At 42.5% G+C, this 120,070-nt stretch overlaps 3 protein-coding genes across 5 annotated transcripts; 2 read left to right on the top strand and 1 right to left on the bottom strand.

Moving 5' to 3' along the window:
• Window positions 1-1,605: 1,605 nt before the first annotated feature.
• On the top strand, window positions 1,606-5,621 carry GDF9 (growth differentiation factor 9). Its single transcript, XM_075009871.1, has 2 exons — window positions 1,606-2,038; window positions 4,669-5,621. Exons 1-2 carry the CDS (start codon window positions 1,606-1,608, stop codon window positions 5,619-5,621), a joined length of 1,386 nt encoding a protein of 461 aa, XP_074865972.1.
• Window positions 5,622-9,280: 3,659 nt separating this feature from the next.
• Window positions 9,281-11,284, top strand: UQCRQ (ubiquinol-cytochrome c reductase complex III subunit VII). Of its 2 annotated transcripts, none has more exons than XM_075010027.1 (3): window positions 9,281-9,390; window positions 10,366-10,534; window positions 11,055-11,284. In XM_075010027.1, exons 2-3 carry the CDS (start codon window positions 10,381-10,383, stop codon window positions 11,147-11,149), a joined length of 249 nt encoding a protein of 82 aa, XP_074866128.1. In that variant the 5' UTR covers window positions 9,281-9,390; window positions 10,366-10,380; the 3' UTR covers window positions 11,150-11,284. The 2 variants fall into 2 exon arrangements, with proteins under 2 accessions (XP_074866128.1, XP_074866127.1); XM_075010026.1 differs by having other exon boundaries at window positions 9,296-9,452.
• A 13,477-nt stretch (window positions 11,285-24,761) lies between these two features.
• Window positions 24,762-118,452, bottom strand: AFF4 (ALF transcription elongation factor 4). Of its 2 annotated transcripts, XM_075010025.1 has the most exons (23): window positions 118,001-118,452; window positions 74,870-74,961; window positions 74,240-74,366; window positions 72,164-72,958; window positions 71,225-71,269; window positions 70,464-70,550; window positions 63,689-63,725; window positions 60,959-61,007; window positions 53,282-53,302; window positions 52,669-52,723; window positions 50,551-50,588; window positions 49,638-49,800; window positions 48,090-49,004; window positions 43,838-43,926; window positions 40,866-41,097; window positions 38,220-38,317; window positions 36,042-36,105; window positions 35,779-35,915; window positions 35,177-35,248; window positions 33,978-34,071; window positions 32,801-32,844; window positions 30,666-30,886; window positions 24,762-30,083 (listed from the first exon to the last, which is right to left on the bottom strand). In XM_075010025.1, the coding sequence occupies exons 3-23, from the start codon at window positions 74,360-74,362 to the stop codon at window positions 29,965-29,967; spliced, it is 3,498 nt and encodes a 1,165-aa protein (XP_074866126.1). In that variant the 5' UTR covers window positions 74,363-74,366; window positions 74,870-74,961; window positions 118,001-118,452; the 3' UTR covers window positions 24,762-29,964. The 2 variants fall into 2 exon arrangements, with proteins under 2 accessions (XP_074866126.1, XP_074866125.1); XM_075010024.1 differs by lacking the exon at window positions 74,870-74,961.
• Window positions 118,453-120,070: the final 1,618 nt, after the last annotated feature.

The raw sequence follows: 120,070 nt of genomic DNA, 5'->3' as shown, positions 1-120,070 counted from the left end.
GTTTTAAATATACTGTGCCAAGATCACACATGGGGTAAGTAGGTCATTGGTTTCAGTGGAGCTGCACCCACACAACCCCCATCTGAATTTGGCTCATTCACTATAAACTGACAGAAAGACCCAAGTCTTTTACAGAATACAGCAGTGCACACAGTAATTGTTTACAACCACTCATTTAATATATTAAACTATTTTATTCACTGTTGACTTGTACAAGTTTCCACAAACACAAGAACTACATTCTAAATAGCTTATTTTACTGTCCTATTACAAAATGAAATGTAGCTGGAAATGTTTTTCTAGAATCTGACCAACTCAGTGAAAACCTCATGTCATGAGGGCTTAGCAGATCCTAAGTGAATTTCCTGAGGGTTCTGGCCCAGGAGGTGTACAAAATAGTGGGTGAATGCCTATCTTCCCCAGCTTGTGAATTGCTCTGAGGCTTAGGCAGAAGACAGTGTCCTCCTGACTCTGTCATAAGGGAGTCGTGCACAGGCTCGGGTGGGAAATAGATGCCTAGAGTAAAGCTGTAATGTACATGCCAACTGGGAAAAACTTGTTCTGATTAAGAGGGTCTTGGCCCATGAAAGCTTATGCTCCAAAATATGTTAGTCTATAAGGTGCCACAGGACTTCTTGTTGTTTTTGAAGATACAGACTAACTCGGCTACCTCTCTGATACTTGGCATCATATGAGTCTTGGTGCCTATTGGGGGTTGGGCAGAAGCTTAGTGGGGTTTGTGGATCACAATGGTGCCTAAAACAGGAATAAGGTGTCTAAATACCCTTGTGCAAATGTGCATCCCACTCTGTCAAAGAGCACACAAGAAGTTAAAAGGTGGGTGGGGACAAGAGTTCAGCCATTTCTATCTCAGAGACCCATGTTTAGAACACAGTGTATTCACTTTTAGTCCCTTCTCATTACCAGTACGCTACCATTACTTAGATCACCAGAGAGACCTATCATACTGTGCCCAGAGTGTATCAGAGCAGTTACACATCAGATTTCAAAATAAAGAATTATTCATGGACTCTTGCTTCCTGTTTCACCCAGGTACTCTGAACCTGCCCCCTTACTACGTTCCTCCCTATTATCTCAATTGTGGTTGGATACCCAATTTCAGTCTTTCTACAGGGAAGATTTTTTCTTACCAGCTCACTAAGAGATTATCATTGTTTTTTAAGGGATGGTAAAAACATGCTTGAATGTCACAACTATATTAGAACCATCACAAGCTGCTGTAACTATAGCCAACTAGAATAACTGTTATTCACTCATTATTTTTCCTGCCTCCAATAGGTGCAGGCTAGTGAAAATAAACATGCTAATTAATTAGTACCTTTCTATAATTAATAATGGTTTCCATGTGCAAGTGGGTTAAGTGTGACAGTGGGGTGTTTGTTTCCAAAATACCTACATGTGCAAAGATTCTAGCCTGAACTCAAATGGCCACTTGGATTCACTCTCCAGCTGTAGGTCTCTCATTTTGGTGTAAATGGAGAGATGTTTCGTTCCTCCTCACACCTGAAATATATTTAAGAGGCCAGCCTTGCTCATTTTTTCCTTTTAGGATACAACCTGTCATGGGGAGAGGGCTTTTCTGTTATGGCCTCCAGCATCATGGCAGTTCCCTGGAGAATTGTTGTATGTTTGTATTATTGTGTCAGGCTGCTTTCTTCTGTTGCTCTGTGTTCCCCCAGCTCTAGGGATGAAAGTGTTTCTGAGAAGACCCCTGAGTGGTTGGTTGTTCCTGAGGATGATCCTCCAGTGTTGCTCCTGCCACCAGTTGTGAGAAATGGTTATGCCCTCCTGCCTCCTCTTCTCAAGGTGCTGTCTGACCAGAGACCTCACAGTTGGGAAAGTGAAGCCCCAAGACTCCCACCAAATTCCAGAGCCCTTAGATATATGAAGAGGCTATATAAGATGTCTGCTACAAAAGAAGGGATACCCAAAGCCAACAAAAGCCATCTTTATAACACTGTGCGCCTCCTTGCTCCATGTGCTGAGTGCAAGCATCACCACAGGGACCAAATAAAAGGTAAGTAAGGAAAGATCTGTGTTTTGGGGGGGAGGTGTAATTAGGATGCCTTTCCTTCAGTGAGGTAAAATAAAGAAACATGTAAACTCTACAGATTTCTTAATGTTAAAGCTCCTGAATGACTCTTCTCTGGCAGTGAATTGATCTATTTGTAATCTGCTTTGCCTTTGCTGTGTTGTCCAATGCACTAGGTGCATGTGGCTATTTAGCCAGTTGAGTGTTGCTAGTTGGCCTGAACAATTAATGCTTTGCAGAATAATGTGGCTTGTTTCCTATACCACTAGCCACTTGGCTATTGCTTCAGAACTGGTTGTACACCACAGCCTTAAAAACAGTTTAGGTCTGGCTTCACTGTAACACTGGCCTTTGAACCTACATAATAATCATGTCCAAAGCTATATTGATGTTTACTTCTAAACTCATTTTAGCACAATCCAGCATTGTCATTTTAAAGTAAATGCTGATTTTTTTTTTTACACTTTGTACCCATTGAGTAAAGCAGGAATAAACTAAAATCTGTTAGCTAGATGCCATATATCCTTTTATTTTTTGTATAAAATGCAGAATCTAAAGTTGGCAAAAAATGCTTCTGTCATGAAACATTATTAATGATGTGTTGGGATCTCATTCTGTGTGCCTTCTTAGTTTTTTCCACCCATGGGTGGAATAAATTTGTGTGTGCAAAAGCATGTGTAGCTATGCACCAAAAGAAACATTGCCCACTGTGTGTGGCTGTTGGCACTCTGCTAATCAGCTAGGCAGTATCTGAATCTTGCTGGGGCAGCTGCCCCCCAGGCACTTGGTTTACAGGGAACACTGATGCTGTTATAAGATGACTTTTCAAATTAGTGCACTCTTTCTCCTGTACTTTCTACTAGGGAAGAACCACACTCTTATTCTACTCTGAGTGTCCATATTTGGAATGCATGACTTGAAATAATTCATACTCAGGGCTGGCAAACTGATGCAGCTGGGAAGCTTCAAGAAGAAAGTGATGGGATGGGGTGAAAGATATGATCTGATCACAAGATGGGCAACCAGCAATTTCAGACTTCTAATCGTGCATTATATGGCTGTGGACCTGTTACTTCAACTTTGAGTGAGGGTTTCTCCAGCCATTTAAAAAATGTCTGGCTACAGATATTCTTCATAAAACATATTAAGGAAAAATGCTCTGAAGCTGAGATTTAATAAAAGCAATAGAACATAATGATTGACTGATCATCTAAACTGCAGTCAAACAACTGTTTTAGATACACTGCTACAAAATCTCCAGTGCAGCATAACGTGATGCTTAAAAGCAAAAATTGTTAGGTGTATATCTACTTTAAGATATCTTTGTTATTGTAAGGATTCTAAGGGCTAACTTAAACTCTGACCTCAATGTGCAGCTAGCTTTTTAATAAAAAAAAAAAAAAAGCAAGCCCCTCTAGGCTAAGTGGAATAGCATCAAATACTATGATTAACACTAAGTCTGTGTCTACAATTGCATTCCTCTTTTGAAAGAGGCATGCAAATGAGGGAAACTGACAATGCAAATGAGGTGCAGATTTACCAAACTGGCACATCATTTGTGTATTTTTTTCAAAGAAGAAAAGCAGTGTAGACATGGCTTTTTCAAAAGTGAACCCCATCTTAGAAAGAGCCTTTCTTTCCTTTTTTATGGGAAGATGGGGTTTACTTTTGAAAGCCATGTCTACCTGATTTTCTTTTTAAAGAACAGGCAAATGATGATGTGCCAGCTAAGTAAATCTGCACCTAATTTGCATTTTCAATTTCCCTCATTTGTATGCCTCTTTCAAAAAAGGAATACAAGTGTAGATACAGCCTAAATGAATAAAGCTCTCATTTAGGGAGACCAGTACTACAGAGAATATTTTCTACCCTTCCTCCCCCCACCTAGCCTGTGGGGGGGGAGAAACTAATGAATTAGTGGAGGTGCTAACAATGAGTAGCATGGAAAAACACTCCAAATGAAAAACTAGAATTTTTTATGTAGAAAGGAGATAAATAAAAAGGATACATAGTTTAACTAAAAGTAACAAATGGTATGAAAAGAAATCAGGAGCTTCTGTTCTCCCTGTTAATACAAGAACAGGGAGACAATCAATAAAATTGAAAGATGGCAAATTCAAAGCTGAACACAGGAAATACTACACACACTATTTTGTTTGTATGGTTCACAATAGCTTCCAATATCTCTGTGAATCCTGCAAAGATCTTTCTCATTGCTTCTATATTCAGTTTGTTTCCCTCAATCTAATAGAAATGAAATTTCGCCTGCTCTTTTTTGTTTTTGGTGAACTAGTTTTGGTGTAACTGTGGGACAAGCTTGTGAAATGAGCATGTGAATCCAGCATTTGTTGGCTCAACCAAAATGCTGAGGGAGGGGGACTTGTGGTCTGTTTTTTCAGACTGATGGTTTTTCTTTTTTTTTTTTTTTTTTTTTTTTTTTTTTTTTTTTTTTTTGGAACATTTGTGGACATTCCCTACCAGACTATCAAATGTAAGTTCAGTTGAATTTTGGGGTCTAAACTTCCTCCCTTTTCAATGACTTTTTTGTTTGATTATGCACACTGTCAAGAACCACTAAAAATTGTCTATCTCCAAGACTTTGTTTCCTTTTTCAGAAGACCTTCACTCAGTGGATCTGCTTTTCAATCTGGATCGTGTTACTGAGCTGGAGCATTTACTCAAGTCTGTCTTGCTCTACTCCTTTGACAGATCAGTTCTTAGTTCTTCTGCCATTACATGCACATGCCACTTAGCTGTTAAGAAAAATGATCCTTCTACTCAAGTATGCCCCAATGTACCACACTCAGTTACTCTTAATCTGCACTTTGAACTCAGAAGACACAAGTGGGTTGAGATTGATGTGACCTCTTTTCTTCAGCCTCTAATTGCCTCTAACAAGAGGAGTATACATATGGCTGTCAACTTCACTTGTTTGAGAGATGATCAACACCACAATTCCAAAGAGGGAAATTCCTTTAGTATGGCACTGGTGCCGCCTTCTCTTCTATTGTACCTAAATGACACCAGTGAGCAAGCTTATCATAGGTGGAACTCCCTTAGCCATAGAAGGAAAACTCCAGTGTGGTCTGGATGGAAAAATAATCCACTTGCTGATTCCATGGAAGAAATTTCAACAGAAAATGTGCAGAATAAAAGGGCACCTCGCTACCGACGAGAGGAAGATGTGAAAGAGAACCCATCTGCTCCAACCTATAATTTGAGTGAATACTTCAAACAGTTCCTGTTTCCCCAAAATGAATGTGAGCTTCATAACTTCCGACTAAGTTTCAGCCAACTGAAGTGGGACAAATGGATAATAGCACCACACAGATACAACCCCCAGTATTGCAAAGGTGACTGCCCAAGAGTGGTTGGGCATCGTTACGGCTCTCCTGTTCATACAATGGTACAGAACATCATATATGAGAAATTGGACTCCTCGGTTCCAAGGCCCTCTTGTGTTCCTGCTGAATATAGCCCTTTGAGTGTCTTGATAATAGAGCCTGATGGGTCTATAGTCTATAAAGAATATGAAGATATGATAGCTACTAAATGTACTTGTAGGTAACATTTAAAGATCACTTCATTGCTACTTATTTCAGAGTATTTTCTAAGCCATTGTAATCTTGACTGTCATAACTGGAAGTAACTGCTATTAAATAGATAATGCTAACAATTTAGCATGGAGTCAGTGGCAAATATCTGCATAATGGCATTGCTTATTTTTGTAGCCCCTTGTAACTAACTGAAATTAGGAATGTAAAGGAATTCTTAAGTAAAACTACCTGTTCAATTATGGATCTTTTCTCCATATGAAATCGATCAAAGATCTAAATCTGTTGTATGCGTTATTACGCTGTATTAAAAATAAGGGGAATAAACAGCTATTGTGTCATGGCATTTGAATGGCTCTTCAGTATTGCTTCTGTCCAAAAGGCATTTTTTGTATGTGGCCAGAGGCTTTAGGAGGCTTTTGTATTTGACGCTAAGTCAAATGTTTTAAAAACCAAACAAAAAAAAACCAAACCCTATTTCTATGGCAAAACAAAGTTATCTAAATAGAAAATGTTCTGTTAAATTCTTAGTGCTTCCTCAGAGGTAGAGGGTAAACAAATATACTACTTATCTGCAGAACATCCTGATTTTGTACCAGGAATTCAAACTACATTTCTAGTCAGTAACAAGTAAAAATATTATGTCATACATTTCAGTGAATCATTCTGACTGTTCCTAGGAAAAATTACACTGCTTATTGATTGTTCAAAACTGGCATTAAGTAATTTTTCAAATGCTGCTGCTTCTATTCTGGCCAGTTATGAAAGAACTGTTCACTCCAAACTACACTTAGGTAGTGAAACCTTACTAGGCACCATGAACTGTCCTTTTCTGGCTGGACACTGTATATTTAAATTCAGTTGCACTTCCTGCTGAAGCAAAATGTTGGAGTACAACCTCAGTGATATAAAGTGACCAATTAACCTCATGTGAAAGCAGAAGTATGCAATCAGGCAGCTGTGGAGACAAAAAAGCAGGTACAGCTCACTGTTAAACTACTAAAATAAGGGAAGTTTTAACAATATTGATAAAGATAGAGAATGTTTCGTTAAGGTGATAAAAAAGCAGAATTTTTCTTCTGCATATTAGTTTCTAAATGGATTTAAGTCAACATTAATAAGCAAACTTTGAGTGAACAAACAATGCTTTAAAATTGCTAGAGTTAAACAACCTCCTTCCTTGTCCTGAAGTGTGTGTAGCAGCATTCCTAACCCTTAATTGCTTTCACTTCAGAGATTATTCAGCCTTTGCTGAATGCTGCTTTTTCCAAGTACAGTGCATTGTTAGTTGAGGTTCCCTGTGGATCTTTAGGACTAAACATCTGATTCTGTTACTACTCTAAAGCTCTAGTACAGTGAATGGTTGTCATACACTCTAATGGAAACCTGCCCCATGCCTCTGAACGAGAGCAATTTTTTTTAAAACATTGCTCTAAATCTTAATGACCAAGTAATTCTTATGTGGTATAGTGCCCTGTGCCCCTCTTCCTACTAGTGTGCTTTTTACAATGCCTTTCAAAGCTTGCGCCTTAATTGTAGCCATTTTAAAGGACAACTTCCTGTTCAGTATAAAGGGATCCTCTTTATACCATAAAGTACTTTAAAATCTCTGTATTACAATCTATCAATTTAGTTCTTGGTTCTGCATAGTTCTGTGACAGCATGATTCAGAGTAGTAAATTTTGGGTTGAGTACCAAAGCTAAATCACAAAAAGTGAACATGTGCCTTCTTTCCTAAGCTAGTAAAAATTATAACCACCATGAGACTAAACCAAGGCAAGATTCACCTTCTATATACTTCCTATAGCAGGAGCTTCTGTCTGGAAAATTAACCAAATGTTGTACATTACTGACAAGTTAATAAACATGTATCCTTCACCTGTCCTCAATATGAGGCTTTCACAGCACTTCACAACTCACTCTCTCAAGGAACTATTACTTAATTATAAATGCTGTGACCAGGAGTGTCTTTTTACATTTTTGGATGGTACCTGGCCTAGGTTGTGAGTGAGACACCCAGGTAATATTAATTTACATTATGTAGATGAAAAAAGGGGCACATAGAAGTGATTTCATTAATTTGAAATATTTGATTATGTAGTAAGTTGCAAATCCTTACTTTACCTCTTAGCTACAACTAACAATGTAAAAAACAATCCTATAAAAGCCTAGTGCCAAACTAGTGTTTATGTAAAGCTGTAGGGTAGCTACAGCCTGATCAGCTACATACTTGCAGCAGTAGCCAACCTGATGTTTCAGGGGAAGACAATATTCTACAACTAGCAAAGGCCCTGCTGGTGTAGACTCTTACTTGTGGGAAGCTAGTGGGCTAAGTGGGGGAAATAAAAGGAGCAGGTCCTACTTGTACAACAGTGTAGCTGCTAGGATGAAGAATTCCAGCCTGCTTCTGGCACCTGTTAAGGCCACAACATGAGGTAGGAAAACTGTTACCTCAGCTTTTACTACCAGTAGCTGGAATGAAAGCTTATTTTACCTAGAGAAAAATTAATGATAAAATTTATCCCTAACCTAGATTTTAACCATTAGAAAACTTGTTTGCCAATGGGTACTACAAAGGATTCTCAAAGCACTTTGTATGCAATTCCAAACTAGCATGAATTTTTAACTGTAAACTCTCATCTGTAGCCAGAATGACCCTTCACCAGCAGTACAATATGCTGTCATGTAAGAGAACAAGGCAAAGGATCAAGCCTGTTTATTTTCATTCTGCTGCTCAGCAGACTGGTTCTGCATCTTGGGGGCCTGGGCTAGCAACAATCTTTCTGGATGAATCATGTAGTTTTGGCAGGCTGCTCAGTGAAGATGGTTGAAGGCCTTTTGAGGGAGGTGGGAACTCTTGGAAGCTGCTGTAGATGATGGCAGCTGCATGCTCCTCTAATTAAGGAAGACATTCAGGAAACTCACAAAACAAACACGAGTGACTAGAAGAAACAAGACCTGCCTTAAATGCAAGGTTAGACTCGGGGGCTATCAGATCGATTAACCCATTGCCTGTAGCAGTGACTGCTACTCCTGTGTTCACTATAAATCACTATGATCTATCTGGAGCAGCAGAGGGGCCTAATGCCTTGACCTCAGAGTGATCCGAAACTCCCAGCATAGCCACACAGCACACACCCCCGGCTGCTCTCCACTAACAACAAAAACACTGCAGTTAATCCCCTGGGGGGGGGTAGGGGCTGAGGCAGGAGGGCAGCGCACCCTGACGAAGGATTATTCCTGGGCGAGTAGGGTAGCATCAGAGACTCGCTGTGGGCTTAGTTCCCAATGGGGAAGGGCAGCAATGGGGCGGGGAGGGACCATGGAGAGTCGGGGGGCGGGGGGCGTAGTGGAGAAGGAACGGGCTGACCGAAAGACCCGATGTGTCTGGGTGGCAGGACCCCGGAGACCCAGAAGGACGTGGAGGCCCCTGAGTGGCAGTGGGGAACGGAGAGACCTGGCGCCCCGAGCAGGTAATGGCGGGGCGGAGGGCCCGGGGGATCCAGCGGTGATAGGGGCGGGGGCAGTGGGAGACGGAGGCGCCCCGCGCCCGAGGCAGCGTGTGTTCAGGGGGAGACTAGAGGAAGCGCTCGGACACTCACGTAGAGTCCCGCCCTCCCCCGCAGCCTGCAGGGGGCGCTGTCGCCTTCCTTCCCGCCCCGCCCCGCCCCGCGCTGAGGGGGCGGGGCCCAGCCGGTAGCGTGAACCCGGGCGGTGCCCCGGAAGCGGAAGGCAGGCGTTGGCCCGCGGAGACGTGACCTCCGGGTGTCCCGAGGGCCGCAGGTGAGAGGGGCCGGCCGGGGCGATTCATCCGCGCGTCTTAGGGGGCCGTGTTACAGGGCACGGTAGGTAGCACCATGGAATGGAGGGGGGCCGCTGTGGGTCAGGGAGACCCCGAGCCCCCCGCGAGGCTCGGGGGCTGGCAGAGGGACCCCCCGCGGGGGTGGCTGTTGGGTAGGATAACGCTCTTCCTCCCACTGAAGTGCGGATCGGGCACAGCCCGGCCCCAGCGGCCTGGGGCGGCAGTGGGGCCGACGCTGTTCGGGGTTGCGGGGTGGAAGGTGAAATCGCACCGCGTATTTTCTCTGCTCATCCCTCCCTTAGACCTGGCTCAGCTCTGGCCGGGGGGCTGGAGTGCAGTCGCCACATGCGAAGCCTCGATTCGTCACTGATTTTAATCAGCTGTTCCATTTGTACTCCGAACCTTTCCTAAGGGTGTATTCTGACAGAGCCCTTAAAATAACTTGAGCTGCAGCTAAAAAGAACCTTTCTCTTACATTCCGTGCGCCTTTTGCTGCCTACTGATGAAATACATAATGGTGTTTGCTGGAGTCACGGACTGGGTGCCATTGCTTTTGCTAACTTTACCAATCTCTTGCACTTAGTAGCACAGCCTCTAAGGGCTCCACAGGATCAAGCCTTTAATGAAAATTTGAAAAAGTGGGCCTTACTCCAAAACCTAATAAATACATTTGTTAATCTTTGAGCTGCTAGAGGGCTGCTTATACATGGTCTATTGTGCTGTATTTATAAAGCCTGAGCTCTAGAATTTTCCCCATTGATTCTTTAAGTGGAAATGAATCCTGTAACTTAAAAAATATTGGTGGAGGTTCATATGTTCTGCATATTTTTTCTTAATTTTTTTAAAGCTATTACAATAAGCTTAGGCTCCAAACATATTTTGTATTCAATTCAGGTGTTGTTTTAAGTGGGGTTTTTTTTTAAATGAAAACTTAACTAGTACTTTTGCTTTTGCAGTACAAGCCATTAAAAATGGGTTTCCACTTTGGAAACCTGGAAAGAGTGAGGCACATGATCACTTACAGCTTGTCTCCATTTGAGCAGAAGGCATTCCCTAACTACTTCGCCAAAGGAATTCCAAATACCTGGAGGCGATTTCGTTCACAAGTCTTCAGGGTAGCTCCTCGTAAGTCCTAATTTCTTTGACTTATGTAAGCTAGTGCCTTCTGAAGTGGCTTGTGTACTGTGTGTACTGCATTTAGTAGCACCAGTGATAAAGATGCTAATTGTTGTCGTTTCTATTAAAATTTTGAAGTTTTAAAAAAGGTTATAACCATCCCCATTCCACAAGTATGGAATTTCATGTTCAAATTTTTATAAGTGGCTTTTAAATTGAGGGAGTAAAACCATCACCAAAACTACAAATGCATGAGACAATTTATGGGGCAGATGTGTTACATAAAGAAATGAAAATATTCTATAAAAGGGGCCAGCAGCTGTCATGCATGTATTTAAGTGAAGAGGAAAAGATTGAGATGTCATGAAGAGTGGTTTTCTTATACAACAGAGGACCATTCACAGACTCAGCTTAAAATGTGCTGACCTTTGTCCTGGGACTGTAATCAATAGTGCATAATGCAAGAGATTTTTACATTACTGTAATGTAACCTGTAAACATTCACTGCTTTTTTTAATTTTGTTTTAAGCTTTGATGGTGGCCTGGGTGGTTTACACCTGGGGGAATGAGGAATTTGAGCGACTGAAAAGGAAGAACCCTGCTGACTTGCAAAAGAATGAGTAATACGGCTAATACAGAGATCTGTGTATTAATGTCAGTGTCCCTTTGTTTCTAAACTTGCTCACATCACACAGTTATGTATGCTAGCAGACTATGAAATATTATTAAATAAACTTTAATTCTTATCTTGTTGCATTGCATGCAGTTCTGTTCTTTGACTGCTTTAGATCAGCCTGTTGGCTTGTCTCACTCACTCAATGTAACTGAGGCTCCCTGACAGAATTCTGTAGAATCTAAATTTCCATTTTAAGATCCCCCTGCCTTTATGGTTACTAAAGATGTTCCAGACACATTGAGTATAATTGTTGCTGTTTTTTCTTTAGGCAGACAACTTGAAACAAAGCTCAAAGGTGAGCTTATCTTTTTGTATGCAACTTTAAGTTCACAATAAAGACAGTTTCACTGTTGGTTTTAGTGGGAGTGAAGCATTTGCTGTATCTCCTTTTAAAGGAGGCGTGTAAAAACAAGCAGCCTAAATAAGTGTAAAACTGAGTATTTTCCTCTAAGTTGCACTGAATTCAACCATACAATGTACTCAGAGTTTAAACATTACCAAAGAACTGCCTTCTACCTTTGCTCTGTTTGCGAATCTGCTAAGACCAGTAGAGAGATGTGGTGAGGCCCAAGGACAGTTTGCAGGCCTAAACTTGTACCCCAGTCACTGGGCATATTTGAGGTGGAATTTGACCCTATTTCAAAAATTGTCAAAGTAGGGGATGTGCCTCCACAGGGTGTAGGGGTGCTCAGGTCAGCCTGTCCCCATCCCCATTTCAGTCCTGCCTCCAGCCATGTTCTGGCTCTCGGACCTGTTCCCAGTTCTGCAACAGCCCCCAGCTTCAGCTGCTGGTTGATGCCCTGTTTTGAAAAGAATTACACTATGATGGCTTAATTTAATTAGCTCTTTTATGGGATGTCTAATTCATCAATCTCTGTGACAAACAGGGTAGTAGTGTTACCAAGAGAGAGAACAGCTGCTGCTCAGTTCAGAGATGGTCCCACCATAAATGTAAGAGTGATCTTTATACCTATGATGATTTCTCCTAGGGTTTATTGATGATTTTCTGTCTGTAAGGGCTATTGTAGAGTTATTTGTATCCAAGGTTTTTTCTTTTCCAGTTTGTGTCTAAAAAGTAATTCCACTCTCCAGTTTCTTTCACTGGCAGTGGCAACACAGGCTCTAATGGGTATGCAAAAAGGGCTTTACCTTTTAGACCAAACAGCTGAAGAGGTTCAACTCGTTTCAACTGCTTTGCCCCTTTAGCTTGTTACCCTTTGCTAGAGCTGGGATGAAAAACAAGCTTCTGCTGTGCTGCTCCTCAGACAGCTGCCTAGAACATGCATGGAGTGCCCCCAGCAGAGATGCCAAGTGAGATTCTTTTCTCAGAATATGTATTGTCTTGTGATAACTATCACTGTGCTTGTGGGATGGGATCTTCAAGGAGTGAGAGGGTGGACAGGGGAAGGAATGGTTTTGCCTCAGTGAGGCACCTGAAAGAACTAAGTAGAATTGGTAGGTAGCTGACCATTTCATTAACCCTACAGTGTCCAATATAGTTGCTGCTCACTATGTGTAGTGAATGGGGTGTTGCATTTTGGCCAGTGTGGCTCTCAAGCCATATTTGCTAGAAGACAGCAAATGCAACTCCACTGGAGTGCCACAGAGGTGGAGTGCTATTCGCCTCCTCCATGTGCACACCCCACTACTTGATGGGAGAAGTGTATGGCAGTGGTGGCTCCAGCAGCAGGTGAGAGTCACGGGCATTAACAGTTGGAGAGGCTGGGGGCAGCTGTGACAAATATGGGAAGATAACAAATGGGGTGACCTTTGACTTCCCGTTGGATGCTGCTGCATCAACAAATGTTAGAACAGTGTCTGCATCTCATACCTTAATAGCTTGATATTTAGCATAGTCTAGCCCTATCTTAAATGTTTACCAAGCAGCTAAACATCCTGAGGATCATGCTTGCTAATAGTATACCGTGTTCTGCTGAAAAATGAACTTGTACTTTACTTTGATTTAGGGTTTGTTGTTTCACTTCTGGGAGAATTGTTACCACAAATGTTCCCATTTTATATATAGATTTTGGGCTTTCTGGCAGCAAACAGAGAAAGTGCAGGGGTGGGGACATCAGATAACATTTCAGTGCTGCTGCACTCCCCCATTCCCAGTCTGTAAGTGCAGAGCTGCCCCTCTGAAGGAGACTGCCTGGGTTCCAGTGCTGCAGGGGCAGGGAGAAGAAAACAGGCTAAGTGAATCAGGGGAAGGGGGAGCCTGGCCTAGGGTGTCACCTTGGCAGCAGCTGGGGCTCCTCAGATAAGCAGGCCCTCACCCTGAGAAGCTCTACTGCCCTACATCTGTACAGCTCCTGAGGCAGCTAGACTCACTCCTACCACCCTGAAAGCACTAGACCCCACCCCCTCACCCTGCTGAACCCCAGCAACCTTCACCTGGGTACCCTGCATCCAGAACCCCCACTCCAAGTCCCTGTGCATCTAAATTTCCCCCTGAGCTGCCTGCTTCCAGACTGGCCTCCCACCAAAATCTCTCAGCCCTAGGCACTTCCAACTTAGCTCCTCCCAGCAGGAGCCTGCCCACCCACATCTAATGCAGGGGTGAAGGGATCCAGGATGTTCTAATAAGAGGCCTGGGGAGGGGGGAAGGGCTGCAGGGTGATCCCCCCCTCAGTGGAACTACTGTCATGCACTCCCTGCTCCACCACCTAAGCTATATTTATGACAAAATTTGCAGTGTATTAAAACATGCACTTTTTTAAAGCAGAATTCCCTCAGGAGTAATCAAAGCCTAAAATTCAGCTAGTGAAACAGCTACAATTTCCAAACCAAAATGGCAAATGGGGGTAGGCAGTAGCATTTATATTAATAAAAATGGTGGCAAAGTTCATCAAAGGTAGACTCCCTCATATTACTTGACAGGAGGAGGTCTGTCTCTGCTAGGGGAAAGACAGGTGTCCTGTGCAAGCTGTCAGCAACTTAGGAGATCTTGCTTTTCTTCCTCTAGCCCTCAACAAACTCAGCTGATTCCAAGCCTCAGTGACATTCCCCACCCCCAACACCACTCTCTACAGGGTGAACAAGGAGTTTCTGTATCAGTTCCCCTATTGGATGTCTTCCATAAGGAATGACTTTCTTCAAGCTGGGGGACACACCACCATAATTTCTGCTGCTGCTCAAAAGCACTTTGCTTCTGCATCTGCTTTTTTTTGTACTTGCTTTGTCAAGTTCGAGAGCTGTTGAATTAAAATTTGGGCAAACACCTGCATTCTACCAGTGCTTGGGCCAGCCTCCTCTTGGACTCATGCTAATCCTTCATCCCACATGTAGTGTTCACATCTTTCATGTTAATCCTCAGCTAAAGAATTCCATCTGACAGACAGGTGACACCTGTTTTGATGTCAGGCTGAGGAACCTGCCATTGCCCCTGTTTTACCTGTTCTGGAAATAAAAAGACAATTCAATTAGTTAAGTTCCACTGCTGCAATACTTACCTCAGAAGAAATACAAAACAAGATGTGCAGGAGCAAGCAAACAGGGAGAGTGGTGGTTGCTGAACTGGTAGCTGCTGTTTTCCCCACGCGGGGGGGGCAGGCATCTGTGTGTATACAACTCAGGCTTTCAAAGTCCACTACAGACAAGTTAACTATCACACACCCCACCCTACTAGCCCCATCTAACAAATGTGGAAATTGGGGCAGAGAGCAGATATGGGACTGGTACAGGATAGAGCCAGCTGAGTGCTCCGATTAAAGCTCTGAGTGACCATTGTGTGTAGGTGCTGCCAAGTAGGCAACATGGAAACAGGCCTGAGAAGGTATTAGGATTCCTCACAATTAGGATGAACAAGAAGCAGAGGGAAAGAGGGCTCACCTTCACCACAAGCAATTGCTTCAAGCTCTGCTGCTCTGATCTGCTGTACTTTACCAACTCATTGCCATTTTACACAACAGGCCCAGAGAATGAGGTACAAAAGGTTTACTTCTTGCTTGCAATGAGCTAGGATAGCAGTAGCAGAAGCATAAAGCAGGAGGGGGAATGAATGGGGGGGTGGGGCGCAGCAGAAAATCTGTCTGATACAATAAGGTTTCTGTTTTGAACAGCTGTCAAATTTGGCTATATGATAAATGCAATGTGGCCTTATAATCAAAATTTCTCCCTCCGAGCTGGCACCAGCCAGTATCTCCTATGACAGCTTAATATGCAGAACTACACCCCTCTATGGTCACGGCTATTTAACAGATCATTTAAAGCTTCCTGCACAGGAACTTTTTCCACTAATTGTATTTTAACTGTGTTATGTCATACAATAGTTTCAGAGGAACTCAGAATATTTTACAACCTCCAAAATCCTCAGGGTTCATAAAACAAGTACAAGAGAATGGGCTAAAGAGATTCATTCTGACACTACCTCTGATCTCTACAACCCCTGACTAGAGTGATCCCCAGTGAGATGTAGCCAGACATCAAACAGATTTGGAGGCCAGGTACAGAGTGCTGCATATGCATTGCAGAATAGACAGAGAGGGCTGGAAAGGTCCTCAAAAGACCATCAAGTCAAGGCTGCTCTGCTGAGGCAGGAGCAAGTAAATCCAGACCATCCTCAGCATGTTTGTCTAACTTTTTCTTAAAACCTTCCAATGACAAGGATGCCACAACCTCTCCTAGAAGCCTGTTCTAGAACCTAACTACCTTTGTAGTTCAAAAGTTATTCCTAGTATATAACCTAAATCTCCCTGAGCACAGATTAATCCAATTATTTCCTGCCCTACCTTTGGCAGACAAGAGAACTGTTGATCATAGTCCTCTTTATAGCAGACTAACATACCTGAAGACTTTCAGCTTTCTTTTCCCAAGATTAAACATGCCAAGTTAAATCTTTCCTCAGAGGTCCAAATGTTCTAAACCATTTATCATTTTGTTGCCTTCATCTCAACTCCCTCTAATTTCTCCACATGTTCCTTAAAATGTGGGGCCCAGAACTGGATGCTGTCCTGCTCCTGGGCCTTGCCAGTGCAAAGACTAATAGGACAATTATTTCCCATTTTACATATGACATTCCTGCAAATACACCCCAAATAAGATCAAACTTTTTCCACATCTGCACCACAATGTTGCCTTGTATTCATTTTGTGATCTACTACAACATGCAGACCTTTTCAGCAGTGAGAGTGCCTAGCCAGTTTCCCTCTGTGGAGTTGTGCACTTGATTGATTTTATCTGGTTGATCTCAGATCAGTTTTCTAATTTGCCACAGACACTCTGACAGTTTGCAAACCTCCTTCCCCCATCTTGGTGTGAGCCACAAATGATGTCTCTCTCATTTCATTATCCAGATCACTAATCGTACTGGACCCCACCCCGACCCTTGCAGGATCCCATTAGAGCCACTCTGTTTTAAAGCAAACTCTCAACTACTTTCAGCAGGACAGACAGCTGCCCTGGGCCCTGGGGCAAGGTAGGAGGGGGACCTGGCACCATGCCCCCAAAGGGGCCCCCGAAGGGGCAGGACTAGGGCATCAGACCTTAGCTCTGCTCCCATCATGGCATAGGATCCTCTACCTAGACCTGTGTAGCAGCACTGCCAGAGTAATTCAAAGTGGCCCAGAGATCAGGATGTCAGTGCTGCTAGACCTGGGCTGGGCTTCTTTCAAATGCCAGGCTACTGACTATGAACTCAACTTCCAGTAAGTTGCATTTAGATTACATTTCCCTAGTTTGCTTATAAGAATGTCATGGGGGAACTGAAGTAGATAGGGGGATATTCAATAAGGACAAATGCAAAATACTCCACTCGTACAAAATAGGAAATGACAAAGGAGAAGTTGCTCAAGAGGGATCTGGATCACAGCTGATCATCAGCTCACTACAATTCAACAGGGTAATAGGGCTACAAAAAAAGCAAACAGTCTGGGATGGATTAGCAGGAGTGTTGTTAGCAAGACACAAGAAGTAATTCCTCTGCTCTACTCCATGCTGTTCAGTCTTCAGCTGGAGTATTGTGTCCAGTTCTGAAGGCTACCTATGAGGGAAGATACGGACAAACAAGAAAATCCAATGAAAAGCAATGGAAGTGATTCAAGGTTCACAAAATAGACTGAAGGAAGATGATTGTTTAGTGGCGAGAAGAAAAGAGAGGGCACCTAACAGTTTTCAAATAAATAAAATGTTTTTACAAGGAGGAAGGAGAAAAATAGTTCTTAGCTTCTCAGGCTAGGACAAGCATCAATGGGCTTCCAGTACAGCTCGGGTTAGGTTGGATAAGCACTGGAATAAAGAGGTTGTGGAATCTCCATCAGTGCAGATTAAGAGTAGGTTTGACAAGCACCTATCAGAGATTGTCTAATTAATAGATGGGCAAACTTTGTGGCCTGAAGCCCACATCTCAGTATAGAAATTGTATTAGTAGGCCATAAATGCCCACAAAATGTGAGGGGGGGGGTGGATGTTGCAGGCTCTGGAGTGGGGTGGGTGCAGCGGGGAGGGAGAAGGTGAAACTAGTACCTGCCAGAAAGGAGTTCACAATGTGGGAGGGTGCTCTGGGTCAGGACCAAAGGGTTTGTTGGAATCAGGAGTGAGGTGGGGGGAGGGCTACAGCACTGGCGTGCAAATGCCAGGTGGCATTTACCTCAAGCAGCTCCCAAAAGCAGTGATATGTCCCCTGTCTCCTATGCAGAGGTACAACTACTGCTTCTCCCATTGGCCATGGTGCCTGGCCACTGGGAGTTGCAGAGCCAGCATTTGGGGTTGGGACAGCATGAAGAGACCCCTTGCTGCCCCCACATATAAGGAGCTGGAAAAGGGATACGCCACTCCTTCTGGGAGCCTTGCAGAGCAGAGCAAACCCCAACTCCACTCCTCAGTAGGGCCTCAAGAGCCATATTAAAAGGCCTGAGAGGTCAGCTGCAATCTGTTGTCTGTAATTTTCTCACCCCAGTCTAAAAAAAGTCCTGACATGGGTGCAGGGAACTGGATTAGATGACCCCTTAAGGTCCCTTCCAGTCCTGTAAGTTAATACCCACAGCAAAAATCTTACTGGTGCTACACAAAGGTCCAGAGGACTTGTAGCAGAGGGGCCCAGCAGGGGTATGGGCTGCCAAAGCTGACAGGCCTGGTGAGACCCTGGAGGCACTGCCCAGAGTCCAGGATCGGGGACTGGTGTATTGTCAGTGGTGCCGGCCCCTGGGCACAGGAAAGCCAGGTGCCAAACTCTGCTTATTTCACAGGCATGCACCTCTGCTTTTTTTAAAAAAAAAACAAAACAAAAACCACACTCAGCCCCACCCCTACCTCCCAAATACAAACATTCTTTCTGTGAAGATAACCCTCCCTTTACATTCATTCTTTGCCCTGCACTTTACCCCTCTCCCCAACACACAAAAGTATTCTTTCTGTAAAAGACCATCTGATGTATTGGTTCACATTTGGTGGGGTGCACAAACCATTTCAGTGAGTGGGGGTGGTAGCACAAACAGTCAGATACAACAGAACCTTTCATAAAGCTATTCTTCAAAGCCTCCCTGACTGCCACTGCCTCTACATTCACGTTGGTGAACGGCCTTGCAGACAGCTGCACATAAGCCTTGCTCATGGCATCTGCCTCTGTACTCCAAGCTGTCATGAAATTCTCCTGCCTGATTCACAAAGGTTATGCAAAACACAGTATGCTGCAACCACAGTGGGGACATTGCTGAGTCTGTAGCTGAAGTACTCCATGCTGCAGTCCAGGGTGCCTGCATATTGCTTCATGAGGCAAGAGAGCAGAAGGTAAGCAGGATCACCTAGTATTACTATAGGCACCTACACATCAACACTCTTGATTTTCCAGTCTGGGAAAGAGTATAGACCAGAATTTCTGAAGATGCGTGTGCGTCGTGAGCCTTTCCTGACCATCCCTCTTTGACATCGGTGAAAACAACCTTTGTGATCTTCCACGGCCTGCAACGCCATCTGAAAGTGTCTCTTTCAGTTTATATACTCAGAAGCCAGGTGGTCTGGGGCCATGATAGGGATGTACATGCCATCTATTGCCCCACTACAGTTAGGAAACGCAAAGGCAGCAAAGCCATCCACTATATGCTGGACATCTCCCAGGGTCACGGTGCTCTTCAGGAGATGCTGACAGATCGTTTTGGCTACATGGATCACCACAGCCCCACTGTAGATTTGCCCACCCCGAATCGATTTGCCACTGACTGATAACTGTCAGGCATGGGCAACTTCCATAGAGCGATTGCAATTTGCTTGTGAACCATTAAAGCTAGTCTCATTCTTGTATCGCTGCTTTTCAGGGCGTGGGCCAGCAAAATCAAAGTTCCTTGAAAGTGGACTTGTGCATGCAAAAGTTCTGTACCCACTGCTGGTCATCCCACACCTGCAAAAAGATGTAGTCCCACCAGCGTGTGTAGGTTTCACGAGTCCATAAACTGATGCTCCACTAAAGGCAATGCAGCCAGGGCAGTAAGCATTTCTAAGTTCCTGGTCTGCAGTTCATCGATTTCATCTCCATCCTCCTCTTCATCTCAGCCCACTGCTTTCATCAAAACAAATACTGCACAGCATTCTGGGAAGTGGCCATAACGCCCTGTGTAACCAGGTGAAGCATTTGAAGACACATGCTAGTGTTAGTGCTGTGATGGAGAAAATGGTGCAATTTGCCATTTTTTTTGTTTTCGCACAGTTAGTGGGTGCTCTAAATTCTGGGAGAGTGCTTTGCACTCTGTGATAGCGATATCAAACACCCACAAGCAACAGCGGCAAATTTTTTTCCCCCACAACCCAATGGTACAAACCCCCTGAATGCAACAGGGCTAAAGCTTTGCGGGATAAGTACCCACAATGCATTGCTCACACAGTCAAACTTAGATAAGGCAACATAAATGTGCTAACTCGACACAGAGAAATGGTAAGTCAACTTTACGGAACATCTGTGGACAATTAACTTTGAGTTTCTAACTTTGAGTTTCTAATGTTAAAAAGTCCAATTTATTAAAATCGATTTTATTTTATAGTGTAGACATAGCCAAGACTAACATTTGTAATTATACATTATGCGTTTTGGATGAAAATCACAATGAAGGACAAAGCCCTTCAGTGTTAATAAAAGGACTCAAAACACCTCTCTGATGCTGGTATTAACCGAATGGAATTTAAAGCAGTTTGAAAGCATTAAATAATTTCCTAAAGGTGAACAGAATCTAATGCTCATCTTCCATTCTCAAGGTAAAACTACAGTCAATGCTTCATGCCATATTTAAGAAACCCACATTTTAAATACTTGCAGCTATGGTAGTGAAATATCACATTTGTTGCTCCCCATTAAATACACAAACACCAATGACCCTTTTTGCAGGCTGGTACACAGCAAAACCCAGGTATTGTTTTAGATTTTAAAAAAAGTAAGTTTGTATGATCAGTTTCCCGTGCATATCAAGTACACGTGTAAGAAAAGTAAATATAGTTTGCTAGATGGATAGGACCTTGAACGAGGTGACTTTATTAGACATTAACTTATTAAATTTCACCTGGCTCCAAGGTGAACTTTGTCCCTGTAACAGCTGGTGGCTGATGCAAAGTTAGGGAATTGAGACTATAAAAGTCTAGTTGAAAGGTTTGGAAAATCCATTCAGGAGTCCAGTCCCTTCCACGAATGCTAGTACCAACTGGCAGGCTATTGAAGGAAGATGCAGTGTTTGAAAATTACAGCCGTCTTACTACTTTGTGCAGCCCTGGTGAGCCAGGTAAGAGCAAGAGGAAGAATTTTAATGTAAATGGTCAGGAAATTACTAAAATGAAAGTGTGTGCTTACAGATGTAAAATGCTGCATAGTATTTCCAGTCAACGACCGAATGTGTCTCAGTTGTTTCAGCAAGTGAAGGCAGCACAAGACAGTGGTCCAAGGGCAGCAAGAGCCCAAAACTTCAGAGCTATTATCTCAGCTCTGACATGGACATTATCAGTTTAGTCCAGTAATTTAGAGTGTGTCCTTCATTGTGATTTTCATCCAAAACACATAATGTATAATTACAAATGTTAGTCTTGGCTATGTCTACACTATAAAATAAAATTGACTTAACATTGACTTTTTAACATATATGAAAGAGGTTGTCTCCCTCCCTCTAAAAAATACTGTTACTTTTGATACAAAACTTTAGAAATGAACCAAGCCAAGTAGACATTCAATAAGAAATTTTTATGATCTGACTGCCAAATGAGGCATCTGTAAATGAATTCCTTGCTGAGACAGGTCTTAAAACCAGGATCATCACTAACCCTGACAGGAAGCCACTATCCCTCTATGAGAATTGTATTTCAATTCTGTTTCAGATACACTGTGCTGCTTTGCACCATCCAATCTCTCAGCTAACAAGGCAAAGGAGAATGACACCATTCTGGAGAGGGATTTCCCTCAGACCCATACGAGCCTTTTGCAGGGATGACAATGAATGCATCTCAAGGCTATGCAGGTAACTACTCATGCCCACATGTTTAAGGGAATAGCAAAAATGTTTCATACCACGGAATGCAGGGGGAATTTGCACTCAAGTCTCACAATACTTAAAATTTATTCTGTACAGAAAGAACAGCTGCAGCACAGATTGGCACAATAGGTGTGGCCATCTTTCAAAATTAATTGTTAGTGCAAAGGGCATGCAGAACAGGTACAGGAGACCCGTGCAGAAACACAAGCAATGTCTTATTTTGTTTTGCACTACAAAGATTGTTTTCTAATAAAGACGTTGAAACTTAGAAGTTTGGAGTGTTGGCCTCAGGATATTAGAGAGATAAGATGGGTGTGGGCCAACTTCTGATAGTGAAAGACAAGCTTTTGAGCTACACAGAGTTCTTCTTCAGGGTTGCGAAAGGTACTCAGCTGTACAGCTAAATACAAGGTGGAACAGATTGCTCAGCCTATGAAATCAACACATTAGAGACCATTCTTGCAGGACAGACTTCAGTGATGATTAATTCCCCCCCCCCCCCGGCAGGGGATGTCATTAAAAAGCAGAACTTCACAATAAAGGAGAGACATTTTTATTCAGATGCGGGAAATGAGGTCAGAAAAAAAATGAACGTGAATTACTCCACATTTCTAGATACCAATGGAACAGGGCCTCTCTCCTGCACTACCTTTCCCATTTCTTCCAACTATGTCTAAACCACAGGTGGGGCAGTTTTTGGGTCAGGGGCCAGAGACCCACAGAAAAAAAAAAAAAATCAGTTGGGCGCCACAGAAGTGAGAAGCAAGCCCTCTCCCGCTCCAAAAAAAAGACCCAAGCAAACAAAAAAAACCCAAAAGCTTCAGTGATGTGGCCCTGTCTCAGACATCTCACTGCCCTCACACTCCAACATCACAGGTGGTGATTCACGAGGGGAAAAAACCAAGGATTAAGTTTCAGTGCTTCCTCCAGGCCAGATTAAACTATCCTGAAGGTCTAGGGTGGGACCAAAACGGGTGGAGCTCAGTGTGCAGGAGGCAGCTGCCAGGGAGTTTGTACAGGGTCTGGGTGGGAGTGTGTGTAAGGGAACAGGCTGAGGGTGGGAGTCTGGGCAGGAGGCGGTGCAAGAGCAGGGTGAGGGGGATTGGGCAATGGAGGAACACTCATGTGCTGCTACTGCTCCCTCCTGTCTGGGGGAATAGCAGCATGGAGAAAGCTTCTCTAGGCAGCTGTGCTGCTGTTTCCCCAGCCAGGGGAGGGTGGAGAGCAGCAGCAGCAGCCGCTTCTTCCTACCCCACATCAGGGCTAACCTGTGGGCTGGATCTGGCTCCAACTTGCCCGACTCCAAGCTTGTGAAGCTCAGGGTTCCACAACCTCCACAGGCCAGATTCTGTGGGGAGGGAGCCCTAAGCCTCACAGCCCGGATCTAGGCAAGGTGCCCACCAGGATCTGGATCATGGGCTGGGGATTCCCCACTCCTGGTTTAAACAAGGGACACCAAAAACACTACTACTAAATCATGGAAGACTGACTTGTGTGGGAGAGCCCATGCTGGCTGCAATATGCCTGCCGCCCACACCCGCAACCTAGGGAGAGATGGATGAGGCTGCACACACTGCACTGAGGGTGAGGAGAAAACAAGACGTACTTTTAGTAGATAATAGAAGTCAAGTTGTTATTTTAGACACATTTGCAAGAAGTTGGTTTAAGCAACTTTAACAAAGCTGATATGTTGCCCTTTAGTCTTTCAGAGAGGCAAGAATAAGTACACAAGCAACACACGGAAGGAAATAGCCATTTCCATTACACAGTATGGCATTCAGCATTGTTATCTGGGAGCAGTCAGAGGACAGCCATGTGTTTTGTAGCCAATGCACACAGCATTATAACATACCCACCAAACGAGGCAGACAAACTTGTGCATTTCATCTTCAAGGGAACTGATTTCAGGCCAACACATTTTGCAGTACATTTCAGAAAGAAAACTCTAGAAACTAAACAATCCCTCCCCCTGCCAATGGGAGTCATTGACAGCATCTATATTCCCTCAAAAATGCTTTCAGGATACGCTGAGCAATAAGATTTGAAAACTACTGAAAATGTACAAACAAGATATAGTTTAAATTCAAGTTGCAGAGGAAATTGTGCTAAATGAATAATGCTATGTGCATAAAAACACTGGATGAAGACTTACATAATTACACCACTCCAAGCCTTTAATGACTGATATCTCCTTTTTTCCTCCCTCCCAGGAAGAACCACTGTTCCCTAAGAATTTCTCATCAATGACCTGTCACAAAAAAAAAGAAAATACAATGTCCATTCTTACCTATGAAATATTTATTATCAACTATCCTTAAGCGAGGACACTTTGAAATATGCAACTGCAGATATTTAATATTTTTCAGACTAATATTTGTATGATACAATGGAAGGCGTTTCATAAAAGTCTAATGAATGCACTGGTCTATGCATGCTCAATAAAAGACCTTGCATCTCAGGGCTATTTTTTTTCCCCCACTTGTTCACATATTTTTCTATATAATAAAGGTTTGTATTTAGCAAATGGCATTCTTTCTTGTGTTCAGTAAAGTCACAATGGGGGTGCAAGCTGAGGAGACACGCCCAAAGGAGCGTGTACATGCAGCTGGACTATGGATGTGTTACCATTTGGCTTGGTGAGTTCATAAACCTATCTTCTCCCCTCTTCCCACAGAAGTCAGCCAATGACTCCCAGACAAGCAGCCCTTCTGAGAAAGGGAACAGAGTGAGCAAGCCTATTAAGTAAGACCCTCAAAACAAAACCAGATCCCTCCCATATGCCAGTATCCCCAGTGGTATTTCAAAGAAAACAAAGCTACTGCCGCCAAACTGCTTAAATCAAGAAAGAACAAGTATAACTGAGTAACTGCTTCAGGTTTGACCAGTTTAAAATTAAATATTTCAGCAACAATCACCTTTGCATGCTGATCAATAGGCTGAAACAAGAAAAATTTCACTGAAACACGTGAAATATAAAAATAAGTCTAGGCGTGACGTGCATAACAAATACTCTTCTCCCTTGTGATGCATGGAAACAGACACTGAGAGGGCACGAGGAACTAAGGAAACGGGTGGAAGGTGTAATAGCATGGAGGATAAACCCTACATAGGATAACAAGCACAGTGTTGATAAAGTTTAATACAGAAAATCTATTTGATATTTATTAAACTTAGTTTCTCCAGTTACAGTTTTGCATTGTACAAAGCATTTTAATGACACAGTAGTTAAAAAGATCTTTACAAATTGAAATGTGATACCCTTTTCTCCAAATATTTTAATTGCCATAAATTTGTTTAAAAATACACATTAAACGCATGTTTCAGACACTAAACTTTCTATAATCTCAATACCACAAAATACATAGAATATACTATACAGATGTGGAAAAATCTAGTTAGTATATAATACTTTGCTCACCATTAACAGCTTTATTACATGAAATGCCGCTACTGACTTAGAAATCCTAATTCTGAGCCCCAAAGTACCCTTTGAAATTTCAAATGTATTGCAACAAATAAAGTCACAGTTTTTTTTGTATTTTTTGTTAAGTTTTGGTTGAAGACCGATGCCTAGAAACAAAATGTAAGACATGGACTTGTCATGTACAAAGCATAGGATCAAGACATCCCATCATTAACAGTACCTTTCTGCATGATTAACAAGGGCTTTGAAATGATAGGTTAAAAGTCACCTTTCTCTGACCTACTCAACCCTTCTCAAAAGAAAAAACCCTTCTTTACCAAATAATAATAAATTTCAAATAAGATAAAGGATCTTTAATAAATATATAAGCACTTTATCCTCCATATACAAAATTTCTTCAAACCATTTAAAAGGGGGACAAACGTCAGTAACTGTGCTTGCAAAAGTCATGTCTGGTCCTTGTAGTTGAACTTTCAGATATTTAATGCCAATGCAGCCAAAAATATGGGCTACCATACTTACGTGTACCTAACTTCATGATTTACTAAGGTTATCATCTAAAAAATTCAAGACCGGGAACACTGCATTCCAATTTGCCAGTACTGACTCTGTTAATAAATATGGAGAGTTACATCAATTGGAATGGAATTAAAACAGGTAAAGTTTACAGGAGGATAGCCTATATAAACTCTACCATGAAGCAGCATTTCAAACTGCTCAATATAGTGTATTCAATTTAAGCTCAGCTGAATATTGGAATGGAGAAAGAGTTAATGCTGTCATTCTCAAAGACTGTTCCATGAACTGGCCAGGTTCATTGCTCTAGCATCCTCACAAGGAGAAAATAATCTATTTTTGTAGCTACCCCCTGCTCTTTCCTCCCAACACTGCTCTGTTTAAATGGCATCACAGACAAAACTCCTTCAAAAGTAATGAGATTTGACAACATGATTCTTTATGTACTTCCATCTCCAGGAAATCTCCTTAGAACAGTCTGTGTATCTCTAAGAGAGTTTGGCTAGCAAAAGCTTTGGCTAATCTTTGTTTAAAGATAGCTAACAGTTTTGTGTTTTGGAAATATACAGCTTTCCATAATACTGATGACAAGATCTAAAGTAATTCAGTCTTTGATCAAAATATTTATGAAAATATTTGTTAGGGCACGAATCAATGATATGGAAGTTACTTCTCTAATGGGTAAATTAATTCAAACTTGACTTGCTCAGGCCCTTCATAACTGTTTTTAATATAAACACTGCAATGGCAGTAAATTTTTCTGCTAGTGAAATATTAAATAAAGCAAAGGTAGTCTCCGTCTATTAATTTGGCAAACTACACAGTCATGTGCCTAAGGCTTTATTTCACTTGCCCCAGGCAAGTATGAAAGTATATTCATAAAGGACTGACTCTATATGTTGGGGTCATTCATAAATACACTTTAGGGTGGTGGTTTTAATCACAGCGATCAAACTTCAGCAATCTAATAGACTATACATTGCACTCCTGTATAATATCAAGATTCATCACCAGTATGATGGTGATTCAGCAGTTTAATAAATAATATATCAATATAGTCAGTTGCACCATAATCTAAAAAACAAGTATAACATATACTTTGGACAGACTGAGTTCATATATACACACACACACACACCCCCACACACACACACCCACACACACATATATATAACAGACATATACAGTACAAATTGCATACTGCCGTCAAAAGAAAAAAAAGAGCCATTCAATGTGCTCTGGTTTACAGCTAATAATTTCAAATCAAAATAAATTATGGGCTACTTTGTTCTGATATCCTGAAGGCTCACTTACAATTATAAATGATGCAACTTGTCATTTCAAAACCTGAAAACATGACAGCAAATTCAAAATAATTTTCATGTCTGAGCAAGCCTAGTCTGATTAAGCTTTTTTTTTTTTTTTTTTTTTTTAAAAAAAAAAGGTTCACCACTGGGAGGATGTGGAGGGATGAATAAAGACTACAACACTGATATGTGTTAATATATAATCATACAAAGAATCCTTGTTACCAGGAGTAAAGGATTCCTTCATGGCACAACACTAGTGCAACTTGCAATAGCGTTCAAACGACATGCATTTCCCATATTGATGATTAAATATTTTAAAAGACAGACATTGTTAACCTGCATTTTGGCAGAGATGGAAGTTTATAAACTATTTGCATTTTGTTTTAGCTACACTATCTGGCAAACTAAAATTCTCTCTCTCACTGAGACAATGGGTAACTCCCAAATTAGATATGCTTTTGAAACTGTCAAGCTGAGTTTAATCCATTTGACTTTGCCTAGGATGAGGGAGTTTTTGTTTTTAACAAGATCATTGTATATGTCTCACATATATAGAAAACCTGGGGCAGCACTCCAGAAGGCCTTTCACCAGAACATCTGTACTATTTTTCAGGTCCCCATTTTGACAGATTTTTAAATGTTCTGGATTTTTTTTTAGACAAACACTTGGAATCCACTGGTATGGAGAATAAAGGATACATTAAGCTGGTTTCCAAAAAATGTACCAGCCAGAGATACTGAGGAGGCTCTGGTTAAGAAAACACAATATTCCCAGAGAAGAGACTATTCCTGCTTCTGACAATGGTGCATGTAATGGAGCAAGCAAGAACACAGTCACACCGGCTACTACAGCATTACACAAAAACCAAAACCACAACGCAGCTTACGAAGGTTATTTTTATATAGCGTCAAAAGTGTGCTAGGCACTTTAGAGTATTACTAAGGAAAAATAGTTGACAGTGTCCCATTAACCAAGACACAGAATATGAGAGCAGAGAAAGATCCATCTCTTAACAATGAAAACAGAGAAACTTAACTTACATAGTGATTTAAAAAAAAAAAAAAAAAGAAAGATGCTCAAACAGACCTGAACATAAGCTGCAGTATAATGGGGAAGTCATGGATTAGTTAACTGTCTCCATATGTATGTAGCAAAGCTTTTCTGGAAGTACAAATAATGTTGGAACACAAAGGAAGCTCTATGAATATGTAGCTACAGTTTAGTGAAGTTACTAAATTGCAAAATTCTTAACTCTTAAAGCCCATAGGACATACTGCAGTACTAAGTAGCGTAGAATTCTATTCCTTCTTTTAGGTTGCCATCATTTTGGCACTTATCTACAGCTACACACAAATTTAGTGCAATAATTTTCCTGAACATGCACGTTCATATCTGGTAGAGGATAAGGGGACAATGGGAGATAAAAGGAAGCAGCATTCCACAATACCACTTTAACAGGTTCAGAGTTTAACTCTTTAAAAAGGAGACCACTGTCACAGGAAGTCAAGTTTCTATGAGACACACTAGAACTCTTGAAAAGAAATGGAATTTTACCAAAAGTACTGCAGAAGACCAACTCCATACAGTATACATGGTCCTGCTGTAAAACTTCATCTTGTAAACAGTTCATAAAATCTTCATCTAAAAGTAAGGCATAAGGCACACCAGACATGATAGGGGGACTAAGCAATATTGAAAGGAGTTAAATTTTTAACCTTTTACTCAGACAATAACCTTATGTGGAAAGGTACTTTGGATTACAACTTTTTAAAAGCAGCCACTTTGACCTCCATGCAGGATTCTTGTTGCACCAACATACTTCTAAAGTGAATATTCTGCTCCCTCAGAAACATCTAACATTAACTGGGACCTCCATTAACATGGGGCAAACGAAGTTTTAAATAAATTCTACATCAGAACAGTTTCACAACATCCCTGTGAAAGATACGCTCTGTACCCCACAATGGCCATCATCACATGGTAGTGTCCATCTATTAGTAAACCCAAAAGGAAAAGATGGATCTTAAAATCACTCATGATTTTTGGTTTCCCAGTCAGTCAATGGAAATGATATAAACAGTTTTACTAGGAATTATGTATCTGTTCTTTCAATTATGTTGGTTGCTTCAGTGTCAAATAATGACAAGCAAGGAGATCTGTAAATGAAGAGATACATAAAAAAGCACAAGATTGTCCATTTATGAAATATTTCCAGTATGCACCTATCAGAGATTGAAGCTCATTTCACACCATCACTTCCATATTGCATTAAATGCAAGTTTTTACTGTAATGTTTTGTGATTTACTATATAGTGTTAACCAAGTGTTCTAACATTGTCTTGAAAAAACAACCCAAGTTACACAACTAAATATCTTTCCATATATCTCTCTCTTATATTTTCATTTAAATGAAATATCAATGTGTAGAAGAATATCTCTGGAACTTTTCTTAAAATTTAGTACAAATTCTGCAATAATAAAACTGTAGTTATTTAAGATTGAATAATAGGTATTAAGCATGAAAAGCATGGTGTCCCTAGATTTTAGAACCTATCAACCCATCTTTTTTAAAAGCTCTACCACAAGACATTACAGAGTAACAAGCTCACGCAGTACTTAAATAAAGTGTCTACATTTAATCTCTGCTAAGTACTTGATAGGGTGAGTTTATAGGAAGAAATAGCTAAATCTTAAAAAGGCCCATAACTGGGCTTGTAAAAATTTTTTAAAAACAAAATGAAAATAAATAAGATTTAAAACTGATTAGTTATGTATTACTGACTGGAATTCCAATCCCACTACTGAGCAGTGAAGCCATCTCTTATTAATATGTAGCAGATTTTAAAATATTTAAATAACTTAAAAAAGGAGAATACTGAAGAAGTCCATTAACATGATATGGTTTGGGGTTAAACACACAGAAGGATGGAGAGGCGAAAGCATTCCTTGCTTTTAGTGTCATCTACGTAACATGTTATGGCAGTCTTCCCTATTGACATGACACAGTGTTGTGGAGAAAATCAGAGGCAGCAAGAAAAGTGTATTCTATTTTTGATTCCTTCAGTTCAAGATATCACTTAGCATCCAGACGCAACCAATGTAATCCCTGTCGGGTGTAACGTACTAGATCTGTCATGATGCTTGAATTGAAGATCAGGGGGCCCATAACTTTATCCAGTTCAGCAAAGAACTCTAGAATGACAGAAGAAAACAAATAAAACCATGCACATACCCTTTCACATTGACTTCTCTTTGGAGAAAGTGGTCATCGGGAACACAAATAGGATATGTTAACAAATATTCCGCATCTCTCACAGATGATACCAAATGGGAGAGACAAGGTAGATGCAGGTAAAAACAGACAGGAGTAAAAGGGCGAGGTGGGGGAGGGGAGAGGTTTATTTTCTATTTATTCTTTTAGAGAGAATTTCCAGCAGAAACCTAAACATTTTTTCACTAAACTGACTGACAGGAACAGGTGGGAAAGGGAAATCTAAGTCCATATTTGCAAGCTAGAAGTTACAGCAAGTCCTCAAAATTATATCTGGCTATTTATTGCCAGTATGAGGCTTATTTATACCATTCAGCATTAAGATTAGGCAAAGGCTGAGAGAATACTGAAAATCTAAGGCAATAAAGTCTCTTTCTTATAAGAAAACACCAACTGACAAAACATGTCCTGTGTACTATTGGCTGATTCTCTCAGTGTGAAAAATCTAAAAACATCTATGGCACAATTCACCAAGTGATTTTACCGACTCTGCCAAGTCTTACCTTTTTGCTCTTTAGACAGCTGTTCAGCTTGGTCCCAAATTTCAGTGGCACACAGAAAATTGGATGTAACCTGCACATAGCTGGCTGCCATCTGGTGGATTCTCTGTGGAATAGTCACAGAAGAACTGCTCCCTGAAGGGTTGGTTGCCCCCGAAGAGTAATTCCCTGAATTTCCTGGAGACAGCTTCGGAGAGACCGGAGATGGCATACCAACAGGTTTGCTAGTGAAAAAAAAATTTTTTTTAAATACAAAGTGTCAAAATATGTAAGTATTCTGCCACATCAAGTGACAATTTTATTAATATGGAATTATAATAATTTGTATGTCTATAGGGCCTTCCATCCAGGGCTTTACATTTAAATAAAAAAACCCAAGAAGCTGGACAAGTTGTTGAAACATCTTATGAAGTCTGCAGCTGAACTGGGAACAACATCCAAGTTAGAGTCCTGGTGTTTAATCTTATGACCAAACTTTCTGACCGACTAATCATTTAATAGAGCAATATTTGATAAACGTAAAGTTTAAGAAATACACTTGATGGAAGAAACCTCTGAACAAAATCAGAACCACATGAAAGGACAGTATTGTAATACATTTTCAAATATTGAGTATGTTGATTCAGATTTATATGTTCTCTGACTACACAGATAAATATATGAGAATACTACTCCTAGAGGTTAAACACCACAAGTAAATTGCTCTCTGTTTTCCTGTGGAGTTGGCAGTCCTGCAAGTAGTGTATTTTGAATATATTGCTGCAAGCTCAAATGGTTCCAGGCATTTTAGGAAATCTATAGTTCCCTTAATGCTGGGGAAGAAGAGGGAGCTATATATTAACTGAAACTTTACAAATTAAAGTTGTGTATTAATCCAAAAACAGGAGCGTACAGACCTCTACCGGAGTAAGAAGTTATTTAAAAGTGCCTTCAAGGACAGCAATATTTTAAACATTTTTTGAGAACACTTAAGTGAACAGACTTAAACAGTTCATCTGCCATACTGCTCAGGGGTGGGGAACCTTTCGGGGGGAGGGAGAGGCACGAACCTGTAGACAAATCAGTTGGGATCCACACAACTGAGAAGCAAAAAAACCCCTCACTGATGTGATACCTGACTGTATGAGGGCCAGGGCTATGGGGTCTGGGCAAAACAGTGCGGGAGAAGGCTGAGAACAGGGGGTGGTGGTGGTGTCTAGGTGGGTAGAAGGCTGCAGGAGCAGACTGGGAGGTGGCGGTTCTGGGCTGGAGTGGCATAGAGGAGTGGGCTGTTGGTGGCTGATTTGGACAGGAGGAGGTGGCAGGAGAGAGGTAGGGGAGCAGGAGCAAGCTGAGGATGAGGGTCTAAATAGAAGGATGCAGCAGGGTTTGAGATGGGGTCTGGGCAGGAGTGGTGAAGAGCAGGATGCAGATGGAGAGTTGGGGTGGGGGGTCTAGTTGGGAGGTGGTGCAGGCACTGTCTGGAGGCACAGGGTCTGGGTGATGAGGATGCATCTTACCTGGGCAGCACCCCTGAACATGCATGGCTTTGTGCCCCTCCCTCTGCTCCCAGGCACTGCCCTCCACTGCTCTTATTGGCTGGAATTCTGGCCAATCACAGCAGCAATATGAAGCCTCCTGGCTGTTCTGTTGAGGCCACTGCTTCCCCTACCCCTACTCCCTGCCCCTGTTGAGCCTGCAGTCTGGATCCAGCCTGGCTAGCCTGATCCAGCTCATGAGGCTTGGGGCTCCAACCCCCGCCACTATGGGACAAATGCTATGGAGAGGAGCACTGAGCCTCAAGTCCCAGATCCAGACAACACGCGGTCCAAATCCAGACCACAGCTTCCTCACCCCTGAATTATAGCTGAAGCCTGGATCCTTACAACTGACTAATGAGACTTCAGATAAACTTATATCAAATAAGTAAAAAGTGACTTTGTGAGGCTTACATAGACACTGTATTGTGCATAACTATGATATAATACTTTTCACGTTAACTGTTAAGATTTAGGTTCTCACAGAAAAGACATCTAACTAGATTAACACGCAATCACTGAAATCAGTTCCTGCAGATTATTTTCTTCCCTTCCCATCTAATCTCACAAAATTTAACATGTCTAAATCAAGAAGAAAAATTGTTAAATATGTAAGCTTACCTTCCCATGCCAGGTGATGGGGCTTGAGAATTATTATAGGAATTCTGTTATGGAAAAATAAGTTTGCCAGGTGATTTCAAAGGGTATATTTAATTGCTCATTAAAACAAGTTTTACAGATGGATTCATTTCTTTGTGATAAAGCCTGAACCAGTATGGGACAATCAAAACACTTTAAACATGGAGAAAATATGTCATTTTATCGCTGAGAAAATCCAGCATCAAGAATATAAGTGATCTACCTATAGTACGCAGCAAACCAGCAGAGCTGGGATTGGAATTCAGCTCTCCTAAATTCAATCCTGCCACTAAACCATTACTGTCTGTTGTGTCCAGTTTCTTAATTTTTCCAGTGTTCTTTTTAAACAGCAAAATGAAGACTTAACACTGGCATCGAGCAATTAAGATCCTTCAAAAGTTAAAAAGTATATTAGCTTGCTCTTCTTCTCGATGTAAGGCTAGGATTTCCAAAGAGGCCTAACAGCTTCCACAGCAGATGCCTAATGCCTACTGTCTCCTTGAAAAATCTCAGACTAAATTCACATTAAGCAATTTCATCCAGAGCCTTGTAAAATCATGAGTACATCATCTGCAACTAGATTCAAATAACTGAGTTGAAGGAGGATCTTTTCAACCTGTGGTAGTAGGTTTAAAAAAGATGCAGACTTTTAAAACAGGTTTTTACTGTATTTCTGAATATTCCATGGGCATATGTGAAAATTCAGGCAAATTGGTTAACACTGCCTTTCGAAGTTTGATAAAGCATTGGATGAGCTAAATATTTACTCCAACGCCAACTTTTGCACAGATGCAGTCATAAAATGTACCTGCAAAAATAGACTTAGATCATACATGAAAGTGAAGGTTCAACTTTGAAATGTCTGCCATCAGGAAGATTTAATTGTTCATTCATTAAAGCAGACCAAAACTAGCTGAAAATATCATAAATGGAAATTAGGCTAAGACAAGCAAAGTTATGACAACATTGCAGTCATGCTGCAAGAACCTATCCTTCCCAATATTATCAGTCACAGAAAACAGAGTTTTAACACACACTGAACATGAACATTACCTTAAGAACCACTTTTCCAGACAGAGGCATATTACAGTACATGTTAGTGGAAAAATCAAAGGTATTCTCTTGATTTCTCTCTCTAAATAATACAGAAACTTCTTACCTTTAGATGTTCTGTCAGTGTTTTAGAGTATTTCAATGCACTCTCCTTCTTCAGCTTGAAAAGCCTTAGATACAACAGGGACTGGCATCGAAGACTAGCCAAAGGAAAATGGCAACCCATTTACAATGAGTACGCATACCACAGTTCAGTAACAGGGACTGTTTTTCTACCACACACTCTGAAGTATGGACTTACAGTTTTGTCACCAACAGTAATAGTTGTATTTGTCAAAGAAACTAAAGAGTCTAATCCTGAGCACAAGACTTCAGATACACACACTTCATTGTCTTTACTTACATAATCAGAGTCCAGCTCACTAAGTTGAGAATACAACCCTAAATCACCCCCTAGACTAGCAAATAAATGAAAGAAGTTCATTAAAAAAAATTAATTAAGCCCATTATATCAGGATGTGCCGATACAACACGCACAGTCTGACATCACATTTTTTCCCCCGGCACAAAACCAAACCGATTCCCATCTTCCCTGCACTGGAGCAGCCTGAAATTTGGAACATTAAGAAGGTAACAGGCATATACACCAAACTGGCTAATCAGCAGGTGGACATAGTGGAAAGATTTCTGGACTCTGCTGCATTTTCAACCCTAAGGGTCATGATGCAGTTCATTTTCAAGGTCAGCTTTACAAGGTGAAGGCTCAAATCAGTACTACTGAACTTCTAACTCTTAAGCAATACATGCTGAGGTTCTTACATCATTTCATTATTTGATGCAGTTACTATGCTTTATGGAATATTTAGCATCTCAGAATGGAGCAACAATGACAGAGAGAGACACGTGTAACATGACAGCAACACTTTCAATTTCTCCATGGGAAAACTCTACATCCACGTAAGTGAGGGCATGGAAGCAGAGCTACAGACACGTGATGCTGCAGCTTTAGTAATACAGTCTAACTTTACTCACAAATTCACAAACATAAAACAAGTAGTCCAAAACACTGTGTTAGAAAGACATGCCTTTAAGCTGTCATATTTCTTCTGTCATTTCCCCTTCACCATCCCTGTCCACCCTCCTCACTTCCACCTGGGAGCTATGGCTCCTCTCTCAACTGTGACTCGTGGGTGGGGATGACATGATAAAACCGATCTATGGATATGATAAGCTCAATTGAACCTTTGTCCACAGCCCACTCACTAATTGTACTTAAGATGTTTTACTAAAACAAAATGTACCTACCACAGCACTGCTAGCCTTTTATCTGCAGCCGTAGCATCCGATGCCACGTAATTTTTCAGTTTCATAGTGTACCTGCAAACAAAGACATCAAGTAAATGACAAAATAAATTATAAATTAAACTAAATGCTCATTTATGAATTGCCATTTCTTATTTAATAGTCTTAAGAAAACCATTAAGGCACAGTTCCGGCTGCACACGTATTTCACCAGAGATCCATAGATGATTTATTTACAAGCCTGGACGAAGAAATTTTAGATTGTTTTGTTTTAATGTTACAATTTGAACTAACATTTAAATCCTTTAACTGAAGAGTCTCAATCCCTCAAAAAAAATTTTTTTATATATATATATAATTGTAATTACAAGCTATAATTTTCTATTTTACCCTATCAAATGCTGTGTTCACAAGGCCTTCAACTAAAACGTGAACATCTTCCACATATAACAATATATATATATATATATAGCACCTCAGCCTAAGGATGAGGTGGGTACAATTTTACAGAGGAGAGATTGCAACTACTGGTGGTAAAATCAGAAACAGAATCTGGGCACCAGCTCCTTGGCTCTTTCTTTTACTACTAGCTTTATAAAACTTACTTGATTAATTCCACAGTTTCTGAATACATAGGGAACGGGGACTTGGATTCCTGAGCATTTTTCTCCAACGCATTCCCACATTCGATGAAAGACACTACAGCATCAAGGTAATAAACAGCTTTCTCAAACCTGTCAGACTGAACAGAACGAAACTTTAAAAACAAAAATACAGAGACATGGGAGACAATTACAGCACCACAGAAGAATACAAAGGTCTAATATCATGTGCAACCCTCTCACAAATGTTTTCAAATTCTACTTACCAAGGCATCTGCATTATGCTTTAACTTTTTTGCTTCTTGTAAATAATGATCAGCAGAGTATGTCCTGCAACAACAAAAATTGAGTTTAATAAGACTAAAATTGAATCCTTTTATGATGTGTCAAGCTTTCTACCTATGGTATCTTTTGGTGTTACTTATTTTTCCTGCTTCGAGTTACAACACAGATAGTACTTATCATAAAAGATTTTCAAACAATTACATTGAGTTACTTTGGTTACTTCCAATTATTGTTTTAAGACAGCTTAGAGTCACGGGATTTCACCAACTTCGACATTTCCTAGCCAAACAAAATCAGAAGCATTAGCTCAGGCTTTAATGTCAGTTATCTGATATGACCAAGTTCAGAACTCTCAATTGGCATATCACACAGGATAGTATTAACACAGATGGAAAACTTCTAGAAGGAAACAAAACAATCAGAGTGATTCCATTGTTATTCTGAACTTAGTTCACACAGGCTCATCTGTGCAAGCATCAAAGAGCAAAGTAGTCTCTCAACATTCACAAATTCAGTTATGCATGAGCGGTGTGTGCGCGCGCTGCCTGACCTGCTGCATTATAGCAATGGCTGGAGCAGAGGGCTCCCTTCTCTCCCCCTTGACAGGGGGATTCCCTAAATGCTGCAGCAGCAGCAGCTGACGACTCCCTTCCCTCCCCCTTGATGTGGGGGGGAAGGGGCCCTCAGCTCCAGCTACTGCCATGGTGTTTAGGCAATCCCCATGTTAAGGGGGTGGGAAGGGAGCCCTCACCTGCCGCTGCCACAGTGGTGCAGGCAATCCATGTCAAGTTCCCTGTCTCCACAAGGGAGTAAAATGCTATTTGTGAAATTTAAGATTTGCGAGGGTTCTTAACACCAAACCCTCACGAATGTTGAGACACTACTGTAATTACAAGCTACAATTTTCTATTTTACCCTATCAAATGCTGTGTTTACAAGGCCTTTAACTAAAATGTGAACATCTTCCAAATATAACAATTGATGGAGTTAATCATTCCCCTATTTCACCACAGTAGGAGCACTGGGTACAACCTAGGTCATTTAAAGTCACCATTTTATAACAGCACATTTAAAAGGGAACCATAATGTCCGTTTTCTTAAGAGGCATTAGCTGACAATATAAAAGGGAAAAAACGTAACATCTTTAAAAATCAGTTTACTGCAATCTAGAAGCAAACACTAAAATGTCTCATTATAATTATGTGGTTACAGCACAGCATCACTACAAGGCATATTGAAACCACCTGGGTGCCTTCTTCCCTTAATATATTTGAATTTAAGTTTAACCTGAACTCTGCATTTCCTGGCAGAGGAATTAACATATTTGGCTTGGGGATAATAATTACAAACTTCCCTGTAATCAAGGACACGTGTCCCGAATCTTAACTCCATCATAACTCGACTTTGCTTGGGAATATGCAGAAGAAAAGCAAACTATTCCCATAATCAGGTTGTTTGCACAGGGGCCTTTATGTTGGCTCCAAAAAGTACTTAATACAGAAAGCAGTAATTTTGAATTAACTTTGAATTAGCTGATACAAGGAGAACTGAGACCCTGTAGAGAACACCCAGGTATCTGCATGAGACATTTCATGCTTCTATGATCATGAGCACTTTTTTTTTTTTTTTAAATAAAAAAAGATTCACATTCTCCAAAATACCTCAACTTTGAAAGCACAGGACCAAATGATCCATGTTCCCAATTTCGTGGGTCAGCAATTCCATCCTCTTCATGCCAAAGAGTCATCAATGACTCTGGGGGAAGCCAACTCAGCCCAAATAGGAGAGGCAAGCTGGTCTGTAGAGTGTGAAGTGAGCCTGCAGAAAGGGTGACTACTATTTCTTAAAAAGGGACACAGGACAATCACGTACTATCAGAATCCACTGCTTGCTTGTTACAGGCTGACCATGAATGCACAAAGGAGGGTATATTTCCTTCTCAGTGACTGAAACGTCTGCCAAATTAGTAATGTGTATCAGGCAGCCAGGTACACAATTACGTGAACAGTATGCAAGTCTCCACAGAAAAATACTTGACATGCCTGGCAAAAATTCCCCCTTATCCACACCAAACTATTATACATTTTACAAGTTACACACTGAAATTAATGCCCTGTTTAGGAAAGGGAAAAATGCATGGCACGTCTCACTGTTCTCACCTGTCATCAAAAACAAGCTTTGCTCTTCGGGACTTGGAGCTGTCTGTAGTTGGAGTAGATGCAGGAGGACAGTTTGAAGAACTGTTTAGAACCTTTTCCTAAGAAAAAATTACCACAATTTTTAATTATAAAAGCCATTTCAATCTATTTGGAAAAAGATGATTGTACATTGTATAAGTTATTCCTTGTGGTCTCACATTTGTTAAGCACAAACTAGAAGGTCAGCTTAGCAGCAGGCTAACTGCCATTCACATTTACCACCTACACATCATGAATTTGAAAGAGAGTGATATGCAAATATATGTTGGGGTAGAGCCAGAGTAAGGACAAAGAAACCATAACCAGCTCCCTTACGCTGGAGAATGGGCCAAATGGATCTCTGATAGAAAGAATATAACAAAAAACATTTCCAAGCATACCAGAATTCCCCTCCCCAACTAAGTAATGGCTAACATTCATGTATTTCGTTTTTCTACTGGAAGAGATACTGCAAGTATTTTCTGCTTTTCTATTCCTTTCAGAAGGATCAACTCTGTGGCAAAAACAACAAGTCGTCCTATGGCACCTTACAGACTAACGGATATTTTGGAGCATAAGCTTTTGTGGGCAAAGACCCGCTTCGTCAGATGCATGAGATGAATGAATGCATCTGATGAAGCGGGTCTTTGCCCACGAAAGCTCATGCTCCAAAATATCTGTTAGTCTATAAGGTGCCATAGGACTTCTTGCTGCTTTTGAAGATACAGACTAACACAGCTACCTCTCTGATATAACTCTGTAGCATTATTTTTGCTAACATGGGACTAGCTTTAATATTTCAGAAGTGTTGTGATCCTTCTATTTTTCCAAGCATCAAAAATGAGTAGGAGACTTCAAAAAGACACTGCTCCTGCCCCTCAAAGTCATACAACCCCAACATAAGATGGGTGGAGTAGTTTCTTTTACTAGACCAACTTCTGCTGGTGAAAGACAAGCTTTTGAGTACTTAAAAAAACAGTAGTACAGACTGAAGCTCTCTAGGCCAGCACACTCAGGATCTGACTGATGCCAGACAAGAGAATTTGACCATTGCAGGTGTTCAATATTTTCTACCACGTTACCAACTCTTCCACTGCTTACTGGCCCTGAGGTTCCTTGGAAGTCTCCCATGCATGCTCAGACTACACCAACCCTGTCTGACTTGGAAAATCAGTGGTTTGAGCACTAGCCAGATAAACCCACCATTGCAAGTTCAATCCGTGAGGGGCCATTTAGGGGTCTGAGGCAAATAGATTAAAAAAATCTGTCAGGGGTAGCAGTAGGCCCTGCTGAGAGTGCAGGGGACCAGACACGATGACCTCTGAAGGTCCCTTCCAGTTCTATGAAATAGGATAGAAAAAAATTCGTCATCAGGAAGAACAGCAGCTCCTACTTGTTGCTTCATTCCGTAAACTTGGCTGTCATGATTAATTCCTCTACCTTTGCTTCAAACCTTCTCTTCAGAAATTACTCAGGTTAGCAATTACATCCCTAATGCTTTATTAGACTTTGATGTTCTGTTTGCTGCAGAAACCTGGAGACAGAATGGCACCAACACCCTACAGTACAATCCAGACCTTGTGAATTACAGTCACATTTTGCCTTTGGCACATTATGTTCTTGCCATCTGATAGCACAGCAGTCAGTGGGAACTGCTTATCACACGCCTAGTTTTATCAGATGTCCTCACATATTATGCATCATCCAATAGTACCTATTTATAGAGGCATGGTCAGGCAGAATCCATAATTCCCTCTCCAAACACACACCAGTGTAATGACACAAGAACAAGTTCAGTAGGGTCACAACATTGGCAAGTGTTCCGTACTGAGAACCCTTGCAAATGCTGAATTTCATGAATACAGTATGGCAGCTACTCTCTCCTGGAGCCCAGCTGCCGGCACTCCTACCCAGAGCCCCCAGGGAAGCAGCAGCTGCTGCTGGCTCTCCCTGCCCAGAGCCCCTGGGGAAGCGGCGCTGCTGGCGCTCTCTGCCCCAGAGCACTGGGAAGCAGCAGCCACCCAGCATACTCTGCCCCAGAGCACCAGGAAGCGGCCACTCACGAATAACTGAATTTGCGAACCTTAGGTTTGCGAATGTTGAGACCCTACTGTATAGTCTGAAATTCCTTCTGGGTAAGGATGCAGTCAGATGGTTTGTGTTATGTGGGCTAGAGGACAGCAGGGGTGGTGGTGCACAAGAGGATTAGGGGGTGGGAGGGGTAGGCTCTGGCTGGGAGACTTACTTGGGTGACTCCCAGCCAGCAGCCCACCTGATTTCTTAAGCAGGCTGCCCACCTATCAGCTAGGTACCTCTGTGCACACCCTGAAGGGGGAAGGGACAGGAAGTTCCCATTGGCCAGAAACCAATCAATGGGATTGTGAAGCCTCTCCCCCATCCTGGCTCACAGCTTCTGAAAAAAACAAACAGGGCCCTGCAGCCGCTCTTCCCAGCTCAATGTGGGGATGGGGCAGGCACAGAGTCTGCCTGAGGCTCCCTGCTGCATCTGGAAGCCACATCTAGCCCACCGGCTGTATTTCACTCAGCCCTGAATTATACACTGGCATGCCACAATGCACACAGAAAAACAATTATTACAGGAAAGCATTGATGAAATAAACTTCCTACCTTGACTTCCTTGGCACTGCTAGAAGCCTTCCCTTCTGTCTTTTTTTGTTTGGAAGAGGAGTTACTTTTGCTGCTACTCTCCTTATTACTGCTGCTGCTTGATTTTAAGGAAGAAGATTGACTGACTGTTCTCTTCCGGGATCCATGCTCTTGCTTTGGATCTTTCTGAAGGACTGGGGCCACCGGAGAAGGGAGCAGATCCTTCTCTTTACCTGCACTTTGCTTTGAAGACCTGCACAAAATGAATGAGTACAACTTAATTCTATACTCAGTGATGATAATTTCTTTGACCTAAGAACTATATATGGGGGTATTTATTTTTCACCTATTTTTAATGGCTGTTCTTTTGGTGAACCAGATTGAGCTTGTTTTTAACATTTGATCTTGCTCTGTCTTGAAAAGGTAACAAATTCTAGCCAGAAAACTAAGGGGCGGAGGGGGGGGCACACAGAAAAACAAAACCACTAAACAAAAACTGAAGAACTTAATGCCAATGTTTGTTCCTGTATGACTACCACACTGTTACAGTGGAGTTTGTTTGGAATGCTTAGGCTAACAATCGTACAGGCATGTATTCAATCGAAAGGGAAAACTACCCTTAATTCAGTCATCTAGTACATAGGTATCATTTCCCTGCCTTGAGTGTTCAAGGGCTTCTGTTCATAGACTCATAGGGCTGGAAGGGACCTCAGGAGGTCATCTAGTCCAGCCCCATGCTTCAAGAAGGATAAACCCCCACTAGGTCATCCCAGTCAGGATGGGATGTTGGCAATCAATGGAGGACATCAGGCTTGCTAAGCTCTTTTGCAGTTAGGAAGATAAGGCATTTGGAGACCCTATTTGCCCAGTAATAAATTGCTCACAGAAAAAATAAAAGCTTTTCCTATTATTAATGTGAGGATCATTTGGTTCTGTGCTGACAGAATACAAATATCAGAGTAAGAATAAACTGAGGAGCCCCAGCAGAGGAATCTGCAAGTCAGTTTTCCAGGCTCTGAAAACTTAATATTCAAAATTGAACACAATGGAACAGTTACTGTGTGGCATGCAGTATTATTGTACTGTGTTGTCCCAGGATATCAGCAACACAAGGTGAGTGAGGTAGTATCTTTTAATAGTCCAATCAAAGATATTACCACACCTACATTGTCTATCTGTTAATGCTGTGGTAATTCGGAGTAGCCAGTGTTCACAACATCTCAAAGCCAGAATATCTACTTGACTTCAACTTCTGGCACTTAACTCTTTTCATTTATAAAAAAAAGTTGAACATTTTTTCAGAGCATTCATTACAGTGGAATATGTGATCCAGTGCATAGTTAAATATTTTTATTGGGTAATCTAAAGTAACACCAATTTTTAAGGAATTGGGGGGGGGGGGGGGGGGGGGAATCCACAAAAATGAACAAACTTGCCACTGATTAAAAGTACCCTAGGAAACATGCTAATTTGCACTGTGACTCATTGCAATACGATTTTTGTAAAAATGATCCAGGGGAGCAGAAGTCCAGAACCCTGGCTTTTTGCAAAACTTGAAAAAATCTGAATGTTCTTGGCACTGCAGTTTCCACATTTTGAATAAAGAATTAACTGCCCGTTTTGCAAAGAGTGGATTAATACGTGAGTGTGTCTTGGTGAAGTGCTGATCTGCATTGTCTTACATATGTTAGTGTAAAGCAGCTCACCTATTTTAAAACACTGCCATTTGTTAAAAATAAGAATTATGGTAAATGAGTCCTAGACGGAAATAAAAAGCAATCTATTTCAAGCTATTATACAAGGTACATGATCTTAGAATAAAATTATTTTGTAACAATGTGGTACTGTTAAGCAACTGTTCTTTGTTAAGTGCAACAGAATACCAGTAGGGGAAGTACATATATGCGGATTAATTACTGTGAAAACCCCAAAGTCAAGGTAAACTGAAGAGACAGTCTGAAGAGTAGGTAAACTTGAAAGCTTGCTCCACAAACAATGAGCTGCAACTGATAGTGATGGCCAGACTCTAAGTAAGTACCAATAAAGAGGCTCAAGGTTGCTGTGCACAAAAGCTGCCACAGCTGGTGCCTAGGGAGAGGCGCCTCTCCCCCAGCCGTGGCAGCTCCTTGCCAGGGATGGAGGAGAGGCACGCTGCTCTAGTCCCAACAATAGGGCCCGATTAAGAAACAGGCCTTATGGGCTAAAAATCTTAAGGGCCTTGTGTACTTTGTCAGCCCTTCCTGGCAGCAGTGTGTTCGGGGAAGATGGCTCTGTGCACTGTCATTTCTCTACCCCTCCAGATTGGAGCCATGTAGTCTAACAGAAAACCATTCCTGCACTGCTCTCACCTGGATGCTCTGCATACACATCTCCCATTGATTGGCTTGGAATCACAGCCAATGGGAGGTGTGCTGGAAAGAGCCTGGAGGTGAATGCGGAGAAGTGCAGGCCACATGGAGCTACCTGTCTTTCCCCCAGACCCTAATCAAACAGGAGCTGCCCCTTGTAAGCACCATGCACTCCAACCCAGTGCCTCTGCCTTGAGCCCACTCCACCACTCTAGCTCCCTCCTGCACCCTAACACTGGGCCAGACGCTGCATCCCCAGCCCAATCTCCTGCCCTGAGCCTGCTCCTGGACCCTAAAAGCCTCAGCCCCACATCCCACACTACATCCTTTGTCTCCCCCAACCCTGAGTACCCCAACACATTATGATCCGCTTCAGCTCCACCCCACCACACATCATCAATATGCAGAATGCATTTTATATGCACCATTATGGAAGTGATGTGTTGTACACTTCATCTACCACTGGATGAATAACATTCTTTCTGTACATGGACATAAAAAATTAAGAGGGATCACTGGTGACGGCAAGCAGATATTTAGAGGGAGATTTTTAAGTGCATATAGAGTGGTGGATGCCAATTTTCCCCTTAACATGGGTTAAAAATTATAGACAGGAGACACTAGCCATTTTCTCATTACACTTACTCTCTATTGCTGGATGTCTTGTGGCCTGATGAAGATTTTTCTTCCACTTTAGTTTTCTTGCTTTCACCAGCTCTGTTTTCATCATCATTCTGAATAAAGTGAGCACAAGAGAGCTATCAGGACAGAGTCTGATATGTACAGGTTAACTACCTGTGAATGTTTTACACTTGTCAAAACAATTTAGCAAACCTTTTACAACATAGGGAGCAGTAGCACTACAGCATACCTGAAAAAATCATTCTGTGGGGATTTAGACCATGCCAAAAAAAGAGTTAATTCCAATGGAATTATATATCCCAAACAGAAGGCAGTAAGTGTGCTGTGAATGTCAGCAAAAGCAGGAGGGAGATGTGACTGCCACAATTATTTAAAATAAGGTAACAAAAATCTGGTGGGAAAAAGCTACGCAAAGACAACCTATACCTCCTCATGTTGGTATACAGGGGTCCCCCAATAAGAGCAGGAAATTAATTTTGTTTTTGCCAGACAGACTTAAAAACACAAAAAATTTAAAAACTTCATTCCACATTTGTCGATATTATCTTTGATAGAGTTGTGCTTTATAAAAAATCACCATCAAATCAGAAAGTTTAAAAATGAATTTTTAACCTGTCCAATATGCCTGCATTAATCTTGAAATCTACTGTAAGGAGTAGATGCAGAAGAACAAGTCTAAAATAATTCTAATGAGCAACACAGTTTGAGATTAGGGTCCAAATCTGCATTATAATCCAGTAACACTGGGATGGGGAACCAATGGCCCACAGGCTGGATGCAGCCCACAGCCCCTGCCTGGAAATGGAGAGTAAGTGGCTCTGTGCTCTCCAGAGCAGTGCCCCCTCCATTGCTCCCATTGGCTGGGTGTCATGGCCAACAGGAGCAGTGCCTGCCAGTCCAGACCCACAAGGAGGCAAGCTTCTCCTGACCTCGGCCAGGGTCAGCACCCCCATCCTCTGTCCTCTCCCACTTGGACCCCTCACACCTCTAGCCTGCTATTGCATGCTCCCTCCCACCCAGATGCTGCACTGCCACACTGATCCTGCTCCTGCACCTTACTCGCAAGTCCCCTTCCCAGCTCCTCCTTCCCACACATTGAACCCCTCATTTTTGGCCCCACCCCAGAGCATAGATGGTCCCCACAAAATATACTACCCCTGGATCTCCAGGACAGTTAATCCAGCCTTGGGGATAAGCCCTGAACCTCAGCACTTCTCCTCTGCCCCATGAGGCTGGAGCTTGAGGGGGCTGAGGTATCTTCCCCCACCCCCTTTCTCAGCTGGAGGCCATAACTGCAAAGATTTTCTCATCACCTGGGGGCCATGTCAGTGGGTTTTTTGTTTGCTTCTCATTTGCAAGGCCTCCTGACTGATTCTTCTGTGGGTCAGTGGCCCTGGATCCAAAAAAGTTTCCACACCCCTTTAGTAACAGAATGCTCTTTGGCAATAGAACTGATACAACTCAGCACCCAGCTATAAACAAAATATGTAAGCAATTGACATTAGTCAGCTGTTAGACTTCTAGAGTGATCACAGCAGAGTTTCTCACACAGACTGCCTCAGTATTTTGGAGTAAGCCTTGAAAATAGTTTCCTTTCCGCTTGCCTTTCAAAAACAAACAGATGCCTGTGCACCATGACCACATATCTAGGTACAGAGGGGTGACCTCAGGACTTCAAAGATTGCTAGTAAGTTGATTTTTTTGGACAGGCCCAAAACCTTCTGTTATTGTTACAGGAGCACAGCTCTCTAGGCTAGGGTTCTTTCTGTAACAGCTACTATTTCTGTTATTGTTTTGCAGCGAACAACTAGCCACATCATAAGAGGAAGGCCATTCAGTTTGAAGCTGTTAGAGACTGAGTGCATTCACATGAGTCATAGGTCTTGCACAGCACAAGGCAATGCATGGGAGGGGCAAAAGGGATCACATTCCCCAGACACCTGGGAGGGAGGAAGAACCCACATTTTGCTCCTTTCACCAGTGGGATTCTAGCGGGTCCTGTGGCTCAGAAATCTGTATCTGGTGTAGCCTGAGTACAGCGACACCTCTGCTGCCCAGGTAACTAAGATGCAATGGGATGGCAAGGAGTCTAGTGGGAGGTCATGTTCCCCTCCCCCTCTTCCTCCCATGATTCACACAGCACTTTTCAGATGAATGATTTTTTTTTTTTGGCCTTAGTTGGAATTCAAATGGGCAGCAATAGAAAACTGAACAACAAAACAAGTTAAACCTAATGAAAGAATAATGTAAGATACCTCCCAGTTTGTAACAATGCCTACAGGGCACTGTTGTCATAAAGGCATACAGGCTCCCGGCCAGTTGCCTCCAGTGTCTCACATTCCTGTCTGAGCAACCAAGATGGGATCTTTGAATGAGAAGCAGTATGGTTTGGTGAACTTGAGTGGTGACTGCAAACAAATGGATTCCTACATTGCTATCTGAGCTCTGGTTACCCCTTTGCCTTAAGTCAAGAAATCAAAGAGCTAAGTGAGACCAGAGGTAAAACAGCCAACTGCAGGTACACATCTTCAGAGCAGTTAAGAGAACAATAGGGCTATTGTTGTGATATGCTAAATATCAAATGATATATCAAAATATTCTCCCCAGAAGATTTAATAAGAGTCCTGCTGCTCTCAGAGTATTGGAGGGTCTGTCACGAAGGAGGGAGATTCATTTTCATCAGAATCAGAGGACAAGATATTAGTTTCTATGAATTCCCTCCATTTTGGTTTGCTCAAAGACTTATATTTTCTTTTTCTCTGCTGCAGGCCAAGGGGAAGATTTGGGCTCTTTCTTTACGTTGGGTTTTCTACAGCCCTTTGTGGCTACCTTATGCCTAAATGAGGGCATAGTTATTGCTGTGTCTACTGGTGTTTCACCTTTTCTAAGCCCTTACCTGGGCTCTTCAGTAGCTGCCTTGTTTGCCTTCTTGGGCTGCTTTTTACATTAGTTAAAAGGAGCCCTTGGCAGAAAGTGGGGATGTCAGTGGTCAGCATGTCTTGAGGCTCACACACAGGACTGGAAAAGAGGCAGGAGCAGGCACATTCCATAAGCAGCACCTACACCAGGAGTGGCTAAGGCTATGTCTGCGCTGTATATAGGTATAAACTTCCCAGCCTGGGCAGAAAACTCCAGCTAGCTCAGCTCAAACTTAGCATGCTAAACATAGAAGAATGGCTGTTATGGCTCTGGCCTCAAGTGACCAAAATGCCATGACAGAGAGAGAGAGAGGGGGGCGTGGGGTGTTTAAGAGGAGGGTACTTGTGAAAGGTAACAGTAGTACCCACGCTTCTACCACTGTGAAACAGGGCCATGGCCCAGGCCTCATGACCCCAAGGTCAGCTAAAACAGGCAAGCTGCTGGTGTTTAACTGCAATGTAGACATGCCCACTGCTGCATAAGGGTAATTGTTTTTGATAGCGCCCCGGGGGGGGGGAGGGAGGGAGGGCAGGGTGTGGCGCACTTCCAAGATTCTGGAAAGTCGTCACAGACCACACTTTTCTACGGAAGGGGTCTGAGTTGGAAGCTGGCTGCAGAAGGTAGCTTGGATAGTGGGTTGGGGTGCAGGAGAGGGTGTGTTGTCCAAGGGAGTTTGGGTAAGATGGGGGTTGTGACCCGGGACAGAGAACTGAGGTGCAGAGGAAACCTGACTGAGGGTCCCTGCAGGCTGTGAGCCAGATGCAAAGGCTTGACAGGCAGCCTGTATCTTGCCCACCCCTGCCCTTATGGCTCCAAATCAGGACTCCTCAGTCTCTAAAGCCATCAATGATTTTCTAGAATTGCAGGAATCAGAGATGGATGAATCCCTAATAGATCACTCAGTTCCTACCAAGGATCCTGGCATTTTCTTATTAATTAAAAACATCATCAAGCAAGGGTCAGCATAATAAGGAGATTCTGGCAATCTGCTGAGATTCGTGTCAGGGCTAGCGTCACTAAGACATGGCTACATACTCACCTCAATATCCTATAACAAGAGTCTCAATTCCCAACATAAATTCCATTGTGTGCAATGGCAGTTACAATACTTACCAGCTGTCAGAAACTTCAATTCTACCTCACCTGCCTCAAAAGTTCCAGGAACCCAGTTTCCTGTTTTAACTTCACTTGTCATCCTTCTGGTGAAGAAGCACAGATAGATTCCCTGCCACTTCTTAACTGGTCAGGGCACTCTACTGACCACTGGGAGATCCTTCTCAACTCAGTAGCAAGGCATCAAGAGGCAGACTAGGTAAGTTTTCAATTAATCACTTGCCTTATGCTTTCTTTTGCCCTTGGTGGAATTTTTGTCTGAGGCTGGTTTTTGGGATTCTCGGGTATGCTTCTCTGGCACGCTTTTCTTCTCCACTTTGGGTGGGTCTGTGTCCTTGTAAGGCTTCCCTGGTATTCTTGATAAGAGGCTCAGGTCAATCTTCACAATAAGTGGGTACCTTTCATCTGGATCACTGAGTGGTGAAAGAAGTTCCTTCTCTTCCATAGGAGAGAACATTCTGTGCCGAAAAAAGCTGTCCTCCTCCTCCATGGAAGATTTAACAGGAGTCCTATTGCTCTCAGAATATTTGGGAGTTTGTGACGAAGGAGGCAGGCTCTCATTTTCATCAGAATCAGAGGATGAGGTATCTGTTTCTATGAATTCCCTGGATTTCTGGGAAGGTTTGCTTGAGGCCTTATATTTCTTTTTCTCTGCTGTAGGCCGAGGAGAAGATTTGGGCTCCTTCTTTATGTTGGGTTTTCTAGAGCCCTTTGTGGCTGCCTTATGCCGATTTGAGGGCATAGTTGTTGCCATGTCCACTGGGGTTTCACTTTCTATTTTAAGTCCTCCTCTGGGCTCTTCAGTAGCTGCCTTGTCTGCCTTCTTGGGCTGTTTTTTACCAACTGTCCTCCTCTGTATTGTGCTATCACTCTGGGCAGGTGACTTCTGCCTGCCGCGACTACTCTCCGAGCCTTTTTGGGTGGTTTTGGAATCTCGCCCAGGAGTGGAGGAAATGGATTCCTTAGACCCACTTTGATCCGTATACCCATTCCCTGTGCTCTGATCTCGGCCATCTTTTTTGTAACCTTGTGAAGATGGGATATTACTGTCCACAGAAGAGGCTGGTGACACTTTATGTGGATTCACTTTGTTCAACCAGTTGTCAAGTTGCCATTTGTTTGTTGGTGGTGGCTCAGGCTAAAAAAAAAAAAGGGGGGGGGCGGGGTTAAACATTATACATTGTTTTCCCCATTTCTCTCCCAGGGCTGCAATGTTGTACTGTACACAAGAGAGCTATGTAGAAACTGAGAGTACTATGATGTATTGTAACAGAGTGCAAGCCACAGCTCTTATAGCTTCACTCTAGCAAGGTCAACTACACAGAGTATTGACAAATGATTGTTGGCAACAGATGAGAGGAGCCACCCCAGGTGACACTACCCCAAGCACAGCATCCTAGTACGACTCAAAACTTTGTGTGATTACAGTTACATCAATAACTAAATGGAAACCAGTGTATAACATGCTTTAAACCTTTTTTGTTCTTGTATTATTACTGTATGAGAATCTCTGATGCTCAAGCTTTCAGAGCCAAGTGGCATGAAATATGTCATAGCCACGTGATTAATATGTGTTTTTTAAAACACTTCATTTACCATATCTGATAAACTGCTAATGAAAATCATTCCAAAATGTTTCTCAATTTTATGCTTTATTTGGCATCTTTTCAAATTATTGATTTGTTCTTAACAGTCGAGATTGATGCTAAAATCATGGTACACAGGGATGAATATAGATGCAGTATATCTCAAACCAGACATGAAAGCCTACCTCTGGAGAAGCACTCTGGGAAGGCTCATTAGCCTCACTGTCACTGGAACTACTTTCACTTTCAGAGTCTGATCCAGAACTGCTTTCAGATCCACTATGGCTGCTTGAGTCATCCCTGGAATTATCTGCTCCTTCACTGTTATGCTGCGATGGTTCAGAATTGCTGTGGAAGACAAAAGAAAGTACAATAATCAAGACTGTGGAAGACACTTAAGTTTCATAGGTAAAACTGATTCTAATTTTTTCATGTATCAGAAAATTCTACATAACTGAGTACAGCAAATAGTTTGGGTAACAGGAAAATCTTATATAAACAATTATTGCTTTATTTTTCAAGCTATTAAAAGTGAACATATTGGAGGAGAAAAGCTGTTTAACCCCTGATCAAGTTCTAATCACACCTCGTGATCAGCACAAGCCAGCAGTCTACAGCAGGGGTGCAACATTTTATAATGGGGGTGCAGTACAATGGGCTCCCCCTCCCTCCCTCCCAGGGCAGCTTCCACTGTCTCATCAGCCATCTGCCTTCTCTGCTGCTGCTGTTGCCATGGGAACATGCCCCCCTGCTGTTGGGCCAATCAGAATGTGCAGAGGCCCTGGCTTGCTAAGCTACCTTCCTGGGGTTCTTCCACTGAGCACCTTCTGGACCCCCCCAGCACCCTCTTCCCAAGTATCCCGCACCCTTCCTGAGTGCCCCACTCTACCTGCGTCCCTTCCTGTGGTTTTCCCACAGGTTGAGGGGGCCCTGGCTAATCACAGAGCCAAAAAGTGGAGCCTGACATAAAAACTTTGCTCACCCCTGGTCTACAACACGAGACATGGATTTTTAGAGTATTCAGAGCAAAACTCATCTGTTCAAATGTTGTTACTTCATTTGTTGTAAACTTCCAAAAAAACAGCTATGAAGGCCTACCTTCCAGGTGTACTTCTGGGCACTATCTTATCAGAATCCTGTAATTGGGGGGAAAAAAAAAAGAAACCAAGATGAGGAAGCAGGATCCATAAATTACACCTATTCATTTTGTACTGCATATGGGGATATCATCAAAAGTAAAGCTTTAATACTCATTCCTCAACACCAACAATGTAAACATACTTCACATGTATGGCCTTATCATCTCAGCACACTGCAGTATTTTAAAATGGCATATCTCCTGAGAGAGAGAGAGCAACAAATTATATTATTTGCCCAAGTTCACCCAGCAAACAAGTGGCAAAGTTTAAGTGCTTGTAGTGAGCCACTGTGGCCTCCTGCTGACTCAGAGGCAAAGGAGGCTGCGCAGAAGCCCTGGTGGGCGGGCCCGGAGCCAGAACACCAGTGGCCCACCCCTCAAAGGGCAGGGCCTAGAGCCAGAAGGGCCAAGGGCAGAGTGCAGGACCCATTAAAGCCTGGGCCTCCAGGCAGGGAGGGAGTGCCTTCGCGGGCTCCCAGATGCCAGGGGCAGAGAACCTGCTGCCCCCCGACCGGTCGGGAGGAGCAAGCACCCAGCGGCCCAGCCCAGCCCAGACAGCTATGGATCCAGATGCCCCAGGGGACCTACCCGGACTTCCCAGATCTGCCAGGACCCTCACACTGCTGGAGGACCCCCTCCTTGGAGGAAACCCCAGGCCCAGATGGACAGGCAGGGGCTAGCAACCACGAGGTCCCAGGAGCAGCCTTCCCCAAAGTTCCAGCCGACCCCTCCAGCCCCCAGGCCCAGGATCGCCTCAGACCCACTGTGCTACCACCGCCGGACTACCCCAAGGATGTGGAGATGACCGACTGGCCGGAGCCCCCAAAGGTAGATGATTTGGAGGGGGCTGACCCCACGGCACCCCCTGACCAGACGGACTAGGACCTTCCCCCGACGGAGGTGGAGGTAGGAAGTGGCCCAGGGAACACTGCACCAGAACCCATGGCGGTGTGTTGCGGCCTGGATCCCCACGGCTGTGGCCGTGTGTAAGCGACCCACAGGGCCCCGGGCCCGGTCGCAGTGGTGTGGGAGGGCCTGCAATCCCCTACCCTCCTCCCTCACAGGGTAAGCCCTTGCTGGGCTTGTTCCTCAACCCTTGTGAGCTGCTGCCCCGCCCTGAACTGAGGGCTGGGTTTGTGCTACAAACTGTGGGCTGTTGCCCCGCCCTAAACTGAGGGCTGGGCTGGTGCTACAGAACTTGGGCATCCCGGGACAGTGGAGGTAGCTGCGGTCCCGCCCGGAGCTACAGGCACTGCCGTAGCCCTGGGCGTCTACAGTACTATTTTCTGCCCAGAGTCACACACAGCCTAGTGTGGTTTCTAGAGTTCCAATTCCACTCTGCTCATCATCCTTCATCATTTGTCTTTCTGTATGAGGACTGGTCACAACTTAATTTTATCAATGTTATTTCTCAATACCCAAAGTGGCTGATGCTAAGCAACAGAAGATGCTCTCTCGTGTGCTCTGATATTGTGCAAAATGCCTCCTCAGCTTTATCCAGAGAATTATCTGGAAATGGAAATTAAAAACCAGCAAACAAACTTGGAATTCTGAATGGCAGTCCAGACAAGCCCAGCCATCTAGATTCCTGAAAGGGCTATTTTTCTAATTATGTAAAATCATTGCCAAATACACAGTGTGTATTAAAGAGAATTCATATCAACAAGAGAATCAATTTTTCCAACTAGAGAGAAGACGCTACTTCAGGTTGAACCTCTAGTCTGACAACATCTGTAATTCGTCATGATTTTAGTTAGCTAGATGACTGCTTATCATGGATGTGGCTAAGTTTCCTGTGATCCCAAAAAGTTTGTTTACAGCTACCAGTCCTACCTAGTTGTCAATGATCTGAGCTATTATTAGTTTTAATGAACCCCTAAATGTCTTCAAAGAGCCCAGCAGGCACTGGAAGTATTGCTACTGTGCTAGACTATATTGACTTCCCATGGTCTGGCAAATTCTCTCATTTAGCACCAGTCGGGTCCTAAAGCTGCCAGACTGGAGGAGGTTCAACCTGTATTGAACGCGTCAGTTGTTTCTGCTGCACTTTCTAAAATTTTAGTACCTATGCTACATACCTGTTCGCCTTCACTGTCTTCACTGCTGCTGAGTTTTAAGTCATCTTTTAACATACTATGTGAAAGAAAAAGAGAGGGATTTTTCACATACTATAGTTAGTTCCAAAGTGTGTTACACTATAAACTAATCTAAAATGCTACAAGGAATTTTCCTTTGTTAACAGAGTTGGTAGCATTGCACACAGAACTCAAAAGTAACATGTTCAATACTTAGCTATAAGACTTCCTGATTTAAAAAAAAAAACAATTCTGATGATACTTCAGCTCCTTTGGCCCATTGTATTTATATTTAACTAAGATTTGATAGTTCTGGGTCACATTTTAGTGTGAAAGGAAAAAACCTACACATTTATAGGATTGCCTTCCTGCATGCAAATAATCAAGAGTATTGTTTCAACAGAATTGAGGAGGCTAGAGTGTGATGCTTGGAATTCTGCTATGTTTTATTTCACTGCTGTCATTAAAGCTATGTTTCAGTATGCATAGCTAAATCTATTTCACAATCTGAGTGTAACATCTGAATACTGGACAGACACATTCATTACAGGAAAAAAAGCCCCAACAACAAAAACCACAATGAAAAGCTATAACGCATATAAAAACAATAACTTACTCAGTTTGGTTTGATTCAGATCTGGAAGAAGAAATGAGAAAGTTAAAACTTAAGTTTTCCACGCAGGTAGTTCAATGTACAGCTGTTTTAATGAACATCCCAACAACATTCCAACATCTTGAGTCTAATCCCCAACATATTTTTTCCACCAAAAAATGTCATTTAATGTTTGTCTCCTCAGAAGAGCAAGTTTACTGATTACACCAAATGCAATCTTGTTCTATCATTTTATTTAAGACCGTATGTGCTCACTGTAATCAACTCTTAAGCTCTCACCTGCACGTCAATCCAGTGGTGGGGTGGTGTTCCTGCCACTGTCAACATATGTACTCCAATTCCCCAGTTACAGAAATTCCTCCACTTCTCCCACAGGTCAGTTTTCACCCACCAAAAATACCCACCCCAACTATAACTATAACATGGTTGGAAAACTCCAGTGGCGTAAGAGCAAAGGATAAATGTAACCCTTCCAGTAGTATCTTTTAAGCTTTGTGTGGGTAAGCATCTTTTTAAAAAGTAACTATGTAAAGAGGCTGTGTTCAAAGTCATATCTAATAACATCAGAGATAAAGTAGGTTTTTCAGATGGGAGTGGGAGAGGTTACTCCTTTTTTTAGTAGCACTGTAAACACTGCACATGCTGGGGAGAAAGAATTGGGGTCTATTTCTGTTCACACAGTGAAAACTGCTAATTAAAGACTGCAATTGAATTGGAATAACTGAGGGCAAAATTAGGTTTGCAGAATATTTATTAGAGATGGTGCATAAACAAGAACAGAGTCAGGTCAAATATAGGACACCACCCTTCCAGGACTGGCAGATAAATGCATACTTGTAAACCAACCGTATTTAACATGGTTATCACAGTAATAAAATCCTATCAAACCCCATTCAATTTGTAAATATTTTTTCTGAACATAAGTGCACTTTCATTACATATACCATTCCTGAAGGAATTCTGCACCACTGTACAATGTCAATTTTTACAAAAATTAACCGTGTGCGCACAAAATGTCCCTTCTCCCACAGAAATGGTCTGCAGCGCTGATAGCTGTCCCTAGGGGCTGCTCAGCCTGCCAGAGCCCAGCTCATATATAAAAGCTACTGCTGTGGGTCGGGAGAAGTAGGAAGAAAAGGAAGTGGCGGGAGCTAGGATGATTCTCGACAGATTCAGTTCTCAGCTAGCAATGAGGAAGGAGAGCACACAGGAAACTGTTCAAGCCTCAGACCAAGCATCAGCCTGTTTCTCCCTCTGGACATGGCCTGTGGGTATCTTGGTTAGGGAGCCCTATGGCTGGGCTCTGGAGGGGAAGAGATTCATATATCTAGGGAACGAGGGGCTCTGTAACTGGGCTTGTAGGTAAGGGAGGGATTATAGGTGTCCAGCCACCTTGCTAGGCTCTGGGGTGGGGGAGTGGGAAATGGCAGAGAAAACAGGAACTGGGCTGTCATAGGGGCTTCTTTAACTCTGCTCCCAGGGAAATATTTGTATGTCCGTATTGTTACAGGCCTACCTTAGTGACATCATCATAGGACCTAACCACATAAGCAATATACCAAAGGCTCATTCATCTGTACTTCAAGTAATGTGATATGCTGTCATATGCCAGCAATATCACTCTGCCATGTACACTGGACAAAGTGGACTCTCTCTATGCAACGTAGTAAATAGATAAGAGTCACACATTAAGAATAACATACAAAAAACAGTGGGAGAATATTTTAACCTCGCTGCACGCACAGTTACAGACTTGAAAGCTGCCATCTTCAAGCAAAAAACAAACACAAAAAAACCTTCAAAATCAGGTTGCAACATGAAAGTGCTGAGATGGAATTTATACGCAAATCTGACACCATCAGAATGGGTCCAAACAGAGACTGACGATGTTTCACTTGTTACCATGAGCATGGGCAGTGAGTTGTATGGGCTCCAGGTGCTCAGGTGCCATGAATATTTACGCCTATGTGCTCAACACTTTTCTGTTAGTTTATAAGGTGCCATACGACCCTTCGTTGCAACTCCAGCAATGCTAACTGTAACACAGCCTCAGTGTGAATGTGATGAATTCAGAAGCAGCAAAGTCTTTGTGGCAGGGAGTTTGTTTATACACAGAGGTAGGGTGATTAACATAAAAGGCTTATCATTAAAGTGAACTAAGGATTATCGGATTATCCCAAAAGTATTGCCATGGACTCCAGTCAAAAGATAAGAAATAAAAGATGGGCACAACAAGAGATTAAGAGGCAGAATTTGAGGGGCATCACAGAATCTCTGAATGAGGATAATCAATGGGATGCAGTAATACCAGGGTACAAAATATATTGGAAGGAAAGAACAATTCATGCTGATGAGGAGGCACTCTGTGAAAGAAATTGTAGAATTAAATGAAAATCTTAAATGAACCAAACTGTACCAAAGAATCTCTATGGATAGTAATTCCATACTCTAACAGTAAGGATATAGTAGTAGGGATGAGTTACCAACTTTTTTACCAAGATGGTGACAGTGACTGTGAAATGCTAAGGCAGATTAGAGAAACCATAAAAATAGAAAAAAACAAAATAGTAATGGGGGATTTCAACTATCCGCATATAGTGCGCGTATGTGTGACCTCAGAATGGAATGCAGAGTTTCCTGACACCTTAAATGACTGCCTCTTGCAGCATCCTGATCTGGAACCCACATAAGGAGAGGCAATTCTTAGTTAAGTCCTAAGTGGAGAACAAGAACTAGTCCAGGAAGTGAATACAGCTGAACCACTTGGAAATAGTTAAATTTCATTAATTCACATCATGGTAGTGGGAAAAAACACCACAGCAACCCAACACCATGGACATTTAATTTCAGAAAAGTGACCTATAAAAAATGAGTAGTCACAGAGAAATAGCTATGGGAATCTGTAGCTTCACAAAATGAAAAAGGAGTTATGCGGCACTTTAAAAGACTAACAAAATAATTTACAAGGTGATGAGCTTTCAAGGGACAGACCCACTTTTTCAGAAATCAAAAGTGAAATCCCCGCAAGCGGCGTGGAAACTTTTCAAAGACACCGTAACAGAGGCTCACTTTAAATTTATGCCCGAAATTTATTTAAAAAAAAGGCAGCACCATAGTAAGAAAACAAAAAAAAGTGCCACTGTGTTTTAACAATGAAGTAAAAGAAACAGTGACAAATAAAAAGGCATTGTTTAAGTTGAAATTAAATCCTACCGAGAAAAATAGGAGTCTAATCTCTGCCAAATGAAGTATAAAAATATAATTAGGAAGGCCAAAATATTAAAAGAACAGCTAGCCAAAAAATTGAAAAGTAATAGCAACTTTTAAAATGTACATTAGAAGCAAACCTGCTGCTCTGGACCATCAGTAATTTTCTACTTTTGGTACTCTCACCTTTATGAGAACATAAGAATGGTCATTACTGGGTCAGACCAAAGGTCCATCTAGCCCAGCATCCCATCTACCAACAGTGGCCAGTGCCAGGTGACCCCCCCAGAGACACCGAAGACAGTGATCAAACAACTTGTCTCTTGCCAACCATCTCCAGCCTCTGACAAACAGAGGCCAGAGACACCATTCTTACCCCCCGTCTAATAGTCTTTTTATGGACGTAACCTCAATTAATTTATCTAGCTCTTCTTTGAACTCTTATAGTCCTATCTACATCCACTCTGACTGAATTAGCTCTATGTAATACTCCCATTTCTGTAACCCTATCATCTGTTTCTTTCTTTCCCTTCGTGCATCTGATGATGTGAACTACCACTCATAAGAATGGCCATACTGGGTCAGACCAAAGGTCCATCCAGCCCAGTATCCTGTCTGCCGACAGTGTCCAGTGCCAGGTGCCCCAGAAGAGGTGAACCGAAGACAATGATCAAGCAATTTGTCTCCTGCCATCTGTCTCCAGCCTTTGACTAAAGGCTAGGGGCACCATACTTTACCCTTGGCTAATAGCCATTTATGGACCTAACCTCCAAAAATTTATCAAGCTCTATTTTAAACTCTGTTAGAGTGCTGGCCTTCACAGCCTCCTCCGGCAAGGAGTTCCACAGGTTGACTGTGCACTGGGTGAAGAAAAATTTTCTTTTATTAGTTTTGAACCTACTACCCATTAATTTCCATTTGGTGTCCTCTAGTTCTTATATTATGGGAACAAGTAAATAACTTTTCTGTATTCACTTTCTCCACACCATTCATGATTTTATATACCTCTATCATATCGCCCGTCAATCTCCCCTTTTCTAGACTGAAAAGTCCCAGTCTCTCTAGGCTCTCCTCATATGGGACCCGTTCCAAACCCTTAATCATTTTAGTTGCCCTTTTCTGAATTTTTTTTTTTTAACACCAATATATCTTTTTTGAGGTGAGGAGACCACATCTGCATGCAGTACTCAAGATGTGGGCGTACCATAGTTTTATATAGGGGAAGTATGATATTCTTTGTCTTATTTCCTATCCTTTTTTTAATAATTCCTAACATCCTATTTGCTTTACTGACTGCCGCTGCACACTGCGTGGATGTTTTCAGAGAACTATCCACTATAATTCCAAGATCCCTTTCCTGATCTGTTTAGCTAAATTTGCCCCCATCAGATTGTATGTATAATTGGGGTTATTTTTCCCAATGTGCATTACCTTACACTTACCCATACTAAATTTCATTTGTCATTTTTCTGCCCAGTCACAAAGTGTGCTGAGATCTTTTTGAAGTTCTTCACAATCTACTTTGGTTTTGACTATCCTGAACGGCTTGGTATCATCTGCAAACGTTGCCACCTCACTGCTTACCCCTTTCTCTAGATCACTGATGAACAAGTTGAACAGGATTGGTCCCAGGACTGACCTTTGGGAAACGCCACTAGTTACCCCCCTCCATTGTGAAAATTTACCATTTATTCCAACCCTTTGTTTCCTGTCTTTTAACCAGTTTCCAATCCATGAAAGGATCTTTCCTCCTATCCCATGACCACCTAATTTACATAAGAGCCTTTGGTGAGGGACCTTGTCAAAGGCTTTCTGGAAATCTAAGTATACTATGTCCACTGGATCCCCCGTCTGCATGTTTGTTAACCCCTTCAAAGAACTCTAATAGATTAGTAAGACACGACTTCCCTCTACAGAAACCATGCTGACTTTTGCCCAACAAATCATTTTCTTCTACGTGTCTGACAATTTTATTCTTTACTATTGTTTCGACTAATTTGCCCGGTACTGACGTTAGACTTGCCGGTCTATAATTGCCAGGGTCTCCTCTAGAGCCCTTTGTAAATATTGGTGTTATATTACCTGTCTTCCAGTCATTGGGTACCGAAGCTGATTTCAAGGATAAGTTACAAACCACCATTAATAGCTCTGCAATTTCACATTTGAGTTCTTTCAGAACCCTTGGGTGAATGCCATCTGGTCCTGGAGACTTATTACTGTTTAGCTTATCAATTAGTTCCAAAACCTCTTCTACTGACACTTCAGTCTGGGACGGTTCCTCAGATTTGTCACCTACAAAGGACGGCTCAGATTTGGGAACCTTTAATACCCTCAGCTGTGAAGACTGAAGCAAAGAAATCATTTGGTTTCTCTGCAATGGCATCATCTTCCTTGATTGCTCCTTTTCTATCTCTATCATCCAGGGGTCCCACTGCTTTTTTAGCAGGCTTCCTGCTTCTAATGTACTTAAACATTTTACTATTGTTTTTCGAAGTTATGGCTAACTGTTCCTCAAAATCTTTTTTGGCTTTTCTTATTACATTTTTACACTTAAGTTGGCAGTGTTTATGTTACTTTCTATTTTCCTCACTAGGATTTGACTTCCACTTTTTAAAGGATGCCTTTTTATCTCTCACTGCCTCTTTTACATGGTTGTTAAGCCACAGTGGCTCTTTTTTAGGTCTCTTACTGTGTTTTTTAATTTGGGGTATACATTTAAGTTGGGCCTCTAATATGGTGTCCATGAAAAGTTTCCACACAGCCTGCAGGGATTTTACTTTAGTTACTCTACCTTTTAAATTCTGTTTAACTAACCTCCTCACTTTTGTGTAATTCCCCTTTTTGAAATTAAATGCCAGAGTGTTGGACTGCTGCGGTGTTCTTCCCAACACAGGAATATTACTCATGAAAGCTAATGACATAATAAAATGTTTACTCCCAGATGCCACCAGACTCTTTGTTGTATTGTTACAGATATATGTGACAACTGGTGTATTGAAATAAAGCACCAAAATATTTTCATCTGCATAATTATGCTGTGTTATTTTAACAAAATAAAATTTAAAAACTCATAGAATCATAGAATCCTAGGGCTGGAAGGGACCTTAAGAGGTCATCTAGTCCAGCTCCCTGCCTAAAGCAGGGTCAACCCCAACTAAATCATCCCAGACAGGACTTTGTCAAGCTGGGATTTAGAAACCTCTAGGGATGGACATTCCACCACCTCTCTAGTCTAGGTAAAGCATTCCAATGCTTCACCAGCCCTCTGGTAAAACAGTTTTTCCTAATATCCAACTCTCCCTCTGTAAGTTCAGTCCATTGCTCCTTTTTCTGCCATCCGTCACTGAGAACAGCCTCTCTGCATTCTCTGTAGGGCCACCCTTCAGAAAATTGAAGGCTGCTAAAATCGCCCCTCACTCTTTTGAAAACTAAATAATCCAAGTCCCTCAGCCTCTCCTCAAAGGTCATGTACTCCAGACCCTTAAACATTTTCCTTGCCTTCTGCTGAACCCACTCCAATGCATCAATATTGGCTGAATTTTAAAATATTGTGCACAGAATTTTAATTTTTTTTCCCCCATGCAAAATGTCCTCAGGAAGAATATGCAGGATGCCACAAACTTACTTTGGTGTACATCTTTGTGTTTTCTAGGAACTAGTAGTTTTACAGTAATGTGTCAAATTTCTACCCATCTTTCTCATTATTAGCAACAGAATAAAGTCACGCAAATTTATGGAGGGTGGGGGGTGAGAGAAGAGAAACAACACATGCTAATCAAGGTGCTTCTAATTACAGGGTTTTTTTTAAATGGTTGTGCAGCAGACAGTTGAAGTGCAAGATCTGGTCTCTATGTATTGTAATATGTTTGTCACATTTGTATCAACATCTGATTAACAAATGTTTGGTATTCAAGTAAGTAGAAGACAGAGCCCCCACATTTATGCATATTCCATGATGTATCCTCTGACTACAGAAAATCAGAGCTTCCCCAACACGTTTTTGTAGTGGTTAGCAACTTAAAGTAGATCATAAATGCACAACCCAGGATTTCCCTGTAACAATAATTTTTTTTTAAAAGGTCCCTCTACCATACCATTTGTCCCCCCACTTCTTGTGAAAGTACTGAAACAGAAAGCAACCCTAATAGGACAAGATCTTATCTAAAATATCTTGCTCGCACACAACAAAAAGGAGAAGGGAAAAGCAATATGAACACGTCCTTCTGAACAGCAGTTAGTCCTAAAGTTTATGTCTATCATGTTGGAAAATGTTCTTTCACATGAGCTTGCTAGCCATTTTCTGGTAATCAACAAGAATTAAAAGTCTACTATGAACTGCTAAATCCATAGTAAGGTATGGAGATATGGTTATTGCCATCTTAAACTGATAAAATCCTTCAAAAGCACTTCAGACAATAGTACTCTGGGAAATATTGGGAAGGATGTTCTAATTCTTTCATAAGATCAACTTACGATTTGGATTGATGACCATTGGAGGTTTTTGATGAGGGATTATATCTTTCTGGAAAAAAAATAGAGAGGCACACTCCTTATAACTAAGCAACAAAATAAGAACCCCCAAAGTTTAAAGAGAAAAATCCTAGATGACTTTGGAAGCAAGAATAATTGAGTGAATTTAGCACTGGAGGAAGGGAGGGCCAAACTAATTTATGTCAGATACACTGCAAGTAGGCATTATGCAAACTTCCCATACAGTTCCATCAATGCACCTCAACCCAGACATGAATACACCCTTTTTACACCTGCTTTATGGGTACACTTAACAGAGCCAATCATGCTGAACTGTTTTATTTGCTTGGTGCAGTTATATGTGAACTAGACTGGGATTAATAGCATTACTTCACTAATATTTTATCTCAATTTGAACTAGAATATCCAGAAATGTAAAGGCTAGCACAGCAGGAAACTGAATGAACAAGAATAGCGACGGTATGTCTACACAACAAAGAAAAAGCCATAGCTGGCTCATTCCAACCAACTCAGCTTGCAGGACTGCCTCTCCAGGCTGAAACTGGAAGTCTACCCAGCAGTGAAAGAGCCCTGGAGACTAAGCCCCACCAGCCCATGTCAGCAGGCACAGCCCAGATGTGGGTTTTTCTTTGCTGTGTCCACATACCCTGCATATACAAAACTGGATAATATTTTAACTTATTTTCTTTAAGACAGTAATACATTTCATTTATTTTGGATTCTGTGAAAGAACAAATTGTTTTTCTTATATTTCAGTTAAAAATATTGCTCTAGAAAAACTGGACTATTTTCTGCATGCAAAGATAGAGTTATTCAGTGAGTAGGGGCATTTTGACATTAACTTCAGCATCATCTCTACTTTGCTCTGTGGCAGCAAATAAGGAGAGGTCACCATTTAGATCAGTCTAGGTACATTATTTTAAATTCCTGACTTCTGGCAGGCTGATTAGACCACCTCATCGTGAGTCAGAATTAAAGTGGACATAATGTGGCTTTCAGTGAAATTTGTAGGAGTTGAGAATCACTCTCAGCTTCTGATCAGACTGGTTTCTCCCCATTTTACTGCCCATTTCTATATGAAGCATGTATAAGCTACCCATTGCTATAGTACATAACCTTTCCAATTAAGCGTTCAAATTTATTTCCTCAATTCCTCTCTTTATTGTGCGTTCAAAGTAAGCTACTTGTCAATATACAAGAATAAGCCCCTCTCGGCTCTTACTACATCTGTTCAGTATGTGGAGACTGGTAAAAGCCTCATGCAAGTGTAGCAGTGTTTGAGACACACCAAGTATACTACCTGTAATTAATCTACTTCAGTAACTCCCGTGGTAAAGGAAAGATGTATTTCCATGAGAGCAATGTTGCTTTTGCTCAAATCCTAAAAAATGCTCAGGTGGTAGTAGAGAGTGAGCTTATGCATAGTCATACACTGGAGTTGCTGATATTACCACATTCTCTGGTTTGAATTATGCCCAAGCAGTTTATCATGGAATGCCCCATTTCTGCAGACCCCATGTCACTCAAATTTTTATGCAAGTCAAGGGGAGACAGAAACCAGGCTACAGCCTGGTTCCCAGCTCCTCTGGGCTTGAGGAGCCAGCAAACTGTTCGCCCACCAAGGCTGGTCAGTTTCCAGGCTCCCAGAGTGGCAGGAAGCCAGGGGGCAGCCTGGTTCCCCTCTCCTTGCTGCTTGCCAGGACCCGGGAAACTGACCAAGCGGTCAGTTTCCTGTGTCCTGCAAGTGGCAGGCAGCTAGGAACCAGGCAGCAGCCTGGCTCCAGGCTCCCCTCCCCTTGTAGGGAGGGGAAATTGACCAGTGCAGCAGCCTTGGTCAGCTTTTGGCTCCAGCCAGTGGAGGGGAGCTGGAAACCAGAGGCAGCCTGGCTCCTGGCTCCCCTCTAGTCCTTGGAGCCAGGAAAGTAAGCAGGCTACTGCCCTGCTTAGTTTCCCAGCTCTGCAAGTGAAGAGGAGCTGGGCACCAGGCTGCCACCTAGCTCCCAGCTCCCTGCCACTCCAGGGACTGGAAAACTGCTCCTGTCAGGGTGGCAACCTGACTCCCAGCTCTGAAGTCAGGCTGCCGTTCCTGACAGAAGCAGGAAACCTGCCCTGTCAGGGGTGGCAAAAGTCAGGCTGGTGCCCCTGCCAGGAGTGGTTTCCCACTCCTGTCAGGGGTGGCAGTCACATTAACCCAAGACACACGCAACTTGGTTGAATGTATCTCGTAGGTGTACTGTAGTGCAGACTGACTACTGTCCTCATATACAAAAACACCTTATACTTTATGGCACATAAACTGCCTGCTGGACAGCAAGCTTTCAGAAACAGAGTTAGAGTTTTCACACACAATTATCACCATGATTTTCAAATCAGATCTATAGAGAAAACATCTTTTGGAGAATTGCAGTAACATGACTGGGTACAGTGATGCATTTTCTCTATAAATCAGCAGTCACAATGCATTTTCATCATTACATTTCTGATCACATAACTGGACTTGTAAAACTAATCCAATTATCTGTTTTATAGAGTAAAACTTGAAAAAAAAAGTGGAAATGCTAACTTGGAAGGTTAAATCTGTGTGACCTGTATGGAATATACAGATATTTTAAAAAGTCAAGAAGCCCCAGGACTATTGGGAATGGTTAATCATAAAATGAAAAAAAATTATGGGTATTTTTAAAAGTGAAAGAAAAGACTTTGAATACTCACTCTGCTCTCCGGTACCAAAAGTGGGCTGTTGAGACTCCTAAGGGAATAAACGATTACATAAGATTATGTCAAAAGGGAGTTTTGACGAATGATGAAAGTAAAGCTAAATCACACTGTCCTGTATTTGCTTAAAGGACTGCAGTGTATTAGGACTCAAGGAGAATAGTAATAAGGTGTCCCGTGGCACTTCGAGGACTAAAATTTATTTGGACATAAGTTAGTCTTTATGGTGCCACAGGACTCCCTGTTTTTGCTCTAACAGACCAAGCAGATACCCCTCTGAAAACAGAAGAGTGAAGCCAAAGCCAGGAATGAGGGTACTCAATTGTTCCTCAGCATGGGAAATTTGGTCCCCAACTCCAAAAGACATTCCAAGCCCAAACATGTGGTCTTACAACAGAGATTAACTTCATTAGGCCTGCCATTGCTCCCCGCATCTCTGCCCCTCTGAGTTATCCATGCAACTCAATTAATGTACAATTATCTTAACAGTGCTCACAATTTAGACTAATTTGCTTATGTAATTATATACCCAAATTATAAGGAAACCTGGCCTTGAAAATTAAGCCATGCTCATTCTGACTCTGACATCAGCAGAATTCCTGGCTCTAGAAAATCCAGTCCTCTGACACATGGTGCTGCAAAGTCAATCCTTCTAAATTTAATTTAAAAACCCAAATGCTTGTTTTATAGTTCTTAAATAAGCCGATCTGAGTAGGTACAGGAAGCAGACTGCAAAAAACACACTATGTTTATATAGTCATCGTTTCTGACTAAAACCTTGTTTTAAAGAAATCCAGTTTTGGCTCTAAATACATGAACTAGCTGAAAACACTCGACTCAGCTTGAAATGCAAAGCTTAGGAAACTGAATCTAGTAGACTTACTTCAAAAATATTCTTCTACTAGGTTTCCAAGAGGAATCAATTAATCAACCAATAGTAGGTTGTAGAGTCTGTAATTTTATGACGTTTCAAATTTTTATTGCAGATGGGTAAGTTGTTGAAGCAGCAATACACAGGGAGAGTTTTATTTTTTTCCACTGAATGGTATTAAAGTTCAGTGTTCTGCTGAAGACTCCCCATCATCCCAAAGATTTCTTATTTTAAAAATACCTTCTTTAATCAAAGAAAGGAGTAACAAAATTAATCCAAAGTATTATTTTTGTGCCATCTTCCCAGCTCCAACAAAAAATTACCAGATAAACTTTTGAAATATGCAAAATGTTAGAGCAACAACGGATTTTTACACTTCACAGTAACATATCAAATGTCACTACAACTATCTGATAATGGGTTTTCTTTTGCTTTCACGGACAAAAGAAGTTAACGGGCAAAAATGGCAGGTTATCATCCAAAAGAGAAGACAGGATCGTGGGAATCTATTATGCTGCCTAATTTCAACAGCATTGATAGTTACTTTCTTCACTTTCCAATTTACAGCTGTTTCTTCCTACGCACACATTGTGAATACTATAGAACAGCGTTTCCCGAAGTGTCATCCACGGTCCAGTACCAGTCCTTGCGCCGGGGGGGGGGGGGGGGGGGGGGAGGAGGGAGGCAGCAGTTGGGAAAAACAGTCCTTAGGAAATATACAAATTAGCATCTAGGTACTATTATTATTGTGAATAAATACTAAACAGTGAAAATTTACTTGTTTTTCAATTTTTTTTATGTATTTATATTTTGGGGCCACACAAAACAGTACTGAAAAAACTGGGTCCCAACTATATAAAGTTCGGGAAACTGCTATAGAACAATATCTGCATAAATTATCCATTGGCATCAATGTTTTTAAGTCAGACCATGGTATTCCCTTGAGGTGCACTTTGATTAAGATACATTGTGTTTTAAATCCCTAGTCATCTTCCAATTAATCTATTTTGTTTTGAACGCATTTAACTTTAAGAAACTCAGACAAGCAAAACTGCAAGCTTATAGCTACAAAGTTATTTCCCGCACTATCATTGCCTGTGGGACTACTTAGGAAGGGACAAATGAGAAACTATGGAAAGGAAGGCAACCCTATCAATCTATTGGGAGTAACAGACAGACTAGTCAGGACAGGAGCAATGAAGAAGTTTAAACAGGAAGTGAACTGCAGTCTCCACTTAGATATAAAAAGCCCAAAGAGGGGAGACTGGTAATGCAGTACTTTTCACTCCACTAAGTTACCAATTTGGCTCTTGTTCAAGTAGCTGTGACTAAAAGTAGTTGCCATTTGAGGGCTATTGGGTTCTATTTGAAATGGGACAATCATTTTAATTCCACTTTCCATATTACTAACATAGCAGCACAACGAACCCTAATGACCCTCTAGGCCACAGCTGAGGTACTCCAGGGCAGAAGTTTACAATGCTGCTATACTGAAGGTTGAAACTCTCTCATCCAGCACCCTCGACTAGTGCCGAATAAGAGAATTTGCTTGACGATAGGAGGTGAATATTGTCCAGCATATCACCAATACATCCACTGATTACTGGGCTCTTCGAAGACATTCAGGTAAATTACAGCTAAATAACAGCACAGAACACAGAGCCAGGACTGGTGGCTGGAAACAAACTTTAAGGGACATGGGGAAACTTGGCTACACCCAGGATAAGTGGTTGTCCGGCTAACTAAAATCCTGTAGGATTACGGATGTTGCCAGACGAGAGAGTTCCAGATTAAAGAGGTTCAACTTTTATTTTCTTTGTGGAGAATAGAGTTTAGTCTCAGACTCAACTGTGCAACTTTCACCTGTACAAAACACCCTTGAGTTTTGTGATGTCTGTGTGATATTATGTGTTTATTTATACACACATATACAAACATGACCAATAGTCTGACTTGGAAATCTGATAGCCATCCTTAGGTTGGAGCAACAACTTTAGGACTTATCTGAGGAATCAAGCCAAATGACACAACATAAAATTTTCAGAAGTGACTCAAGCATTTAGGATCCCAAATGCCATCAAAATTTTTACTCAGATTTCTTATGACAAAGGATCAAAAAGGTAATCATGTGAGAAAGTCAATTTCATGCAGCTTCATTCCAACTTTCTTTACCATTGTTAAATGCGTTAGGGTAATACCGAGAGGCCTAACCAGGAATCTGGAACCACCATGGCAGACAATTCACAAAAGAGAGTCCTTGCCCTAACAAATCTAAGATGGCACACAGTCCACTGAAAAGTGCCTAAGCTTGTAATACAACATGCAAGACATACCAAGTGTTGGCACACAAGACAGAAAGCTGTGAAACCTAGCAGCATATTGTGTAAAGTAGTACAATATCTGAAGAGATCAAACCCTCTTAGGTCAGCACAGCTTGATTAAAGTAAACCACTGTTCTCTTTCGTTTTCCAAATTCCACTATGGTTTCTGGCTAAACAAATGCCGCCTCACTAATTTGTTGGAATTCCTGGAAGATATTCCTGCCAAGAATGACAGGGGCTACATGGCATAGGAAATAACAGGCTTTCGACTCCAGAAAGTATTTAACAGAGTCACAGATGTAAGATGCATGGTCATGGAATAAAAGAAAATTGGCTAGAAGTCAGAAGACAAGGAAAAGCCATAAATGGAATTTTTTGCAAGATGGTTTAAAAAAAAAAAAAAAACACGACACAGGCTGATTAAGGTCCAAAAATGTGACCTCTCATTTTGTTCTTATATGCCAGCACGGCCAAGTAATCTAACATAGCTTCTTCCTCAATGCCAAACAAATGATTCAATACATATACTGAACTCAAGTCAAATGCTCACAAGCCAAAAAATTCATAAACAACATACAAATAGGCACATGTTTTCAAGGTGGAAAAAGACAGTTCATAACCAGGTTTCTTCTTCGTTGATGTTGGGGTTATTACATACAAGCATGAAAATTATCTAACTTAACTTAGCTCTCTTAACAATAAGAGACTTTAAGTAGTACTGCTGGGCTGACAGTTTTGCATGACTCACCAAATTAAGGTCTGATAAAACAGTGTGTTCAAGATTTTTAGATGTCATTACACTGATAAGCAGAGCAAGCACCAAAAGGGAAAAGAATGAAATAGTAAGACTAATTTCTGGATTTGCATCAGGAAGAATATCTAGGAATTGTACAACAGTTGGTAAATTCTCATCTCGCTGGACAGCACCAAATACATACAACTCAAAGGGTAAAGATAGATATAGGGTTGACCCTAGTTTGGGAGGCCCAAGCACAAAGACAAGCAGGTGCCCGCCATTCTGACATCTTCAGGGAGTAAGGGACTTCATCGATATGTATTGATATTAGATATGCATAGGTGATTTCCATGAATTGTTATGAGACCAGGCCAGAGCATTTTAGATAACCATATTAGTACCTGTAGACAAAGACCCGCTAAGTTGGGTCTTTGCCCACAAAAGCTAATGCGCCAAAATATCTGTTAGTCTATGAAGGTGCCACAGGAGTTCCTGTTGTTTTTGAAGATACACGCTAACTTGGCTACCTCTCTAATACATATTTGTACTTTTCACCACAACTTAAGGCAGCTACATTAATCTTGGAAATTAGTTAAGAGGACAAAGCCCACCACAAAAAAGCAATACAAAATGTTAAGAATGAAATAAAGGAGCACAGAAAAACAATTGATAAAAATAAACTCCAAATGAAATATACTTATAAGTCAAAATATATTCTATCAGAGGTCTAGTGGTCTCATTAGGTAGACAGTTAACTTTTCTCTGGAATCTGTCCACAATACTCCAAAATCTCAGCTTTCATTACAAAAATAATTCTAGTTTTTATGACTTGGAAGATTATCAGTTAACATTATAGAAGTTATTTATGCAGTAACATGTGCTAAGCCTGTAAATACTGAACAGTGCCAAGACAAGAGCAATCTGCCCCAATCCATTGTAACAGGATGTTAACTTTGGAGCAGAGTGGTATTGTAATGTTCTTTCATTGTTGATCACACACTAGAAACAAAGGGATAAATAATAACAGAGAGAAAGCCGTGCTAGTCTATACACTATCAAAACAAAAAGCAGTCAAGTAGCACTTTAAAGACTAGCAAAACAGTTTATTAGGTGAGCTTTCGTGGGACAGACCCACTTCTTCAGACCAGAACAGACTCAATATTTAAGGCACAGAAAACCAAAAACAGTAAGCAAGGGGGACAAATCAGAAAAAGATAATCAAGGTGAGCAAATCAGAGTGGAGGGGGGGAGGTCAAGAATTAGATTAAGCCAAGTATGCAGACGAGCCCCTACAGTGACTCAGAAAGTTCCCGTCCTGGTTGAAACCATGTGTTAATGTGCCGAATTTGAATATTTGAATTCAGCACACACACACATGGTTTAAACCAGGATGGGAACTTTGAGTCACTATAGGGGCTCGTCTGCATACTTGGCTTAATCTAATTCTTGACCTCCCCCGCCACCACTCTGATTTGCTCACCTTGATTATCTTTTTCTGATTTGTCCTCCTTGTTTACTGTTTTTGGTTCTCTGTGTCTTAAATATTGAGTCTGTTCTGGTCTGGCTATGGTCTGAAGAAGTGGGTCTGTCCCATGGAAGCTCACCTAATAAACTATTTTGCTAGTCTTTAAAGTGCTACTTGACTGCTTTTTGTTTTGATAGGGATAAATAAAAGTGCTACACAGACTTTTTAGCGATGCCTCATGCTGGGAAATGACACCATGCTAACAAGCAAACAGTTATTAGTGCATGACAATTTCCCTGACTGTAGAACTACAACTACTGATTTATAAAAATATAAATTATAGTGGCATATATAGAGGTTGGTGGGGCGCACAGCAGAGGGTAGGGTTGAAAAAGCCAAGTAAACAGAGTTAAAGCTGTTTTAAAGGGCTGTATAACTGTGTACTGCCAGTTTTTGTATGTCTAATGTTCTTATAAGCTTAACTGTAACTTTGCATTTCTTGCATTTGTGAATAATTATCGGATCCCTAAGAGCTTTTACTCAAATTACTGACATGTATTCAAACTTAACTCCATTTTAATGTAATTTTTATCTGGAAATGAGCTTCTCTTTTGTTTTTCATTTAAAATATTATACATAAGTAGCACGAGAATGTTACCGTGTGGTATTTCCAAAGATCTGAAGATATGTATTTGCAACTTAACATATTTTGAAAAATTTGCAGGGCTAGATCTACCAGCACATACCCAACAGACCACTACAAAGCAGCCAGAGCATACTGTCTAGTTGCCCTTCTCCCTTTTGATCTTACCCACAGTTCCATGTGCACACACAGACACCCATGCGCGCACATGCATTTTCTGTTGCTTCTTTTCCTACTAAATAGATCTAGTGCAATGGGTACTTTTTGAAAAACATCACTTTCAGATCAATGGTCATAACAACAAAGCTCTTCAAACCAAAGTTTTTTCTTCAGCCCCTCTTGATGGAAAATGGCATTATTTACTGACAAAAAAAAAATCTCAAAATGGCTGTCACTGCCCATTGCTCTCAATGGGACTGAAGCCAATGCAGCCACATACTGCCTCCCAGTGTTTATTTCAGGAAGATACAGCACTTGAGAGAATAAGATAGGGAAAGAAAAAGTTGTGCTCCTTTCAGGGCTACCACAGGCACTACTGCAAAGCCAGGATGGATTTTCAGACACATGTTAACACGTGTTCAAACCAACCCCAAATGACAATGCACAGTTGAATTTTAACAAAGACCTTAAAAATCCTGCAATGCAATTCTTGATATTTAAAAGGATTTTCTCTAGTTTTAATGGCACTCGACCTTGGACTACTAAAAAAATAAAGTTTGATTGGTAAGTCACAAACCTTAGTTGGAAAAGGAAATTTTGACGGTTCTGTTTTGCACGGTGTGTGAATAGCCGTAAGAGGAGGCGGCCAAGAGCGCGTCATCTCCTATTTTAAAAACAAAAAAAACAAAAAAAAAAAAAACCAAACAGCAAAGTCATTATAGATTAAGGTTAAAACATATCAAAGTGTTAATTTTAAAAAGCTGTGCAGGTCTGTTTGAAATATTTTATCCACAATTGTTGGATGTAACACTAAAGATTTTATATTTACTTTAATATGAGACATATTTCTTCTTTTTCTCTTTCCTACACGCATTTGACAGAATTTTGCGTATGAAGTTCCATTCTGTCTGTATAAGTGAACAATTTTGTCCTTAGAGATCCAAAATGTCTTTAAAAATGTTTGGCCATGAAAATGGACATCTGAAATATACTCAAAGAAACTGCATAGACCTGATGAAGACAGAAAATAAGCTGCTTTCTGGTCCTCCAAAACGTCTACCATCAAGTTTGAAACAGGGATGTCAATTTGCATCAATATCTAGTAAGAAGGTTCTTGTGTGCAAACAGTTTTAAGGTTATTAGCAACTGCAACAGAAACTGAAATTCAAGTACTTCGCACACTGACAATTTTTAGGGAGTCAGGTAGTGTAAGTGGCATTCCTGGGACACTGCTGATTTTCTCTTACATGCAAGCAGGGTGAGTACTCCAGCTCCTTTGTTCAGCAGTATTTGTTAATTTAATGAATAAAATCTAGAACCAGAGAACAGAGAACTTACTTTTAGAATTTCATCCACACAGGTCACATCACCAGATGCTGATGCCTACAAATCAAAGTTCAGGATTAACTTTTTTCATTATACTTCTAGAGGCCTGCACCCACCATACAATACAGCAGGACTTGAAGTTAAACTTGTTTGTGGCCCAAACCCAGATGATATTCACCCAGAATCAGTAAGAGAAGTAGCACTGATATGGATATCTTCTCTTATGCATAACTTTTAAACATGGACAGTATTTTCTAGATTTCATTTAGGATACTTAAGACTCTCAGCTACTGCTGTTCTAACAGTTAAGAGTACATGCAAAAGCATTTTATTTAAACAATTTTAATCATTTTAAACTGCACTGACACACAATATAGCTGTGCAAATGCAGGCACCCTACATGCAACAATCTAAGAGTAGCTAAATGACGAAAATATTTTTAATCTAAATATGTGCTATACAAAGAAAAAATATTGCTTAAGTTTTGAAATCCATTACATTTTTTTAAAAAAGTTGTAGGAAAATTGTGCATAATTATTAACACTTCAAAAGAGAATTTGGATTATGTCACAATCTAACGTAACAGAGTAAAATCCATTATAAACAACTTTTTTAGAAAGGAGACCATAAAAATCTCCAACATGATATGCAATTATGTAAAAACTGTGAAATGCAGATTGGAGATGTAAAAGGAAAAACAAACAAGATTCTCCTTAAATCACAAAAGAAAAACACGTGACTTCCCACTGATAAACTACAATTTTTTTTTCATTTTTGAGTGGCAAGCACTGTATGTTTTGTAGAAAATGAATGGTAGCCATAGAGGCTAGAATTTTCAATGTGACCTACAGAAATTAGGCACACAACTCCTTTAAGCATCTCTGAAAACCCCAGCCATGGAAGCTGAAAAAGGCTGAATAAGCTTCCCCCAAAAGTTTCATACTAACTTACGTCTAGTGGTTGAGAAGGTATTTTAAGCTTGGTTAGATGTGCTTTGCTGCTAGACTTCAGCTCACTCATGCTGTGGCTGTGAGTTTGACTACTGTAGTGTTCAGAGGACAACTTTGGTTCCATGGACTCCTGTCCATCCATGGGCCTTACATAGGCAGTAGGCTTCTGCAACATTGAACTGGACTTGGACATTAGCGAAGGAGGAAAAGACTGGTTAGAGTGTTGTCCACTTGAAAATGAAGGTACGCGGGAAGGTGAATCCCAGCTGGCATCAGGATCCCGAGGAGATTTTGAACGCTGATGTTCCTTGCTATGATGATCACTTCCATGAGACCTGGAATGGCTGGAGCTTAATGAAGAAACAGCAGGTGGTTTTCCAGGGCTGGAAGAACGGGATTTGGAGTGTTCAGACCCATGCTGGCTTTTTTTGCGCCCGCTGCTGCTACCCCCATATGAGTCACGGTCATGCCTCTGGCCACCGCTGCTAGTGTTATTGCCACTGCTCCGCTGACTACTGTGTCCTGTTTGTAAACCTGAGGACCGTTTCTGTGATTGGGAGGAAGTGCTAGGTGCTGGTCCTACAGGAGTCCATTTGCTGCTCTGATGAGAGCTGGTACTGTGTCTCTGTTCACCAAAGAAACTTTGGTTTGATTTTTCATCTGGTGTTGATGGTACTGTTGGTTTGGGAATACCAACAAGCTTTTGTAGAGATCTGTCACCTATCAGATCCTTCATTTCATCATAATTTCCAAGCATGCTCTGAATACGGTTAGACAGTTTATCTTCTTTGCTAGTCTGCGCAAAGTATAACAGAAACGTAAGAGTCAAAATATATTTAAGAAGGATTTTTAAAGACATCTATAACTTAGCATTAGATAAACTGGCTTGACACAAAACTAGAATAGTAAACCCAAACTTCAAGGTTAAGAACTTTCTCAGCATCCAAGTTTATTTTGTGTACCATTCCAGTTTCACCTCCATTAATATTTTAATCCCTTTAAATGTAAGGGAATTTATTACGTTTAATACATAAATCGTAATAATTGGAATCTTCACAGAGTTTGATTCATAGTAAGAAGTGGGTGAGATTTTTTCAAAATTGTCAGATGAAATTAGGCACTCAGCTCCTATTGGTGAATGTGAATCTCAGTGAAAAATGAAATGAAAAAAAGTTTGATGATGATAACGAAGTTATTCTCCTAATTAATACACAAAACTAGGTAGTTACTATTCTCTTCTGATTTCTAAAGTTAGTCATCTTATTCTTGACATCTCACTCGTACTTTTACTTCTTATTCTTAATCTTTACTCTCTCCCCTATGTCTTCAGAAATACTTTTTTTTCTTAAATGCTAAAAATCCCACATGAGGGAGGGGGCTCAGAAAAATCTTGAGAATCCCTGATGTAGGTGAAGATTAGTAGAGGTTAAGAGTGGCACGAGCGCTCATCGTCACTGGAATGTGAGGTGAAAGCTGAGCCCCGCCCCTCCTCCCCCATGCAGCCAGGAAGCTTCTCAAACCCATGCTGCCTGTGAATTAACAAAAGACTAGGTAAAGCTTTCAACCACCACCTAAACATTAAAGCTCTGCATCTTTATTAATGAAATTGTTTCAAGTGGACTATTAGTGACTTTAAAAAGTATCTCCAGCACTCAGAGGGAACACAGAAATCAAAAAGTCAAATTTCGGCACCCCACCTCAGAAAGGCTGATTATGCCTACGCTAAGCAATAAGCTAAACAGCATTTTTAAAAAGCCAGCCACGCTAACAGATCAATACTTAATGCTTTGGGTGGCTGGAACAAATGAAGACGGAAACTGAAAAATGAGCTGAATTTTCATTATTTTTTTCAACACATTTCAAATAAATGAATGTCTTTATTCTTGAATGATATTTTGAGTATGTGTTAGTCCTGCTACCTAATAACCATGCATCCTCGCTTTCAAGCCCTACTTGCTATCTTAACTGTACCCAAGAACTACGCATGAGAAAAACAGATTAAAAAAAGTTTACAAACCACGTAACAGAAAATATGGCTTTTTATACAAGGAACTGCGTTTTTGTAAAATAAACTCACAACTTTATATGGTTCAGCAAAGAGAGGAGAGTTAGGTGGAAAGACTTCTTCGCCCTGTTGAATTTCTTGATTTCGTCTTTCCCTTTCTTTCATACGCAGCACATTCCGGTCTTCACGGTTCATGTTGCTATGAACAAAAATACAATTTCTGATCACAGAAAGGAAATGAGGGATCAAAGTGAATAGAACTAGCTCCACTGTATTCATTTTGTCAACAGAATAGAGTTCAATTGAAGACTCCCCTTACAACAGTAGGAGATATCCAAAATTGAAAAGAAATTTAATTAAAACAGCTGGCCTCTGTATTTGCTATAACCTGCAGTCAGCAACTAGCTTTTTTACTCTGCAAAATTGGTAGAGGTTAGGCAATGATCAAAAACGGAAAACTTTACACAATCCACAGATGAACCCCTACTCCTCCAAACAATTTCTCCTGAATAATTAGTTTGTTAGAATAGGCTGATTTTAAAAAAGTAGAAATATCCATTTGCAATTCACTGTTAAAAGCCTCCACCGCTTTTTTCCTTTTAATATCCTCTTTCTATTACCCCCCCGCCACACATTCAGTATAATCCCCAACCACATGCCATCCCTTCCCATATCCAATGTGCACCTCTACTTTTGCTCTACCTTATTTTGCTTTGTTTTTGTCCCCAACACAGCTTCTTTGGTGTCCATCCTCTATCGTAGTTAGACCTCTGCTTTGCTCGTTTCTAGATTCCCTAAAAAACGACATTTCTTCTCTAAATACAATCTTAAGCACCTCAGTTATAGCAATATTACAACCTCTCATCGACTGTTCTGTCATAACTGGAATTTTCTCCTTTTTAAGAAAAATTTACTTTTCTTAACATCTGTCTTAGGAGATGTCTGCTTCAACTGACTCATTGCTTTACTCATAAGCACTAAGGCCAAATTTTTTAAAAGGATGTCTAAAAAGTGTTTCTGAACTTGAATAGCATCAAGAATCAAGCAGGGAAACAAGACTATAAATAAGATCCCACTAGCAATGGTGTTTGTGTGTACTATTCTTCTGAATGCTTGTAAGTGTAAATCAACATTCAGTTATTTATATAGCACAACCTGAGCTACTTTATATTTGTGTAAAACAGCTAAGATGATACAGTCTACATAAAAGAAACAAAATAAGAAGTTACATTAATTCAAGAGACCATTACGTGATTGTTTAGACAACTGCCCAATTATTTTCAAAATACCTGCTGTGTTTGCAATCTACCCAATAAAAGTTACTCAATTCTAAATAAATGAGTAGTCTTCAATTTTCATAAATCTTTGAAATATTTACATTGTTACTTTCACTTTAATTTTTCTCTTCTACATCTAGCTTCATTCTCATTGTCTCATACGTTAGAGTCAGTGTAATAAACCTGAATAGATGCTGAAAAGTAAGTTAGGCCCAAAACATAGTTAAGTTTGATTACTGGAAACATTCAATTATTTAAAAAAAAAAAACAACACCTTGTCAGGTTTTTGTTGTACTTCAATATTTTCCAGACATGGCTGCAACTCAAGCCTAGTAAGGGAGGCGGTCTACTCAGGCCATATATTGATGAGAAAAAACACTGTTTCTTAATTGTGTTGGCTTAACATCAGGCTACCAAATTTTCAACTAGAGCACTTTGAACTTTCTAGTCTATATCTTCAGGAATACTGCCAGGGCTTTTTGTTCATATTGAGCTAAACTGCTCCTCTCTTCAAGACTGAGTTCAACAACTGGCACGGTGAAAGTGAAACTGACTAGCTTGCTTTGATTGGCCAAACTGACTAACAGCAAAAAGTGAACTAGATTTCCTAAAATGATTATCAATTTAAGGGTTTTGTGATAAAGGAAAGATAAGGGACTAATTTTTAAAAAAAAAAAAAAAAAAAAAACTTACAATGTGCATGATACAGAGAAGCTGAAAAATTCATTTATATTTCACTAGGGAGATAAAATTGAGAGATAAGAGCTTTCTTTGGGCTAGCATCCTGTCTTCCTATGAAAGTATTGAAAGAAAAAGGTATTTACAGAGAACTTGAATCAGATTTAATTATACAGACAGTTCAGTTACAAGCCACCTAGAACAGATGTACTTAACATCTGTGCCTGTTTCCAATAAAATGTAATTTAGAGTAAGCCTTGCAGCTTTGCTTTTTGTAGCTCATCCTAGAACATTTTATCCATATGGGTAATCTGGGCACACCTAAAAAGAGACATATTATGACAATTAAACTTTATATGCTTCTAAACTAACATTTAAGTGAGCTCAACACTTGCAGCTATTTGCAAAATATGGTGTAAAATTTTAAATATAACAATGAGCAATATTTTTTAACTAATTGTACAGCTTTCCAACCTTTCATTAATAATCAGAACCACCCAAACTAAGTAGTGGAATTAGCTTTTTTCCTGCACTGAGGGACTGCCATGTTTCCAACAACTTTACATGAAAGACAATAAAGGTCTTTGGGAACTGATTGAGTTCGGTCAGGGAAAACAATGGTACTACACTGGCTCTCTGAGCTCATGTACTATACCTGTCTAGAACAGGTAATTAAGAATATTAGATGAGTTACCAGCATTTCTCCATCCCTCCAAGCCGCATACTAAACGCTGCAGTCAAAGAAAAAATTATATATAAGTGGTCATTTGGATTGTATTTGTTTCATGAAAGCCAGTAATTTTAAAGGTCTTAAAAATCAGATAAAATTTTCATGTAGAGAAATGCACTGCCTCAAGTGAATAACTGAGCTATTAAAATCACTACAAGCTTGCATACTGGCATTAATAAATTGAGTAGTTTGGTGAATTTTCATAACTACTGTATATAAGTTCTCAGAGAAGCTCTTAGGTGAGCAATTGGTATGCAGTACAACTATACCCTGGTCACCTGAAAAAAGCTGGATGAAGTCTATGTTCTAACAAAAACAATAAGAAAAGGTACTTTTAAAAAGTAAATGACAAGAGTATATTAAAATCAGTACTGCCACTAATTAACTGGTTTTACAAAAACTGCTTTGAATTAATTTACACCCAAATTATAACACTCAGTGAACTACTATTAACCCAGTTAAATGCTACAAATGCCTTTAAGTCCAAAATACAATATTCCACACAGTTGGTTCATTAAGCTTTTAACAGCCAAAAGTGATTCTCAGATGGTCTGATCTTTCTGCCCCAATACAGCATCAAAACGCAAGCACAGATGAAAACCCAGGGAAAAAAAAATCAGGTAACAAAACATACTAATTGTCAGACATCACAAGAAACCCAAACAGAACACTGAATACAGTTTTTGGACCATTTAGGTGAAAAATAAAGTTTTAAGTTGTAACCCATTACCAGCTGATCTTTATCGAAAAGGAAAGGAGCTGGACTGAACATTTCCAACAAACAGATCATCCTTATTGCCATTCTACTCTCTTCCTGAATATCTTATTTCTCATTATCCTACTCCTCAGTCTGAGAAGGTTGTCTTACTACAGGTACTCCAGGTTAGAGGGAAGTAAACTTTTTACATCAGGCACCACTTTTCATTCCAAAAGCCCCCCCCGCAACCTTTCCCGTCTAACGTAATGCACACTCATGGAAAAGAGAAGTTACTCACTTGTAGTAATGATGGTTCTTCGATGTGTGTCCCCGTGGGTGCTCCACAGTAGGTGTCGGGCTCGCCCGGCGCCGCAGATCGGAATTCTTCTAGCAGTTTCCACTGGATCGCGCATGTGCCGATGCGCGCTGCTCCCTTGCGCGCCCTCAGTCATGTGCGCGATCCGGTCCCCGCCAGTTCCTTGACCAACCGCCCCGGATGCTCCTGAAAAACACCAGGTAGAGATCCAAAGCGGGGGAGGATGGGTGGGTAGTGGAGCACCCACGGGGACACATCTCGAAGAACCATCATTACTACAAGTGAGTAACTTCTCTTTGAGTGGTCCCTGTGGGTGCTCCACAGTAGGTGACTACCCAGCAGTAACCCCAAGTAAGGAGGTGGGTACTGGATTCATGTGCAGCTTGCCCTTGAGAGGACTGCTGTCGACAGACGGGTATCCTCATCGAACACCCGATGCAGGGCATGATGCTTGGCGAAGGTGTTGTAGGATGACCAAGTCGCCACTCTGCAAATGTCTTTCAACACTATTCCCTTGAAGAAGGCCGTTGATGCCGCCACCGCTCTGGTGAAGTGAGACCTGGGCGGGGCTAGCAAAGGGGTCTTTCGAAGCTCGTAGCACAGTTTTATACAGGACACAAGGTGGTTTGAAATTCTCTGGGAAGAGAGGCCTTCCCCTTTCGACCTGGGAGCGAGACACACCAGAAGCCTGTCCGTTTTCCGGAAGGGCTTAGTTCTGTCTATGTAAAAGGCCAACGCCCTTCTCACATCTAGGAGATGCAGGAGCGCCTTCTTGCTGGAGCTGCTAGGCTTTGGGTAAAACGAGGGTAATACTATTGGTTCGTTAATGTGGAACTCCGAGGAAACTTTCGGAACGAAGGCTGGGTGTAACTGTAAGATCACTGCCTCCTTTGAGAATACTGTGCAGGGCAGCGTTGCCATCACTGCTTCAAGCTCGCTCACCCTGCGGGCTGACGTAATCTCAAGAAGGAAGGTCGTTCTCATGGCAAGTAGTCGGAGGGGTACCGTGGCTAATGGTTTGAAGGGTGGTCCCGATAGCGTGTGGAGTACCAAGTCCAAACTCCACGACGGTGGTAGCAGTTTTCGGGGAGGGTACAGGTTTACCAGCCCCTTCAAGAACCTTGTGACGATAGGATGGGCGAATACGGTGGGCCCTTCCTCTTTGTGCCGAAAAGCTGATATAGCTGCGAGGTGGACTTTTAGCGAGGATAGAGAGAGCCCGTCTCGTTTGAGGTCCAGCAGGTATTCTAGAATTACAGTTACAGGGACATCCAAAGGAGCTAACTGTTTGGCAGAGCACCAGGTGGTAAAGCGTGTCCATTTCTGTTCGTAAGTCCTCCTGGTGCAGGTCCTTCGGCTACACTCTAAGACTTGTCTTACTCTCTCCGTACACGTGCTCTCTAAGGCGCTGAGCCATGGATTAACCATGCTTGTAGGCGGAGTCCCTGAGGGTGCGGGTGCACTATGGACCCCTGAGCCTGTGTGAGTAAGTCCGGTGCTACCGGTAGGGGAAGTGGTGGACGATCCGTCACGAGCAGAAGCAGGGGAAACCACTGTTGTCGGTCCCAAGTTGGAACTATGAGGATCATGCGAGCTATCTCCCTTCTGGCTTTCTGCAGAACCTTGTGGATAAGTGTTGTGGGGGGAAACGCATAGAGGGCCCTTCCATGAGATCATGAAGGTGTCCACCAGGGACCCCCGCCCTATCCCTGCTCTGGAGCAGTACTGAGGGCATTTCTTGTTGCGCTGGGTGGCAAACAAATCGACTTGGGGAAACCCCCAAGTGCGAAATATGCGTCGTAGCAGGTCGGAGCGGATCTGCCATTCGTGCGTGAATGCAAAGCGCCTGCTCAGTTGATCTGCCTTCACGTTGTGGGCACCCAGCAAGTACAAGGCTTTCAACGTTATGTTGTTGGCAATGCACCAATTCCACAATCGGACTGCTTCTGCACATAGTGCACAGGACCGTGCCCCTCCTTGTCGACTGATGTAGAACATGGTGGAGGTATTGTCGGTATTGATCCCAACTGCTTTGCCGTGCAGGTATTTCCGAAAATGTCTGCATGCATTGAACACTGCTCTGAGCTCCAGTATGTTTTTGTGCAGTGTCTGTTCCGCGGGGGACCATAGCCCTTGCATCACCTTGTTGCCAATGTGCGCTCCCCATCCTACGTGGGAGGTGTCGGTTGTGAGAAAAATGGAAATTTGTGGTTAATGGAAGGGCACTCCCACTAGCAGGTTCTTGGGATCTGCCAACCACGCAAGCGACTTCCGTACCTCCGTCGTGGGTCATACTACCCTGTGAACAGTGTGGGCTGCCGGTCTGTAAACACTCATCAGCCAATGCTGCAGGCTTCGCATGTGTAACCTGGCATTCTGCACCACAAACGTGGCGGCCGCCATGTGCCCCAACAGTTGCAGGCATGTTAGGATCGGCACTGCGGGGCTGTACATCATGACTTGCACCAAGGATTTGATGGTGCGGAAGCAGGCGTCGGGCAGGTATACTCTCGATGCGATAGAGTTTATGCGCGCCCCTATGAACTCTATATCTTGCATGGGTTTGGTCTTTGACTTTGCAAGGTTGATAACTAGGCCCAGTGAAGTAAACGTGTTCGCGGTAACCTGTATCATGCGTAGGACCTCTGCCTTTGAGGCCCCTTTCAGTAAGCAGTTGTCCAGGTATGGAAAAATAAAACACGCCCTGCCTGTGCAGGTAAGCTGATACCACTGCCAGGGTTTTGGTAAAGACTCTGGGTGCCGAGGATAGGCCGAACAGAAGAACCCTGTATTGGAAATGCTCCCCGCCGACTGTGAAGCGGAGGAAGCGTCTGTGTGCCGGGTGGATTGTTATATGAAAGTAAGCGTCTTGTAAGTCGAGGGCTGCAAACCAGTCTCCATCATCCAGTGCCGTAAGCATGGAGGCAACTGTAATCATCTGGAAGCGCTGCTTGCGCAAGTATCTGTTGAGGCCCCGAAGGTCCAAAATCGGCCTCCAGCCTCCTGTTTTCTTCTCTGTTAGGAAGTACTGTGAGTAAAAACCTTTCCCTTGGAATTGTTCCAGTACTCTTTCCACCGCCCCTATGAACATGAGGTGATCTACCTCCTGCTTCAGCCTTGCCTCGTGAGAAGGGTCCCTGAGAAGAGGCCGGGTGGGAGGTTTCGTCGGTGGTAGTGACTGGAAGGGGATCGTGTAACCCGTGGCTATAATTTCCAGCACCCATTTGTCTATTGTGATCTTTTGCCACTGGGAGTGGAACGGTTTGAGGCAATGATGGAACATGAGGTGAAAGTGGCATTGAGTGATGGTGCTGATAGTGCAGTCCTCGACATACCCGTCAAACTTGCTGCCTCTGGGCTTGCCCGAGGTTGTGTGACTTTGTTGAGAACGTCACCTGGGGGCCCTGTACTGTTGCTACTGTTGATGGAGCCCTTGGTCATAGCCTCACTGATATTGTGCGCGTTGTGGTTGGTAAGCGTAGCGCCTTTGCTGAGGATAGAATTTCTTTTTCTTGTATGGAGGAGTGTAGATACCCAAGGTCTTAAGTGTGGCCCTCGAATCTTTGCTAGAGTGTAAGACCGAGTCGGTTGATTCTGCAAACAGCTTTTGCTTGTCGAAGGGTAGATCCACGATCTTCGCCTGTAGATCTCTGGGGATACCAGACGTCTGGAGCCAGGACTCCCTACACATTACCACTGCTGTGGCTGTTGAGCGTGCCACTGTGTCCGTCACGTCCAGGGCAATCTGAACTCCCATTCACGAGGCTGTGTAGCCCTCCTGGACGATCGCCTTTAACACCGGCTTCTTGTCCTCCAGGAGGGAATCCATGAGAGAGGTAAGTCTAGAGTAGTTGTCAAAGTTATGGTTTGATAAATGTGCCGCGTAGTTCGCCATTCTCAGTAATAAGGTAGAGGAGGAGTAGACCTTCCTGCGGAACAGCTCTAATTTCTTAGCATCTTTATCTGACCCCCCTGATTTGTACTGAGGAGTCTTCAACCTCTGCTGGGACGATTCAACCACCAAAGAATTGGGCTGTGGGTGGCTAAACAGGAATTCCATGCCCTTGGCTGGGACGAAGTATTTCTTATCTGTCCTTTTATTTGTAGGCGGAATAGAGGCCGGAGTCTGCCATATGTTAGTGGCTGACTCCATAATGGCTTCGTCCAGTGGAATAGCAATTTTAGATGAAGCCGGGGGTCTCAAATTTTTCAGGAGTTTATGATGTTTCTCCTGCACCTCTGCTATTTGAATGTCCTGCGTGTATGCTACTCTTCTGAACAGCTATTGGAATTGTTTAAGATCATCCGGAGGGGAGACATCCCTGGGGACAATTGCCTCATCTGGGGAGGATGAGGAGGAGCCACTACGATAAACCTCCCCCAAGTCCTCTGGCTCCCGAGTTCGCTAGTGTGCTTGCTCCCTTGTGGGCTGTGAAGGAAAGTCTCGGGACTCTGGACCGAATTCCCCCGGGACAGCTGCATTCCTCTCCCAGAGTGAGAGTGTACACGGGGGTATTGGTGAGGAGTGGGAGGGGATCTGCCCCTGGATCTAGACCTCCGATGTCGGTGTTCAGTATGATGAGGACGGCCATAACAACATGGACAAGGGCCCCGTGATGGAGACCTGGACTACGATCGGAGTGTGTACCCATGATGTCTGGGAGAGCGGGATCTCCGTGACGACATTGATAATGGTGAAGCTGGTATGTGATAGTACTCAGAGGGATCCAGGCCCAGAAAGGGTGAAGGTGGCCTGAGCCAAGGTGAAGGTGGTTGGAGGAACGGAGAGGGAGGCCCGAAATAGGCCGGTGGAGTTGCCGCCCTGTGACGCAGCGTGTGTATCTCCGGGGGCGGGGGGGGGGGGCGGGCTGGGTGATAACGGCATCGCAGCCCTGCCTGGAGATGGACTGAGGTGCCAGGTTTTGGCTCTAGCTTTCCCCCGCCCCTGCAGGGTGGGCGCCGCGGATCTCGGCCCCGCTGTCGGTGCCACACTTGGTACCGTCATAAGCGGTGCCGCGCAGGTACCTTTCTCCGGCGCCGCCGGGCCCTGCGCTGGGTGCCCCTGCGCCATCGGCGCCGTCGCTGATTCCAGTGCTTGCCGTGCTGGTGCCCGCAGCACCCTCAGTGCCGACTGCTGAATAGCCGGAGGCGCAGCCCCAGCCACGTGCGCAACCACGCTGCCGCTTTCATCAGCCCGCGGCTCAGGGCTCTGAGTTCTGCTCGTCCTGCTTGCTGAAACCGCCAGCAAGGATCGAGCCGGGGAGAGTTTCCTCTTCTTTTGCACAGAGGGGGTCAAAGAAGCTGCCTTCCTTGTATGCGACCCAGAGGGCCCTTCTGTGTGAGGCTTCCCCAGCAGCTCAGGCTGGAAGGGCCTTGTCAAACAAGATCATTTTGAGCCTCATCTCTCTGTCCTTCCTGGCCCTGGCTGTAAGCTGAGCGCAGTGCGAACACTTCTGCGTAACATGGGACTCCCCCAGGCAGCAAATGCACTTACTATGCCCATCAGAGGCCGGCATAGCCTCGTGGCTTGACTCTCACTTCTTGAAACCCGAGGAAGACATTGCAGTGAGTCTTTACTGTTAATAGGGTACTTAGCTGCTAATCAGTGCGTTCTACAACCCAAATAACCTTCACGGCCTTCAGGGTAGCGGACGGCTTAACCAGCCTTCTTTGTCTGCTCCTCTTCCCTCCGTTCCTCTTCTCTCCTACTATTTTGTATTTTTTTTTCTTTTTTTTTTGTATAATAGTAAGAACAATGATCTAACAAGTAAAAACAACTGTCTTATCTGTCTCAGGCTTTTAGAGCTGGAGCAGATTCCGTCTGCAGCCGTTGGCGGTTGAGAAGGAACTAGCAGGGACCGGATCGCACACATGACCGAGGGCGCGCGCAAGGGAGCGGCGCGCATCGGCGCATGCACGATCCAGTGGAAACTGCTAGAAGAATTCCGATCTGCGGCACCAGGCAAGCCCGACACCTATTGTGGAGCACCCACGGGGACCACTCGAAGAAGAATTTTGGTTATGTTCACATGAAAAAAAAAAAATCCTTTCGACATGTAAGAAAATAAGTATGTAGAATGTAACACCTATTAATTCGTATACAAATGTGAATACACATACGTAAAAACTAACACATTTCAACTTTTTTAATGAATGGATGAGCCTAAGACCCAGCAGCCAATTGTGCTGTGCCCCTCTTATGAAATTTCATGCCCCCCCACCGAGGGGGCCCACTCCCCACTTTCCACACTCCTGCCTAAGTTGACTCAGGGTCTGAGCATACAAATTAGTCTAGTCTGGATCCAAGCTGTTATATTGCAATGCCCTACCCACGTTATTATGTTTTTATGGTATAGCACTACCCGCGTCTCTCACGCAAGAATTTCTGGGAGCATAATGCAGTAAGATGAGCTGCCCAATGAACTGCGTGAAAATGACATCCATTCTGGGCACACAAGGAGAACTGTGGACAGGCGTTAAGAGGACTATATTCACGTAAATGTTTTAGTCTGCATTCTTACAGTGAACTGACTACCAGTGCAAGTGAAAGCCCCCAAGGTTCTAAATCATAACTCCTCCTAGGTTAGGTCATTGGGGTTGAAAGCATCATTGAGCAAGAGCATTGTGTGTGGGGAAGGGAAGGAGAATAGAGCTGCACCTGTTAAACAGTCCAGAGTAACTCTACAATGAAGACATACCCTAAAGACATGTCAGATCTAGTGGGCTATGTAACTGTCACAAGTAGCTGGACTTATTTCACAAGCCATGGCTACAGCGATCACCGTCACGTTACCCCAGAGGTATCTGAAGTTCCACAGGTTTCCCCTGTACTTAAAAGTAGGAATAACTGGTAATTGAGTATATATGTTCTGCTGACAAGAGATAAGCTGGTGAGCTAATTATCTTTTATTGGACTAACTTCTGTTATGAAAAAGAGAAGCTTTTGAGCTACACAGAGCTCTTCTTCAGATCTAGGAAAGGTAGTCAGTTTCACAGCTAAATACAGACAGACAGACTATGTGATAATTACTTATGATAAACTATTTGATCTTGTACTTAAACCATGACATTTTACAAACCTGAGAAAGAACTCTGTGTAACTCCAAAGTTTTTCGCCAACAGAATTTGGTCCAATAAAAACTATTACCTCACCCACCTACAACACTGCACACAACAAGAGATATGTTGACTTTGTAGATTTGTGACCTCTGTGTGCTCCAACTTTCTTCACATTCAACTTAAGATACAAAGATAGAATTATATAATAACCATCATAACTGATGAAATGAGGGTTACCTTATCCCTGACACCAGATTATAATGAGAACTGTTTCCTTTGGTACCAGTACTTAAGTGAGTAAGCCTCTTCCACTCCTACATCTTGGAGCATAGGCTATTGACGACCATTCATCACCATCCCGTCTTGGGTAATTTCTTCCAGTTCTAATAAGGTACATTCTCCATCTTTTTGGTGTCTGCCTTCAGGCCTCTAGGTCAAGTGTTTCCTGGGTGCCCTTTTTTCTTTTTTTATTAAGCCCCAGTACTTAGTAAGTAATATGTTGTATGAGAAACAAAAATAGAGACAATGGAAGGAAGCAGTGTACACACTTATTCTGCATAGATTTGGCAATTATTCTTTCTACTGGCCCCGGTACACCATGTAGCCAGCTAAAGACAGCTGTGCAAGCCAAGTCAGAGTAACCTAACTGAGTCACAAGTGCAAAATCTAGACCTTCGTGCTTCACTATATCACAAAGATAGTCTTTTATTAACCATACATCTTAATTCTGAAAGGAACACAGCAAATACAAGAAAGGAGGAATGCTTTTCTCCCAAGTATTACAAGTAACACCGTGAATAGTAGAGAGGTAGCTGCGTTAGTCTGTATCATAACAAAACAAACCAGCAGTCATTTAGGACTTTAAAGACTAACAAAATAGTGTATTAGGTGATGAGCTTTCATGGGACAAACCCACTTTTCAGATCTATAGCATTTCCAGTACAGACTGACAGTTACATAGCACAGAGGTTAAAAAAAATGAAATTGAAATAAAAACTGACAAATCAGACACATGCAACTGAAAGGAAGTGGGGGTGGGGGGTAGAGAAACTAAGCGTCTTGCCTGTGATTATTAGGAACACCAACAGAAGGGAAACAGTCCTTGTAATAAGTGAGACAATGGCTCTCTCTATTGAGACCAAGTGTTATTGTATCAAATTGGATAATGAACTCCAGTTCACACATCTAACAGGGTGAAAGACATCAAGATAAAAGACATCTCTGAGTAATATATATATAGGAATAGGGTTAACACAGTTTCCTCTTATGCTGCCTGCCCTTATCCAGACATCAGAAATCGAAGAGCTTGTGATAGCAGAACCAATGTTTTTGTAAATTCACTGTGCTTCTTCAGTGAGGGCTATCTACAATAACCTCCTCCTTCGAAGGGGGCATGTAAACAAGCCAGATCAGCAAATAACAATGATGTGCTGCGCTGAATATGCAGCACCTCATTAGCCTCATTCCTGCCACATGAACTTTGAAGTTAGCAACTTGGAAGCGCTGGCAAGCCGTGTAGCCGCGGGCACTTCAGAGTACCCGTGCACCTTCCAAGTGCCCTTACTCCCAAAACATTTTCGGACTAAGGGCACTTGGAAGTTGCACCGGTACTTCGAAGTTCATGTGGCAGGAATGAGGCTAATGAGGTGCTGCATATGCAGCACAGCACCTCATTGTTATTTCCCAATCCAGCTTGTTTACCTGCTCCCTTCGAAGGAGGGGACTAGTGTAGACAAGCCCTGAGAGCAGTATTTCTCAGACCCATTAAAGAAGTGACCAAAGGTATTCAGCTGCCAAAACTGGGTGCCCAAATTATTCTACACACACAGCATTTCATACAGAAAAACACTTCCAACTTCAACTTTTTAACAAGGCATTAGTGGGTCTTCAAAGTATAATCAAACCTTTTTGCCTCGCTGCCCCCAAAAGCACTTGTTTGCAGTCAAGACTTTCCTTTTCTAAAACAGGTTTCATAAAGCAAAAGGTAAAGCAATAGACAGTCGTTTATTCAGTGTTGCTTAAGTGGCTATGATTAAACAAAATCTGGTTTGACAACATTTATCCATGAAGGGAAAATAGTCTCTAGAGAGACTACACATCTAGCTCTTCATATTGAACCCACCCAATTTTATCAACATTAGACATTTTTCACTATATTTCAAATAGTAAATGGAAAACGGTACTTATTAGGCAAAATCAAGGCATCCCAGAAATATGCAGTTTACTCTTTAGAGACCCACTTTGTTTTTCTATGTTTGTGTACTGTTTATGTGAAAAGACCAAACCCCCACAAAAAAAGAGGAAGACTTTTTGTATTTTGTTGACAGCACAGTGTATTAAAGACTATACATGTACTCCCAAAGCTTAATACTGTAATATAACAAATTATCACAAAACTTGCCACCTAGTTCTTTGCATGGACTAAATGTCACAGCAAGGGTCAGTAACCTTTCCAAGGCTGTGCACCAAAATTTGACCTTTTGACATCTACATATAGTCTGAGTGCCAGTGACACTTTTTAAACTCACTAATAGTCCTGCTTACAACAGTTTCATTAATAAATAAAGATGCAGAACTTTACTGTTCACATGGTGGTTGGTAGCATAACTTTGAGCAAGCTCCCGGCTGCATAGGGAAATATGGGCAGGGCTGAGCTCTGACCTCACATGCCAGTTATAAATCGGCTTGACTGCCACTCCTGGCATCCATGCCAGGTTTGCTGACCCCTGTGCTACACGATCAGCTTAGAACTTACAACTGCTCCCACACTGAAAATCCCAATAGATTTGGGGAGGGGGGGAATCTATAAAGGGATATACTTCGGAGCAGCGTTTTGTCAACTTTGAGACATGGCGAATCAAACCATAATATTTTTTATGCAGAACACCTATAAAAATTCTCTTAAAAAAAAAAAAACTGTCAGACCAAGAAACCAAAACAAATAAAAAAACCCAGCAAAATACACAGAAAAATAATCAAGTACAGCTTGAACCTCTCCAATCCGAAATTCTCTCATACGACAACATCTGGAATCCGGCAAGATTTTAGCTGGCCACACCCACAATAAGTGGTCATTTGTCTAAGTTTCCCGCAGTCCCATAAAGTTTGTTTACAGACACCAGTCCTGGCTCTCTGATCTATGCTGTTATTTAGCTCTAATTAACCATTAAATATCTTCTTAGAGCCCAATAAGCAGTGGAAATGTTGGTAATGTGCTATACGATATTGACCTTCCATCGTCTGGCAAATTCTCTTGTCTGGCACTGGGAAGGTCCTAAGGGTGCTGCACCGGTGTTCTGCGGAACATAGTTTAAGAAACACTTCTCTAGAGTAGTAAGGATAAATGGTACTACAGATACTACAGAATAGTGATAGCCAAGAGCTGTATTAATCTGCTATCTTAGGATACGTCTACACTAATTTAGGTACCCATGGCTGGCCTATGCCAGACTTGTGCTAAGGCAGGGCTCAGCAACCTGTGGCTCTTTAAAGGAGCCACTTGCAGCTCTGAGCACTGCCGCCACCGACTCCTCTTGCATCTCTGGAGGCTGCCATCACTTAAACAAAGCTCACTGTTAAAACGGACTCTAGTTTTTCTTCCTTAAGCCGCAGCAGCCTCTAGAGCCACAAGGGGTGTCGGCAGCTGCAGGGAGCCCCAGAAGAGCAAGCTGGCAGCTGCCTGAGTGCTACACATGGGAGGAAGGGGCAGCTGGGGAGAAGCCTGGGCAGCTGCTAGAGGGAGGGCAAGAGAGGTTTGCCTCCCAGTCACACAGGGGCTGCTGTCCCATAAGAAGGGGTGCTTGAAAACCTCCTGCCACACTCAAACAAGAGCTAACGGCATGGGACAGTGCAGCTTGCCATGGTTATGCTGAGCCCAGGGTACGCACCCAGCACAATGACTCCCTCCCACTTCAGGGCGCTGCAGGGTGTCTGCTCCCCAGCCTAGATTTTCAGCTTTTCCCAGCTGAAATCAGTCACTTCCCTTTGAACAGCCCTTAAAATAATCACCATGTCCAATCACAGCAAAGGAGTTAACACATTGTCTTAAGAAAGAGAGACAATACATAGGAAATGAATAGTAGAGTGGACTAGAAAGAAAAGACATTCAGCTTAGTAGACATTCAGCTTACAAATGGCATCCTATATAGTGCCACACTCTTGCCACAAAAAAAAACCCTGTCATGGCTTCTGGGCAAGACAAATCCTGTCTCAGAATATTTTGAAGAAATGTGTCAAGTGTAAAGTAAGTGCAAGATGATGATGTAGGGCCTGGCTACAAGAATGAAACATCATGAGGAAAACTGTTTATTGGGAGAACATGATGTGGATGAAGCTGTGACTATGGCTGAGTGAATCTACTGGTTACTAACAAATAATTTACTTTGCAATGCATCATTCTTCAAGACTCTATGACTTTTAATATGACTTTTAATTTAAAACATGTAAATTCCCAAGCTGTTTTGCTGTGCTGGAAATTCCTGGGAAAAAAAAGTTTTGCCTAACTAATCCAAAGGCTTGTTAAATTAGTTAACTAGGTTTAAAATCTATCACTCAAGCATACAATACAGAAAGCTGCAGTAAGAGAAATCTAGAGTTGCAAGTTGCCATTGAGTGTCATTTTATGTTACAATAAACACCAAAATGCGCGATTCTGAGTTGCACTTAACTTGTGTTTATGAGAGTTAAGTGCAACTCAAAGATGCTCTGTAGTTGTCTGCCTGCCCAGCTCGGCAAAGTGAGGCGGCAAGACAGCCATGCCAGCTGGGAGAAAGCCGGGGAGAAGCTGCACCTGGCTTCCAGAGTGGCAGCAGACAGGAAACTGACTACCCATATGCTGGTCAATTTCCTGGCTCCCATCAGTGGAGGGGAGCTGGGAGCTAGACTGGTGCCTGGTCCTCAGCTACCATCCACTTGCTGGAGCCAGGAAACTGACCAGGGCTGGTGCCCTCATCAGTTTTCTGGCTCTCCCAAGTTGTACAGGAAATTTGACTTACATGGGGGTCTCAAGAACACAACCTGAACGTAAATTAGGAGTCTACTGTACATAATGCATGCCCCTTAATTTGAAACAATATGGCAAAAAAAAACAATGGTGATGCCATAAGCCTATTACCTATTTTACTTCAGCATAACTCAGCTTTTCCAAGGGAACCCCACAATATACTGGTTGAACCTTTGAAATCGGGGACACACTGGGCCAGCATGACCACAGATGTTGCTGGACTAGAAAGCCACAACAGTTGGGAGCAGGGGTCAGGAGCCCTCACCAGTGCCAGGCTGGTAGCAGGAGCCTGGAAATTCCAGCCAGCTCAATAGTAGGGGAGCTGGTGGTGGCCAGGGAGCCACACTTGGCCTAAGCCAAGGCTGGTAGCAGGGGGGCCAGAAGCAATCCTGGACTGGAAGCAGAGCTCAGTGGCAGCAAGAGAAACAAGACAGTGTCCAAGAGGGGAGCCTGGGAGCAGGAGCCAGCAGCCAACAGGGAAGTCTTGACCTCCTCTGGTCCAACAGTTTCCCTGCTTCAGGTTCCAAGGGTGCTGGACCAGAGAGGTCCAACCTGTACTTTTCCCCCCCACCACCCTTCAAAAACAGAAGTGTCAGTAAGATTAAAGGGGCTTACTTCAAAATTAAGTAAGTGCACCCTAAGCACAGTCAGTCAGTCTTAGGTTTTTTTGGTAGCTTGATTTAAATTAATCTACCCAGCCTGTGAGACTTTGTCTTCTTCCACATCCCACCAAGACAACAGCGCTGGCTGGAAAAGTGAGGCTTATGGTACCCTAGCTGAAGCACTTTTAATGGATGGCACTCAACCTTAGATGTGACTGAGTCCAACGGGAAACTTTTCAAATAATGATGCAAATCAGCTTTTTTCACAGTAGCCTTTCCCTAATAATTATGATGAAGAACAAGCCAAAAGGAGGGTGAAATAGAAATAACTCAGTCTGATGCATCTGGTTTAACAGTCCTCAAGGTATCTGGTTTTTGTATATGGCTCCAATGAACAACTGAGGCAGATGCCGTGATTTTTTTAAAAGGTGGTTAAAGAGGCACCACTGCAGATGAATTCATTTCACTGGAAATACAAGGGTTGCACAGGTAAGCCAAAACTTTGACAAATTTCTGCAAGATGGATTTAATTAGACAGGCACTGACATTAACATTTAGTTTGAAACAATTTCTATTTTCTTGGCCATGAAACAAAACAATAAGAAAAGTAAAACAATCCTTTCCATTATGAAAGGGAAGTCCTATTATACATAAAGCACCTTTGCACAATGTAGTGTGTACAAATTGAAAACTTTATCTAAACTATACAGAGAAGAGTCAACAGGAAGCCACAAAGGCAGAAGCAGCAAATTCTGGATCCTCAAAACCCATTTGTTTTTTAATACCTATTAAGATAGTTGTAAACAAAGTTATCCTAGACATGAAGATCCTATGCTTGATTAAAAGTATTACAATCCTCTCAAATAAGATTAAAGTTATTACAACTGGTAACTAAAATTACACCAAGACCAAGTTACTAAGAGCCAGAAATAAATTACACAAAAACCTCTGAAAAATATTGTTACATCTGGTTAAAGCTGCAGTAAAAGTAACTCTTGCCAATTCTGCAAAGAACAAAAAACAGCTCATTTTATTCCCACATTCCTTTCCCTAGTACCTTTTAACAAAAGGGCTGCAGTTTTCTCTGGGCTCTGATAAATATAGAAGCTGTATCCCATGCAGGAATGGAAAAATCTTGTTTGGATTGGGTTACCTCCAACTATGAGCTTTATTTGCTCAAGAAGGAAAGAATTTACTGAAGGCAAATAAGTTCCTAATGTTATAACTCAATTATTGCAATAAATTTATGATTTATATGCTGAGACACCATATTAACACTTGGTCATAAGAGGACCTGGGCCCATAAATTCACTTTGATGAGGGGGGAGGAACACTCTTCCTTTCACTTCAACTCCACCTCTAACAAGGAGGGATATCACCTCGCACAAATATCTGTGGGGGGAAAATATTAGTGAACTAAAGCACAGGCTACATCAATAGTGAAACCCTGCATAAAAAGGCCTCTATTTGTCCTTCATTGAAAAGAATTACCCAGGAGATTGGTATCTGATAAATAGGGAGTTGGGAGGCAAACATATTGATCTACATGTTGAGAATTACCTCACGTTGGGTTCCTGTCACCACACAAGGTAACAAGGTTAGTTCTGGTCAATATCTGAATGAGAAGCTTCCAAGGAACAAACAAGTGGTGCTGATGGTTCTCCCAGCAAGTCAATTCTGTCCCAGAATGGTATGGGCATACACTGTAGTGCTAGAGATGCTCACTCCTTGATGAGACAGAGGTTCTGACCATTCTGGTCAAGGAAGGGTTTCAGGAGTACAGTATTCATTCTTGTGCCCTAGCAAAACTTCAGTTGGGCTATTGCATCCTAATCTTTAGTTTCAACCAAACGTGGTATTTTTCACTTCCTTCCCTTAACCAGCATACAGAATTACTGTGCACTATTAAATAGCTTCTATTTTTTACTTTAGAAACTACTGAGTCTCAGTGGTGGACGAAGTTCTCTCTCTATAATTTCTCATCATACAACTCATTTGTAAACAGTTCTTGGATGTTTTAGAAAGAGGCACTATAAATGAAAAACTATTTTTACTAAGCCAGAAATTCAGTGTTAAAAGGGGTGCATATTCTAACATGCTGAAGACGAGGAAAACTGTCACTAAAGACTGGACTTTAACCAAGTAGTGGGAAATTAAAAACAAAAATCAGATTTTTAGTGGTTTTTAAGTAAAGACACTCAAATCATGGGGTATCTCCAGCAACAATGGAGTTCAGGTTGCCACATGGTAGAACCACATGTTGCCAGTTTGGGGGAGGAGAGGGGAGTGTGCACTGCACTAATTAGCTGGACAGCAACTGAATCTTCTCCTGGGTAACCAACCAAGCACACAGTTTACAGGGAACACTGATCACAGTACTTTACATCACTTACTAAAACTGCCATTTTTTTCTCTGCCTACTATAGCACCCAGACCAGGGCTCTATTCATGAAGCCCAAAGATTCTCATTCTGCGTATAGCTCCACTGGCATAGGCAGTATTTGCTACTGATCAAAATGGAAAAAAGTTAAACTTTGAAGTAGGGCCCTACTCCATTCCTGGAAATGGAGTAAGGACTTTGAAGTAAGGGAGAATGTGTGTAGATTCTGTGCTGGCTACTTCAATGTAGTGCCTAACTTTGAAGTTAGTTCCTAGTGTAGATGCACCCTGTATAACCTCAGTTAAAAGCATCACACTTACGGCTATGAAACTGTGGCTATAGGGACAGAAAAGGAGTTAACTGTTCATAAAATCCCAAATAGGCTGTTAGGGTTTTGAACACCCACAAGACCTGGAATAGTATATATCAGCTTTCAGTCTAGTCAAACCATTTGCAGACATATACTCCCATCCTCTTTCAGGAAAAGAAAAGGCTTATTTTGGCCCACTGGTTCACCTTCTTTCTGGACCTTACTCACAAGGAGTGTGCTACATTTAACAGTTAAAACTGCAAATGCCAGAACAGAGCAAGTCTGCCAAAAACATTTGGCTTTAACTGCCATTTCCTTCTAATTATGGAGAAACTCTCTCTTCTCACAAGTTCTCATGAGACACCCCATTATGCATCTGTCTTGCATATCAGTTTGTATAGGTTTAACCTCTCTAGTCCAACATTTTCAGGACCTGACTGGTGACCAGTGAGAGAATTTGTGGAACCACAGGAGAGTCAATATTCTCTAGCAGCATTATCAACTATTACTGGGCTCTTAGAAGACATTTAGGAGGTACATTAGAGTTAAATAACAGCCCAGAACACTGAGAGTCAGGCCTCGTGGCTGGGAACACATTTTACGGGACTATGGGAAACTTGGCCACACCAATGATAAATGGATATCCAACTAACTAAAATCATGCTGGACTACAGATGTGGCTGGAGAGAGTGCAGATTAGTGAGGTGCAACCTGTACTTCACTATCAAGCATCCTGATGGCCACTGTTTAAGTTTTGATAAAAAGTTAACTGAACGCCATGCAGCTTATTCAGCTCTTCACAGGATTCATTATCTTGAGTTTTCTTAAAAAGGTGGTGGAGCTGTAAGATTACCTAACAAGGAGCTCTCTCTTCTCCCAAGAAATGGACTCATCCAAACCTATGTTCCTCTGCAGGCAAAAAGGAATTGTGTGGCTTCCAAAAGCAGATGCATCGCTCTCAGGACATACCCTCAAATTTGCTTTAATATTGTTTGACCACTAATTCTGTCAGGGCCAAAATATGTTCAGAACCTGAAACAGAATGACCTAGGCGAATGAGGGACTGGCATGATATGCTTTCTGCACTAGTGTTTCGTGTGCCTCCGCTGGTTCTGTCTACATCAACTGACAAACTTGCATTTAATTATGACTGATGCGTGGCTATATTTGACAGGATGTAAAAAATTATTTGGCTATTTAAAAAGAGCTCCATTTCTAGTTCAGAGGAAGTTTACACATGAAATTGCAAATGCTATCTAGATTTCAAGTTGCTGTTACCATAGCAAGATTAGTGTGCAGAGAAGCACAAGTATAATCACACAGTGGATTCAAGAGAGTGCACTTATTCCTCTCTTTCTGGAGAAGACAGCAATCTGAAAACCTGGAAAAGCAACAGTTATTTAGGATATCCTATTGCTCATCTTTTATAAAGCTATCAGAACAAAGCACGAAACAGATTAAGGAAATGCACCCTACAAAAATGGAACAAACAATATGCTTTAAAGGAAGAACAGCTAAGCATATTAATTTTATACTAAGTATTTTAAATAAACTTTTCAATAAAATAAAGTACACTCTTTCATATCTGGCAGCCCTGAGACCAGGAGATTGCCAGATATGAAAATATTATGGATAATAAAGAGGGATCCCCTGTCCCCAGAGCACTGCCTCTGCCCACACAGCCTGTTCCGTGCTCCCCAATGGGGTTCAGCAGCTCAGGGCCCAGCCCATGGTGCTGCATGGTGGGGAAAGGGGCTGGCACCCCTTGCTCCAGCCACCATCCCTCTGCACTCCCACCAGGGCTCAGAGCCACCAGCGACTCAGGCGCTGGCCTGTGCTGCCATGCCGGCTGTGGGGGGGAGAGGTGCTGGCTGGCTTCCTGTGCTACCACTGCCCTCCTGCTAGGGTTCAGCAGCCCCCAGCAGCTGAAGTCCCAGCCTGTGCTGCCATGGAGGGGAGGTTGGGTAGGTGGGGCAGACAGGCAGGCTGGCTGGCTCCCCATGCTCTGTCCACACCTCCTGCTGCGGTTCAGCAGCCCCAAGGGGCTGAAGCCCCGTCCGGTTTTGCCATGCGGGGGGCTGGCACACGGTGGAGGGATGCTGTCGCCCCCACCCCACTGGCTGTGGCAGCTGTCAAGCAGCCTTGGAGCTTCCACAGCCCTGGCCGGGGAGAGATGGGGAGCAGCGGATGCAGCAGCTTCCTCTCAGCTCCCCACCTGCATCCCAGTGCCAGTCACTTCTTAAGAAGGGAAAGCAACATCAATGGCTCGGGGTGGGAAGGGATCCCTTTGCCACCTGCAAGTAGCACAGCCACCCAGACGAGGAGACCTAGGCACTGAGATAACGCCTAGTGGCGGTGCTGGTTATTTGAGAGTACCGGTTAATTGAATACTGGTTAAAAGAGTTTACTGTATGAAATAAACTTCGCTATAAAGGCTTTGATTAAAAAATTCAATTTTAAACATTTGCAGCACTTTTCAAGGCCTTGCATTTCCTATGCCTACCCTTCCCCACATCACCTCTGCCTTCACACAAGTAAACTGCTTGTATAGAAGTATTTTTATTTCTACATGCTCAGCAAGATACTTGAGTTGCTACCTTACCTAATACAACATGTATCATGGTTTTTCAGTTTGACTTTTTCCTTCCAACCAAGAGAGACCTTTAACAATTTACCACATTCTCAAATGTTATGCCCCAAAATGGGCAAGCCAAATATTTGCAAAATAAACTGCTGCCTTACCAAGGAGTTTCTTTCCTGCGTATCAGCTGTAAAAATGGTGCTCCTTTAAATAGTAAATGCTATCTAAGGCTGCTTTTCCATGTGCCACTTCTTCCGGAAGTGGCACACTAATGAGATGAGTGGAAGATGCTAATGAGGCACAGATGCAAATTCTCCATGCCTCATTAGCATATCGGCTCCTGGTTCAAAGTCCAGAAGTACACGTGGAGACGCGTAGCCCGTTGGGATCTTCCGGAAGGAAACCTTCTTCTGGAAGCCCCTTCTTGCCCAAAATTTTGACAGTTCTCTGGAAGGTCTTGGCTGTGAAGCCTGTTGCTGAGGCACTGCTGGAAGATAAGCCTCATTTCCTTGTCCTTGTCCCCCTGTGTTGATCCTCTTGAGGGCTTTTATGGGGTAAAAACATGCCTTGGTGCTAGTTTGAGCAACACACCGGAACTTATAAAGTCAATGGTCAATCCAGCAGTCATCAGCATCAATCATCACGTGAGTGATATGGATGTGAGCATGGTCCTGAGACCCAAGGATATAATCAAGCAGGTGCCAGTGTCATGACTGTGGTGTTGCCAGGAGGTCCTGAAATGATTCCCCTGCCAGAACAAGATGTTCATTATAAACAAACCCATGGTCAGCACAGAGTGTGAGAAGAAGGTGACTACTGGAGTTCATTTTTCCTATGTCTTCCCTCCCCATCATGTCATTCCACAATACAAACTTGTCCTCTCTAGGGACATCACAGATGATGCTATCAGGGTGTGTGCAGAAGCATTCCTTGGTATTTTCATCAGCTTGCTCAGTGGAAGTTTAAGCACTGATAAGCGTCATTACTTGGTTGTTGTCAAGCCTAAGATGTAGCTGACACCTGAAAGATATTTCGCTGAGATTGCACATAAGGTTATTCCTAATACCAAAGTCAACACCATGCATGCAGTGCTCATCTTCTCATTTCTCTCTCCAAACAAAGAACACCAGTTTCTCTAACCTGGCCTTCACTCAGAACAGCAACATCAACGTTGAACCTCTTCTGCTCTCGAGCAATGAGGGCTGCTCAACACTCAAGCTGGTCAGACTTGTCACTGTCTGCCAGCATTCTAACATTCCAGGTTCCAAATTTAAGTGTAAGTGTTTTCCTCTTACCGTTGTTGCCCCAGCAAACAAACTTGTTCGCTCCTGGGTGCAGTTACCGGGGAGGTTGGGTTGAGAGACTTTTTTTTAGGGGGGCACCTTTTCTACTCCCCTCCCCATTTGGGGTGAGCACAACAGATCCTAAATAGGGCTGCTCAGTCACAGCTACAGCTGCTAGGGCATACTTTTGTCTCGTCCAAGTGCACAACCACCACCTTGCAGACGTCCCCTCTGTGCCAGGTTGTGATTAAAAGCTTCTGGCAACACAAGCCTGCCATGATGACCAAATGGCTTGAGTCATGGTAATGAAATGGAAGCGAAGAGAAGGATGTAGAGGTGATTATCCAAGGAACAGCCTGTGGTTGATACAGAGTTTTACATGTAGATGCCATTGCACGTCAGCAATCTCACAATGCTTGACCAGGGCATGGCTGGGAACCAATGGCAAAGTAGTTCAGGATGATTGGGAGGCCATTCCCAAATCATAGGTCCTCAACAGCTCATCCACCCAAAGATGCTGGCTGTTCAGGTTGCTGCTCACCCACCTTCTCCACAAGGGTCTGCCACTGGCTGCTTGACACAAGCATGGGGAAAGACACTTCTCTCACCAGCCAAAAATCTTCAGCTGGCTACCCAAGCAGTATTCAGCTGATCAGCCAAGATCAGGAACCAGCGTGCACCTGCAACCATGTCCCAGTGGCTACAAGGAGGCAAGTGTATGAGTCAAATGTGGTATGTGGACCCGTGCAGCTTGACCACTTGAAACAGGGGTGGGCATTTCACCACAAATGTGCTACCACTCCACTCCACCAGTGCCCCAAGCACCCTAAACTATAAAAAACAATACACTGAAAGATGATAAATATAGTTTATATAGTCTCTAGTGCTTTATGTATGAGAGCATGAGACATTTGAATTTCCATGCTAAACGAATTGAGCCACAATGTCATTAAGGAGCTCACCACTGTAAACAAATAGAAGGAAATTAGGTTCATTGGCAGACTCCAAATAAAGCCAGTTGTTTAAAAAAAAAAAAAAAAAAAAAAAGAGTCATGCTGCCACTTGCTGGAAAAGGTTCTCAACAATAATGATATACTGGTTATTCTCTACCTAAAGTTTTATAACACTGCTCATCACCACGTCTCAATTTCTTCACACTTTCAAAACAGGAGTTGAAAATACGCAGTCCCTGACTGACACATGCCTGGGGGTTCTCATGTGCTGAGTTCCAGGCTACACTAGAATGTTTATCTTCCCAGAGCCAGTCGCATAAAATATTTCTTCCCACTCTGAAATGATCCAGAGGATAATTCTTCATAGTCTGTTGGGATAAGATGCTCAAATATATACTTTCTTATGGAAATCCCAATGGATCCTTTGGACCAGCCAAAACGGTGCTTACCACAAAACATGCTTAGAAGAGCCGTATGACAGTTGTGATTACATTCTCCCACTTCCTGCATCCAGCTCAGCTCCCAGAGTAAATCGGAACAGCTTCAGAGCTGCTCCAACTTACACCTTGGTGCAAAAATAGTCAAGGGTCTAAGCACACCAACGCTACAGCGATCCCTCCTTCGTGATGAGCCTCTATATTGAGAGCAAAGAAATTAGTAGGGTAGGGCCTGTTATACAAAAATTTCCCCTCCCCTGGGCAAGTGAAATCTCCAGCTCAACACTGAGGCTAATGATATTGATCAGTGTTCACTGCAACAGAATATTTAATTTAAAAACAGAAATGTTAAACGTATTTAAGGCTGTTCTCAGTAACGGAAAGTTGGAACAAAACTTGAAAACTGGTTATGCTAATGCATCTCAACTGTTATATGGACTGACTTATTAGTGTTTACATACAGACTTGATAAATCAGTCGGCTCTTAATTGCTCCTCTTTAGGCATGAGGAAAAACAGTGTCAACAGTTTACATCTAGGTTTCTCTCTCTGCCATTTATCCAGTCTCATTTTATCAAACTTTGAAATGCTGCAGGTGTCTCTGCCTACTGCAGTAATCAAACCAAACCTTTTTAGCCTTCACATGCAAGATAGCTGTTTGGTCAAGAAGTCTCCTCTTGGTCATCCCAGCCATCAAGTCGTATGCTAAGATCTCAATTTGCACAATCTGAATCCTCAAGTCATTTCATATGCATCACTAAAATAGTATCAATTTAGAAGAGAATATTGCTGCATCTGAAAAGGTGGCAGAACTTTAGGAGTGGGTGATGCACACTTACCACAACTATGAGCATCATTCTCCAGAGTCATTTATTATGAAATAGAGAGAGCGGAGAGAGAGAGTGTGTATGTGTGTACACAGGCCTGTGGAGGTGGGAGAGGGGAAGATGGGACTGGGGACTCATCTTTTACTCACAGAAGGGTGCGTCTTGATTCACCAGATTAAGATTGTCAAAAGCAGCTGGACATGTGGCTGGCCATGTCATTCCCTTGTGTACGGCTGGCTGTGAATTTAACATACCTTACTTGCATCAGTAAAATGAGCCATTGACTTGGGTGAACTTTGGCTTTTGGGCTACACAGATGTGGCCTAACCTTCCCACACTGAGAATGAAGCCATTGTTTCTGTCTCCCTCACTCGCAAGTTGGTTTTCCTGTCTAGCTGAATTTTAAAACAACTCCTTTCAGAGTAATAAAGACCAAGCATGCAATCTAGACAAAAGAATGTTCTCCAGTTCTTCTCCTCTCTTTGCAAACATCTAGAAGAGTTGGCACGGGTTTGTAAAGAACAAATGGTGTCAAACCAACCTGACAGCTTTCTTTGATAAGATAACAAGCTTTATGGATATGGGAAAGTGGTAGATGTGATATATCTAAACTTGAAGATACTCAATACAACCTAAATGGTCCTACAATGTGGGTGCATAACTGATTGAATAACCATTTCCAGAGAGTAGCAATCAATGGCTCCCAGTCTTGGTCGAAGAGTATAATTAGTAGGTTCCACAGGGATCAGTTTTGGCATCTGGTTCTGTTCAACATCTTCCTCAAATGATTAAGACAAGGCATAGAGAGTACACTTACAAACTCTGCAGATGATGCAGAGTCCCCTTTGCACGTTGCCCAAATGTACACTGTTTTGCGCTTGTGTCATGGACATACTGAGGGCAAAAATGTAAAAATTCCCCACTCTTACGTCAACACGTATGTTTCTTCTGCCCAGTGTGCTCTTCAAGGCCAAGCTGCTGGGAATCAAGACAGGTCACAGGACAGGGCTGGGGGACAACAAGACTGTAGCTGCTTTGGCCGAGCTCTTCAAGACCTCCAACTTCACCCGCTTCATCCAGCGGCTCAATTTATACACCTTCCGCACGGTGGTGCTAGGCCCACCAGATGACTCCTCAGCCACCGGGCCACTACACCACTTCCACAGCCTGCACTTCAGCCGTGACCACCCTGACCTGCTGGTCCACCTTAAGGGGCTTACCAGCACCAACAAGGCCAAGCTCACGGCTAGCCTGGAAGTGACCAGCTGCCCACCCAACCGCTGTGAAACTTGCTCAGCTCCTTGCTGCATGGGGAGCTGCTGGTGCCACTGCTGCCCAGCAAGACCGACAAGCCTCCCAGTGAACCTGGGGGCAGCCCCACGGGCACCCAGCAGAGAGGCAGCTCACCACAAACATGGCGCAGGCAAGGGGGCTCAGACATTGCCACTGAGTCAGTAGCACCATTACTGCATGTGAGGTCCCTATCATCCCCCCGTATGTACATGTATTCTTGTGAGGAAAATTCCCCTTTATATGTTGTTTCGCTTTACATTGTGACTTCATGGTTTAACCATAACGTCTAAAGGGGATCCCCTGTACAAAACTGGGAGATGTTACAAGTGTTTTGGAGGCAGGATGGATAAAAATTCCATGACTTTTTTTTTTTTTTAAACTTAATCTTATTTTTAAATCAATAAAACACAAAATTTCTCATTCTAAAATAATGGTTACAACTCAATCTCATCACAAACATGCTACACCGTAACCTGTCCATCCTATCTGCTACCTCTTATTTCTTGAAAGTCCTGGGCTTTCAATTTCCGTTTCTCAGCAGACTAAAAAGTAACATTTGCAAAGAAAGACACAACCTGCATCAGATTGTTTTTGTTCCATGTTTATGTGGTGGTGGAACTCAGCCAAGCATGGCAAAAAACTTAGTTAAGATAATGTCTGAAGACAAACAATATATATGAAAGGACGGAGGAAGCATAGAAAGGAACAGTGGAGTGGACTAGAAAGAAAAAGGGAAGACATTCAGCGCATGCTTCCCCAATACTTTTGGCACAGAAAATCTCATAGATGCTGGGCATGAGAGAAAACCTATCAAGGAATGAGGAAGAAATTCTTTCCCTGGGTAAAAAAGAATAAGCAGTGCAAGATGATGATGCAGGGCCTAATTGCAAGAATGAAACATCGTAATAAAAACTGCTTACTGGGAGAAAATGATGTTGATATGGCTGAGTGGATCAACTGGTTATTAACTTAACTTTGCAATGCATCATTCTTCAAGGTTCTATACCAGGCATGTCCAACCCGCGGCCCTGGACAGCTAGTCATGCGGCCCCACAAGATCGTAAACTTTTAACATTATTATGTGATTTATATACTTAACTATATTATATATTTTATATGCAGCCCAAGACAATTCCTCTTCACTCAATGCGGCCTAGGCAAGCCAAAAGGTTGTACACCCGTGTTCTATACCTTTTATTGTAAGTGTGACTGGGTAAGTAAATTCACAAGCTGTTTCCTGTGTTGGCTGTTGCTAAAAAAAATTTAAAAGCTAATCATTGTTAATCAAGCAAGCCATAAAGATTATATAACTAGTCTTCAAGTATACCACTCAAGTATATACAGGTGGAACCACTCTAATCTGACACCCTCGGGACCTGGCCAGTGCCAGGAGAGAGAATTTGCTGGACCACGGGAGGTCATATTGTCTAGCAACATCACCAACACTTCCACCACTTATTGGGCTCTTAAAAGATATGTAGAAGTAACAGCTAAATTACAGCACAGAACACAGAGCCAGGACAGGTGGCTGTAAAACTTTATGGGATCATGGGAAACCTGGCCACATCCATGTAAGTGTCATCCAGCTAACTAAAATTTTGCTGGACAAGAGCTCTGGATTAGAGAGGTTCAACCTGTACTACAGAAAGCGGCAGTAAAAGAAATTTAGAGTTGTCAACTGCCACTGAATGTCATTTTCTTATTTTATGTTACATAATAAATGACCCTTGTTTTGGGGCATCATGGCCAGAGTTCATAATGATGCCGTATGTCTAACCCCTATTCTACCTCAGCATATCTTACTTTTTCCCAGGGAACCCCATTCTACAATTGGTTTTCTCAAAAAACACAGAAGTAATGGTGAGTTCAGTGGAGCTTACTTCAAAATGAAGTGCTCTAGGCACAGTCACGTCTTAGATGTTTGGTAACTTAATTTAAACCAATGATTTTTTTATTATTTAAAATGGGATTTAAATCGATCCACCCTGTTTGGAAGTTAGGATTTTAATTCAAAATCATCTAGACAAACTGGAGGAACAGTGAGGTAAATAGGATGAAATTCAAACAGACCAAATTCTAAGAACTTGACTTAGGAAGGAACAATCAGTTGCATACATACAAAATGGGAAACGATAGCCTAGGAAGAAGTACTGCGGAAAGAGATCTGGGGGCCACAGTGGACCACAAGCTAAACATAAATCAAACATTCTGGAACACAATAATAGGAATACTGAAAGCAAGAGAGAGTAATTCTTCTCTACTCTGTGCTGATTAGACCTTGATAGAGTATTTTGTCCAGTTTTAGATGCCACATTTCAGGAAAGATGTGGATAAACTGTAGATGGTATAGAAAAGAGCAACAAATTATTAAAGGTCTAGAAAATATGACCTGTGAGGGAAGACTGAAATAACTGGGTTTGTTTAGTCTGGAAAAGAAAAGACAGAGGGAATATGATAGCTTTTAAGTACCTAAAAGGGTGTTACAAAGAGAAGGGACAAATATTCTCCTTAACCTCTGATAACAGGACAAGAAGCAATGGGTTTAAATTGTGGCAAGGGAAGTTTAAGTTGGACATTTATAAGACTGGAAACTTGAAAAGTATTTGATAAATGAAGTCAAAATCAGTTACCAGAACTTTTCCTTGTCAATTTAAGAAGGCTGCAGGGAGGGAAGGAGAAATTCATGGTGGAGAGCCCTGGTAAGGGAGAAGAATGCTACCTTTGAAAATTCTACATTGAAATAGGGAAGAAGAGAATTATTGGAACAGGAGATGCAGCCATGCTTGTACATGGGGGAGATGCAGAAACAGAAGCAAAGGGGACCTTGTAGACTGAAGGAGCATGAGTGAGGCAGGATAACCAGCAGGCTACATAGGGCATGCATACAGCTGAACCAGCAATACGAACTGCAGCTACCTGTCAGCTAGAAGTGGGAGGGATGAGCCTGCAAAGCAGGTTGCAGCATGACAGGAGAACTAGACTCTATATACATGAAGGTGTTCCCAAACATGCCATTAAAAAAGATTAAAAAAAACTTTCACTAAACATCATTCGGGCACAAGTTATGAACAGATTGCTAGGAAACAGCAATAGAACTGCAGCAGTAAGAGAGACACTGACATCTTTCAGTACCAATATTCAGACGGGTAACAAGTACTTGATTCAACATATTTGTTAGAAATGTTAGTAAATGTACAGTTTGTTATACCAATCCTTCTCAGTGAACAGGTATGAAAGATTCCGTAACAGAGAACTCGTGCTGCATTGGCCAGTACTCCCCATCTTGGTTTCCTGTCCTTTTATCTCCATTTGAGGGGTCATACATTCCCTTATCTCACACACGTGCCCTCCAAGTATTTCAAAAAGTTTTCCGACTGAATTCTAATTGATCCCATCTCATGTTATATCTTCCCTTATCATTTAAAACCTGATGCTGACAGCTTCAGATTGTTTAATATGATCCAACAAAACTTCTAACTCTTAGTAAAAGCTGTTATGATCTTTTACACAAACTTGGATCAGGCTCTCAAATGAAAACCATGTATGAGAGAGATAGACATGTTAAAAAATTAAAACCATATTACTCATTTTTCAGTAAACTATGTCTAAGCAGCAATACACATGCAGGCTATATCTCATACTGCTCTAAAAGTTACTGTACTCCTTGCTTTCTGAGCATCCTGTCTTCCTATCTAGAACAGCAACAAAACTCTCTACAAATGCTGCATATTTTGTGATGCATAGCAATTCTCTCCCGAGAACAATAATATGATTAAAATAGGGAGATTAGCAGTCCATTCTCTGGGCTTCCAATTTCTCTTTCAGTAGCCTAACAACTTCAAGCAGAAACTCTACGTCAACTGTACCTCAGACTCTTTGTAGGTAAGCATAAACTACAACCATTATGTGCATACAGTCGAGTCTCACGATTTGAGAACTTAATGTTCATGAATTCTATTATTTGCAAGCACTGGCAGCCGCCACTTCCCCCGGGATCCCAGGCACCCCCCCATTTGTGAAAAATCAGCATTTGCGAGGGTACCAAACACAGAACCCTCACAGACGTTAAGACCCTACTGTATTTTCCTTCTCTGACCCTTCCCCAAAAGATACCTCATGCTACCATCTGCTATTGACTGTCATAATTAGAAACTGCTGTCCTTGGATATTCTATCACAACAACATAATACATTACTGGCTCCTTCAAAAACAGTTGATTTAAAAATGTCTGATTACCCATTATACAGTACTCACATTTACGTTTAACGCTCTTGGTCATTTTTACGAACAACATCATCTAAAGTTTACCTGACTTATTTTTGTGTACAGAGCCTTTTGTGTTAGTATTTCAAACTCATCTTCATAGATGTTATCATATACTGTCCACTAAAGCTATGCTGAATGATGAACTTATGCTTGACCAATATTGATGCCAGTGAACACAGCTGCTTCAGTCTACTTAGTCTTAACTTGTTTTAGCACTAGCAAAATAAATTTCACAGTTTTAAAACTTTGGGATCTATATAAACTCACAAGAGCACAGAATCCAACACATTTTGAAATGTTCAGTTTGTTACCTATTAATAGGGAAGAGTTGTGTAATGCTTCTTTCATTAAATTTGTTAAGCTTAAATGACTTTTTAAACGTATCCCACAGAAAAAACATTTTGGGAATCAAGTTTAAAAACACAAGCAAACCTTGAAGCCGATAGCTGGACAAAATTCAGTTAATTTTTAAATATTTAAAGTAATATTAAGATTGGTTAACTATGGAGGTTTGCAAGTGCACTTAAAGATTCACCAATTAACAGTTTAATGTAAGACAGAACCTGACAAAGTTTCAAAAGTAAGATTGATCAAAATTGCTTTAATATTATATAAAATACATTACAAGAAACACTTCCCACCCTGTGAAATTTTAGAATATTGCAATAATCAAAATGGGGACCAGCCCACAACAATTCCTTGGAGGCATTTCATGGTACTCCGCCTAAGATATATTGACATATGTGGATGGGAAACCAAAGAACCACATTGTACTCAACCTATGTTGTCTGAACTTTCAGAAAGGCAAAGTGCCAAGCTTCAAGCTGCCTCAGGAAAGAGTACAAGCTGACTATGTCGGAAGGTCCTTCCCACACTGTTCAAACACATACACCTTTGGCCTTGACCAGACACATACCAACTATTCTAGTAATGAGCCACTCCTAGGCAGAGTGCCGATCATGCCCGTCAGCTCCCGACTCACTATGTTCTTAAATACTACAGCAGATAAAACTACTTATTCCTGGGGAATTCTGAACAAATTCTGCACCCAACAGTGGTGCAGAATTAACGTTCTGTGCAGAATTTCTGTTTTCTTGTAGAATTGGTGCGGCAGACCTACTGGCTGCCAGCAGGGGCTACTGGACCTAGCAGAGACCAGCTCCAAAAATACAGGACACTGGGGAGAGGAGGAGCTGGAGGGTTCTAGGCAATACAGTTCCCAGCATGTGCTGAAGGAAGGAGATACTATATAGGAAATGCCATATAAACCCAGGCACCAGAATCAGGATGTTTGTCCCTCTAGATCCCTAGGCTCAGAGATGGTTACAAGTATCCGGTCTGGGCTCTATGCAGAAGTGTGCGTGGATTTGGCCCAGAATGGCCCTGTGGCTGGGCTCTGGGAGAGGATGCAGGCATGGGTTCCTGGGTTGTGAACAGCTACAGCACAGCTGGGCTCCAGGAGTGGAGAAGGGAAAGAAACAGCCACTGCTTTGTGGCTGTGGTTTCTTCACCTCTTCTGGAGAAATCTTTTTTGTCCATATGGTTACAGGCAGAGCTACTTACAGGTTTTCTGAAATAAAATTACCAAAACAATTTAAACTGGTATTATTATATACAGTAAGCTCTCAGAGTAGGCAAACCCAGAGCACGTGACCCCAATTTACAGTTGCGCTTAACTCTCTTCCCCTGGCCCTGGCCCAACCCCCTCGGCTCAGCTCCCCTCCCAGCTCTGCTCACCCCTGGCTGTAGCTCACCACCCCTCAGGCGCGACTCCAGTCCAACCCCCCTGCTGGCTCACCACCTGCACGTGGCTCCGGCTCATAGCTCATCCCCGCGCCCGGCTCCAGCTCACCACCCCTCATGTACAGGGCCAGCTCAACCCCCCACCAGGTGACTCCGGTTCAACATTTACCCCCCGCCCCGCCTTGGTTCAAACCCCTCACACAAGGCCCTGGTTCCATCTTTCCCCTCCAGTTAAACCCCGCCACATGAAGCCCCAGTTCAAACCCCCTGCAGCCCAGCTCACCACCCAAGCAGGGCTCTGGCTGAGTTCCACCCCTTGCCCCTCTGCAGCTCAAACCCACCCCAGCCTTAGCTCCCCCACCCGCCTCCTACAACCCCAACTCACCACCAGGCTTAACCCTCCCTAACTGCCCCCCATCCCAGGACTTACCTTTCTGCTTCTTTCCCAGCTGCAGAACACGTGTTCTGTTGGGAAAAAGCCAGACCCCCACTAAGGTGAAATTCAGGTTACACGAGTGTGCGTGGAATGGAACACTTGCGTAACTCAAGGGTCTACTGTAGTGTTATTTTGACAAATATACAGAATTTTGCAGTGTTTTAAAATACGGCACACAGAATTTTATTTATTTATTTAATAAAGAATTCCTCCAGGAATAAGAACTACAATTCTGAAACTTCTAGAGTACACAGCTATGAGAAGATGAAATACAAGTGACTGGTATGTTCTTGTTTTTGGTTAAATTAGATTTTAAGTAAGGTTTGTGAAGATTTATTGAAATATTGGTTTTGTACTCTATAAATATTCAACAGTGATCATTCCATGATAACATCTCATTAAGGAGCTTGATATAGTGACAAGTAATTTTCAAGTTATTTTAACCTTCTGTTTAGATATTTAGTCTAGAATTTTCAGAAGAACTTAATGGAGTTGGGCACCAAATTCCTATCATATTTTCATAAGTCCTTTAAAAATCCTGAACTTAATACAACTATGATTTGTATTACCATAACACCTAAGAGCCTAGTTATGGGCTGGGAAGACCACATTCTGGTAGGCTGCCTATAAATAAGCCAAAAAGATGGTTTCCAGTCCAAAGGTGTTTACAGTCTAAGTAATAATTTATGCTTCCATGCATTAGCCTGCAATTATTTTGTGTATTATGGCAACATTCAAAGCCTCCTGATCAGGAATGGGGTCCTGCTAATAGGTGCTATACACACAAAGCTGCTATAGCCTCATGTTACATAGATATTTTATTTCAAAGTCTATTCCAGGCTTTCGTTCTTCCCCTATCCCACCCGCCCCTACACAGAGGAAACACTTATGCCACCAGACTCAATGCCCGCTATGCCTGGAGGTGACGTAAGAGCATAATTTGCCCCTAAACACACACACACACACACACACACACACACAGAATAAAACTGTTTAGGTAAGTGAAGAAAACCCTTAAAAAATGGCTACTGCTAAATGCTGATTCAGCCAAAATAGAATGCAAGTATTTGGTTTGTTTTTAAGTTAAAAATATTGCAAGAAACTGACCAGAAAAGAAAAATGAAAAAAACTCTTATGAGCAACCTGCTAATGAAAAGGTGATTTACACTTAGGACTAATTATTAAAACTCTCTACTACTAAAATATATTTCCAGAAGAGTACTGACTAGGAGTCTGTATAAGTGCAGCGTTACTGGCATTTCTTCTATTTAAATATATGTGGTATTGATACTACAAAGAAATCACTGTTCGAGGAACTGCTTTTTTTATATACTTTGTTACCTATTAACTACACTCATTTTCTGCACTGTTAAATCAATATTTTTAACATGTGTTTAACTTATTCAAGCAATGCGGACAAGGCGTAACTTCACATTTGGAACTCTAGAAAGGAGAGCTGTAAGGAAGTGAACCAACAGGGTTCTACAAACGACATAATAGGTTATCACTGTTCTGTTTAGTTGTGTCAATCAGATTAGATAAGAGCACATATTTCCTTTCTGTAGTTTCTAATTAAAGAATAAGTCTATGTTGCAAAACAATCTTATACCATCTTAAACCTTTATGTTTAAAGCATAACAGCAAAATCAGAAAACTTGTTCTCACAGATATCCGAAATAAATATGAGAAATGGTCTTAAAAAAAAAAATTCTACCATTGTCTGAGACATCTAAAAATGTCATGCCAAATTTCTGACCCAAAAGATTTGGGGCAAGTAGTATGACCAACCTTCATTTTAAGAGTATTGAAAAACAGGTAAGAAACTGGTAAAATTGCAATTACAGTATTGAGTTAAGTTTTACAGAGGTAGCTGTGTTAGTCTGTTCCTACAAAAATAAATGAATCCTGTGGCACATTAACGACTAACAAGTGTATTTGGGCATAAGCTTTTGTGGGCTTAGTACTGAGGTATTTCCACTGTGCAGCAATGGCAAACAGTGAACAAAGACATCAAGTGGAAAGAGAGCCAACAATGATTTGGCATCTTGCACCTATGTTGGGAATCTTGATTTTTATGACTTGCTAAAAGGACTTACTTGTATTTGGAGTTTAATTTCTGTCTCAAATATACAAATGGATACCAAGATCTGTTCTACTTGAGCATATTTTACATACAAGCCTGTATCTGTCAGGGTGACGTATTTCCCCACTCCAACCAAAGTTCTGCAGCAAAAGCCTTAGTGTAGACTCAGTTGCGTCAGTAAAAGTCTTTTTGCCACTATAGCTAATGGCATTTCAGGAACTGGTTTACATCAGTGGAGCTGTCTCATCTATAGTGTTAAATCAGGACAGCTCTACAGATAAATCCATTCTATGGATACAAACGTGACATGGCAAGATTAGTCAAACTTCATGGAGTAATCCTGCCTTCGCCACCCTTTTATGTACTTCCCCCACATTTTTACATACACTAAACCCTCAAATTACGTGGGGGTTGTGTTCCTGCAACCCGTGGAACTCAAATTTTCAGGCAAGTCAGTGTGGGGCGATGGGAACCAGGCTGCCGCTTGGCTCCCCGCTCCCCACCGCCTGTGGACCTGGGAAACTGAACAGCCCACCGGGGCTAGTCAGTTTCTTGGCTGCTTCTCCCTGCCTTCCCCCCAGCAGCTTGGCTGTTCTCCTGACAGCTGTGCCACTGGGGGAAAGTCAGGGGGAATGTTTTTAGCTCACCTAGCTGCCCACGGGGAGCTAAGGGCATTTAGCTTGTCTAGCTGCCTTCTCCCAGTGGCACAGCTGTCAACCTGACCGCTGCACAGCTGGCAGAATGCAGGGGGACGGAGCTGCAGAACAATGTCAAGTTGTGCTTAACTCATGTTAAAGCAAGTTACGTGCAACTTGCAGCTGCGTATGTCGAGGGTTTACTGCATGCGGCTTTCCCAGAAAATATATGACAACCTTTGGCACTGATTTTTCCATAGTTTTTCCTGACTATTATAATTACTTTAATGCTCCTGATTTAATAGTAAACAAGTTTTACACAAATATTTCGTGATATACAGCAGCTTTTTACTATTTCCAGATTTGCTAATGGATGACCACCACTCAAGACACACACATACTGGCTTCTTCTGCAGGAGTTATTTTAAGGATGTTACTTATAGCTAGACATTTCACTGTACCTACCTCCATTGTACTGAAGTGCTATACTGTATTTAGTTATAAAAGGAATAAGCTCTGTCTAGAAGGAAAAGACAATTCACTTTTCTAACTCAAGTTTAACCATTGGCTTGTACTTCTGAATCACATCACCACTAACATCTACTAGTTCTTGCATCGTACTCCCTGTTTTAGTTTATCACAATACTGACCCCTGAAGTACTCTCTCCACTTTCGCAGGAAGACTAAGACAGTTTAGAATCATGGCCCTGGTTCACGCCCCCCATGGCCAGCTCACCACCCAAGCACGACTCTGGCTCCACCCCTTGCCCCAGTTCAAACCCGCCCCTCCCCCCATGCATGGCTCTGGCTCAACTCAATCTCCCTCCACCTGCCCCTGCACCCTAACCCACCCCAGGCTTAACCCCTCGGCTCCCCTCCCATGGCCCCAACCCACCGCTAGGCTTAACCCTCTCCAACTGCCCCCCCATCCCAGGACCTACCTTTCAAAAGGAGCTCCAGGTGCTCCTGCTGCTTCCCCAGCTGTAGAACATGCGTTCTACTAGGGAAAAAGCTGCCCCCCCAACTTAAGTGAAATTTGAGTTATGAGAAGGTGTGTGGGAATGCAACCCTTGCATAACTCGAGGGACTACTGTACTGATCTTTGGACAGATCACCACAATTCTGTTTGCCTCAAATACTTCCACTGTCATTCAATTTTACACTGGGTGTAGCTGTGTGAATGACCTCTCCTCCCCGGCCCCATTATTCCCTACTGATCGCTTTCCAGATCAATATAATACTTTATTGCTTACATTAAAGTTATTCAATGATATGGTACATTCCTCCATTAAAAACACACACCCTTGCTTAATAATTCAAAGCTAACAAGACTCGAGACAGGAAACAGGTACTGCAGTTCATATGCTAATATTCCTGAAACAGAGACTTTAAAGTAAGCATGACAAAAACAGAACAATTGAGATACCACCTCTGTCAATTCTTGAAAACTCATGAACATGAAGAGCTTGAGAAAATGTATTTTTCCCTCTAACAAATCACAGCTTTTAACTGTATTTAATATACAATTTAAAGTGCTACACAATTATTTATTTAACATTAAATACGTGTTCCACAGAATGAAGTGCACACACAGAGTAGTGATAAGATATAGCTGTTACAATGCCTAAAACTAAGGTCTATCACTTAAAATATTTTCACTGGCTTTAAAAAAAAAAGTGTCGTAATACAGAAAAAAGAGTTCATGTTACAAAAGGCCATTCTGCAAAATAAACAAAGTGAAAAAAAATTGCCAAAACATTTAGTGATAGGAATTATAATGTATAGCAATTAAAGCATACATGAAGCAATATCAAGTACTGTATGGCTAAATTATAGAGCAATGTCAAGTATTTGCTTCGGTTGCCAGCAGCCCACTAAATTACAATGCAGCAAAGACTGGATACCTTTTCCTTTTAACTATCGCAACCATGTCTTATATACACTTTGAGATACTTTGAGATATGGTGAGATACTTCACCATAGTTACTATAATTGTAGACAGATCATATAACTTGACAAAACTAAGATAAGAGTAATATTTTTTCCTACACTAGAAGTTACTGAATTTGGTTTCAAGCCCACCATGTTTCAAGGGTCCATTTTGGTTTAATATGCATTCTAATACTTGGCCTGCAACCATAATTGATTTAATGCTACAGGAAGTTTCAAATTGACATTTTATATAAAAATATCACTCAAAACTACTAAAAACATAAAATTAAAGAGGAAAACCTCGGAAAACTAACACAAGTCAGCCAGCTCAAATCATCACAACATTTTAAGCCAACACTTTTTTTTTTTTTTTGAACAATTCACAATTTTTGAAATGTCACAGAAAATGTAAACTGAACAAAAAGCTTATAAAGGTACTTACTAGTCTTGAAGGCTAAGGCTACACTACAGTTTCTATTTCAGGATACATTTATATCCCAAAATAGAAACACTGTGGCCAAACACCATGATCAAAATAGTGGAGCTATTTCAGGCATGGTATTTCATTCCCAGTAACCCATGATAAGGGTTACAAAGTAGTTTGAAATAGCCTCCCCTATTTTGAACCTAGATGCAGCGTAGCCTGCACCAGGTTCAAAATAAGGTAGCTCAGAATAACATAGGCAATTTGTGCACTAACAGTTGCATAAATTATTTCAAGCTAGAGCTACAGCCCTAGCCTAAGAAAAAAGTAGTGTTATTCTGGAAGTTATGTGGGACAGTCTAATGTCCCCTGTCATCTCAAACAGGATTTTTTTCTTCTATTTTACCGAGTACATAGAAACAGTCACAAGTAATATAGGACATGCAATTATGCATCCTAAATCTTGTCAGATTAAACTGATTTCTACAGCAGAATTACAAAGTTAATGAAAGAAAAGCACTAGATACTTGGAGGTTAATAAAACACCTGACACAATCATAGAATCATGGAACACTAAAACTGGAAGGTACCTCAAGAGGTCAAGTCCAGACCCCTGCCCTCTCAGCAGGACCAAGCACCATCTAGAGTAACCCCGATAGGTGTCTAACTAACCTGCTCTTAAATATCTCCAGCAATGCAGATTCCACAACCTCCCTAGGTAACTTATTCCGGTGTTTAGCAACCCTGACAGGAAGTTTTTGCTACCGTCTAATCTAAACCCCCCTGGCTGCAGTTTAAGCCCATTGCTCCTTATCCTGTCCTCAGAGGCCAAGGAGAACAATTTTCCTCCCTCCTCTTTGAGGTTACAGTGTCTTCCTCTAACCTAAACTCTAACTGGTTTGTGTGTGAATGCTGCCCTGTGAATCAAAAACTGGATGAATTATCATAAACTGATGATAAAGCACGGAGGATCATGTCTATGGGTGTATTGTTAATATTAAACACCACATCGCTTAATAGAAAAGAGGCAAAACAGAGCATTAATGAAATTCAAAAGAGAAAATAATTTGAGAGCTCTTCAAGGCAGGGTTCTCATTTTGTTTGTATAATACCTAGCACAAAGGAGTTGCATTCTCACTTGGCCCCAAGTTGTATGGTGGGGGAGGGGGGGGGGAAGTCAACAAGAATAAATCAAGCAACAAAAATGTGGGTAAAAAAATTCCTACTTTATTGGAAAAATTGTAAACAAATATATCTGGGAAGAAAAATGCAATTTACCACATCACGGTAAGAGATATAAAATGCATTAAAAGTGGGAGAAAAATCTGGAAACCCAGAACAATCAGAACACCTCAGGAGACAGATAGCAAACAAAACAGTGGAGGAACAGGCTAATAGAATTGCAAATGATAAAGTAACATAAGCAGACAGGAAAATAAATCCTCAAGTTACACACCTAGATATTACATTTAGCTCATTATCAGAAGACAAGTTAGAAGGACTTCAGAGAAGAGCAACAAAATTAGAGATGGAAGGACAGACTTAATAAGCAAAATGTTTTTAGCTGTTTTAAACAACTGGGCTGCGGGTAGAGGAAAACAACAGTCTGAATACAGTCACAGAGAGAAAGCTATGTTAATCTGTATTCGAGCAAAACAAAAAAAGCAGTCATGTAGGACTTTAAAGACTAACAAAATTTATTAGGTGATAAGCTTTCGTATTCTGGTAAGGCTGTGATCTTAAGAAGTGAGTCCGTCCCACAAAAGCTCATCACTTCATAAATTATTTTGTTAGTCTTTAAAGTGCTACATGACTGCTTTTTTGTTTTAGTCTGAATACACTTATTAACATCTACATTTCAAGCTGAAGATGAGAGTCCCAAGTTGAGGATATATACTCAGACTAGCTCTCACCAAGCTAATTTACCAGCTCCAAAAATATGTCCATCAGAAGTGCCGAGCACATACTCAGGATGGCTAGCCTCTTACCACCCACTCTTTGTGGCAAACAGTCTAATGGGCTAGAGCAGGGAATCACACTCCCCATTCAAAGTGCACACATGCTGCGATGAAGTATCCTCCCCATACAAGCCCTGCAGGGCTTAAGGTAATTCCTGGAGAAATTCTGCACCAATGCACAACAGCACATTTGAACAAAATCAATGTTGCAAATTAAGAATTTCCCTTTTCTGGCCACACAATGGGCTGCAGTGCTGTTTGCCACAATTAGGGGTCTCTGGACCCAACAGAGCCCAGTTCACAAGTAGAACGACTGGAAGGAGGAGGTAGAATCTGGAAAGGATCCAGCCATTGTGGTTACCAGCACACCCTAAAGGAAAGTAGTAGTGTGCAGGAAACTTCATACAAACCCAAACTCAATATCAGGTTATTTCTCCCTCTGGCTGTGAGGGAAAGGAGGTGCAGGTGTCTGGGTTGGGGAGGGAAGAGGTCCATGCCTGTGCTCTGAGGGGGGAGGGTTGAGGTGTCTGGGACAGACAGTCCTGCAACTGAACTCTTGGAGCAGATGTTTGGGCTGGAGGTCACCCTAGGCTGGACTCTGGAGAGGAGGAGTCAAAGAAACAGAAAGTGGGTTGTCAGAGGAGTTTATTTAATTCTCTACTGCTGGGGGCCTTTTCTGTTTGTCTCTCTATTGTTACAGACACGTGCTGACATACTTCAAAATGAATTTCCAAAGTAACAAACAGAATTTTGCAGATTTTTAATATATTTAATGCAGGAATTGTAATGTTTTGGCAGAGAGTTCCCCTGAGAGTATTAGATAGCTAGCTAAACTAAGTGCCCAGATTGTACCCAGAGGAGGAGCCAGGGAGCAGGGATTGATTGGATGAGGGTCAGCTAGACAGGAATAGGAGGGGCCTGTGTTTATCCCAGAAGGTGAGAGAAGGTTGCGGGGGGGGGGGGGACGGACTGCTGAAGATGAGGCTCCTGAGCTGGAATCTGGACTAGAGGATAGGTTTCGTTCTTTCTAGGGGTTATAGTGGACCACAAGCTAAATACGAGTTAACAGTGTGATGCTGTTGCAAAAAAAAGCAAACATGATTCTAGGATGCATTAACAGGTGTGTTGTGAACAAGACACGAGAAGTCATTCTCCCGCTCTACTCTGCGCTGGTTAGGCCTCAGCCGGAGTATTGTGTCCAGTTCTGGGCACCGCAGTTCAGGAAGGATGTGGAGAAATTGGAGAGGGTCCAGAGGAGAGCAACAAGAATGATCAAAGGTCTAGAGAACATGACCTATGAAGAAAGGCTGAAAGAATTGGGCTTGTTTAGTTTGGAAAAGAGAAGATTGAGGGGGGACATGATAGCAGTTTTCAGGTATCTAAAAGGGTGTCATAAGGCAGAGGGAGGAAACTTGTTCTTCCTTGCCTCTGAGGATAGAACAAGAGGCAATGGACTGAAATTGCAGCAGGGGAGGTTCAGGCTGGACATCAGGAAAAAGTTCCTAACTGTCAGGGTGATCAAACACTGGAACGAATTGCCAAGGGAGGTGGAAGAATCTCCATCACTGGAGCTATCTAAGAAGAGGTTAGATAGATGGCTTTCAGGGATGGTCTAGAAAGTGCTTGGTCCTGCCATGAGGACAGGGGGCTGGACTCGATGGTCTCTCGAGGTCCCTTCCAGTCCTACTCTTCTATGATTCTTCCAGCAACTAAGGAAGTGGCACAAACCAGACAGTGAAGAGCAGACTGCTTGAACAGTTCACTTTGAAAGATTTTCACACCCTAGAAGGGGAGGACCTAGCAACCCAGCCAAAGGATCAAGTCACAGAAACAAAGGTGCGGCTCCTGGAGCAAGAGGGGCTGCAACGTGAACAAGACCACTAAAAGGAACTAGACCCCATTGCTTCCAGGAGGCAAGCCCTTAGCAGTGGGTACTTTCCATGCCACTTACCCAAAGAAAAACACTCAAAGTGTTGAGGAAGCATACAGTAGAAGGGTACAGCAGTATATTTTATGAAAATAAAGAATAACACAGGCTAAATAATTCAGCAAATCAAGAGAAAAAGCTTCCTGATAGAGAGAACTATTAGCCTGAAGAATTATATATAAGTAGTGGTGAAACCTCTATCATTTTGCCTATTTAAGAGAAACTGGACAGGACTGCATTACAGGAACAATCCTGCACATCAATAGAAGCAAGACAAGGCATGTCACCACCTGAAAGTTACAGTCAAACATTTTCATGATAAACCAAAGGACTGATGGGTACAGATGTTAATGAGAGTGAGCCTGGGAAATTTAAAGGATACACACATTTGTGGAAGAGCACTTTTTCACTAAGGATCAGAGGCACTGCTGTTTTATTGCTTTTTAATTCACTATATTGGTTCAAAACAAATGAAATTGATGGGTAGTAGGTTCAAAACTAATAAAAGGAAATTTTTCTTCACACAGCGCACAGTCAACCTGTGGAACTCCTTGCCCGAGGAGGCTGTGAAGGCCAGGACTCTATTAGGGTTTAAAAAAGAGCTTGATAAATTTTTGCAGGTTAGGTCCATAAATGGCTATTAGCCAGGGATAAAGTATGGTGCCCTAGCCTTCAGAACAAGGGCAGGAGATGGATGGCAGGAGATAAATCACTTGATCATTGTCTTCTGTTCTCCTTCTCTGGGGCACCTGGCATTGGCCACCGTTGGCAGATGGGATGCTGGGCTGGATGGACCTTTGGTCTGACCCAGTATGGCCATTCTTATGTTCTTAAAACTGCATGTTAAAATCAGTCATCTTTTCACTTGTAAAACTGGATATAGGAACTGAAAACAACCATTTTATTATTGTTACTAAAACATGGTGGGTAATAGAAAAAAAAGAACATGACTGTTCCTTCTAGGTACATTAAGTTATTGTACTTTGCTTAACCAAAGGGCAATTCAATTATCACCAAGTGGCTCTGCACAACAAACACCGCTTCCTTGTTCAGGGAGGAAGATTTGATTATGGCTTAACTAAGAAGCCAGAAACTCTGCCTTCTTCCTGCCTCACCTATCACCACTGACATCACCAAAAAAATCTCTAGTTTTGCATGAACAAAGCCACCAACTAGGCCTCCCCACCACTCCTCTGGCTGATCCATCCCTAGAACTGCTCAGTACCTAAAACACACAACGAAGTGGAAGAAACAAAGCACTGATGTCAATTAGTGGTGGATTAAAGCTGAGAGAGTAAGAGGAGGTAAAACCACCACCAAGAAAATCCTAACCACCTAGAGTCACATTTATCCAGAAAAATGTTAGTTTTATTTTCTCAAAAGACGGGAAGACCAACACTTCTCAGTAGTGATTACGTGTATAGCTACAAACCCACCCTTCCGGGGGCGGGGGGGGTTGCTCATCTCCGTGTATTTATCTGGACACCATAGGAGCCGATACCCCTACCCGGCCACCTTTAATACGAAAGAGGCCATCCAGCGCAGCAGGCGACGGAGGGCGGGGGAGGCAAGGAGTGGGTGGAAGTTTACAAAGAAACCAAGAGGAAGCTCCGAGGCACAGGCCAGGAGGGAGGTGACTAAAACGGAGGAGCAGCAAAAAGGGCTTCTAGCAGCCGAAAGCAGCTGGAAAAGGCCGAGGGGCCGGCAAAGGGACTAGGGGGCCGGCAACATCGAGGATAAGCGGGGACGGATCCGAGGAACTGGACTGTGCCCTCCCCAGCACTCGGGGAGACGTGATCCTCCGGGGGTGGGGGGGCAGGACGCACTGCGGGGCACTCTTCCCCAGCTCACGCTCGGGGGAGGAACGGAGGCAACTGTTCCCCCTCCCTCCGCCCAAGCCCGGCTACTTCCGGCGGGAAGAGCAAGAGGACACAGCCCCCCCCCAGACACCCGGGAGCGGGAGCGAGACCGAGTCGGAGCGCTCGCGCTCCCCCTCCCCCCTTACCTCCGTTCGCTGCTCCGCTAGGCTCGGATCATTTCCCGGGTGCCGCCGCCGGCCTGTCGGGCGGGAGACGAGGAGGCCCAAAGGGGACGGAGGAGCCGCCACTGAGTGAGCGACAGCCAGAGGGAGAAGGGGACCGAGGCGCGGCCGGGAGTCGGGGTAGGGGAAGGCAGGGCCCGGAGCCGGGCACAAAGACCAGGCCCCAGGAGCGGACTCGGGCCCCGGGCGGAGGGAAGGCAGGACCCTGAGGAGTGGGGGAGTTCGGGGAGCGGCTCACAGGCGCTGGGAGCGGGAAGAGGCTCCCCGGGGGTCCCGCCGATCCATGGCAGGCGGGGGCTGGGCGTGCGGCTGGGTCTCGGTGCGGCCCGGCAGCGTCGGCCCCCTCTGGCTGGTTCCTCAGACAGCGGCTCCAACCCAGCTCCTCCCGCAGCCGGGCATTCGGATTACCCAGCAGACATCGCGCCCCCACAGACCCACGTGACTCAGGCCCGGCGTGGGGAACCCGGCACGTGACGCGGGCGAGGGGAACCGAGATAAGCCCCGCCTTCTCGAAGCGGGGGGTAGGAACCCGCCACGTGACAGGGGCCCGGCCCCCGGAAGGGGCCGAAGGCGCCCCCTGTGGGAGGAGGGGTGTCTGCTTGCGTGCTGCTTCCCTGGGGCGGCTGCCAAACGCTCAGCAGCTGGGAGGCAGGGAAAGCACAGTGGTTTGAGCACTGGCTTGTTAAACCCAGGGTCGTGCGCTCAGCCCTGGAGGGGCGCGTTGGGGCGGGGGTCCCATGCAAATAAATTTAAAAAACGGTGATGGTGCTATGTCCCCCTTGGACCTGGGCTCCATAACCCCCTGAGGGCCCTTCCAGCTCCATGAGATATGTATCTCTATGTACGTGGGAGGTGGACGAGCTGCTGCCATCCTGGGCACTGAGTGTGCCTCTCTCCCAGGACTGGGCGATGCAGCATGCACTGCCATCCAGCCTCTGCTATAGCCCTACGCTGCTAAGAACCACTGTTGATGGCCTCTTAGGTTTCTTCCAGGGCTGCCCTACCATACACGTTGCCATTGTAAGGGAGCCACAGAGGTTAAACTTATACCAAAACAGCATGTCCACACACAATAGAGCCTACTTTGGATTAGAGCCCCAGAAGCCCTCAGGGGAGGGCACTAGGGTGGGTATTACACATGGCTGCTTGGTCAGAAAAATTGCTTTGAACAGCTGTTTCATAAGTCACTCCACCACTGTATCCCACCTCCTAGCACATAAAGGGGATGCACTGGGCACATGCAGCCTTGTGCTCTGGTTTTCCATATAGATGTTATAACACTCACAGCATGAAGCTGGAGCAGCTACAAACCCTTTGCCAGGCACATGGGCTTTGTGATGCTTCTCATAGCACACTTCTTCCAAGTCACCCACATGTTCATGAAGCAGCACAATGAGGAAGACCATCCAGACTCCTTCTCACTGAGGTCTTGGCACTTCTGCTGCTGCTGTATGGTACCCTCAATCTCTTCCCATGCCCAATCAATGGGGAGGGGGAAGGGTGTATTTGTCCGCAGGCCCAGCATTTCAAAGGGGATCAGTGGTGGTATCCAGAGCTCTGGGCCCCTTTGAAACACTGCAACACTGTGGTCTGGGTAGTGCTGATGGCTCCCTGTCCTTGACTCCGCCCTTTCTAGGGCATGGAGCTGGGCCCCATGCCTCCTTTCCCTGGGATAAATGGCAACTATCAGCACCAATGTCCCTGCTTAATGTGGATTGCCACTTCTGGTGGTATGACACCAACTCCAACTAGTGGGACCATGTTGTCCTGCAGAGATGGGACGACCAGCAGTGGCTGTGGAAGTTCAATATGAAGACGACAACCTCCCAGGAGCTTTGTAAGTGGCTCACCCCTGCCTCCAGGCAACATGACACCCTGCAGACCTGCCATCCCCTGAAGCAGCACATAGCCAACTCTCCTGGATGGACAGCTACTGCTCCATCAAGAACCTGTTTGGTGAGGAGAAATCCACCATCAGGGTCACAATCCTGCAGCTCATCCACCAGATGCTGCTGCACATGGTCACTACCTTGG

The sequence above is a fragment of the Carettochelys insculpta genome, chromosome 15 (assembly GCF_033958435.1).
Source record: "Carettochelys insculpta isolate YL-2023 chromosome 15, ASM3395843v1, whole genome shotgun sequence".
Lineage (NCBI taxonomy): Eukaryota > Metazoa > Chordata > Testudines > Carettochelyidae > Carettochelys > Carettochelys insculpta.
The sequence above is the reverse complement of the archived record's forward strand: the minus strand, read 5'-3'. Positions and strand labels throughout refer to the sequence as shown.

What these genes read in the sequence shown, in the direction of transcription:
- GDF9 (XM_075009871.1), top strand. Translation starts at nt 1,606, where the DNA reads ATGGCCTCCAGCATCATGGCAGTTCCCTGGAGAATTGTTGTATGTTTG. An exon ending in CCACAGGGACCAAATAAAAG is followed by an intron (nt 2,039 to 4,668) that starts GTAAGTAAGGAA and finishes TTCCTTTTTCAG; the next exon opens with AAGACCTTCACTCAGTGGAT.
- UQCRQ (XM_075010027.1), top strand. Translation starts at nt 10,381, where the DNA reads ATGGGTTTCCACTTTGGAAACCTGGAAAGAGTGAGGCACATGATCACT. An exon ending in AGTCTTCAGGGTAGCTCCTC is followed by an intron (nt 10,535 to 11,054) that starts GTAAGTCCTAAT and finishes TTTTGTTTTAAG; the next exon opens with CTTTGATGGTGGCCTGGGTG.
- AFF4 (XM_075010025.1), bottom strand. Translation starts at nt 74,362, where the DNA reads ATGAACCGTGAAGACCGGAATGTGCTGCGTATGAAAGAAAGGGAAAGA. An exon ending in TCTGAATCAAACCAAACTGA is followed by an intron (nt 52,724 to 53,281) that starts GTAAGTTATTGT and finishes TCTTTCACATAG; the next exon opens with TATGTTAAAAGATGACTTAA. An exon ending in GAAACTGTGGAATTAATCAA is followed by an intron (nt 35,249 to 35,778) that starts GTAAGTTTTATA and finishes CTTTGTTTGCAG; the next exon opens with GTACACTATGAAACTGAAAA.